Below are 144179 nucleotides of genomic sequence, written 5' to 3' on the forward strand. Positions count from 1 at the left end.
ACCGACCGGGTCTTGGTGTGGATACAGACCAGACCAGGGTGTGAGTACAGAGCTGGCCAGAGTGTGGGTACAGACCTGGTCAGGGTGTGAGTGCAGACCTGGTTAGTGTGTGGGTATGGACCGGGTCTGGGTGTGGATACAGACTGGGTGTGGGTGTAGGTACAGACCTGGTCAGGGTGTGAGAACAGACTGGTCAGGGTGTGGGTACAGATTGGTTCTGGGTGTGGGTATGGACTGGTTCTGAGTGTGGGTATGGACCGGATCTTGGTGTGGATACAGACCTGATCAGGGTGTGAGTACAGACCTGGTCAGAGTGTGGGTACAGTCCTGGTCAGGGTGTGGGTACAGACCTGGTCAGGGTGTGAGTACAGACCTGGTCAGGGTGTGGGTACAGACCGACTCTGGGTGTGGATACAGACTGGGTGTGGGTACAGACCTGGTCAGGGTGTGAGTACAGACCTGGTCAGGGTGTTGGTACAGACCTGGTCAGGGTGTGAGTACAGACCTCATCAGGGTGTGAGTGCAGACCTGGTCAGGGCATGGGTATGGATCGGGTCTGGGTGTGGGTACAGACCTGGTCAGGGTGTGAGTACAGACCTGGTCAGGGTGTGGGTACAGGCCTGGTCAGGGTGTGAGTACAGGCCTGGTCAGTGTGTGAGTACAGACCTGGTCAGTGTGTGAGTACAGACCTGGTCAGGGTGTGGGTACAGGCCTGGTCAGGGTGTGAGTGCAGATCTGGTCAAGGTGTGGGTACGGACCAGCTCTGGGTGTGGATACAGACAGGGTGTGGGTGTGGGTACAGACCTGGATAGGGTGTGGATACAGACCTGGTCAGGGTGTGAGTACAGACCTCATCAGGGTGTGAGTGCAGACCTGGTCAGGGCATGGGTATGGATCGGGTCTGGGTGTGGGTACAGACCTGGTCAGGGTGTGAGTACCGACCTGGCCAGGGTGTGGGTACAGGCCTGGCCAGGGTGTGGGTACAGACCTGGCCAGGGCGTGGGTACAGACCTGATCAGGGTGTGAGTACAGTCCTGGTCAGGGTGTAAGTACAGTCCTGGTCAGGGTGTGAGTACAGTCCTGGTCAGGGTGTGAGTACAGATCTGGTTATGGTGTGGGTACGGACCGGGTCTGGCTGTGGATACAGACTGGGTGTGGTTGTGGGTACAGACCTGGTCAGGTGGTGAGTATAGACCTGGTCAGGGTGTGGTACAGGCTTGGTCAGGGTGTGAGTACAGTCCTGGTCAGGGTGTGAGTACAGTCCTGGACAGGGTGTGGGTACAGACCTGGTCAGGGTGTGAGTACAGACCTGGTTAGGGTGTGGGTACAGACCGACTCTGGGTGTGGATACAGACTGGGTGTGGGTACAGACCTGGTCAGGGTGTGAGTACAGACCTGGTCAGGGTGTGGGTACAGACCTGGTCAGGGTGTGGGTACACACCTGGTCAGGGTGTGAGTACAGACCTGGTCATGGTGTGGGTACCGACCTGGTCAGGGCGTGGGTACAGACGGGTTCTGGATGTGGGTACGAACCGGGTCTGGGTGTGGATACAGACCTGGTCAGGGTGTGAGTACAGACCTCATCAGGGTGAGTGCAGACCTGGTCAGGGCATGGGTATGGATCGGGTCTGGGTGTGGGCACAGACCTGGTCAGGGTGTGAGTACCGACCTGGTCAGGGTGTGGGTACAGGCCTGGCCAGGGTATGGGTACAGACCTGGCCAGGGCCTGGGTACAGACCTGGTCAGGGTGTGAGTACAGTCCTTGTCAGGGTGTGAGTACAGTCCTGGTCAGGGTGTGAGTACAGTCCTGGTCAGGGTGTTAGTACAGTCCTGGTCAGGGTGTGAGTACAGTCCTGGTCAGGGTGTGAGTACTGATCTGGTTATGGTGTGGGTACGGACCGGGTCTGGCTGTGGATACAGACTGGGTGTGGTTGTGGGTACAGACCTGGTCAGGTGGTGAGTATAGACCTGGTCAGGGTGTGGTACAGGCCTGGTCAGTGTGTGAGTACAGACCTGGTCAGGGTGCGAGTGCAGATCTGGTCAGGGTGTGGGTACGGAGCAGCTCTGGCTGTGGATACAGACAGGGTGTGGGTGTGGGTGTGGGTACAGACCTGGATAGGGTGTGAGTACAGACTTGGTCAGGGTATGGGCACAGACCTGGTCAGGGTGTAGGTACAGACTGGTTCAGGGTGTGGGTACCGACCGGGTCTTGGTGTGGATACAGACCAGACCAGGGTGTGAGTACAGGCCTGGCCAGAGTGTGGGTACAGACCTGGTCAGGGTGTGAGTGCAGACCTGGTTAGGGTGTGGGCATGGACCAGGTCTGGGTGTGGATACAGACTGGGTGTGGGTGTCGGTACAGACCTGGTCAGGGTGTGAGAACAGACTGGTCAGGGTGTGGGTACAGATTGGTTCTGGGTGTGGGTATGGACCGGGTCTGAGTGTGGGTATGGACCGGATCTTGGTGTGGATACAGACCTGATCAGGGTGTGAGTACAGACCTGGTCAGGGTGTGGGTACAGTCCTGGTCAGGGTGTGAGTACAGTCCTGGTCAGGGTGTGAGTGCAGTCCTGGTCAGGGTGTGGGTACAGACCTGGTCAGGGTGTGAGTACAGACCTGGTCAGGGTGTGGGTACAGACCTGGTCAGGGTGTGGGTACACACCTGGTCAGGGTGTGAGTACAGACCTGGTCGTGGTGTGGGTACCGACCTGGTCAGGGCGTGGGTACAGACGGGTTCTGGATGTGGGTACGAACCGGGTCTGGGTGTGGATACATACCTGGTCAGGGTGTGAGTACAGACCTCATCAGGGTGTGAGTGCAGACCTGGTCAGGGCATGGGTATGGATCGGGTCTGGGTGTGGGTACAGTCCTGGTCAGGGTGTGAGTACAGTCCTGGTCAGGGTGTGGGTACAGTCCTGGTCAGGGTATGAGTACAGTCCTGGTCAGGGTGTGGGTACAGACCTGGTCAGGGTGTGAGTACAGACCTGGTCAGGGTGTGAGTACAGGCCTGGTCAGGGTGTGAGTACAGGCCTGGTCAGGGTGTGAGTACAGACCTGGTCAGTGTGTGAGTACAGACCTGGTCAGTGTGTGAGTACAGACCTGGTCAGTGTGTGAGTACAGACCTGGTCAGGGTGTGGGTACAGGCCTGGTCAGGGTGTGAGTACGGACCGGGTCTGGGTGTGGATACAGACTGGGTGTGGGTGTGGGTACAGACCTGGTCAGGGTGTGAGTACAGACCTGGTCAGGGTGTGGCTATGGACCAGGTCTGGGAGTGGATACAGACTGGGTGTGGGTGTAGGTACAGACCTGGTCAGGGTGTGAGTACTGACTTGTCAGGTTGTGGGTACAGACTGGTTCTGGGTGTTGGTATGGACCGGCTCTGGGTGTGGATACAGATCTGATCAGGTTGTGGGTACAGACTGGTTCTGGGTGTGGATATGGACCGGGTCTGGGTGTGGGTACAGGCCTGGTCAGGGTGTGAGTACAGACCTGGCCAAGGTGTGAGTACAGACCTGGCCAGGGTGTGGGTACAGACCTGGCCAGGGTGTGGGTACAGACCTGGTCAGGTTGTGAGTACAGTCCTGGTCAGGGTGTGAGTACAGATCTGGTTAGGGTGTGGGTACGGACCGGGTCTGGCTGTGGATACAGACTGGGTGTGGTTGTGGGTACAGACCTGGTCAGGGTGTGAGTACAGACCTGGTCAGGGTGTGAGTGCAGATCTGGTCAGGGTGTGGTACAGACCGGCTCTGGGTGTGGATACAGTCTGGGTGTGGGTGTGGGTACGGACCGGCTCTGTGTGTGGATACAGACTGGGTGTGGTTGTGGGTACAGACCTGGCCAGGGTGTGGGTACAGACCTGGCCAGGGTGTGGGTACAGACCTGGTCAGGGTGTGAGTACAGATCTGGTCAGGGTGTGGGTACGGACCGGCTCTGGGTGTGGATACAGACTGGGTGTGGGCGTGGGTACAGACCTGGTCAGGGTGTGAGTACAGACCTGGTCAGGGTGTGGGTACAGACCTGGTCAGGGTGTGGGTACAGACTGGTTCTGGGTGTGGGTATCGACCGGGTCTGGGTGTGGATACAGACCTGATCAGGGTGTGAGTGCAGACCTGGTCAGGGCGTGGGTACAGACAGGTCTGTGTGTGAATACAGACTTGGTCAAGGTGTGGGTACATACCGGGTCTGGGTATGGTACAGACCAGGTCTGGGTGTGGGTACAGATCGGGTCTGGATGTGGGTACAGACCTGGTCAGGGTGTGGGTATGGACCGGGTCTGGGTCTGGATACAGACTGGGTGTGGTTGTGGGTACAGACCTGGTCAGGTGGTGAGTATAGACCTGGCCAGGGTGTGGTACAGGCTTGGTCAGGGTGTGAGTACAGTCCTGGTCAGGGTGTGAGTACAGTCCTGGACAGGGTGTGGGTACAGACCTGGTCAGGGTGTGAGTACAGACCTGGTTAGGGTGTGGGTACAGACCGACTCTGGGTGTGGATACAGACTGGGTGTGGGTACAGACCTGGTCAGGGTGTGAGTACAGACCTGGTCAGGGTGTGGGTACAGACCTGGTCAGGGTGTGGGTACACACCTGGTCAGGGTGTGAGTACAGACCTGGTCATGGTGTGGGTACCGACCTGGTCAGGGCGTGGGTACAGACGGGTTCTGGATGTGGGTACGAACCGGGTCTGGGTGTGGATACATACCTGGTCAGGGTGTGAGTACAGACCTCATCAGGGTGAGTGCAGACCTGGTCAGGGCATGGGTATGGATCGGGTCTGGGTGTGGGCACAGACCTGGTCAGGGTGTGAGTACCGACCTGGTCAGGGTGTGGGTACAGGCCTGGCCAGGGTATGGGTACAGACCTGGCCAGGGCGTGGGTACAGACCTGGTCAGGGTGTGAGTACAGTCCTTGTCAGGGTGTGAGTACAGTCCTGGTCAGGGTGTGAGTACAGTCCTGGTCAGGGTGTGAGTACAGACCTCATCAGGGTGAGTGCAGACCTGGTCAGGGCATGGGTATGGATCGGGTCTGGGTGTGGGCACAGACCTGGTCAGGGTGTGAGTACCGACCTGGTCAGGGTGTGGGTACAGGCCTGGCCAGGGTATGGGTACAGACCTGGCCAGGGCGTGGGTACAGACCTGGTCAGGGTGTGAGTACAGTCCTTGTCAGGGTGTGAGTACAGTCCTGGTCAGGGTGTGAGTACAGTCCTGGTCAGGGTGTTAGTACAGTCCTGGTCAGGGTGTGAGTACAGTCCTGGTCAGGATGTGAGTACTGATCTGGTTATGGTGTGGGTACGGACCGGGTCTGGCTGTGGATACAGACTGGGTGTGGTTGTGGGTACAGACCTGGTCAGGTGGTGAGTATAGACCTGGTCAGGGTGTGGTACAGGCCTGGTCAGTGTGTGAGTACAGACCTGGTCAGGGTGTGAGTGCAGATCTGGTCAGGGTGTGGGTACGGAGCAGCTCTGGCTGTGGATACAGACAGGGTGTGGGTGTGGGTGTGGGTACAGACCTGGATAGGGTGTGAGTACAGACTTGGTCAGGGTATGGGCACAGACCTGGTCAGGGTGTAGGTACAGACTGGTTCAGGGTGTGGGTACCGACCGGGTCTTGGTGTGGATACAGACCAGACCAGGGTGTGAGTACAGAGCTGGCCAGAGTGTGGGTACAGACCTGGTCAGGGTGTGAGTGCAGACCTGGTTAGGGTGTGGGCATGGACCAGGTCTGGGTGTGGATACAGACTGGGTGTGGGTGTCGGTACAGACCTGGTCAGGGTGTGAGAACAGACTGGTCAGGGTGTGGGTACAGATTGGTTCTGGGTGTGGGTATGGACCGGGTCTGAGTGTGGGTATGGACCGGATCTTGGTGTGGATACAGACCTGATCAGGGTGTGAGTACAGACCTGGTCAGGGTGTGAGTACAGTCCTGGTCAGGGTGTGAGTGCAGTCCTGGTCAGGGTGTGGGTACAGACCTGGTCAGGGTGTGAGTACAGACCTGGTCAGGGTGTGGGTACAGACCTGGTCAGGGTGTGGGTACACACCTGGTCAGGGTGTGAGTACAGACCTGGTCGTGGTGTGGGTACCGACCTGGTCAGGGCGTGGGTACAGACGGGTTCTGGATGTGGGTACGAACCGGGTCTGGGTGTGGATACATACCTGGTCAGGGTGTGAGTACAGACCTCATCAGGGTGTGAGTGCAGACCTGGTCAGGGCATGGGTATGGATCGGGTCTGGGTGTGGGTACAGTCCTGGTCAGGGTGTGAGTACAGTCCTGGTCAGGGTGTGGGTACAGACCTGGTCAGGGTGTGAGTACAGACCTGGTCAGGGTGTGAGTACAGGCCTGGTCAGGGTGTGAGTACAGACCTGGTCAGTGTGTGAGTACAGACCTGGTCAGTGTGTGAGTACAGACCTGGTCAGGGTGTGGGTACAGGCCTGGTCAGGGTGTGAGTATGGACCGGGTCTGGGTGTGGATACAGACTGGGTGTGGGTGTGGGTACAGACCTGGTCAGGGTGTGAGTACAGACCTGGTCAGGGTGTGGCTATGGACCAGGTCTGGGAGTGGATACAGACTGGGTGTGGGTGTAGGTACAGACCTGGTCAGGGTGTGAGTACTGACTTGTCAGGTTGTGGGTACAGACTGGTTCTGGGTGTTGGTATGGACCGGCTCTGGGTGTGGATACAGATCTGATCAGGTTGTGGGTACAGACTGGTTCTGGGTGTGGATATGGACCGGGTCTGGGTGTGGGTACAGACCTGGTCAGGGTGTGGGTACAGGCCTGGTCAGGGTGTGAGTACAGACCTGGCCAAGGTGTGAGTACAGACCTGGCCAGGGTGTGGGTACAGACCTGGCCAGGGTGTGGGTACAGACCTGGTCAGGTTGTGAGTACAGTCCTGGTCAGGGTGTGAGTACAGATCTGGTTAGGGTGTGGGTACGGACCGGGTCTGGCTGTGGATACAGACTGGGTGTGGTTGTGGGTACAGACCTGGTCAGGGTGTGAGTACAGACCTGGTCAGGGTGTGAGTGCAGATCTGGTCAGGGTGTGGTACAGACCGGCTCTGGGTGTGGATACAGTCTGGGTGTGGGTGTGGGTGTGGGTACGGACCGGCTCTGTGTGTGGATACAGACTGGGTGTGGTTGTGGGTACAGACCTGGCCAGGGTGTGGGTACAGACCTGGCCAGGGTGTGGGTACAGACCTGGTCAGGGTGTGAGTACAGATCTGGTCAGGGTGTGGGTACGGACCGGCTCTGGGTGTGGATACAGACTGGGTGTGGGCGTGGGTACAGACCTGGTCAGGGTGTGAGTACAGACCTGGTCAGGGTGTGGGTACAGACTGGTTCTGGGTGTGGGTATCGACCGGGTCTGGGTGTGGATACAGACCTGATCAGGGTGTGAGTGCAGACCTGGTCAGGGCGTGGGTACAGACAGGTCTGTGTGTGAATACAGACTTGGTCAAGGTGTGGGTACATACCGGGTCTGGGTATGGTTCAGACCAGGTCTGGGTGTGGGTACAGATCGGGTCTGGATGTGGGTACAGACCTGGTCAGGGTGTGGGTATGGACCGGGTCTGGGTCTGGATACAGACTGGGTGTGGGTGTGGGTACAGATGTGGTCTTACTTTGAAAAGTTACAGTGTGGAGGCAGGCCCTCTGGCCCACTATTTCTGCATTGGCTGAACATGGCTGAACTATTCACTTTTCAACTCTTCACAGGACACAGTCTCAGAGTGTGAATGAAATGACTCCAAGTTCTGTTCACCCATTGCCCCTGTGATCACTGAACGAAACTAGCTTCCAATTCAGCATTACCTCAATTTTAAATTCTGCAATTCTTGATTGCATAATCTTTTCCAACCTTATTTCCCTCTCTAACAGCACTGTGGGTGTACCTACACCACAGGGACTGCAGTGGTTCAAGAAGGCAACTCATCACCAGCTTCTCAAGGGCAACTAGGGTTGGACAATAAAACTGCTGGCCCAGCCAGCGAAGCGCACACCCTATGAATGAATAAATAAATAATGAACCTCCTTCATCTCAACAGCTCTCTGAGATCTCTGCGCTTCTCCAGTTCCAGCTTCTTGAAAATCCTGTTTCCTTGTTTCACCACTGGCAGCCGTGTCTTCAGTGTCAAGGACCTAAGCTCTTGAATTCCCTCCCTAAACCTCTCTACGTTTCTGTTCTCAACTCCTTTAGGACACTCCTTAAAACCTACCTCTTTGACCAAACTTTTGGTTATCTGCCCTAATACTTCTGTTGCTCAGCGTCAAATTTGGTGTGAAAATTGTCCCTGTGAAGCTCTTTGGGACATGTTATTATGCTAAAGGTGTTATATAAATGCAAGTTGTTGTTGTCTGACCTACTTTACTGTCCAGCCTCTGCCAAATATGTGTTGTGAGCAGTTTTTTTAATGAAATAACCACACGTACAGACCTGTGTATAGTTTTTATTTGCACAGTGTCAAGTCTCAATGTCACTCCTCTACTAATGTCACACATGATTTCAAATATTATTATTTCAGGGGAAGAGACATACGAAGGAAAGGAAAATTTACCCGCTGTGCGGCTTACAGTGGGATTCATAGATACATAAAGCTTTCAATAAATGTTACTAAATTTCAGCTGAGTTCAGCACACAGGACAGCTGGTGTCTGTCCTTCAAGTCTACGAGGCAGGAGGGCAATGACGTTAAACGCATCTGTGATGAACAAAAAAAAATACAGGTCAGGCCTAAACATATCGAGATGGAATCTTACAATGAGCCAGCTGAAACGAACACAGGTCAGGTTGCACACTCTTAGCTCTCTTCTTAAAGGGGCCCCTTCTGCATCACAAAGCTGCAGGCTATGATGGTGTTGAGATGCGCAAGATTGTGAGTATAGGTTTGTCACATACTCACGTGGAGTCCCTTTAAATCCATTCCCTCAGAACAACCGGGCCTGAGGACCATGGAGGACAGTTAGAGGGGAAAATTTTGCCTTTTCGCACATCTATTTATAACGGGCACAGTGAGAGGTGAACCTCTTCATTAGAGACATAAGAATGGAACTTTCTGTAGGCAACATAGTGAGGCATCATTATGAACTGAGGAGGAGAGTGTAGAAATCCAAAAGGACATAGACAGCTTGGTGGAATGGGCAGACAGGTAGCAGATGAAATTTAATGCAGAGAAATGTGAAGTGATTCATTTTGGTAGGAAGAACATGGAGAGACAATATAAAAGAAAGAGTACAACTGTAAAGGGGGTGCAGGAGCACAGGGACCTGGGTGTCTATGTGCATAAATCATTGAAGGTGACAGGACAGGTTGAGAGAGTGGTTAATAAAGCATACTGTATCCTGGGCTTTATTAATAGGGGCATTGGGTACAAGAGTGAGGAGGTTATGTTGAACTTGTATAAGACACTAGTTCGGCCTCAACTAGAGCATTGTGTCCAGTTCTGGGCACCGCATTTTAGGAAAGGTGTGAAGGCATTAGAGAGAATGCAGAAAAGATGCAGGAGAATGGTTCCAGGGATGTGGAACTTCTGTTATGAAGATAGATTGGAGAAGTTGGGACTGTTTTTCTTGAAGAGAAGATTAAAAGGAAATATGATCGAGATTTTTAAATTCATGAGGGGCTTGAACAGAGTAGCTAGGGAAAAGCTGTCCCCACTCATGAAAGGACCGAGAATGAGAGGGCACAGATTTAAAGTAATTGGCAAAAGAAGCAAAAACAATATGAGAAAGCGAGTCGTTCGGGTCTGGAATGCACTGCCTGAGAGTGTGGTGGAGACAGGATCAATTGAAGCATTCAAAGGGGAATTAGACTGCTATTTGGAAAGGAAGAATGTGCAGGATTATGTGGAGAAGGGAAGAGAATGGCACAAGATGAATTGCTCATTGGGAGAGCTGGTGCAGATGCAATGGGCCGAATGGCCTCCTACGCTTCAGACAATTCTGTGATCCACCACTTCGTGGGGAACCGGGTGAAGATCTACCTATGTTTATGGGGTTCCATCCATCTATATATAGGGGAAATAGTGATGCTCCACCTCTTTATAGGGGAGGGTTTGTCTGTTTACAGAAGACACAGGAGTGTCCACCTGTTTATTCTGAACATTGCAATGCTCCTCCTGTTTATACAGAACACTGGAGGTGATTTTGGGGAAAAGGTGAAACAGGTACTAAATGGGTGCTGTGCTAAGAAGACATATCTGTTTAAAAGTCTGGTTATAGCCCACAGTTCTGGGGCAAATTGGTTCTTGCCATGATAGGAACATGCCTGGAGAATCTAAAACAAAGACCCGGACATTTGGCACTCAAGCACTGATTAGAAGAAATTGAAGGAATTGAGTTTGGAGCTTTCATACATGCACTTCCACTGAAGGTGTGGAGACTATTGTCTGGGAGAGAATCAGAATCACAGAATTGTTTCAGTGCAGAAGGAGAGCATTCGGCCCATTGTGTCTGTACCAGCTCTCTGAATGAGCAATTCGCTTCTTTAAAATTTATTCACGGGATGTGGGCTTCGCTGGCTGGGCCAGTATTTATTGTCCATCCCTAATTGCCCTTGAGAAGGTGGTAGTGAGCTGCCTTCTTGAACCGCTGCAGTCCATGTGGTGTAGGTACACCCACAGTGCTGTCAGGGAGGGAGTTCCAGAATTTTGACCCAGTGACAGTGAAAGAACGGCCGATATATTTCCAAGTCAGGATGGTGAGTGACTTGGAGTGGAACTTCCAGGTGGTGGTGTTCCCATCTATCTGCTGCCCTTGTCCTTCTAGGTGGTAGTGGTCGTGGGTTTGGAAGGTGCTGTCCAAGGAGCCTTGGTGAGTTCCTGCAGTGCATCTTGTAGATGGTACACACTGCTGCTACTGTGTGTCGGTGGTGGAGGGAGTGAATGTTTTTGGAAGGGGTGCCAATCAAGTGGCTGCTTTATCCCATTCACCTTTGGGCCAATCCAATGTTTTCTCCCTGTAACCCTGCACATTCTTAATTTTCAGATAAGTCTAATTCCCTTTTGAATGCTTCAATCGAACCTGCCTCCACCACACTCTAAGGCAGTGCATTCCAAACCCTAACCACTTGCTGTGTGCAAAAGTATTTTCCTCATAACACTTTTCCTCATATCACTTTTTTTTGCCAATTACTTTCAATCTGTGCCCTCTCGTTCTCAATCCTTTAACCAGTGGGAACAGTTTCTCTCCATCTACTCTGTCCAGGCCCCTCATGATTTTGAATACTTCTATCAAATCTCCTCTCAGCCTTCTCTCCCCTAAGGAAAACAGTTTGAACTTCTCCAATTTATCTTCATAACTGAAGTTCCTCATCCCAGGAGCCATACTCCTGAATCTTTTCTGCATTCTCTCTAATGCCTTCACATCTTTCCTAAAAGTGGCGCCCAGAACTAGAAGCAATACTCCAGCTGAGGTCAAACTAGTGCCTCATACAAGTTCAACATAACCTCCTTGCTCTTTTACTCTATGCTCCTATTAATAAAGCCTAGGATACTGTATGCTTTATTAACTGCGCTCTCTACCTGTCCTGCCACCTTCAGTGACTTATGCACATATGCACCCAGGTCCCTCTGCTCCTGCACACCCTTTAGTTGTACTCTTTATTTTACATTGTCTGCCCATGTTCTTCCTACCAAAATGAATCACTTCACATTTCTCTGCATTGAACTTCATCTGCCAATTGTCTGCCCATTCCACAAACTTGTCTAGGTCTTATTGAAATTCTACATGATCCTCCTCACTGTTCACAATGTTTCCAAGTTTCATATCATCTACAAATTTTGAAATTGTGCCCTTTACACCAAGGTCTAGGTCATTAACATAAAGCAGGAAAGGCAAGAGTCCCAACACTGACCCCTGGGAACTCCACTACAAACCTTTCTCCAGCCCAGAAAACATCCATTAACCACTACTCTCAAATATAAAAGCAAAATACTGCAGATGGTGGAGATGTGAAACAAAATCAGATAGTGCAGAAAAAACTCTGCAAGATTGGCAGCATCTGTGGAAAGAGAAACAGAGTTAATGTTTTGAGTTAATGTTTCGAGCCCAATATGACTCTTCAGAACTAACCACTACCCTCTATTTCATGTCACTCAAGCCAATTTCCTGTCCATGTTGCTACCGCCCTTTTTATTCCATGAGCTATAACTTTGTTCACAAGTCTGTTGTGAGGCACTGTGTCAAAAGGCTTTTTGAAGTCCATGTACACCACATCAACAACATTGCCCTTATCAACCCTCTCTGTTACCTCCTCAAAAAACACCAAGTTAATTAAACATGACTTTCCTTTAAGAATTCCATACTGGCTTTCCTTAATTAACCCACATTTGTCCATATGACTATTAATTTGCCCCGAATTATTGTTTCTAGAAATTTCCCCACCACTAAGTTAAATTGATTGGTCTGTAGATGCTGGGCTTATCTTTACACCCTTTTTTTGAACAAACATTTGCAATTCTCCAGTCCTCTGGCATCACCCCTGAGTCTAAGAAAGTCTGGAAAATTATGGCCAGTGCCTCGACAATTTACACTCTCACTTCCCTCAGTATCCTTGATAATCAATGATGGAGGATGTATCAGGGCAGAGAGAGGGCATTCAGGTTCTTTGATGTGGGACAGGAGGTCCTGGTGGAGGAGGCAGACAGGAGGATGGATATCCTCTATGTCCAGGCTGGGGGGTGGGTGGGAGGGGTGGTGGGAGGGTGGGGGCGATGGGCGGGGCATAGACAGAACTAGTGCAGACAACCTGGGAAGATATCACTGAAGAGGTGATAGCCAGGAGCACTGTTCCCAGGACATTGCTCTGGTGGCACAAGAAAGTTAATGAAACAAGTGGTTAAGGTAAAAACTCATCTTCCAATCACACTGCTCATTAACTGTATCACAACAATCATTGAAACCTCACATTCACACACCCAGGTCTCCCATTTAATACATACTGACATTCAAACATCATACAATACTGCATCCTTCCCAGTCCGTCACCACACTTTAAATCCTCAACACATCCCTCTATCTTCGACCTGCCCCTCTATCCTCAACATGACCCTCCATCCTTGACACCACCCTCCATCCTCAACACAACCTATCAGTTTTCAGACAGACTCTCCACTGCATCAAGCATTGGGTTTAAGGCACCTTGAGAATGCTGGTCGAGGAACTGGTGTGGGAATCATGGAGAAGAAATATGCTGGTTTCTCTCCGAATAGAAGCATTCCTATGACAGTGAGAGTCATTTAGGGTGAAACACATGTACCCACTGAGGAGATGGAGTGAAATGAGACCATATGGAGCTTGGAAATGAGATGTTGGAGCATTAGGGATCTCCACACCTCAGGCACCTCTCACAGACTTCAAAGAAATGAAGCAGAACACACACACAGACACACAAAAAAAAACACAGACACACACACACAAACATAGAACTTCATTTACAATCACCACTCTTTCATTTCCAGGAAAAGATAGCACATAACGAGTGGCAGCAGGAGCTGTCTTGTGGGGGGTAGGGCTGGCCACAATTAGGAGGGTAGCTGGAGACCCTGTGGCCACAGGCAGAGCCAGGGGCGTCTCATTGAAGATATGAGGCCATTGGAGCTTCCTGACAGAGTCACAACTATTCCTGATCCCTAATGCCCCAACCTCTCCTCACTTCCAAGCTCCATATGGTCTCATTACACTCCATCTCCTCAGGAGGTACATGTGTTTCACCCTAAATCCTGCTCATCCCCCCTCCCCCCTCCCCACCCGGGGGTCCACATCACACCTTCCCAGGAGGAAGATACACCTCGTCCTGTGAAACAGGTTCAGGAAGAGCAACAGCCACTTCACCTCTCCCTCCCCCCACCCCAACCAGAGGAAGAAGAGGAGGGGAGGGAGGGTGTGTCAATGACTCCCACTGCCACAGGATCCAGCTCAGAGAGCAACATACACAATTAGAGATTAGCTTAGAACAGGGTCCACACAGTGGAATGCACCTTGTGGGCAGCAGCCACACAAAGTAGTAGGGACACCACAGGAACCATCTAACCAGGTGGCAAGGCATCATAGTGGTCCTGTAGAGGAATCAGGTGAGAACCTCGCAGAACCAAGCTTCAGAAGAAGGTGGGGATAGGTGCCTTAAACTGAATGCTTGCTGCAGTGGAGAGTCTGAAAACTGACAGGTCACGTCGAGAATGGAGGGTCATGTCGAGGATAGAGGGGCAAGTTGAAGATAGAGGGATGTGTTTAGAATGGAGAGTCATGTCGAAGTGGATGGTGGGTTATGTTGAGGAGGATGGAAGGATGTTGGAGGGTTGTGCTGAGGAAGGAGGGTATAGTTTAGGAGGATGGAGGGTGGTGTCAAGGAGGATGGAGGGTGATGTTTAAGAGGATGGAGGGTTGTGTCGAGGAAGATGGAGGGTGGGACAAGAAAGATGGAGGAGGGTCATGTCAAGGAAGGAGGGTCTAGTTGAGGAGGATGGAGGGTGATGTTGAAGAGGGTGGAGGGTTGTGTCAAGGAGGATGGAGGGTGATGCCGAGGAAGATGGAGGGCATAGTTGAGGAGGATGGAGGGTCGTGCCAAGGAGGATGGAGGGTTGTGTCAAGGAAGGATGGAGGATTGAGTCAGAGGATAGAGGGTTGAGGAGGATGGAGGGTCGGGTCGAGGAGGATGGAGGACCTGCCTCCTCCGTGGCCTGTGGCTGATCTGGAATCCCCCCTCTTAAGCAGGAGAGGCTGCTCGAGTCCGGCCTGTGACCTGTGAACCCGACATGGTGCAGCATCTGATGACTGAGGTCACAGTTTCCAATCAACGCAGCTTCCATGGATAGGTGAGCAGCTGCAGTAGAAGCTCAGGGAGCTACCATGCTGCAGCTGGCATCCTCCATTCAAAGGGGCTGAAAGAGTGTCTCCAATTCCCACACATCTGTCCTCCAGCAGATCACGGGCCTGGCTGAACAGAGGCCCCGAGGTCATGGTGTGGGAATCATGGAGCTGGCACCTCATGGCCTCTAAGGATGGCAGCATTCCTGCTCCCTCCACCCCCTCCATCCCCCTCTATTGCTTGTCAGCTGGGTGACCAGGCTGCTGAAGCCCATGTTGGTGCAGTCTGAGAAGGGACTACCACAGCCCAGGGCCTCTCGAGGAGATCCCAGGAGGAGGACTCTTCAGATTCTCAGCAGGCCACCCATCTGAGCTGCTGCTGTGACTGGTGCTGCACTTCGTAGAAACACCGGACTAGGCAAGAGCACTTTTAGATAGTCACTAAGGGTCAGTGCGTGGGCCGAACAGTTTAATGTTTGTAAATGTTTTGTTACATAGTTTGTATGTATATAGAGAGTGACGATGGTAATTGGGTAGTGGGTACAATCAATGGTTTTTATTGTGATATGTATGGGGAAAGGGTTAACAGGATTGAGTGCAGATGCTGGACTGTGTGATGGACCCTCCATTTTGAAGGTGCGGTAGCAGTGCTGCAATGTCTGATGGTGCAGATGTCTCTCAGAAGTGGTCTTCAATTTGATGGTGACCTGGGTTCCTCCTTGGTGTAGGCCATCCACCCAGGACTCTCTGGTGATCTCCCAGTGACCCTTACCTTCCTCGTCCCCTCCCTCCTCCTTCTGACAGAGAGATTGAATGACAGAGACATGGACTGTCAAAGGTTCTGATTGATAGAGACAGAGGGGAATTTTACAAAGTTTTGAAGGTCTGATAGTAGAGATTGGGGAGCATGTGGCAAGTCACCATAAATGGAGCTCTCTTGTCTCCGTGTCCTGTAGCAGCTAGTGCAGACCAGCCTGGCTGTATCCCCTCCTCCCATTCCTCCCGTAGAATAAAGGGGTTCCTAGCAAGATCCCCACGATCAACTATTCCCTTTTTTTTGGTGACTTCTGCAAGGCCTCCAACAAGTGGAGGAGCACAGCATGCACTCTATTTGGCTGAAGTCCTTAGAAAATTTGCAAATAAATGTTGATAGAATGTCAGTGAAGTCTTGACAAAGTGTCACAGAAAGTCTCCTGAAATGTCTTAAATATCCTCTTCAGTCGATCTCCAGCAGCAAGTGAATGGTGAAATCTGGGCATAGCTTTAAGTAGTGCTCACAATCCTCAGCCATGAATTCCTGACTGCTGTTCAGCTGGTTGTTGCTCGGAGAGGTCAGTAATTGCTGCACTCAGCGGCAAAATGCCATGCAGCCTCTTCAATGACCTATGGTCAATCACTGCCTTAATGATTGTTGGGATGGCCATTCCTACCACGTGCAATGCCTTTAGTTTAAATAAATCTTTTGGTTATGACGTACTGTGTGATACCCTGGAGATGTGATCAAGTGAGAGATAAATGTCAATTCTTCCAATATTAAATTCCTGGGGACTGTTTGTTTCTCCACACTTATTGTGTCAAAAGTGAATTTGGGGGAGGATTCAGTATTGTAGAAAATGTTGAAGCCTCACCTGTCCAGAGGGGCTGTTCCAATGGTTCCAATCTTCACTGGGGTACAGGGACAGCTGGAGGGAGCAAAGAACAACAGAATCAGAATGGAAAGAAAGAGAGAGAGAAATGGATAAAAGGAGGGAGCCATATAGGGAAAGAGACAGAGGGACACGTAATCCAGGCTGACACTCTAGAGCAGTACTGAGGGAGTGCTGCACTGTCAGAGGTGCCAGCTTTCTGATGGGATGTTAAACTGAGGTCCCATATGCCCTCTCAGGTGGACATATGGTCAGATGGATTTATTCGAAAAACAGTAGGGAGTTCTTCCTGGTGCCTGGGCCAATACCTAACCCCCAACCAACACCAAAAATACACTAGTGTTGTGCGAGGTGCTTGAACAAATTGGCTGTCATGTTTCTCCTCATTACTAAAGTGGCTACACTTCAATCTACTTCATTGGTTGTAAAGCACTTGAGAAATTCTGAGGACGTGAACTATTCACATTCAGCACTGTGCCCCAACACTATACCTCTGCTCGAACACTGAACAACGAACCTGGTCAAATAGTTCTTGAGTTGTTGTGTCAACATGAGGGCCACCCAAAGCATGTGATTCTGCTGGTAAATTGGCTCGGTAAGGACAAGTGAGCTGAACAGGCCAGGAAGGCCCAGATGTTGAGTAGACTAAGATATGCCAGAGCACCAATAGGGGAATTGCAATTAACCTTGGCACCTCAGTGCTGGGGTTGGACAGGAGAGGTGAAGGACAGGAACTAGTTAGGTGGATTCTGATCAGAGTTAATCCCACGTTGACCTAGGCTCTGAACTGAGATCAGGCCTTGGATTTGGCTCAGGATCAAAATTAGAATTGGGCTTGTGCCAGGGATTGGGCCCAATATCTGACTTTGCACCAGGCTCAAGATCAGGCTCTTGTGACTGAAATCAGGATCGGGCTCAGAGCTGAGCTTTGAATTGAGCTCGGGATCAGGCTCAATTTCAGGATGAAGTTGGGATCAGGATTCAAATCGGGATCAGGCTCAGAATCGAGCTCAGTGCTCTACTGCCTGAGGTCTAACAATGTGCTGGAATGCTGAGTGGCTGCTTGGGAGAGTTAATGGTTAGGCCTATACCGTGTGACTGAAGTATGGCAGGGGCAAGGTGTAAGCACAGGATTTGCTGGGGTAGTTGGGAGAGAGGAGTCACAGTGTGGTAAAAAGAGTCTGAGGCAGAGCTCTACGGAGGGAGCAAGTTTGAACCTGGCATCGCAGCTCATGCAATGTACAAACCAAAGTAGCAGTTTCCAGGTCAGATAGCAGCTTCTAATGGGCTGCTAATTCCTCTCAGTACATTCCCGATGGGATTTGGCTGAGGTTCTGGGATTATTTTAGTACAGAGCTGGAACAGAACCAGCTGCCCCTGAGCATGGTCTTGTGGTAAATGTCTCTGCACAGTAAACAATTCAGCACTGGCACAGCACCCAGATTCAAAGAGAAATGACTGGTATTTAGGGCATCAGAATTCATGCTCTTCATTATCATACTCCCAAGGTCTGCTTCTGCCAATAGGGACATTCTGATCCTGTTAACTGACAGGTTGAGTTATGAAGAGCTGTAAACTCACTTGTAAAAATGCTTATTCACTTGGTAAACTTCTCCACAGGATGTTTGTGGAAGGTCACTTTCCCTGTGGTATGATGTTGAAAGTGCCACCTTGCTACAGTATCTGCCAATTTGAATGTTGTCTGATTAAGGTGGGGAGGGTGTTGGGATCACAGAATTGTCTAAAGTGCAGAAGGAGGCCATTCAGCCCATTGTCTCTGCATCAGCTCTCCAAATCAGCAATTCACTTAGTGCCATTCTCCCCTTAATACTGCACATACTTTCTTTTCAGATAACAGTCTAATTCCCTTTTGAATGCTGTGATTGAGCCTGCTTCCACCACGCTGTCAGGCAGTGCATTCCAAACCCGAACCACCTGCTGTCTGAAAAAGTTTTTTCTCAAATCGCTTTTGCTTCTTTTGCCAATTGCTTTAAATCTGTGCCCTCTCGTTCTTGATCCTTTCATGAGTGGGAACTGTTTCTCCCTACCTACTCTGTCCAGGCCCCTTGTAATTTTGAATATCTCTATCAAATTGCCTCTCCGCCTTCTCTTTTCTGAGGAAAACATTCGCAGCTTCAACAATCTATCTTCATAGCTGAAGTTCCTCATCCCTGGAACCATTCTCGTGAATTTTTTCAGCACTCTCTCTAATGCCTTCACATCCTTCCGAAAGTGCAGTGTACAAAACTGGACATGATACTCCAGCTGAGGCCAGATAGTATCTTACACAAGTTCAACATAACCTCCTTGCTCTTGTACTCCATACCCTGATTAATAAAGCCTGGGATACTGTATGCTTATTTAATTGCGCTGTCACCTTCAATGACTTATGTACATACACACCTTGGTCCCTCCGCTCCTGCATGCCCTTTAGAATTGTACCCTTTATTTTATATTGTCTCTCCATGTTCTTCCTCTCAAAATCAATCACTTCACATTTCTCTGCATTGAATTTTGTCTGCCACCTCTCTGCCCATTCCACCAACTTGTCCAAGTCCCTTTATTTGGAAGTCCATTTACACCACATCAACAGCATCACCCTTACCAACCCTCTCTGTTACCTCTTCAAAAAACTCCAAGCTAGTTAAATATGATTTTCCTTTATGAAATCCATACTGGCTTTCCTTAATTAACCCAAATTTGTCCATGTGGCTATTAATTTTTTCCAAAATTATTGTTTCTAAAAGTTTCCCCACTGCCGAAGTGAAACTGACTGGCCTGTAATTGCTGGGCTTATCTTTAGACCTTTTTTGAACAAAGGTTTATGAATATTTTGAACATTTACAATTCTCCAGCCCTCTGGCACCATCCCTGTGCCTAAGGAAGACTAGAAAATTATGGCCAGTGCCTCTGCAATTTCCACCCTCACTTCCCTTGGTACCCTTGGATGCATCTCATCTGGTCCCGGTGCCTTATCAATGTACAGGTAGCCTATCAAATACTTCCTCCTTATCAATTGTAAACCCTCTAGTGCCTGAATTAGCTCCTCTTTCACCATTACCTGGGTAGCACCTTCTTTCTTGGTAAAAACAAATGCAAATTATTTATTTAATCCCTCAGCTGTGCCCACTGTCTCCACCTGTAAATCCCCTTTTTGGCCCTTAATTGGCTCTATTCCTCCTTTTACCACCCTTTTGCTATATTTACCCCTATAGAAGACTTTGGGATTCCCTTTTATGTTAGCTGCCAGTCTCTTTTCATACTCCCACTTTGCATCTCTTATTTGCTTTTTCACCTCCCCTCTGAACCTTTTATATTCAGCCTGGTTCTCAATTATATTTTCTACCTGACATCTGTCATAGGCACACTTTTTCTTCTTTATCTCATTTCTATCACTGTTGTCATCCAGGTTGCTCTGGATTTTTTACCCTACCTTTCCCTTTTGAGGGAATATACCCTGACTATGCATGAACCATCTCTTCTTTGAAGGTACCCCTCTGAATAGTCTCTGTTTCAAGCACTTCTTGTGGCAAAACATTTTTTGGTGAGCCTATCCATTGTGAGATCTATGTTCTCCTAGAGTCATTACAGCACAGGATGTCATCCTGTTCAAGTCCATGCCAGTACTCTGTAAAGCAATCTAGTCAGTTCTATTCTCCTGCTGTATCTCCTAAACCCTGCAAGTTTATTTCACTCAAGGGCCCATCCATCTTCTTTTTGAAATCACTCACCATCTCTTCCACCACCTTTGTCGGCAGTGTGTCCCAGGTTATTACCACTCACTGTGTAAAACAGTTCTCCCTCAAATTCACCCGGCAACTCCTGCCCAAAACCTTAAATTTGTCTCTTCTGGTCCTTGTACCATCAGCTAATGGGAATTGTTTTTGTTTATCTACCTTACCTAAACTTGTCATGGTCTTGTCCACCTCTATTAAATTTCTCCTCAATCTCCTTGGCTCCAAGGAGAACAATCCCAGTTTCTCCACTCTCACCTTGTAACTAAAGTCTCTCAACCCTGGAACCATTTTGGTAAATCTCCTCTGCACCTTCTCAAGGACCCTCACATCCTTCCTAAAGTCTGGTCATCAGAGCTGGGTGCAATACTCGAGTTGTGACCAAAGCAGAGATTTATAAAAGTTCATCATAAATTCCCTGCTTTTGTACTGAATCATCATCATCATTGTCGGCTGTCCCTTCATTCGAGGATACTGTCAACTCAGGGTCACAGGTTTCTGCCATGGGTCTTCATGTGACTGAACAGGCCGATTCTTGACCCACACATCTTTGAGCACCTAGGGCGGGACATCCCACGTGGTAGTGAGATCTGGAGTACAGGATTTGCTTCCTTTTCTTTTGTTTTCTGCAGCGGTTCTGCCTCATCATTAAGACATCCAGACTCAAAGCATGATGCAACTTGATGAACAAGTTGTCATCACTTTGAATGATGGGTAGCAAGCTCCTCCCAGTCATTAATGCCAATGCTGCCGCACTTCAAGGAGAGCGTCAGAGAATCCCTGTAGCGTTTTCTTTGTCCTCTCTGGAACTCTGGCTATTTGAGAGTTGAGAAAACAGGACTTGACAAATCCAAGACAAATGTCGAGAACAAGGCCAGGAACTCTTTATTGCATTCATTGACCTGACCAAAGCATTTGACTCAGTAAGTTGCGATGCTCTGTGGGTTTTGCTCCAAAGATTTGGACATCCAAAAATCTTCATCAGAATCCAGCAGCTGCTTCCTGATGCTATGTCAGCAACTGCAGTGCGTGAGAGATCTGAAACAGCTCCTTCCGGTGTCAAGCAAGGTTGCGTGATAGCTCCCATACTATTTACAACCTACCTGACATCACCTCATCAAAGATCAACTGCTCTCTGGTGTGCGTATTAAATACTGCCTAGATGGAAAATTCTTCAATGTCAGTCCCCTCCGTGCCAAAACTAAACATAACCTTAGATACACATGATCTACAGTTTGCAGATGACGGCAGTGTTGTTGCCCACTCTGCACCAGATTTGCAAGCCATTCTTGGTCTCTTCAATTCTGCATACAAGACACTTGGCCTGTCCATGAATGTTGCCGACAAAGACCTATTTACAAAATCCAAGGTCCCATTTGCAAAACCCACAGAGCATCCTCCAGTCTGAAAAATAACCGTTTACCATGATTCACTGTTTTCTTTCCTTAAGCTAATTGTTTTTATCCAAGATGACACTGATCCTCCTATGCCATGAGCCTCAGTTTTGTTAACCAATCTTTTAAGTGGTACTTTGTCAAACACTTCCTTAAATGCCATATAGACAACATCCACCGCATTCCCCTCATCAACATTATCTGTTACTTCACATAAGTAAAAATTAATCTTGTGGCTACAAGAGCAGGTCAGGAGTGCGGAATCCTGCAGCACATGACTCACCTCCTGACTCCCAAAAGCCTGTCCACCATCTACAAGGCGTTAGAATCATGTCCCTCAAGACTGATGTTTTCTTTTACAAAATGGAAGGATTTGGCGTGAAGGATTTTGATGTCGCCAGGCGGATGTGGTTGGCGGGCCTGGGAGGGGCCGGGAAATGGCCTGCCGCCTGCGATGCCCCCCCCCCCCCCCCCCCCCCACCTCTTTTCTGATGAGTGCCTTGCTGCCCTCCTGGAGGAGGTGGCTGCCAGGAGGGAAACCCTTGTCCCCAGAGATGGGAGGAGGAGGCCACCGCACCTCACCAAGAGGGCATGGGAGGAGGTGGCAGCCTAGGTGAGCAGCCATGACGTGGTGTGGCACACACGGGTGCATTGGAAATACTAAGAATGAAACCCTGAACAGAGATGAAGCTGCCAAGTACCAATAAGTGACCAGCAGCAAACTATCTCCAAACTTCTCACTACTCTCACTGGCAATGCTGCTGACCCGTTTTATCCCGCCCCTGGTTGAGGTTTTTGACAATGTCGGCTGCCCACCTGCCCGTTTTACCTGTACGACGAGCGTGAAATCGCACGGGCAACAAAAAATTGCCATCAATTGGACTGTTACTGGCCTTAAGTGGCCTGTTAATTAATGGCATACGTGGCTCTGGCACCCGCTTGTGTCTGCCGAGTAAAATATCGCGCAACTAGGCGATGACAGTGGACATTCGCCCGACGTCATCACGCGCTATGTTACGCCCGATCGGGTCAGGCACGCACCTGCCCATGGGACATAAAATTCTGCCCCTGGACATCTGGACGCTAACCAGGGATTTTTTTTCAAGAAGGTCATAAGTCCACCTTGGAACTGTAAACAAGCAGGCCTTTTCCAATAAATCACCTGACCCCTATGGTTCTTGTGAAGGAGTTGTTTGTGTTGAACTGCAAAGCTCTTTACTTCATGAAAAGCTGGGAGACAAAACGCAATCACATGTGACTGACCCTTCAACTAAGGGGAACAGTTGCTCCCTATCCACCCTGTCCATGCCCCTCATAATCTTGTACACCTCGATCAGGTCACCCCTCAGTCTTCTCTGCTCCAACGAAAACAAGCCAAGTCTATCCAACCTCTCTTCATAACTTAAATGTTTCATCCCAGGCAACATCCTGGTGAATCTCCTCTGCACCCCATCCAGTGCAATCACATCCTTCCTATAATGTGGCAACCAGAACTGCACACCGTACTCCAGCTGTGGCCTCACCAAGATTCGAGACAACTCCAACATGACCTCCCTACTTTTGTAATCTATGTCTCGAACAATAAAGGCAAGTGTCCCAAATGCATTTTTCACCACCCCACTAACATGCCCCTCAGCCTTCAGAGATCTATGGACACACAAGCCAAGGTCCCTTTGTTCCTCAGAACTTCCTAGTGCCATGCCATTCATTGAATACTTCCTTATCAAATTACTCCTTCCAAAGTGTATCACCTCACACTTTCTAGGGTTAAATTCCATCTGCCACTTATCTGCCCATTTGACCATCCCGTCTTTATCTTCCTGTAGCCCAAGACACTCAACCTCACTGTTAACCATCTGGCCAATCATTGTGTCATCTGCAAACTTACTAATCCTACCCTCCACATAGTCATCTATGTTGTTTATATAAATGACAAATAATAGGGGACCGAGCACAGATCCCTGTGGTACACCATTGGACGCTGGCTTCCAGTCACTAAAGCATCCTTCTGTCATCACCCTCTGCCTCCTACAACGAAGCCAATTTTGAATCCACCTTATCAAATTACCCTGTATCCCATGTGCATTTGCCTTCTTTATAAGTCTCCCATGTGGGACCTTGTCAAAGGCTTTGCTGAAATCCACATAAACTACATCAACTGTACTACCCTCATCTACACATCTGGTCACCTCCTCAAAAAATTCAATCAAATTTGTTAGGCATGACCTCCCTCTGACAAAGCCATGCTGATTATCCCTAATCAAACCTTGCCTCTCCAAGTGAAGATTCTCTCCTTCAGAACTTTCCAATAGTTTCCCTACCACTGACGTGAGACTCACTGGCCTGTAATTCCCTGGCTTATCTCTACAACCCTTCTTAAATAGTGGAACCACATTAGCTGTTCTCCAGTCCTCTGGCACCTCCCCCGTTGCCAGAGAGAAATTAAAAATAAGGGTCAGAGCCCCTGCGATCTCCTCCCTTGCCTCCCTCAGCAGTCTGGGACACAAATCATCTGGACCTGGAGATCTGTCCACTTTTAAGCCTGCTAACACCTCCAATACCTTGTCACTCCCTATATCAATTTGCTTAAGAGCCTCGCAGTCTCTCTCCCTGAGTTCGATACCTTCATCCTCATTCTCTTGGGTGAAGACGGACGTGAAGTATTCATTCAACACTCTCGCGATGTCCTCTGGCTCCACCCATAGATTGCCCCCTTGGTCCCTTATGGGCCCTACTCTTTCCCTGGTTATCCTCTTCCAATTGATATACTTATAGAATATCTTGGAATTTTCCCTACTTTTACCAGCCAGAGCTTTCTCATATCCCCTCTTTGCTCTCCTAATTGCTTTCTTAAGCTCCACCGTGCACTTTCTGTACTCCACTAATGCCTCTGCTGATTTGCTTCCATTGTACCTGCTAAAAGCCTCTCTTTTCCTTCTCATCGTAACCTGAATATCTCTGGTCATCCATGGTTCTCTGGACCTGTTACTCCTTCCTATCACCCTAGATGGAACATGTTGAGCCTGTACCCTCCCCATTTCCTTTTTGAACACCCCCCACTGTTCCTCTGTAGATTCCCCCACATTTACATGCCAGTAGAAGATTTTTGCATTCTCTTTTATGTTGCCTAACCTATTCTCATAATCTTTCCTTGCCAGTCTTAGTTCCCTCTTCACTTCCCCTCTCAACTTACTGTATGGTTCTCTCTTAAAGAATTCACCTGACATGCATCATATATCATTTCTTTTTGGTTTATCATATTCTCAATGTCCCTTGTTACCAAGGAGCCTTGGCTTTGGTCCCCTTGGTTTTCACTCTTGTTAGAATATACCTAGCCTGGAACATCTCCTCCTTAAAGATCACTCTTGGTTTCAATTTTTCTTGTCAGTCTTTGGTTCCATTTTAACCCTGGCTAATTTGCCTCTCAGCCCATTGAAGTCACCCTTCTTCCAATTTAGAAGTTCTACTTCATACTGTTCCTTGCTCTGCTCCATTGCTAAGCTAAACCTTATGATACAATGATCACTCTTACCTAAGTGTTCCCCCAAACACTTGATCCACTTGGCCTTCCTCATTCCCCAGCACCAGATCCTGCAATGCCTCCTTCCTAGTTGGATTGAGAACATACATTTCAGAAATTCCTCCCCCTCCTTACTCTTTACTCTAACATTATCCCAATCAATATTTAATGAATGAAAGTTCCCCTATATCACTACTCTATAGTTCTTGCACATCTCTGTGATTTCCCTAAAATAAAAGCAAAATACTGCGGATGCTGGAAATCTGAAACAAAAACAAAAATAGCTGGAAAAACTCAGCAGGTCTGACAGCATCTGCGGAGAGGAGCACAGTTAACGTTTCGAGTCCGGATGACTCTTCATCAGAACTTCATCAGTTCTGATGAAGAGTCATCCGGACTCGAAACGTTATCTGTGTTCGTCTCCACAGGTGCTATCAGACCTGTTGAGTTTTTCCAGCTATTTTTGTTTTTGTGCCTGTGATTTCCCTGTAGATTTGCTCCTCTCTCTCTCACTATCTGGAGGCCTAAAGAATACCCTCAGTTATGTGATCATACCTTTCTGCTTCTCAGCTCTAACTAAATGGATTCTGTCCTTGGCCCCTCAAGGACATCCCTTCTTTCCAACGCTACAATGGGCAGGATCTTTAGGTCGGCGAGCAGGGGGGCGGGGACCACTCGCTGACATGTAAAATGACGCAGGATGATGTCGGACATAACTCCCGATGTCACCCTGCGTCACCTCCATTTTCAGGTCGGCGGGGACGCAGCCGAATCAGCTGCACGCCCGCTGACCTGTCAACGGCCTATTGAGGCCATTTAAAAAGTCGTTAACCTAATTAATGGACCTGCCCGTCCAACCTTAAGGTTGGCGGGCAGGCCAGGAGCCCTGGCGGGCTTCAGAAAAAGCATGAAACCTCATCCACAGGCGGGATGAGGTTTCATGAAAGTTTTTAAAAACTTAATAAATGTTTGAGTTAAAGTGATGAACATGTCCCAACTCATGTGACAGTGTCTCATGAGGGGACATGTCAGGGAAATTTTTTCAACATTTTTACCTTCAAAGTTTTAATTCCGAGCTGATCTTCCCGAGGCAACACTGAGGAATCACCCCCCCGCCCTCATGGGGAGCGCATAGCGCTCCCTGGCGGACATCACGCTGGGTGGGCCTTAATTGGCCCGCCCACGTAAAATGGCGGCACGCCCGGATCAGAGGCGTGCCTGCCCACGCCCGCTCCTGCACATCCCCCCCTGATGGGGGGAAAATTATTCCCAATGTCTTCCCTCATCAATATTGTTACCCTAACTCCCTGTTTTCCATCAATGTCTCTTCTGAACACCTTATGTCTTTGAATATTAAGCACACAGTCCTCACCATTTTTAAGCCACATTTCTGTTACTGACACTTCAACATATTCTCACATGGCTATTTGTGCTTGTAGCTCACCAACCTTATTCACCATACTTTGTGTGTTTACCTATATGTATTGTATATCTGTCTCTGTATCCCTCGGGATCCTTCTTAATCTGCTCCTATCTAATATGATACTACTGCCTTGTCCAGTACTGCCCAACTCTCACTTTATGTACCTTATTCCTCTTTTACACTTCTGTATGCTGATGCCCATGCCCCGGCAATTTAGTTTGAACCCTCCCCAACCACATTTGTAAACCTCCCCGTGAGGACTGTTATGTTTCTATATTTTCTTTGGAACACCACCACCTGGAAATTCCCCACCAAGCTACTCACTATCCTGACTTGGAAATATATCGCTGTTCCTTCACTGTCACTGGGTCAAAATGCTGGAACTCCCTTCCAAACAGCACTGACTCTTATCTATTTCCCCAGTCCTGCTGAGGTGTGACCAATCCCTTTTGAATAGGTGATGCCTGCCCAGAACTAGTCCCAAAGCCCCAAAGAATCTAAACCCTCCCTCCTGCACCATTCTTATTTCTACTCTCTCTATTTGTAGACTAGGGGACCAGGATATCCAGAGATTACTACCTTCGAGGTCCCTCCGTGTTTTGCCACCTTGAAGTGGTGGAGAGACTTATGCGCTCCGATCTTTAGCGATGCTGTCGGGAGCTCCTGGTAGGGTCACCAATGGCGGCAAGGTTGGGGGAGGTGTCAGACAAAGTGGGGTCCAAAAAGTCCTCAACAGCACTGTAGGCGAAGGAAGACTGTGCGTCTCACGACTAGGAAGCTGGAAGAAGGCTGCAGAAGCAAGGTGGTCCCAGTCATTGTGGCTCAACGTGTCAATGAAATCTGACCACCAACCCGTCAAGGTCCTGTGGACAATGATGGTGCCCGAAGGTCCCCAAGTTAAACAAAGTCACGCGCCGGCGTCTACCAGAGTCCATTTGCAATCCTGTAGCGATGGAGAATTGGTGATGGGGACAGGGCTGTGAACCTGGGGAACCTGCACATTGCACACCTGTGGTATGACAGAGGGAGGGGGGTGGAGGTGGGTGGGGGGGCGTCGGCAGTTAGAAAAGATGCCCTAAAAACTGCGGAATCACCATTTCCGTGGTCAAAGAAAGAAAACTTTAAATTTTGCAACTCAGGATGTTAGAACAAGCATGGATAATCTCGACAGTGACCGTCCAGAAAGAATAATCAGATCACGTGAACTATCAAAACTCCAAATTGACATGGCCGCCCACAGTGAGACCCGCCTTCCTGGGGAGGGCCCCAGGAAGGAACAAGCATGGGATAAACCTCCAACAGGAAAGAAAAAGCTGACAGTGCCCCTCGTGTCCACAGAGTTGGCTTTGCCATACGGAATAGGATCTTGGATGCACTGCTAGAACTGCCCAATTGTACAAATGGAAGGGTCATGACATTTTACCTACAGCTCAGGCAGAATCAATACGCCATAGTCATCAGCGCTCGTGCCCTGACCCTCGATTCTGATGAAGATTTTAAGGAAAAGTTCTATTCTGACCTTGATGAGGCCGTTACCGCTATCCCAAAAGAAAAGGTCATCCTTCTGGGGAACTTTAGTGCCAAGGTTGGCCGTGATTCCCATATCTGGAGAGGAACCACTGGGAAAAACAGGGTGGGAAAGGCAAATGGCATCCTCCTGCTGACAAAGTAAGCCAAAGGATGCCAAAGTAAATATAAAAGTAAGGATATAATGTTGGAATTGTATAAAACACTGGCGAGGCCACAACTGGAGTATTGTGTGCAGTTCTGGTCACCACATCACAGGAAGGACACAATAGCTCTGGAGAGAGTGCAGAGGAGGTTTACAAGAATGTTGCCAGGGTTAGAAAAGTGTAGCTATGAGGAGAGATTGGATAGGTTGGGGTTATTTTCCTCAGAACAAAGAAGGCTGAGAGGTGACTTGATTGAGGTGTACAAAATTCTGAGGGGAATAGATAGAGTGGGCAGGATAAAATTGTTTCCCTTGGTGGAGAATTCTAGAACCAGGGGACATAGATTCAAGATAAGTGGCAGTAGGTGTAGGGGGGACATGAGGAAGAACTTTTTACGCAGAGGGTAGTGGGTGTCTGGAATTCGCTGCCCAAGTTGGTGGTAGAGGCAGAAACTCTAAACTCTTTTAAAAAGTACCTGGATCTGCACCTTAAGTGCTGTAGGCTGCAGGGCTATGGGCCGGGTGCAGGAAGATGGGATTAGAAAGGGCACCTGGATGTCCTTGGGCTGGCATGGACAAGATGGGCCGAATGGCCACCTTCTGTGCTGTAACTTTTCTATGGTTCTAAAGTGTGGTCAGTAGCTCTCATTATAATAAACACTCTCTTCCACCAGAAGGTCAAGTGCAAACCCACATGAAGGCATCCTTGGTCAAAGCATTGGCACCTCCTGGATTATGTGATTGTTTGGGTCAAAGATCTAAGTGATGTTTGTATCATTCGATCCATCTGAGGGATTGATGTCTACTGGACAGGTCATCAACTTATTTGATTGGAGATGATCATCCAGATAGCGCCAGGACATCACAGGGCCCAAAAGTCCAAGAGGCAGAACATCAGTGTCTCAGCCCTAAAGCAGCCCGACTGAAGAGAGGAATTCCAAATACAGCTCACAATCAATCTTGAAAATCTTCACTCATCTAACTCAATTCCAGAAAAGTGGGATCAAATAAAGTCAGCTACTCTAAACTCCTGTGCCCAGACCATCGTCATCACCAATATGGGTTTGACGAAATATGTGAATGCCTGAAACAGAAACGAGTAGCCTTCATTGCCTGGCCAAATAACCCAGGGTTGCAAGTCATGGAGGCAACATTCCAACAGCTCAAGGCTGACAGCGAATGACAAATCTGGAAGATAAAGGACCTGTGGTGGGAAAAGAAAGCATAAGATATCCAGCAACATGCTGACCGTCATGACATGCAAAGCTGTTCTGAAGCCATACGGCCATTTATAGACCAAGGTCAAATGAACAAAATCCCCTTCGCTCACAGAATGGTGTTTCTCTTCTTAAAGGTGACAATGTCACCCATCAATGCAGGAAAGAACATTTTCAACAACCCCTCAACTGTAAATCTATAGTGACAGCTGATAATCTCCAAGCTACCCTCCACTACCCTGTGGTAGAATCCATGCACCCATCCATGGATCATCATCGATGGGAGGGTTGGAACAAGCAATCAAATGGACGGAAAACAACAAAGCCTGTGATCCCAATGGTTTTCCAGCTGAGGTCTGCAAAGCTGGCGGGCCTATGCTCACATCAAGACTCCATGCACTCATCCTATCGATTTGGGAGGAAAAAGAACTCCTCCCCCACCATCCTGGCTTCAGATTGCGATAATCATGACTACCTTCAAGAAGGGAGATAAATGATGCTGCAGAAACTATCGAGGTATTTCCCTCTTGTTCAGAGCAGGGAAAATCCTTACACATTCTCCTGAATTACTTACTTCCTGTGGCTGAGGAAATCGTCCCAGAGACATGTGTGGCTTTAGATCTTCCAGAGGCACCTCTGACATGGTCTTTGTTGCCAGACAAATCCAAGAAAAGTGTCAAGAACAACACTAGGAACTCTTCATTACATTCACCCACAGCATTTGGCTCTGTAAAATCGCGAGGCTCTGGATTGTGCTCCTGAGATTTGGATGTCCAAGAACATCAGAATCCTGCAATTGCTTCACGCAGATATGTCTGCACTGCTCGATTGGGAGATCGGAAACAGATGCCTTCAAAATCCGGATTGGGGTCAAGCAGGGCTTTGTGATAGCCCACATTCTATTTACAATTTACCTGACAGCAGCTATTCATCTTATCAAAGGTCAACAGACCTCTGGTGTAAATGTTAAATACTGCCTAGATGAAAACCTCTTTAATATCATTTGCCTCCGTGCGAAAATAAACTGACCACTGTAGCCAGACACGATCTATAGCTTGTGGGCGGCTGCAGTGTTATTGCTCACTCTGCTCCAGATTTGCAAGCCAGTCTTGGTCTCTTCAATTCTACATACAGGAATCTTGGCCTGTCCTTGAATGTTGCCAAAACAAAACTCAAATCATCCCACTGCTGACCAGCCATAAATGTTGAAGGAGAGACTCTGGAATATGCTGAGCACTTCCCACACCTTGGCAACCACGTCTCTCAAAAGCCCACCATTGACAAGGAGATCTAACATTGGACCAGCTAGACTCGTTTGGCCTTCTAGTGTACGTAGTGAGTGTTTGACAACAAAAACCTCCACAAGTTAACAAACATCCTAGTGTACAGAGCAGTTGGCATCACCGCAGCCCGAGATCTGCAACACATAAGACTGCCAGAGAAATTGCCTCAGCAATGCCTCGACCATATGCTCCCCTTCAATGGGAGGACCATCGAACAAATGCTGGTGTTCTTCTTGAAGCCAGATCCACAAGCATTTAGGCAAAGCTCCTGCAAAATCAATTTTGATGGACTGGACACTGTATCCAGATGGTTGGAAAGCATCTCCCCAGCCAGGTCCTGTTTTCTCAACTCTCAAATGACCAATTTTTCAGGGAAGACAAAGAAATCTCTTCGAAGACTCTCTGAAGCTCTCCTTGAAGTGCAGCTGCATTGACATTAATGACTGGGAAGAGCTTGCTACCAATCACCCAGAACGGTGACAACTTGTCCAACAAGTCGCATCACACTCTGAGTCCCAACGTCTTAATAATGAGGCAGAGTGATGGCAGTGAAGGGAAAAAAGGGACACAGATCCTGCACTCTGGGTCCCACTACCTCATGGGACATCCAGCCCCATGTGTTCAAACATCTGCTGTCTGAGAATCGGCCTGTTCAGTCTTTGAAGACCCATGGCACAAACCTGTGACCCTGAGTAGATGTCATCCTCAAATCAAGAGACAACCAACAATGACATTTGGGGTTTAACTTTTTAACTTTCTCTCTAGCTGCTGAAAATCTAACTGTTGGAACTCAATAAGGTCCTTTACTCTGGCAACACACCATGCAGGATTCACAATGACATTTACAGAACTGCTGGTCTGCTCCATGAACTATGGTGTCTGCTATAATGACGGTATTTCTACTCTTTCCTCTGTAGAGATTGGAAAATCCAAACAGGTTGTTAGGTTCCTGCGTTAAGCTAAGAGTGAGGTCATAGAATGTGCACAGGGAGCCACAAAATCAAAAGGAATCAATCCACAACTAGTCTGGGCCTTTGAAAATGCACTAGAGAGAACCAACATATCCAAGACTTTTGTCTTCCTTTTACATTTGCATGACAGCTGCATTGCATGTGTGAGCTGTGACTCAGTTGGTAGCACTCTCACCTCTAATTCACAACGTTATGGGTTCAAGTCTCATTCTATAGTTTGAGCACAAAAATCATGGCTGACACTCCAGTACAGCACTGAGGCAATGCTGCATCGAGGTCATCATTTGGATGAGATGTTAAAATGAGGCTCCAGCTGGGTGGATCTGTTATGAAGACATGCTTATATCAAAGATTGATTTTAACCCACCAGCTGGAAACATGATATTGGCCATTTAAAAGTCAGACTTTTCTGAAAGAAACGAAAGTGATTTCAACCTACATCAAGATGGCCGACATTAATTGCTTGGACAAAAAGACCTTGATTTTTAAGTTAGCTCTCCAGATGAATTAATCAAATTATCATTGGAATATACAATTATGTTCGAATTACTGGCAGTTGGAGAGAGATCACATGACTAACCTAAGTCCTTTGTGTCGTTTAAGCACTTGGGTTTCAGAGCAGAACTGGACGAGCAGTTGAGCTAAGTGCAGCTCCTGCTTCTCTTTCTCTCTCTCTCTCTCTTACACTCCACCCAACTAACAAGTTTGGACCCCATCTACTAATTTGACTTTGTCTCCATTCTGCAATGGACAAAGATTTTAAAGAAAGAACACAACTCCACAGCTGTGTCTGCAAGAGAACAATCAACTTCGGCATCTGCATCTCAAAATCTGAACCATCAAATTCAGCCTGCAGCCAAACTATGAACTTTAAACTCCTCTTATTTCTTACAGACTCTAATTTGGTCAATCTATCCTCCCCTACCCTGTAATGTGTTTGTATATGTGCGTGCGTGTGCGCGCAGATGTCGGAGTGTATTTTATTATTTTAAATAGATTGGTTTAAATATAATGAAGCTAACCTCCTTCTTTATTAAACTCAAGAAAATCTGTCCAATTGGCTCTTTTATGATCACAGTGCATAAACAGTTAACTTCTCACTGAATTGGCAAGTATAAACATTTTTAAACAAAAATACCTGTTGCGGTCAAACGATGAGAGGGAAACGATGGGAGCCCTTCAATCTCTCCTCACCTGGTCGTAACAGATACCATGGCACTATTTTGAAGAAGAGCAGGGGAGTTTTCCCCATGTCCAAGCCAATATTTAACACTCAATCAACATCACTAAAACAGATCATTTGGTCATTGCAGTTGGTAAGACTTGCCTGTGTGCAAATAGGTCACACTTTAATCATTTCAAAGTTTTGGGACACTCTGAGGTTGCGAAATTCCAATTCATTCTAACTTACCTTTCACATCAAGCCTGCAGTCTGCTACCGCTTCTCCTAGTGCATTGACTGCTTTACATGTGTAGACTCCTCCGTCAAAGGGACTAGGTTTGCGGATCTCAAGTGTACAGATCCCCTCATTTGTCAGAGCTCTGAACTTGGGGTCTTGGCCAAGCAACATCTGGTTCTTCAACCAACTGATTTTGGGCTGCAAGAGATGATAATAAAGAATTCTTGGAATGTGAAGTATTATAGTCAATCACACTGGGTATAATACATTATAGGTTAATTGCATGTTAATTGTTTTCAATTGTATGTAGGTGGTGGGCATTTATTTTGGATTCACTTGAGCCCCTTATAAGTAGATACAATCTAAAACTGTGCTTGTTGGGTGAGGAGGTATATGCTTATGATGTGTAACTCTGTAAATAAATATAGAATGTGTAAAGATTGACTCCAGTTCTATACTTCATCAACTCTCTCTCTGGATTAGGGCATTATAGCAGAGGATGGAATCCTAAAGATAAACAGGGAACAGGGAGATGGCAGATAATTTAAACCAATAGTTTGCATCAGTCTTCATGCTGGAGGACACTATAAACATTCCAAAGATATCAGATAAGCAAGGAGCTAATGGGAGGAAAGATCTTTTAACAATCTTAATCACGAGGGACAAAGTATTTGAGAAACTAATGGGACTAAAGGCAGACATGTTGCCAGGACCTGATGGCCTGCATCCAAGGGTTTTAAAGGAAATGGCTGCAGAGATAGTGGAGGCATTGGTCAAAATATTCCAGAACTCACTGGATTCTGGGAGGATCCCAGCAGATTGGAAAACCGCTAATGTGACACCCCTGTTCAAGAAGGGAGGGAGACAAAAAGCAGGAAACTATAGGCCAGTCAGCCTAACATCTGTTGTTGGGAAAATGCTAGAGTCCATTATTAAGGGAGAAATAGGACATTTAGAAAAGCTTAACACAATCAGGTTCAACATGGTTTTGTGAAAGGGAAATCATGTTTGACAAATTTGCCAGTGTTCTTTGAGGATATAACAAGCAGAGTTGATAAAGGGGAACCAGTATATGTAGTGTATTTGGATTTCCAGAAGTCATTCGATAAGGTGCCACATAAAAGGTTATTGCACAAGATAGGAGCTCACGGTATTGGGGGTAATGTATTAGTATAGATTAGGGATTGGTTAACACACAGAAAACAGAGTCGGGATTAATGGGTCTTTATCAAGTTGGAAAGACGTAACTAGTGGAATGCCACAAGGATCAGTCATAGGGCTTCAATTGCTTACTATTTATATTAATGACTTGGAGGAGGGGGCAGAGTGTAATGTATCCAAATTTGCTGATGATACAAAAATAGGTGGGAGGACATGTTGTGATGAGGACATAAGGAATCTGCAAGGGGATAAAGATAGGTTGAGTGAATGGACAAAAGCTTGGCAGATGGAGTTTAATGTAGGAAAGTGTGAGGTCATGCACTTTGGTAGGAAAAATCAAAAGGCGGACTATTATTTAAATAGAGAGTCCAACAAAGCGCAGCACAGAGGGATCTGGGTGTTCTTGTGCATGAAACACAAAAAGTTAACATGCAGGTGCAGCAAGTAATTAAGAAGGCAAATGGAATTTTGGCCTGCATTGCTAGGGGGGATTGGAGTTTAAAAATAGTGAAGTCTTGTTACAACATACAGGGTATTGGTGAGGCCGCACCTGGAGTACTGTGTACAGTTTTGGTCCCCATATTTAAGAAAGGATATATTGGCATTGGAGGCAGTTCAAAAGAGATTCACTAGGCTGATTCCTGGGATGAAGGGGTTGACTTATCAAGAACGGCTAAACAGGTTATGTCTTTATTCATTAGAGTTTAGAAGAATGAGGGGTGATCTTATTAAAGCGTACAAGATTCTGAGAGGGCTCGTTAGGGTAGATGTTGAGAAGATGTTTCCACTAGTGGGGAATCTCCAACTAAGGGACATAGTCACAGAATAAGGGGACACTCATTTAAAACTGAGATGCAAAGGAATTTCTTCTCTCAGAGGATAGTGAATGTGTGGAATTAGTGAGAAGTGTGAAATTGATAAAAAGTATTGGAAGACACCAGCACATCCCACTGTAAGCCTCCATTGACACTGACAATCACATTATGATTTTAACCTGGAGCGTCCATGAATCTAAAAGTATGGGACAAAGACAGAAATATTTTCATTCTACATTTTGTAGATCTGGTGACTGGATTTAGTCTTTCCATAATAATAATAACGAAGGAGAAAACAGTTGTTATAGACAAAATCACAGAGAAATGGTTAGGCTTCAGGCTTGAGACACCAATTAAGTTTCTGATTGATAATGGTGGGGAATTTGCCAATGACGAGTTCAGAGAAATGTGTGAAAACATGAACATCATGGCCATGGATACAGTAGCTGGAAGTCCTTTCAGCAATGGGCTCTGTGAAAGAAATCATATGATGATCAATGAAATGCTAAATAAAATTTTAGCTGATCAACCAGACTGCAAGACAATTGGCCTGGCATGGGTGATCTGTGCAAAGAATCCACTCCAGGTGGATAGAAGGTAAAGCCCCCATCAATTAGTCAATGAGTGAAATTCCAAACTGCTTTCTGTTCTGTGTGATAGTCCTCCTCCTTTACAAGGCACTACAATTAGTTCCAATTTTTTCTGCACATTTGAATAATTTGCACACTGGCTTTCATCAAGGCTGAGGCCTCAGAGAAAATTCAGAGAGCTTGGAGGCATCATGTAAGACCAACTGAGACAGAATTTAATTCAGGAGATTGGGCGTATTACAAAGAAGAGGGTCATTGGGAATGAAAGGTCCTGATGAGGTACTGGTCATAATGGTAAGATTATATTTATTAAACATGGCAATCAAGCTGTTCATATTCATTTTTAATGATTAATTGGAATTAATGACAAATTCTCAGACTCTGATCAGCTGATCAAAGTAATTGAGGCTCCTTGGAACTCAAATGCTCCTATATTTTATGATGATTGTCCTGAGGAACAGAATGCAGTCGATCAAGTGCTGGCTACTGATAATGTGAGTGGTCATGACAAACTGGACAGAGCTAACATATCCAAAGGTCAATTGCCCAGAGTGGATTCTTGGGTGACAAATTCCAGGGGGGTGTAGTGAATGGAGAGAGGTGACAGTTGTGGGATGTACAGGAAAAGCTGCTGGCAAGTTTAAATATTGGTTAAATGCTCAGGATGATGGTCCAGGAGCAAGGTCCATGGACTGGGATGATGGGGTGAAAGGCTGAAGAGTCAGCACTAATAATGGGTCCAGAAATGACTCTTATGTCATAAAATGATCATGTAAGAGAGAAAGACTCTGATCAGGCCAGAGGGAGATCTCACAGTAATTGTCCTGACACACATAAAAAGTACAAGTAGAGGGGGTAGCACTGATTAGACAGTAAAGGTCACAGAATAGTTTCAGAACAGAACAAAACTAGAGGTTCTCATGATGGTGAAGTTTGGTGGGTGCCAATGAATCCACAGGTAAACCAAGGATTGCCCTCTGATTCTGCACCAAAAGTTGCAACGTCTGATCAGGAAAAGCTCTTTGCAAATTCCTGGAGAATGAATTTAGGAGAAACAATTAAATTGCCCGTTGCATGTTTTAAAAAACATTTCTCAGCTTGATGGGCTAAAATTGAACTGTCCATTTGAAGTTTGCTGGACGCCAACAAGCTTGAAGATAAACTAATAAGATAAACTCATAACAAATGGAGTTAGATAGTCGGAGAGAGTTTGGAATTTATTCAAAGGTACCAGATAGTGGAAACCAGCTTTGTCACATAAATGGATTTGAACTGAAAAAGCCCTTGCAGATAGAACCTATGAGGCTAAAGTAAAGTCAGTTGCTTGGGGTTTTGGAGAGTGACTGGATGATAGAGATGTTAGAGTGGACTGTCCCACAGCTGGAAATATGTTGTAAACCCTCTCAGCTATTTTAGCCTCATAATCGCAGGAGTGTAGGTCAATCGATATAAAAGCTGCAGGATGTATTATACCCAGTTATATCATCACTTTGACACTCTCCCCATCTCATTAAAGCTTCTAGACCCTTTATTTCTCTGTCCTTTGACAGTTGGTTCCTGACAGCAAGTGTCACAATTCCTAAATGTGCTTGGTGATGTTTTTTGTTCTCACAAAATAGGATAATTTAGAAGGAATTAGTGCCAGATGTAAAGATTGTTTTAGAGTTGGACCCTACCAGGGAGTGTGAGTCAGTTTATTAAAAGGTACAGTGTATACTGCTACTACTCTGTGAGCAGGTCACCTGGCATAGGATAGGATCATTGAAGTTTACACCACTGAAAGAGGCCATTCAGTGATTGGTATCACTTTAATTCCTCCCTTTCAAAATTAGCTGCTGACCTATCCCAACTGGGCTATTTATCCTGATACAAACATGTCCACTGGAAATGAAGGTTGAGTTACAGCCTTTGCTCTTGTCCTCTTCCTCAATTTTCACTCTATCAAGTATCTCTCTCATTTTTGACATGTTGATTCTTCTCGCAGTATATTCACTGATTGTTCCCTTACACTGTGAGCAAACAGGCAGCTCCTTCCCAATTCACTTCATTGCTGAAAGACTGAGTGGGGGTGAGGGAGGCGACAGCATGGGATTGAATAGAGAGTGACAGAATGGGAAAGGATGGGAAGAGAGAGGTGGGAAGGGGATAGCACGGGGAAGGCGGGGGGGAGATCTGGAATCCACAGATAAACTAGAGGTTGTCCCCCTTATCCTGTACCAAAAGTTGCAATGTCCAGTCAGGAAAATCCCTTCGAAAATTCCTGGAGAATGAGTTTAGAAGAAACAATTAAATTGCCGATGGCCTGTTTTAAAAAGCATTTCTCAGCTTGATAGGCTAAAATTGAATTGTCCATTTGAAGCTATGGCCGAGATATAGATGAGTCAGGGAGACTGTAGGTAAATTGCTGTTTGAAGTTACATTGCAGTAAGAGGTGTCTGATGTGAGGGTGAGTGTGGAATGTGATTATACGAGGTTGTGGGTAAGGTGGGGGTGAGTGTGGGCTCCATGGTCATAGTCAGAGGACTAAAGAGATGGATTTTGGGAGTAACACTCAGCATATGTGTGTGTGTGTATCAGTGAGTTTTTAAAAAATTCATTCATAGGATGTGGGCATCGCTGGCTAGGCCAGCATTTATTGCTCATCCCTAATTGCCCTTGTTCAGAGGACATTTAAGAGTCAGCCAAATTGCTGTGGGTCTGGAATCACAAGTAGGCCAGACCAGGTAAGGATGGCAGATTTCCTCTCCTAAAGGACATTAATGAACCAGATGGATTTTTATGACAATTGGCAATGGTTTTTGGGGTCATCATTAGATTTTTTATTGAATTCAAATTTCACCATCTGCCATGGTGGGATTTGAACCCAAGTCCCCAAAAAATTACCCAGAGTATTGGGATTACTAGTCCAGTGAAAATACCACTACGCCACTGACTCCCCACCTCCTCTGTGTGTAAGTGTATATGTGAGGGTGTGTACGTGTGTGTGTTTGTGTGAATGGGTGTATGAGCGTGTGTGTATGGTGAGTGTGTGTGTGGGGGCGGGATGTATGTGTTTGTGTGTGTGTGTGTGTGCACGTGTTTGTGTGTGTGTGTGTGCACATGTTTGTGTGTGTGTGTGTCTGTGTTTGTGTGTGTGGTAGCGGTGTGTGTGCGTGGGTGTGTGTGTGCATGGGTGTGGTGGGCGTTTGTGTGTGGGGGGATGTGTGCGTGCTTGTGTGTGCATGTGTGTATGAGAGCATGTGCGAATGTGTGTGCTTGGGTCTGTGTGTGTGTATGGGTACGTGTGTGAGGGTTTGAGTGAGTGTCTGTGTGTGTGTGGGAGAGTGTGAGTGTGAGTGAGTGTGTGTGAGTTTGTGAGTTGGTGTGATTGTGTGTGAGAGGGTGGGAGGGTGAGATTGTGAGTGAGTGTTTGATAGTGACTGTGTGTGAATGTGAGTGATTGTGTGAATAAGAGTGTAAATATGAGTGTGAGAGATGGTGTGAGATGATGTGTGTGTGTGAAGGTGAGTCTATGGGTGTGCATATGTGTATGTGTGCGTGAGTGAGTGTGTGTGCGAGTGTGTGCGAGTGTGTGTGAGAGTGTGTAAGAGTGTATGTGAGTTTGTGTGGGTGAGTGCGAGTGTGCGTGTCTCTGTGTGTGTGGGGGTGTGTGAGTTTGTGTGTGAGAGGGTGAGAGTGTGAGTGAATGTGTGAATAAGATGTGAATGTGAATGGGTGTGAGTATGAATGAGCGTGTGAGTGTGTGAGAGTGTGAGTTGGTGTGAGTGAGTGTGTGTGTGAGCCTATAAGTGTGTATATGTGTGTGTGCACACATGTGTGTGTGTGTGTGTTTGCGTGAGTGTGAGGATGAGAGTGAAGGTGTGAGTGTGTGTTTGTGTGTGTGTGAGTGATTGTGTGTGAGTATGAGGATGAGAGTGTGTGTGTGGGTAAGTGTGTGTGTTTGTGTGTGTGTGTGAGGATGAAAGTGAATTTGTGTGTGTGTGAGTGAGTTTGTTGTGGGTGTGTGTGTGTGTGTGTATAGGTGTGTGTATGTATGAGTATGTGCACGTGTGTGAGAGTGAGAGTGTGGGCGAGTGTGTGTTTGCGGGTATGTGCGAGTATGTGGTGGGTGTGTGACAGTGTGTGTGTGTTTATGGTGTGAGTATGAGAATGAGTGTGTTTGTGTGTGTGTGAGTGGCTGTGTGTAAGTGTGAGGATGAGAGTGAGTGTGTGTGGGTAAGTGCGTGTGTGTGTTTGTGTGTGAGTGACTGTGAGTGACTATGTGTGAGTGTGAGGATGAGAGTGTGTGTCTGTTGTGTGTGTTTGTGTGTGTGAGTGAGTATGTTGTGGGTGTGTGAGAGTGTGTATATGGGTGTATGTGTGTGTGTGTGTGTGTGTGTGCACGTGTGTGTGAGTGATAGTGAGTGCGAGTGTGCGCGGGTGCGAGTGTGCGCGGGTGCGAGTGTGCGCGGGTGTGAGTGCGCGCGGGTGTGAGTGTGCGCGTGCATGTGTGTGAGTGATAGTGTGTGAGGGTGCACGGGTGTGAGTGTGCGCATGCATGTGTGTGAGTGATAGTGTGTGAGGATGAGAGTGAGTGCGCGGGTGTGAGTATGCGCGTGCACGTGTGTGAGTGATAGTGTGTGAGGATGAGAGTGAGTGTGCGCGGGTGTGAGTGTGTGCGGGTGTGAGTGTGTGCAGGTGTGAGTGTGTGCGGGTGTGAGTGTGCGCGTGCACGTGTGTGAGGATGAGAGTGAGTGTGCGCGGGTGTGAGTGTGCGCGGGTGTGAGTGTGCGCGGGTGTGAGTGTGCGCGGGTGTGAGTGTGCGCGGGTGTGTGTGCGCGGGTGTGAGTGTGCGCGGGTGTGAGTGTGCGCGTGCACGTGTGTGAGTGATAGTGTGTGAGGATGAGAGTGAGTGTGCGCGGGTGTGAGTGTGCGCGGGTGTGTGTGCGCGTGGGTGTGAGTGTGCGCGGGTGTGAGTGTGTGCGGGCACGTGTGTGTGAGTGATAGTGAGTGCGAGTGTGTGAGTGTGTGTTTGTGTGTGTGTGAGTATGCGCGTGCACGTGTGTGAGTGATAGTGTGTGAGGATGAGAGTGAGTGTGCGCGGGTGTGAGTGTGTGCGGGTGTGAGTGTGTGCAGGTGTGAGTGTGTGCGGGTGTGAGTGTGCGCGTGCACGTGTGCGCGTGTACGTGTGTGAGGATGAGAGTGAGTGTGCGCGGGTGTGAGTGTGCGCGGGTGTGAGTGTGCGCGGGTGTGTGTGCGCGGGTGTGAGTGTGCGCGGGTGTGTGTGCGCGGGTGTGAGTGTGCGCGGGTGTGAGTGTGCGCGTGCACGTGTGTGAGTGATAGTGTGTGAGGATGAGAGTGAGTGTGCGCGGGTGTGAGTGTGCGCGGGTGTGTGTGCGCGTGGGTGTGAGTGTGCGCGGGTGTGAGTGTGTGCGGGCACGTGTGTGTGAGTGATAGTGAGTGCGAGTGTGTGAGTGTGTGTTTGTGTGTGTGTGAGGATGAGAGTGAGTGTGTGTGGGTGTGAGTGTGTGTGGGTGTGAGTGTGTGCGGGTGTGGGTGTGAGTGTGTGTGGGTGTGAGTGTGTGCGGGTGTGAGTATGTGCGTGCATGTGTGTGTGAGTGATAGTGAGTGTGAGTGTGTGAGTGTGTGTTTGTGTGTGTGTGAGGATGAGAGTGAGTGTGTGCGCGTGTGAGTGTGTGCAGGTGTGAGTGTGTGCGGGTGTGAATGTGTGCGGGTGTGAGTGTGTGAGGGTGTGAGTGTGTGCGGGTGCGTTTCTTTTCTTACCTTGGGGTTTCCTCTCACGCTGCAGAAGAGTTTGGTGGTGAATCCCACAGTCGCAGTCTTGTCTGCCGGGGGCTGCGTGAATTTAGGAGGTTCAGTGAAGTCTTTCTCTTGGTACACAGGGGGATTATATGTGGTACCTGCAGATAGAGATGGACATTGATGTCACAGTTGTTGATGGAGCTGGACATTAGTCAGTCGTCATAAAATGAATTACTGATCATACAATTATTGCCGCTGAACTTTGCAGACCAGGAGATGGTAATGTTCCATTCCTGGATGGTGTGGAGCGTCCTGATGATGATAGTGCAGTGATCACCAAGCCCCCTCCCCTGGCTAGGGACAGAAACAGAGCACCGCCCTAGTAATCTGTGGTGAGCCACTTCGGGCAAGTTCACTTATGAGCCAGAGACAGGTGGAGTTTCACTGAGAGATCCACACCTACGATTAGTTGTCACCACCCATTCTGTGGAGCAGCAACTCGAAACAGCTGCTGAAGGACGGCTGGTACCATAACTCATCCATGCAACCTAGTTCTGAAATCAGCTTCATCCTTCTCAGGCTTCCTAGCATGGTGCTGCAATTGCTGTTTGTTCATCAGACATTGAGATGTCCTTGGCTCATCAGCTCTTCAGCTGGCCTCAGGCCCTTGAGTATAGGCATCTTCTCTGCTATGAGGAGAAGCTTGAGAGATAGAGATGTGGGGGGTGAAGAAGGATTTTCATAAATATGGGTTTCCCACAGCTTCCGCTGAATTTAATGACAGGACTAGTTTTAAATTGTTTCAGAGGTTTCCGACCTGATAGCCAGGCAGCTGGACAGCTAGGGAGTGGATGCCAGGTAAGGTGGTCATTATGGGAGAGGCAGGCAATGCAGGAGGGAGTCACAGAGCAGGGGAAGGGGGTTGGATGGTGTGTGGACAGTATTGGAGTCGGGAGCAGGGGAGACTTGGAAAACGAGAGGGGGTAGTTAGACAGTGCCTAGGTGGGTGGCGGGAAGGGTATGGCACACAATGCGGGGGATTGATGGACAATGCCAGGTGGGTGGGGGTGTGTGTCAGACAGTGTGGGAGAGGATGGTAGTCAGACAGTGCCGGGATGCACTGTTCCACAAACAGTGCAATGTGTGTTTCAGCTAAATAAATTAAGTGACAGCCATTCGCTGACTCATTCCTCAGGGCAATGCCTTGACCAATCAGGGTTGAGCTACCTGGTTTAAATTTCAAACAACGCTTGGCAATGATGGTCAATCACCATCACTGGTACATTCTTTATGGCAACACCACTTGCTAACCAATCAGCACTCTCTTCTCATATAGTATAAATTACTGTCTTTCCCTTATACTGGTGTTCTTGTGAAGTGTCCTGATGAGTGCAAGACAAAAAGCTTCGACATGTCTCTTTTTTCAGCAACACTCAAACTCTGTAATACAAGCGACTATTTTCCAATACCCTTTTGACTCTATTACCCCGTTGACTGACTGTCAGGCTGTCATTGCTGAGCCTCAGGAGGTCACCTGTTTTGGCAGTGGGTGAGCTCTTACTTATTTTGGGGATGTAGGCCGCGTCCTTGCACTGCGCTGCAGTCTCACTGAGTCCACACAAGTTCTCGGAGAAGACTCGGAAGTTGTAGCGATTTCCCATCACCAGGTCAGAGATGGTGTAGGAGCAGGGATGGCACTTCTCCAGCACAGTGAACCATTCCTGTCAAAAACAGAAGAGAAAGAGGGAACACAGACATCAGAGACGCTATTAAAATGCAGTAAATGTCCCTGTGCCTTCTGAGCACTCTGTCACAGGTGAGAATGCACTGATAACAGTGCAGCTAAGCGGGCAGGCTGGAGAAACTGGGATTGTTCACCTTAGAAGGTTAAGGGGAGATTTGATAGAGGTGTTCAAAATCATGAGGGGTTTTCATTGAGTAAATAAGGAGAAACTGTTTCCTCTGGTAACTGTTACTAATCCATAAAGAACCTGAGGCAACATGGGGCAATAAAAACAAAATACTGCAGATACTGGAAATCTGAAATAAAAACAGGAAATGCTGGAAATACTCAGCAGGTCTGGCAGCATCTGTGGAGAGGGGAACACAAAAGTTAACATTTCAGTCCAAGGACCTTTCTTCAGAACTGTGACATGAGGAAACTTTTTTTAAAAACAGTGAGTTGTTGTGATCTGGAATATGCTGTCTGAAAGGGCAGTGGAAGCAGATTCAATAATAACTTTCAAAAGGGAACTTGATAAATTCTTGAAAGGGAAACATTTTCAGGCATAAGAGAAAGAGTAACAACAAGCTGCATTTTTATAGCGCCTTTAACATAACACTCAAGGCGCTTCACAGGGGCTTCAAAAACAAACTTTGACACAGAGCTGCATAGAGATATCAGGGCAGATGACCAAAGGTTTGGTAGAAGTGGTATGTTTTAAGGAGCATCTCAAAGCAGAAAAGTGAAATGGAGGTTTTTGGGGGGAATTCCAGAGCTTAGGGCTAGGAAGCTGAATGGCACCTATGATGGAGCATTAAAAATGGGGGTGTACATGTTCTAATATGCCTTTAAGGGATAGCAGTATGCCATCACTCAAAGGGAAGTGTGTCATGTGATCCAGTATCAGTTTCACTTTGGCTTGTGAGCAGAACACAGCACACACAGCCCTGCTGCTGATGTCTTCAAGCTTTCTATCCATGTATATCTGTTCTCATGTGCCTAGTTTAAATGAACCCACAATGTGTTTGCACAATCCCTTATGAGTCCCTTTATATCATTATAGAAACATGACAGTAGAAGAGGCCAGGATATCTCAGAGGGTTGTGGGGCTGGAAGAGATTACAGAGATAGGGAGGGATGAGATCATAGAGGGATTTGAAAATAAAGGTGAGAATTTCAAAATCAAAACAATGCTTGACTGGGAGCCAATGTAGGTCAGTAAGCACAGGGGTGATGGGTGAACTGAACTTGACATGAGTAAGGACATGGGCAGCAGAGTTTTGGATGACAGCAAATTAATGTGGAGGGACAGCACATAGATGAGAAATGAGAGAAACAGACGAGATACCAGGTGTGGGAGCAGGAACAGAAGCTATTGAAGTGATTCTTCGGCTACAATTAGACAGATGATGGAACCACATGAGAGCAGTCCCACCCAGCTGGAAGACATTGGAGAGGCATTAGAGAGGATGGTATGGTCAACCATCTCAAAGGCTACAGACAGGTTGTGAAGGACGGGGAGGGAAAGTTTACCTTTGTCACAGCCACAAAGGACAACATTTGTGACTTTGATAAGAGTCGTTTCAGTATCATGACAGGGGGTAAAAAACTTGATTGGAGGGATCCAAACATGGAGTTCCAAGAAAACGGACACGAATTTGGGAAGCAACAGCAGTCCAAGAGCTTTGGTGAGGAAAGGGAGGTTGGAGATGGGGTGGTAGTTTGCAAGGGGTCAAGGGTTGTTTTTTTGAGAGATGGGTGATGTTAGCAGTTTTAAAGGAGAGAGGGATGACACCTGAGGAGAGAAAATCATTTACAATGTTGGCTAACATAGGGGCCAGGAGGGGAAGTTGGGTGATCAGCAGTTTAGTGGGAACAGGGTCGGGGGAGCAGGCGGTGGGTCTCATGGACAAGATGAGCTTGGAGAGGGCATGAGGGGAGATTGGACAGAAACTAGAGAAAGAAGTGATTTCAGGCAAGGGCACAGAGCAACCTTAGAGGAAGGTTGGTCAGGTGGCTAGTGGAAGGGGGGGAAATGGAGGGGTGTGACGGAGACATCTGATCGGATGGTCAGTCTTAGTGATGAGAAAGTCCACAAGGACCTTGCACTTATTGATGGAGATGAGGTTGGAGGGGAGGGTGGAGGGGACAGGGAAGAGGGGTTTAAGAAGACAGTTTGCAGTAGAGAAAGGAAGCCGGGGGGTTATCTTTGCATTTCAGGATGGTCTGGGAACAGTGAGCAGTTTTAGCAGATGAGAGCAGGACCCAATGGCACTTTATGTCTTCCAGTCAGATCTGACAGTGAACAACCAAACCACTGTCCACTGTATCCTTAGTTATGCATTAGGATAGTCAACTGCAGAGGTTACAATGGCATGGCTGAGGGTTTCAATAGCTGATCAGCTGAGGCAGGAGCAGAGTCGGCCAAAGTACGGAGGTGGAAGTCTGAGTGAAGATGCAGATATGTGGTCGAAGGTTTACCTCAGGGTCAAACAGAACAGCAGGGCTCTGAGCAGACAGTCAGCTGGGAGAGAAAGACTTGTATTCCCATAACACCTTTTAGGGTCACTGGTTGTCTCAAAGTGCTTTATGACCAATTAAATGCTTTTGAAATGTAGGAAATGTAGCAGCCAATTTTCACACATCCAGCTCCCACTACCAGCAATGTGATAATGGTCAAATAACCTGTATTAATGATATTAGCTGAACGATAAATATTGGCCAAGACACGAGGGAGAACACCTCTACTCTTCAAAATAGTGACATGGGATCTTTTATGTCCACATTAGAGAGCATCAGTTTAATTTTTCAGATGAAAGATTGCACCTCCAACTGTGCAGAACTCCTTCAGGACTCACTGGAATGTCAGTCTTGATGTTTGTGCTCAAGCCCTGGATGTCAGACAAGCAGTTTGATAATTCTGAGACAGTGGGGGTGTTCAGAGGGGTGCTAGTAAGTTAGAGCTGGATGTCATCAGTGGACATGTGAGAATTAACAGTGTTTGTGGGTGATGTCATTGAGTGTCAGTATGTAGATAAGAGGGGGGCCAAGGATAGATCCTGGGGGGGTCACCAGACATAACAGTGCGGGAGTGGGAAGAGAAACCAATGCAGTTGATTCTCCGGCTACAATTAGTAAAAATTCTTTCTTTTGATGTGGGCTTTGCTGGCTGGGCCAGCATTTATTGCCCATCCCTAGTTGCCCTTGAGAAGGTGGTGGTGAGCTGCCTTGTTGAACCACTGCAGTCCATGTGGTGTAGGTACACCCACAGTGCTGTTAGGGAGTTCCAGGATTTTGACCCAGCGACAGTGAAGGAATGGCGATATATTTCCAAGTCAGGATGGTGAGTGGCTTGGAGGGGAACTTTCAAGTGGTGGTGTTCCCATTTATCTGCCGCTCTTGTCCTTCTAGAAGTTGTGGGTTTGGAAGGTGCTGTCAAAGGAGCATTGGTGCATTGGTGCTGGAGGGAGTGAATGTTGAAGGTGGTGAGTGGGGCGCCATTCAAGTGGGCTGATTTGTCCTGGATGGTGTCAAGCTTCTTGAGTGTTGTTGGAGCTGCATTCATCCAGGCAAGTGGAAGGTATTCCATCACACTCCTGACTTGTGCCTTGTAGGTTGTAGCCAGGCTTTGGGAGTCAGGAGGTGGGTTACTCACTGCAGAATTCCCAGCCTGTGATCTGCTCTTGTAGCCACAGTGTTTATATGGCTAATCCAGTTCAGTTTCTGGTCAATGGTAACCCCCCAGGATGTTGATAATGGGAGATTCAGCAATGGTAATGCCATTGAATGTCAAGGAGCAATGGTTAGATTCTCTCTTGTTGGAGATGGTCATTGCCTGACACTTGTGTGTTGCAAATTTTACTTGCCACACATTGGCCCAAGCCTGGATATCGTCCAGGTCTTGCTGCATTTGGACATGGACTGCTTCAGTATCTGAGGATTCGCAAACAGTGCTGAACATTGTGCAATCATCAGCGAACATCTCCACTTCTGACCTTATGATGGAAGGAAGGTCATTGATGAAGCAGCTGAAGATGGTTGGGCCGAGGACACTACCTTGAAGAACTCCTGCAGTGATGTCCTGGAACAGAGATGATTGACCTCCAACAACCACAACCATCTTCCTTTGTGTTAGGTAGGTATGAATCCAACCAAGGCTGTAATAATGTCTGGAGTCAACTGGCACTGGCAGATCCCAAATTGGCATTGATGAGCAGGTTGTTGGTAAGTAAGTGTCACTTGATAGCACTGTCGACAATGTCATCCATCACTTTACTGACGAATGAGAGGAGGCTGTGCTTGTTCCTACAACACATGGACGGCAGTGGTTCAAGAAGGCAGCTCACCACCACCTTCTCAAGGGAAATTAGGCATGGGCAATAAATGGTGGCCTAGCTAGCGATGCCCACATCCCATGAACAAATAAAAAAAAAAGGCTGATGGAGTGGTAATTGGCCGGGTTGGATTTGTCCTGCTTTTTGTGTACAGGACATATCTGGGCAATTTTCCACATAGACGGGTAGATGCCAGTGTTGTAGAGTGAATTGACTTGGTTGAAGGCTGGCATCTGTGATACTGGGGACCTCTGGAGGAGGCCGAGATGGATCATCCACTTGGCACTTCTGGCTGAAGATTGTTGCAAATGCTTCAGCCTTATGTTTTACACTGATGTGCTGGGCTCCTCCATCATTGAGGATGGGGATATTTGTGGAGCCTCCTCCCTGAGTGAGTTGTTCCTTCCACTGGAGCTTAGAAGAGTGAGGGGTGATTTGATTGAAGTATACAAGGTCCTTAATGGCCTTGATAAGATGGACGTCAAAAGGATGTTTCCTCTTGTGGGTGAGTCCAGAACTAGGGGGCACTGTTATAAAATTAGGGGTTGCCCTTTTAGTACAGAGATGAGGAGAAATTTTTTCTCTCAGAGGGTTGTGCGACTTTGGAACTCTCTGCTTCAGAAGGTGGTGGAGGCGGGGTCATTGAATATTTTTAAGACAGAGGTAGATAGATTCTTGTTAGGTGAGGGAATCAAAGGTTATCGGAGTTAGATGAGAATGTGGAAATCAAAACTCATGAGGATCAGCCACAATTTTATTGAATGGCGGAGCAAGCTTGAGGGGCCAAATGGTCTACTCCTGTTCATATTTCTATGTTCTTATGTTTAATTGTCCGCCACTATTCTCAACTGGATGTGGCAGGACTGCAGAGCTTATATCTGATCCATTGATTGTGGGATTGCTTAGCTCTATTGCATGCTGTTTCCCTTTTTAGCATTTGTGTAGTTCTGTGTCGTAGTTTCACCAGGTTGGCATCTATTTTTAGGTATGCCTGGTCACGCTCCTGGCATGGCATCCTACGCTCCTCATTGAAGCAAGGTAGCTCCCCTGGCCTGGTGGCGATGGCAGAGTGAAGGATATGCCGGGTCATGAGGTTGAATACAACTCTGCTGCTGCTGATGGACCACAGCACCTCACGGATGCCTGGTTTTGAGTTGTGTGATCAGTTCTGAGTCTATTCCATTTAGACGGTGGTTGTGCCACACAACACGATGGAGCGTGTCCTCAGTATGAGGATAGGACCTTGTCTCCACAAGGACTATGTGGTGGTCACTATCACCAATACTGTCATGGACAGATGTATCTGTGACAGGTAGGTTGGTGAGGACGAGGTCAAGTACATTTTTCCCTCTTGTTGGTTCTCTGACTATCTGCACAGGCCCAGTGAGGCAGATATGATTCTCAGAAGTCACTGTTTCAGTTTAACCAGCTTGCTTTACAAAAGGTTCAGAGACTGGGCAACTGAAACATTAGAAGCTCCAAATAGAAAGACTAGCAGTGATAGACATCCTTTCCCCCTAAAGCACTTCACAGGCAATGACATTCTTCAATCACTGTTGCAATGTAGGAATTGCAGCAGTCATTTTTTTCTTACTCTTTCATGGGATGTGGATGTTCCTCCAAAGTCAGCATTTGCTGCCCATCGTGAATTTCAAAGGGCAGCTAAGAGTCAACAACATTGCTGTGGGTCTGGAGTCACATGTAGGCCAGACCAGGCAAGGCAAGGACAGCAAATTTCCTTCCCTAAAGGGCATTAGTGAACCAGATGGGTTTTTACAGCAATGAATGATGGCTTCATGGTTCACCATAACTGAGGCTAGCTTTTAATTCCAGACATTTAATTGAATTTAAATTTCACCAGCTGCCACGGTGGGATTTGAACCTGTGTCCCCCAGACTATTAGATTACTACACCAGTGAAACTACCACTACACCACCATCCCTACACACAGCAAGATCACATAAACAGCAATGAGATAAGTGACCAATTACACTTCTAAGCGATGTCGGTTGAGGGATAAATGTTAAGACTGGGGAGAACTCCCTTGCCCTTCTTGGAATATTGCTGTGGGGCTTTCCACCTTCGCCTCAGAGGCAGGCTGGACCTCAGATTAATGTATCATCTGGGTGATGGCCCCTCTGACACTGCAGCACTCTCTCAGTACAGCTATATTGGAGCATCAGCCAGGATTGTGTGTTAAAAGCTTTGGCGTGCAGCTTCAACCTACGGCATTATTACTCAGAGGTGAGAGTGCTACTCAATAACTTTCAGGATTAATGAGATTTGGTTGAGAATAAAATCAAGGTAATTGATGGGACTTCTGAGGATGAGACTATGTTAGTTGGAATGGAAAACATAAACTAATCGTGGCAAATCTGTTGTGCAATGCATGGATGATCAAATTGTTATTCATTCCGCTTACCCCTGTTTTTTTGTCAGCTTTCTGAATTGTGTAGCCACTGATTTCAGCATTTCCATTGTCCTTTGGTGGCTGCCATTCCAATGCCACGTTAAATCCCCACACGTCCAACATCTTCAAGTTCTGTGGAGGACCAGGCTTTTCTGCAAGATTAATCACAGCTATCTGGTCAGTGATGTGCCTTGTACCATGTTTCCTGCTGTCCGGTCAATGATGTGCCTTGTACCATGTTTCCTGCTGTCCGGTCAGTGATGTGCCTTATAGCATGTTACCTGCTGTCCGGTCAGTAATGTGCCTTGTAGCATGTTTCCTGCTGTCCAGCCAGTGATGTGCCGTGCACCATGTTTCCTGTTGTCCTGTCAGTGATGTGCCTTGTAGCATGTTTCCTGCTGTCTGGTCAGTGATGTGCCTTGTACCATGTTTCCTGCTGTCCGGTCAGTGATGTGCCTTGTAGCATGTTTCCTGCTGTCTGGTCAGTGATGTGCCTTGTACCATGTTTCCTGCTGTCCAGCCAGTGATGTGCCTTGTAGCATGTTTCCTGCTGTCCGGTCAGTGATGTGCCTTCTACCATGTTTCCTGCTGTCCGGTCAGTGATGTGCCTTCTACCATGTTTCCTGCTGTCTGGTCAGTGATGTGCCTTGTAGCATGTTTCCTGCTGTCTGGTCAGTGATGTGCCGTGTACCATGTTTCCTGCTGTCTGGTCAGTGATGTGCCTTGTACCATGTTTCCTGCTGTCCAGTCAGTGATGTGCCTTGTACCATGTTTCCTGCTGTCCGGTCAGTGATGTGCCTTGTACCATGCTTCCCGCTGTCCGGTCAGTGATGTGCCTTGTAGCATGTTTCCTGCTGTCCGGTCAGTGATGTGCCTTGTAGCATGTTTCCTGCTGTCCGGTCAGTGATGTGCCTTGTACCATGTTTCCTGCTGTCCGGTCAGTGATGTGCCTTGTAGCATGTTTCCTGCTGTCTGGTCAGAGATGTGCCTTGTACCATGTTTCCTGCTGTCCAGTCAGTGGTGTGCCTTGTACCATGTTTCCTGCTGTCCGGTCAGTGATGTGCCTTGTACCATGTTTCCTGCTGTCCAGCCAGTGATGTGCCTTGTACCATGTTTCCTGCTGTCCGGTCTGTGGTGTGCCTTGTAGCATGTTTCCTGCTGTCCGGTCAGTGATGTGCCTTGTACCATGTTTCCTGCTGTCCGGTCAGTGATGTGCCTTGTAGCATGTTTCCTGCTGTCTGGTCAGAGATGTGCCTTGTAGCATGTTTCCTGCTGTCCGGTCAGTGATGTGCCTTGTACCATGTTTCCTGCTGTCCGGTCAGTGATGTGCCTTGTAGCATGTTTCCTGCTCTCTGGTCAGAGATGTGCCTTGTAGCATGTTTCATGGGAGGTAATTGGGCCCTTTTGGGGGCAGAGGAGCCAGGAATTAGGATATGAACATGGAGCAGGAGTGGGCCACTTGGCCCTTCAAGCCTTCTCCGCCATTCAACAAGATCATGGCTGATCTGATTATAACCTCCTACCCACCCTCAATAGCCTTTCACACTCTTGCTTATCAAGAATCTATCTAGCTCTGCCTTAAAAGTATTCAAAGGCTCTGCTTCCACTGCCTTTCGAGGCAGAGAATTCAGAAGACTCACAACCCTCTGAGAGAAAAGTTTTTTCCTCATCTCTGTCTCAAATGAACGACCCCTTTTCCACCACTTCTTCCCCTCTCACTGGTTCAACTTCTGACTGAATGGGTGAGGGGCCTGATGGATATCCTATCAGATACACTTTCCATCCAGCCAGTGGTATCTGTGCCTCACAGAGCTCAGGCATATGAAATACAGGTGGGCATCAGACCACTCGTCCCTGGTGGAACTTGGAGTCTTACCTCCACAGGGAGAAGTTCGGTACCTGTCTCTCTGATTGGCCAGGCCCTGGGAAGGCAGATTACCTCAGTCTTTGCCAGCTGGGTGTGGAGGGAAGCACGGAAATGGCACGTTTGGTCACACTGGCTACTAATCTGCCTGGCATGGCTTCTTTTATCCAATCCCATGTAAAGTGTGGCATGCTGGGTTTGGGAAACTTGGACACCTTCCAGTATATGGGCTAAACCAGCATTTCCATCTCAGACTGGCAGCCCAGGGTGCCAGCTGGCACAACCATTACCCTTTACTGATTTTACCAGATTTTAATTTTTATTTGAATTCGAATTCTCAATTTGCTGTAGTGGGATTGGAGCTCAAGAGCATGAGGAGGCCATTCAACCCCTCGAGCCTGTTCTGCCATTCAGTTAGACCATGGCTGATCTGTATCCGACCTTGCTTCTGTTACTACCCTTGCCTAACAAACATTGATGGCTAGTGAAAGAAAAAGGGAAAATTGGATAAAGTACAATTCTAAAAATGCTTTTCACAGTGTCTGGACATCCCAAATAGCTTTATAGCCACTAAAATATTTTTGAAGTGTATTCACTGTCTAATGCAGCAAAGGTAGCAGCCAATTTGTGGACAAGCTCCCACAAACAGCGATGAGATAATGGCCAGATCATATTACAGAACCGTTACAGGGCAGAAGAAGGCCATTTGGCCCATCATGTTTGCACTGGCTCTCCCAATGAGCAATTCACCCAGTACCATTCCCCGCCTTCTCCCCATAACCCTGTACATTATTCCTTTTCAGATAACAGTCTAATTCCCTCTTGAAAGCTTTGATTGAACCTGCTTCCCCCACACTCTCAGGCAGCACATTCCAGACCTTAACCACTGACACCCCTGACAGTACTGCACTGCTTCAGTACTTCACTGGAGTGTCAACCTGGATTTGGTGCTCAGGTCCCTGGAGTGGGACTTGAACGCACAAAGCTTCTGCCTCAGAGACAAGTGTGCTACTAATGAACTGACACAACCATATTCCTGTGTTTGCCTGCATCTATTTTTAATTTCAGCACATTTGTAATGACTATGTTTCAACTCAGACTCATAGTAATGTTTCTAAGTATTATACATTTTCATACCCACAATCTGGATGTCAATGACCACGTCATCCACCAGGGTGTCTATCTGGGCTGTCAGCTTGTACTTTCCTGAATCCCCTCTCTCCAGCTTCCTGATGAATAAGATTGTGTCCCTGGGGCTATTCCGGATATTGATACGGGCTGTGTCCACTGGCTGCTCATCCTTTGTCCAGGTTATGGAAGGTTGAGGGTTGCCCTGAGAACATTGGAGAAGAAATTTTCTTTTAGTAAGGGAAGTGAGGAAAGCTGTGGCTGTTGTGAATGGAGTGGTCACTGTGCTCACTCAGGTTGTCTTGTAAAGGTGTTGTGTTCATAGCATTGTCATCACCAGCCACATGAAAACTGAGGAGTCTCTCTTCAGGAATAAGATCAGGTGTATAGAGAGCTGCTGGGCACAGCAAACCTCAGGAGAGGTCTGAGGTTTAAAACTGGCAGCAATGTCAGAATTGACAGAACGCAGAAAACAAACATTGAGGGAATTTGAAAAAGCAACGAGTAAACATAGAGGAGGAAGTTGTCATAAGGTGGGTCAGTGAGGGTAAGTTACAGATAAATATTTTATTTAATCTACCTTTAACTTAGTCATAGAGTCATAGTCATAGAGTTTTACAGTACAGAAAGAGACCCTTTGGCCCATCGTGTCTGTGCCAGTCATCAAGCACCTATCTATTCTGATAAAAACAAAAAGCTAAAAGCTATGAGGGCTCGAAACGTTGACTGATTTCTTCTCCGCCGATGCTGCCAGACTTGCTGAGTTTTTCCAGGTAATTCTGTTTTTATCCTATCTATTCTGATCCCATTTTCCAGCACTTGGCCCATAGCCCTGTGTGCTATGGTGTTTCACGTGTTCATCTAAATACTTCTTAAGTGTTGTGAGGGTTCCCAATTCTACCCCCCTTTCAGGCAGTGTGTTCCAGATACCCCCCACCCTCTGGGTGAAAAAAAATCCCTCAAATCCCCTCTAAACCTCCTGCCCCTTACCTTAAATCTAGGCCCCCTGGTTATTGAACCCTCCACTAAGGGGAAAAGTTTCTTCCTATCTACCCTATCTATGCCCCTCATAATTTTGTATGCCTCTATCCAGTCCCCCTCAACCTTCTCTGCTCTAAGGAAAACAACTCCAGCCTATCCAATCTCTCTTCACAGCTGAAACGCTCCAGCCCAGGCAACATCCTGGTGAATCTTCTCTGCACCTCTTCTAGTGCAATCACATCCTTCCTATAGTGTGGCGACCAGAACTGCACACAGTACTCCAGTTGTGGCCTGACTAACACTTTAGACAGCTCCAACATAGCCTCCCTGCTCTTATACTCTATGCCTCGGTTAATAAAGGCAAGTATCCTATATGCCTTCTTAACCACCTTATCTACCTGTCCTGCTGCCTTCAAAGATCTATGGACATGCACACCAAGGTCCCTCTGATCCTCTGTACTTCCTAGAGTCCTACCATTCATCGTGAGTTCCCTTGCCTTGTTAGTCCTCCCAAAATGCATCACCTCACAATTTTCAGGATGAAATTCCATTTGCCACTGCTCTGCCCATCTTACCAGCCCATCCATATCATCCTGTAGTCTAAGGCTTTCCTCCTCGCTATTTACCACACCACCAATTTTCGTGTCATCTGCAAACTTATTGATCATATCTCCTACATATCTAGATCATTAATGCCCTGGATCCCATGGGCTCTTACCTTCTTGACCAGTCTCCCATGTGGGACCTTGTCAAAAGCCTTCTTGAAATCCATGCAGTTCAAGTACATCAACTGCACTGCCCTTAGCCACACACCTAGTTACCTCCTCAAAAAATTCAATCAAATTTGTTAGACATGATCTCCCCCTGACAAAGCCATGCTGACTATCCCTGATTATTCCCTGCCTCTCCAAGTGGAGATTAATCCTGACTCTCAGAATTTTTTTCCATAAGTTTCCCTACCACTGATGTTAGACTCACTGGCCTATAGTTCCCTGGTTTATCTCTACCGCCCTTCTTGAATAACAGTACCACATTCGCTGTCCTCCAGTCCTCTGGCACCTCTCCTTTGGCCATAGAGGATTTGAAAATTAATGTCAGGGCCCCTGCAATCTCCTCCCTTGCCTCCCATAGCAGATTGGGATACATCTTATCTGGGCCTGGGGATTTATCCACTTTTAAGCCTGCTAAAACCGTTAATACCTCCTCCCTCTCAATGCTAATTTGTTCAAGTATATCACAGTCTCCCTCCCTGATTTCTATACCTACATCGTCCTTCTCTATATTGAATACAGATGCAAAGTACTCATTTAAAACCTCACCAAGTATTCCGGCTCCTCACACAGATTGCCACTTTGGTCCCTAATGGGCCCTACTCTTTCCCTTGTTATCCTCTTGCCCCTAATATACTTATAAAACGCCTTTGGATTTTCCTTTATTTTACCCACCAGTGTTTTTTCATGTCCCCTCTTCACTCTCCTAATTTCTTTTCTAAGTTTTGAGCCCTTGGTATCTACCATAAGTTTCCCTTTTTTTCCTTATCCAATCCTATACATTCCTTGACATCCAGGGTTCTCTGGACTTGTTGGTCCTACCCTTCACCTTTACGGGAACATGTTGGCCCTGAACTCTCACTATTTCCTTTTTGAATGACTCCCACTACTCTGATGTAGACTTTCCTACAAGTAGCTGCTCCCAGTCCACTTTGGCCAGACCCTGTCTTATCATATTGAAATCAGCCTTCTCCCAATTCAGAACCTTTATTTCCAGTCCATCTGTGTCCTTTTCCGTAACTACCTTAAATCTTACTGAGTCATGGTCACTATCATTGAAATGCTCCCCGACTGACACTTCTACCACTTGCCCGGCTTTGTTCCCTAAAACTAGGTTCAGCACCTTGTCTTGTAGGACTTTCTATGTGATGGCTTAAAAAGCTCTCCTGGATAAATTTTAAGAATTTCTCCCCCTCGAAGCCTTTCACACTTTGTCTATCCCAGTTAATATTGGGGAAGTTGAAATCCCTTACTATTATTACCCTATTATTTTTATACTGCTCTGAGATTTGCCTACATATCTGCCCTTCTAACTCTCCCTGGCTGTTTGGGGGGGGGTCTATAATACACTCCCAGCAATATGATTTCCCCATTTTTATTTTTAAGTTCTACCCATATGGCCTCATTTAAGGATCCTTCTAAGATTTCATCCCTCCTTATTGCAGTAATTGATTCCTTGATCAATATTGCAACACCACCTCCTCTTTTACACCCCACATCCTCCACCGTCTCGCCTGAAGATTCTATGCCCTGGAATATTGAGCTGCCAGTCCTGCCCCTCCCTCATCCATGTCTCCGTGATAGCAATGATATCACATCCCATATGTTAATCAAAACCCTCAACTCATCTGCCTTGCTCACAAGGCTCCTTGCAATAAAATAAATGCCATCCAGCCTTGCCATGCTCCCTTGTGCCTTAACTTGACTATATATGCTCTGCCTTCCAGACTGACTTGCCTTCCATTTAAACTAGATCAAGTATTTGAGTCACAAGTTTATTTTTGGTAGCTTCAGCTGCTTGTGTAATCTATAGAGGCAACACAGGACACCTCAGTCCTGTCAAATACACATCTTGTGCCACACTTTCCATGTCCTGGACAATCACATGCGCGGGAAGTGTTGTCAACTTGAGTAGCTGAAGCTCTGGGTTTCAGCACTTGAGCAGCAGCCAATGTCACTGTAGCACATCTGTGAGGGTGAGAGCTACATGGATAGCACGTTTCTGGAGGTGGTCACTCTGCAGCTTAAAGGCATGCACACAAAGAGGAAATGGATGACTTCCAGACAGTCAAGGAAGGTTAGTGAGGGAGTGCATTTCATTCTCTAACTGGCATTCAGTTCTGAGTGCTGGTGAGGATGATGGATCCCCTGGGAGTGCAGCCACAGCCAAGTCCGCAGCAGTTAGAAGAGTGAGAGGTGACTTAGTTTAAACCTTTAAAGATCCCTGAGGGGTCTTGACAGGGGGGATGTGGAGAGGATGTTTCCTCTTGTGGAAGAATCTAGAACTAGGGGTCGATGTTTAAAAATAAGGGTTTGCCCATTTAAGACAGAGATGAGGAGAAACTTTTTCTCTCAGAAGGTAGTGAATCTTTGGAACTCTCTTCCTCAAAAGGCGGTGGAAGCAGAGCCTTTGAATATTTTTAAGGCGGTGCTAGATAGATTCTTGATTAACAAGGGAGTGAAAGGTTATCGGGGGTAGGCAGGAATGTGGGGTTGAGGTTACAATCAGATCAGTCATGATTGTATTGAATGGTGGAGCAGGCTCGAGGGGCTAAGTGGCCTACTCCTGCTCCTAATTCGTATGTTTGTATGTTCCTATGTTCACTCCAGCTGGCTCAGCAATACAGGGGAACAGGAGGAAAATTGGGAAAGCAATGATGATAGGAGATTTGATAGCTAACAGACAAGCGTTTCTGCGACTGCAGAAGTGACTCCAGGGTGGTATGTTCCCTCTCCCCAGTGTCAGTGCCCAGCATAGCATTGAATTGATATGGAATATTCTGAAGGGAGAGGGTGAAAAGCAAGAGATCATGGTCCATTTTGGTGCCATGGGTTGAAAGAGGAATGCGGTTTTGCAGGTAGATTTTAGGGAGCTAGGAAAGAAATTAAAAATCAGAGATAGCAATTTCTGGATTACACCCATCGCCATACGCCGGGAGATGAATGTGAAGTTGCAGAGATGGTGCAGGTGCAGAAAGGGCTATAGATTCCTGGGGCATTGGGACCAGTCTTGGGAGAGGTGGGGCCTGTACAAGCCAGATGGGTTGCAGCACAGCAGGTACAGGGCCATTTTCGAGGTGGAAGGTTTGTCAATGCTGTTGGAGAGGGTTTACATGAGCTCAGCAGGAGAATTGGAGCCTGAGCACAGATTCAGAAAGAAGAGAAGCAAAGCTGCAAATGGAAGGCAGGAAATTAGTAAGCAAGTATGGAAGGCAGAGAAAACAAAGGCTAGAAAATAAACAACAAAGGAGCTGTTCAGTGATGAATGGTATATACTTCAATGCAAGGAGTCTAGTGAATAAGACAGATAGGTCAGGATTTTCCCATTGGCAAGCAGGGGGCGTGGCCCGCTCGCTGACGTGTAAAATGACGTGCAGTGACGTCGGGCGGAGCTCCCGATGTCACCGCGTCCCATTTAAATTTTCACGAATGTGGGGGCACAGCAAAATCAGCTGCGCGCCCGCCGACCTGTCAATGGCCAATTGAGGCCATTGACAGAGCCATTCAGCTAATTAATGGACCTGCCCGTCCAACCTTAAGGTTGGCAGGCAGGCCAGGAGCCCCGGCGGGAGTTAGAAAAAGCATGAAACCTCATTCACAGGCGGGATAAGGTTTCATGTAGGTTTGAAAAAATTTTATTAAAGTTTTTTAAAAAAATTTTGGGAATGTCCCAACTCACGTGACAGTGTCACATGAGGGGACATGTCAGGATTTTTTTTCTATTTTTAATATTTGTGACAGAACAGCCGATCTCTCTGAGGCAGCACCTAGCCTCAGGGAGATGAGTGCGCTCTTTTGTGCGCATGCTCTCGGGTTTAGGAATACCACCATCCCCCACCCCCCACCTCCCCGCCCGCACAGGGAGCGCATAGGCCCGCCCATGTAAAATGGCGCCGCACCCCTGATCGGGGGCGCCGATTGGAAGCACGCCTGTGCGTGCCCGCAATTCAACTTTGTCCCCAGCGGGGGGAGTATCCTGCCCATAAGCAGAGGGCACAGTTAGACACTTGGCAGTTTGGTATCACAGCTCTTACTGAAATATAAATTAAAAAAGGACAGGGATTAGGCTGGCCATAGAAAAGGACAGAGAATAATCCAGAGCAGGGATAATTAATTGGGGGAAAGCCAACTTCAATGGGATGAGAATGTATCTGAGTTGAGTGAGTTGGAATCAAATGTTGGCAGAAAAAACAGTGGCTGATCAATGGGCCACCTTCAAAGAAAAGTATTGCAGGAAATGTCAAGGTATATTCCCTTGAAGGGGAAAGGTAGGACAAATAAATCCAGAATGCCCTGGATGACACAAGAGATAGAGATGAAGATGAAAAGGAAGAAGTGCGGGTATGATAGATGTCAGGTAGAAAATACAATGGAGAATCAGGCTCAATATAGAAGGACCAGAGAGGAAGTGAAAAAAACTAATAAGAAAAGCAAGGAGAAAGCATGAAAAGAGGCTGGCAGCGAATATGAAAGGGAGTCCCAAGGTTTCTATATATATATATAAGCCTATAAATAATAAAAGGGTGGTAAAAGAAAGAATAGGGCTGATTCGGGATAAAAAAAAGAGTTGCATGTGGAGGCAGGAGAAATAGCGGAGGTATTAAATGAGTACTTTGCATCTGTTTTTACAAAGGAAGAAGATGCTACCCAGGCCGAGGTGAGAGATGAGATAACTGGTACACTGGAAGAATTTACAATTGAGAAGGAGGAGGTTTTAGAAAGGCCATCGACTTAAAATCGATAAGGCACCAGGACCGGATGTGATGCATCCAAGGGTACTGAGGGAAGTGAGAGTGGAAATTGCTAGACACTAGTGATAATTTTCTAGACAAAGGGGAGGTGCAAGAAGACTGGATAATTGTGAATATTGCATCCTTGTTCAAAAAAGGGGTGCAAGAATAAAGCCAACAACTACAGACCATAGGTTTGATTTCAGTATAGGGAAACATCTGGAAACTATAGTTCGGGATAAAATCCATAATCACTTAGACAAGTGCAGGATAAAAGGGAAAGTAGACACGTGGATGAGAAATTGGCTGAGGGACAGGAAACAGAGAGTAGTGATAAATGGTTGCTTTTCTAATTGGAGGAAGGTTTGTAGTGGAGTTCCTCAGGGGTCAGTGTTGAGAACCTTGCTCTTCCTGATATTATATTAATGGCCTACATTGTAGCGTTCAGGGCATGATTTCAAAATTTGCAGATGACACGAAGATTGGAAGCATTGTCATTTGTGATGAGAATAGTCTTGAACTTCAAAAGGACATAGACATATTGGTGGATTGGGCAGACAAATGACAGATGAAGTTCAATGCAGGGAAGTGTGAGGTGATTAATTTTGGCAGGAAGAATGTGGAGAGATGGTATAAAATAAAGGGAGAAACTCTGAAGGAGGTGCAGGAACAGAGGGATATTGGTGTATATGTACATAAGTCATTGAAGATGGCAGGGTATGTTGAGAGAGCAGTTAATAAAGCATATTGTATATTAGGCTTTATTAATAAGGGCATTGAGTACAAGAGTAAGGAGATCATGTTGAACTTGTATAAGACACTAGTTAGGCCTCATCTGGAGAACTGCATCCGGTTCTGGGCACCAGACTTGAGGAAGGATGTGAAGGCATTGGAGAGAGTACAGAGGAGATTCACAAGAATGATTCCAGGGATAAAGAACTGTAGCTATGAGGGTAGATTGGAGAGGTTGGGACTCTTTTCCTTGGAGAAAAGAAGGCTGAGAGGAGACTTGATTGAGGTATTCAAGATCCTGAGGGGTATGGACAGGGTAAATAGTGAGAAATTGTTCACACTCAAAGGAGCAACAGGAACCGCAGGGCATAGATTCAAAATAATTGCCGAAAAGAGTAAATGTGATGTAAGGAAATATTTTTTCTCCCAGAGGGTGGTTGGAGTCTGGAACGAACTTCCTGAGAGGGTGGTGGAGGCAAATTTGATCGAGGTATTCAAGAGGGAATAGATTCTGTCATGAAACTATTAATGTATAATTTTATTGGAATTTATTTTTTTAAAAATAGAAGTTTAGTCTGTGGGCATGTCTGTGTGTCTTAATTGGATTAAAGCCAGCTAGTCTGGATGCTTTGATGTATAGTAGTTTTGAGGTGTAAACAGAGGTAGAGGTACATTTGCATTTTGTTGAATAGAGCATCCAAAGGCTGGGGGTGAAATCTTGCACCTAGCTAGGAGACACCAAGCAATGTTTATATTATTTATTATTAATAAATACTAATAAAATTGGTACTATAAAAGGAGTTCAAATGGCCTGGTGATACAATGAGAATTTACATTCATAGAGAAGTGTTGGGTATAACAGAAGGGAGTTCGTGTGTGCAAGAGGGAGGCATGTAAGATCAAAGCGTGTAAGCCTACAACTGTCTGCAAAGGAACCAAATTGAAAGGAGCCTCATTTTGAATTTGTAAGGTGAAAATGCTTTGCCTGGTGTCTGGTGATTGGTTATTGTTGCCTTAATGGAGATTAATTTGAGAATTTGCTAAAAGTTACGATAGTAGTAATTTGTAGCCATGTGTTTAATTTGATTTAAATTAATAAATGTCCCATTTATTTGATACAAAAACCTCTGGAGAACTGGTGATCTTATTCCTGAATTTAGAACTGCAACACAAAACATACCAATTGAAAATATAGGTTATGACAGTTGTTTAAAGTTTCCCTCTGGGATTTTAAATAACTCAGCCTTTACCAACTGCTGGGTCATAACACTTCCTCCTGCACTGTTAAGATTCTGTGATTCTGTGGATGGAAGCTCAACATTTTGGGTTATGGGGTCTTCAGACAGGATACAGAGGGGCTAAAAAAGTAGGGCGTGGGTCGCAATATTGGACAAAGAAACAATCTCAGCTGTGCGGAGGGATAGTATCCCACATGGAACATCAAATGAGGCCATATGGGTTGAACTGAGGAACAGAAAAGGGGCAACCACACTGCTGGGATTGTTCTATACACCCCACCGTACCCTGCGCCACCGCAACCGCCCCCCCCCCCCCGCCCCCCCCAAAACAGTCAGAGAGAGATAGAGGAGAAAATGTGTATGCAAATTGCTGAGAAATGTAGAAACAACAGGGACAGTGATGGTTGGGGATTTTACTTCCCCTAATATTGACTGGGATAGATTCAGTGTAAATAGTGCAGAGGATACAGAATTCCTAAATACCTTCAGGGAACTTTTTTTTTGGCCAGTGCATAGTAATCACAACGAAAGGATGGTCAGTTCTGGAGTTAGTTTTAGGAAATGAATCTAGGCAGGTGGAAAGGATATCATTGGGAGAGCAAGAGTGGTCTGGAAACAGCTACTTGAAGGTAAATCAGCATCAGAGCAGTGAGAGGTATTCAAAGAGGAGCTTAAAGAGGGTCCAGAACAAATATGTTCCCACAAAGAAAAGGGATGAGACTCTCAACTCTAGACCTCCCAGATGTGAAGCACATACAGATTAGGATAAGACAAAAAAGGAAGTTTATGTCAGACGCCAAGAACTTGCTACTGAAGTAAGCCAAGAGAGAAGTGCAGGATGAACTTAAAATAAGAAATTAGGAAAGCAGAGAGAGGTCATGATAAAATATTGGCAGGTAAAACCAAAGATGTTTTAAAGAACATAAAGAACAAAAGGATAGCTAAGGAAAGAGTAGAGCCAAATAGAGACTAAAAAGCCATGGTTTGCCTGAGCAGCAGTGATCCCTCTACTCCAATATGCTTTAGAGACCTGGACAACCTACAGCATTGGTCTGCACTGGGAGTGCTGCTTTGGGCTGCATTAGAGTGCTTCAGTTGGAGTTTGGTGGGAGAGGGAATTCGGTGAAGGGGGAAGAAGGGATCCTTTCATTTTCTACCTTTCCTCAGTAAGGAAAGCGGCGGCCTTGGTAAGTAGGACCTAGTGAGCATTTCTTCTGTTCTTAATATTCTCTAAACTAGAGGAAGTAAAAGTAAAGGGAGTCATTTAAGGGTAAGTCATGGCAGGGCAGCTCGGCTAAGTGGAATGCTCCTCCCGTGTGATGTGGGAAATTAGGGATGCTTCCAGTTTCCAGGACAACCATGTGTGCAGGAAGTGTCTCCAGCTGCAACTACCTGAAATCCGTGTATTGGAGCTGGTGCAGTGGCTGGTGTCACTGTGGATAATCCGCAAGGATGAGACCTTCGTGGATAGCACGTACAGTGAGGTGGTCACACCACAGGTAAAGAGTGCACAGGCAGAAAGGGAACAGGTGACTGCCAAACAGAGTAAAAGCACTAGGCAGGTAGTGCAGGGGTCCCCTGTGTCCATCTCCCTCTCTAACAGATTTTCCATTTTGGGTACTGCTGGGGAGATGGTTTCTCAGGGGAATGCAGCAAGAGACAAGTCCGTGGCACCTTGAGTGGCTCACCCACACGGTGGAGGATGGGGGGGATGTGGGGAAAAGTGGGACAGCAATTGTGATAAATAAGGGATTCCATTGTAAGGGGAACAGACAGGCATTTCTACGGCTGCAGACATGACACCAGGATGGTATGTTGCCTCCCTGGTGCCAAGGTCAAAGTTGTCACTGAGCGGCTGCAGGAGATCCTGAAAGGAGAGGGTGAACAGCCAGAGGCTGTGGTCCATATCGGTGCCAATGACATAGGTAAAAAGAGGGGCGAGGTCCTGAAAGCAGAATATAGGGAGCTAGGAAATAAATTAAAAAGCAGAACCTCAAAGATAGTAACCTCAGGATCACTCCCAGTGCTACGTTCTAGCGAGACCAGGAATAGGAGAATAGACCGGTGAATGCGTGGCTGGAGAGATGGCGTGGGAGGGAGGGATTTATACTCCTGAGGCATTGGGACAGATTCTGGGGAAATGAGACCTGTACAAGCTGTAGCTGTACAAGGTTGCACCCCAGCAGGACTGGGACCAATATCCTCACAGGGGTATTTGCTGGTACTGGGGGGAAGGGTTTAAACTAGACAGGCAGGGGGATGGGAACGTGAGCAGGGAGACACAAGAGAGGGAAATAAAGATAGGAATGAAAGGCAGACAAGTGAAAAGCAAAATTGGAAGGCAGAGGAAACAAGGGCTGGCAGCAAATAGGACCATAATACAAAAAAAAGACAAATCTAAAGCCACTATATCTGAATGCATGGAGCATTTGCAATAAGATAGATGAATCAACAGCGCAAATGCATGTAAATGGGTATGATATGATTGTGATTATGGAGACATTGCTATAGGGTGACCAAGGCTGGGAACTGAATATCTAAGGGTACTCGATAGTTAGGAAGGGCAGGCAAAAAGGAAAAGGAGATGGCGTGGTGATGTTAGTTAGGGATAAAATCAGTGTGATAGTGAGAGAGGATATTGGTTCAGAAAATCTAGGTGTAGAATCAGTCTGGGTGGAGCTAAGAAGCAACAAGAGGTGGATAACATTAGTGGGAGTTGTCTATAAGTCTCCAAACAGGAGTAATAAGTTAGGGGATGGCATTAAACAGAAAATTAGAGATTCATGTAACAAGGGTGCTGCAGTAATCATGGGTGACTTTAATCTACATATAGACTGGGTAAACCAAATTTGCAATAAGACTGTGACGGGTGAACTCCTGGCGTGTGTACGAGGTGGTTTTTAAGACCAGCATGTCGAGGAACCGACTAGGGAAAAAGTTATTTTAGGTTTCGTATTGTGCAATGAGAAGGGGTTAATTAATAACCTTGTTGTGCGGGGTCCTTTAGGGAACAGTGACCATAACATGATAGAATTCAACATTAGGATGGAAAGTGAAGTAGTCCGATCCGAAACTAGGGTCCTAAATCTAAACAAAGGAAACCATGGAGGTAAGAGGTGTGAGTTGGCTAAGATAGATTGGGGAACTTCATTAAAAGGCATGACGGTAGATAGACAATGGCCAAAGTTTAAGGAACGAATGTATGCATTGCAACAGTTATACATTCTTTTCTGGCGAAAAAGACAACAGAAAAAGTGGCCCAACCATGGCTAACAAAAGAAATTAAGGATAGTATTAGATCCAAAGAGGAGTCATATAATATTGCTAGAAAAAGTAACAAGCCTGAAGATTGGGAACAGTTTATAATTCAGTAAAGGAGGACCAAGAGATTGAGTAAGAGGGGAAAAATAGAGTGTGAGAGTAAACTTGGAAGGAACATAAAAGAGGACTGTAATAGCTTCCATAAGTATGTAAAAAGAAAAAGATTAGTGAAGACAAATGTAGGTCCCTTACATTCTGAAATGGGAGAATTTATAATGGAGAACAAGGAAATGGCAGAGCAATTAAACAATTACTTAAACAAAAACAAAAATAGCTTGAAAAACTCAGCAGGTCTGACAGCATATGCGGCGAGGAATAGTTAACGTTTCGAGTCCATATGACTCTTCATCAGACCCAAACAATTACTTTAGTTCTGTCTTCACGGAGGAAGATACAAATAACTTCCTAGAAATACTGGGGAACTAAGGATCTAGTGAGAAGGAGGAATTGAAGGAAATTAGTTTTACTAAAACAATAGTGCTGGAGAAATTAATGGGACTGAAAGCCGATAAATCCCCAGGGCGCAATAATCCACATCACAAAATATTAAAGGAGGCGGCCATGGAAATAATGGATGCGTTGCGTCTCATCTTCCAAAATTCTGTAGATTCTGAAACAGATTGGAGGAAAGCAAATGTAACCCCACTTTTAAAAAAGGAGGGAGGGAGAGAACAGGGAATTACAGACCAGTTAGCCTAACATCAGTCCTAGGGAAATTGCTAGAGTCTATTATAAAGGATGTGATAACAGGACACTTAGAAAATATCAATGGGGATTAGACAAAGTCAGCATGGATTATTAAAGGGAAATCATTTTTGACAAACCAACTGGAGTTTTTTGAGGATGTAACTATCAAAATAGACGTCATGTATTTGGATTTTTAGAAAGCTTTTGATAATGTCCCACATAAGAGGTTAGTGTGTAAAATTAAAACACAAAGGATTGGGGTGATATATTATAATATATATATGGATTGAGAATTGGTGAGCAGACAGGAAATAGAGTAGGAATAAACTGGTCTTTTTCAGATAGGCAGGCGTTGCCTAGTGGTGTGCCACAGGGATCAGTGCTTGGACCCCAGCTATTCAAAATATATATCAATGATTTGGATGAGGGAACCAAATGTATTATTTCCAAATTTACTGACGACACGAAACATGGTGGAATGTGAGCAATGAGGAGGGTGTTGGGAGGTTTCAAGGCGATTTAGACAGGTTGAGTGAGTGGGCAAATGCATGGCAGATGCAGTATAACATGGATAAGTGTGAAGTTATCCACTTTGGTAGAAAAAACAGGATGGCAGGGTTTTACTTAAATAGTGATAGATTGGGGAAATGTTGATGTACAAAGGGATCTGGGTGTCCTTGTACACTAATCACTGAAAGCAAGCATGCAGGTGCAGCAAGCAGTTAAGAAGGTAAATGGTACGTTGGCCTTCATTGCGAGAGGACTTGAGTACAGGAGCAAGGATGTCTTACTGCAGCTATACAGGGCCTTGGTGAGATCACACCTGGAGTATTGTGTGCAATTTTAGTCTTCTTACCTAAGAAAGGATATACTTGCCACAGAGGGAGTGCAGCGAAGGTTCACCAGACTGATTCCTGGGATAGAAGGATTATTGTATGAGGAGACATTGGGCTGACTAGTGGTGTTTAGAAGAATGAGGGGGGATCTCATTGGAACATTTAGGCCTGAGTTTTACCCTTGGTGGTGGGCACGATTGGCGGGCCTGCGACTGGTCGGGAAATGGATCACCTCCCGTGACTGGCCCCCAACCGCGATTTCATGCTGGATGGCCAATTAAGGCCCGCCCAGCATGAACCGCGTCCTTCCAGTGGTCAGGAAGGTGCGGTTGGGGCAGGGGCCTGTTGGCTGCCGGGTCCAATGGTGACCCAGCGGGCGGTTTAAAAACGGCACAGGCAGCTCCTTGAAGGCTGCCGGGGAAGAAATTATTTACAGTCTTGTGAACACTGAAGTTCTGGCATCAAGTGCAGCTGGACATGGCAGGCGGGAGGATAGGTCGGGTGGGTACTTGACCCCTCGGTTTTTGGATGAGTGCCTCGCGGTCCTCCTCGAGGGGGTGGCTACCAGGAGGGAGCACCAGGGTCAGCAGGCTGTCTCCAATGCCGGTGCCAGTGAGGGGGGAGCACTAAGAAGTAGCACTTGCAAAAGTAAGTTTAAGGCACCATGAGCACAAGAGGGACTGGTCACAGGTGACCTTCCGTTGTGAAATGTTTTGTTTATGTTTACTGGTCTGGGAATTAAGACCAGAGAAGGTGATGTTAATTTTTTGGATTGTCAGAATTAGATAAATTTTGTTTTTGTTGTAATGGCCTGAGTATGTTTCCCAGCTTTGTATTTCTTGGTGCAGGGTACGCCAGTATGTAATGCTGGAACTGAGTGGCTCTAAGCTTTATTGCACTGACCGGACTTTGGTTTCAAATGAAAGGGTCATTTCAGACACCCGGGATGGAGGTGGCAGCCCTGCCATGAGGCGGAAGCAGATCTTTGACAGCCTAGCTGAAGGAGCGTTGGATCAAAGCATCCCTGGTGTTCCTGCCTCCCTGGAGGTTATCAAGGTCTGCCTCCATGCCCTCAGTGTTCTCACCGTGCTCACCTTCTGACTCACTACTGGATTCATCCTCTGGAGGTGGAGTTGCTTTAAAATCCTCTCCCTCCAGTGGGTTCCCCCTTGACAGTGCCAGGTTGTGGAGAGCGCAGCATGCAACCACTATCAGTGACACCACTCTCGGGGGTATTGTAGTGCTCCCCCTGAATGATCCAGGCATTGCCTCTGTTCTATGTTCAGCACCTGGCACCTAGGAGTGCCTCAGGATATAAAGATCATGGGAGCTGCCAGGGTACCTTGCACAGACTTACAGAATCTGTATCCTGTGGTCACACACACTATCTGAACATTCGTAGAGTGGAATCCATTCTTGTTGACGTAGGCAGTCGACTCACCCACTGGCACCTTGATGGCCACAAGTGTGCAGTTGATGGCACTCTGGACGCGGGGGAACCCAGCAATCACTGCAAAGCCTCTGGCTCGCTCAGCCTGGCTGGCCTCGTCCATACGGAAAGGAATAAATGTCATTACCCACCTGAACAGAGCTTCTGTCACCAGCTTGACGCAACTGTGCACAGCTTATTGGGAGACTTCACACAGATCCCTCACTGATCCCTGGAAAGAGCCGGAGGCATAGAAGTTGAGGGTGACTGTGACCCTCAGAGCCACTGGCATGGGGTGTCCACCCACACAGTCGGAGTTGATCTCAGGCCCAATCGTCTGACAAATGGAGGCCATGCTCTCCCTGGAGAGGCAGAGCCTCCTTCGGCATTGCACCTCGGACATATTGAGGTAGTTTCTTCGCCACCTGTAAACCCTGGCGTCAAGATGGTGGTGTCTTCTGCGGCCCCAAAAGCCTTAGACTTCCTGCTGGCCCTGCGCCCCTTGTGCCTGCGCCTCTCCTCCCACAGGTCCCTTCCCTCAAAGCTGAATAGGGACACCTGGCCTCCTCTCCCTTCTGCCCCTCTCTTCCTCCTCAGAGGAGGTGCCTCCAGCGGAGACCACAATCCCCATTCCCAGGGTAAGGGAAGGCTGTCTGATACCTGAAAGGGTCCACAAGGTCTGAATCCTCCGGGGGCCTTGGAGACACAAAGGAGTCCTGAAATGAAGCCGGGAAATGCTAAGACTGATGCTCAGAACAGAGATGAAGCTGCTAAGTTCAAATAAGCCACCAGCAGCAAACTATCTCCTAAACTCCTCACTACTCTCACTGGCAATGCTGCTGACCCTTTTTATCCAGCCCATGGATGAGGTTTTGCAAAATGTGGGCTGCCTGCCTGCCCGTTTTACCCATGCGACAAGCACAAAATCACACGGGCAACGTAAAATCAGGTTCAACTGGGTTTTTAATGGACTTAAGTGGCCTTTTAATTGATGGCGGGCGTGGCTCCGACACCCGCACACACCGACCTGAAGATTGCGCGCATGCAGGATGATGCTGGGATGCTCACCCGATGTCTTCTCACGCTATTTTACACCCGATCGAGGCGGGTGTGTGCCCACCCACAAGGCCGAAAATTCTGCCCATAAAATTCTGACAGGGCTGGACAGACTGGATACAGGGATGATGTTTCCTCTGGCTGGGGGTACAGAGCAAGGGGTCACAGTCTCAGAATACAGGGTAGGCAATTTAGGGCTGAAATTAGGAGAAACTTCTTCACTCAGAGGGTGGTGAACCTGTTGAATTCTCTACCACAGAAAGCTGTGGAAGCCAAGTCACTGAATATATTTAAGAAAGAAATAGATAGATTTCTGGACTCTAAAGGTGTCAAGGGGTATGGGGAGAGAGTGGGTGTATGGCGGTGAGATAGAGGATCAGTCATGATCATATTGAATGGTGGAGCAGGCTCAAAGGGCTGAATGACCTACTCCTGCTCCTATTTTCCATGTTTCTAAATGCCACCAGTGGTACCTTCACAAGATCCTCCAAAACCAGTGTCAAGAAAGATGATACAACAGCAGCATGGTCTCCCAAGCTATCATACCCAGCATCAAGGTGCTAATCACTCAAAACGAGCTCTGCTGGGTGGGACATGTCGCTCGTATCCCTGACACCAGATTCCCGAAGCAACTGCTCTGCTCAGAACTTTGTTAAGACAGGAGACTTCCAAAAAGTCAGCGGAAAAGCTATAGGGATGTCCTCAAAGCATCCCTGAAGAGGTCAAACATCCCTGCCAACTCACGGGGTCACTGGCTTGTGACCAACCAAAATGGAGAAGGTTCATTCAGGAATTTATCCTCACTGATATCTGGGTAATTCATGTTAGGGTAAAGGGTAAGGAGGAATTTCTAAAGTGTGTTCAGGAACTTCTTTGATCAGTGTGATCAGTTGATCCTTTCAAGGTGTGATGCTGGAGAATGAGGTGGGCCAAGTGGACCAAGCGTCTGCGAGTAAGAGTGACCACTGTATCGTAATGTTCCAATTAGTAATGGAGAAGAGCAAGGAACAGTCTAATGGAGAACATCTAAATTGGAAGAGGGTTAACTTCAATGGGACGAGAGAGGATCTAGCCAGGGTAAAATGGAACCGAAGACTGACAGAAAAAACTGTATCAGAACAATGGGTGATCTTCATGGAGGAGATATTTGAGATACATATTCGGAACATTCCCAAGGGTGAAAGGAAGGGAACCAAAGCCAGTGCTCTTTGATATGATGAAACAAGAGGGTGTATGATGCATGTCAGGTGAGTTCTTCAAGCAAGAATAAAGTCAAATACAATAAGTTGAGAGGGAAAATAAGACTGACCAAGGGAGAGATCAGTATTTGCTAAGCGAGAGGGTGCTGATAAAATGTCAGTCGAAGTAGAGATGGTAGAGGTAAGGCATTGGGTGAATATTGATCAACAGGATGTACAGAAAAGGCTGGCTTAGAGTAGATAAGTTGTCTGGTTTGGTCTGAACGGCTAGCATCCCAGGATTGCTGGGATGTGCTAAAGGAAGTGGGAGCTCAGGATGACCTATGTTTTATTAACGGCTCTCTCAAGCTGCCTGGCCACCTTCAATGATTTGTGCTCATATACACCCAGGTCTGTTTACTCCTGTGTCCTCTTTAGAATTATCTCTTTATTTCATATTGCCTTTCCTCGGTCTTCCTGCCAAAATGAACCTCTCGCGTTTCTCTGCAATAAATTTCATCTGCCATGTGTCCACCCGTTCCACCAGCCACTCCATGTCCTCTTGAAGTTTATCACTTAGCAAAGTGCAGGGAATCTTGGGCTTCGTGAATAGAGGTATTGAGTACAAAAGCAGGGAAGATATGCTGAACATTCATACAGCGCTAGTTATATCACAACTAGAGTATTGAGTCCAGTTCTGGTCACCACACTTCAGGAAGGATGTGAGGGTCCTTGAGAGGGTACAGGGGAGATTTACCAGAATGGTTCCAGGGATGAGGGATTTTAGCTACAAGGTTAGGTTGGAGAAGCTGGGGTTGTTCTCCTTGGAGCAAAGGAGACTGAGGGGAGGTCTGATAGAGGTGGACACGATAATGATAATGTATACCTTCAGATAAGGTAGACAGAGAAAAGCTGGTCTCATTAGCTGATTGTACAAGGGCTGTGGGAAAAAAATTTATGATTTTGGGCAGGACAGGGGGATGTGAGGAAGATCTTTCTTTATGTTGTACTTGCAGCCTGCAGTGAAAGTGGAGATAATAAATGATTTCAAAAGGAAATTGGATGGAACTTGAGGGAAATAAACTTAGGGGGTAATGGGGATAGAGTGAGGGAATGGGACTGACTGGATTGCTCCATGGGAGCCAGCATGGATATGATGGACTGAGTGGCCTCCTTCTGTGCCATAAAGACACTATGGCCAGAATTTTTTGCTCGGTGTGTGGGCGTGCACCCGACATGCTCGAATGTAAAATGATGCACGATGATGTCAGGTGAGCATCCCGATGCAACCGCGCACTCGCGCGATATTTCGGTTGGTGGGCAGCCAGGGGAGTCGGCAGCGCACCCGCTGACATTTAGGTGGCCTATTAAGGCCCTTAACTAATTCATTGAGTAGAATTTTTCACTGCCTGTTGGATACCGTTCGGTTGGCGGGTGGGCGAAAAGGCCAAGCGGCCTTTGCACTTTTGGTGGGATGAGGTTTCCACCAGTGACTAAAAAAAATTAAAAACTTTTTGCACTCCTCTTTAACATGTCCCTGCTCATGTGATAGAGTCACAGGAGGGGACATGTTTTCATTATCTTTCATTTCTTTATTTTGAGTGCTGAATACCTTCAGCCCCCGAGACAGCTCTGTGCACGCACACGCACGCATGCGTGAACTTCAGCGCTCACGCTCCTCCCGCCCCCACCCCGGCAGCGATGAGCACTGCAGCATGCGTTTCACGCTGGCTGGCTGTTAATTGGCCAGTGTGAAATCACAGTCAGTACCCAATCGTGGGTCGCGGTGGGCTTCCCGGCTGCTCCCGGGCACACCCGCCACGCCCACCGAATGAGGGCAAAATTCTGCCTTATGACTCTGATATGATTAAGGAGTTTGGAGATGATACAAAAATTGGTTGTGTGTTTGATAATGAGGAAGAAAGCTGGAGACTGCAGGGAGATAGCAATGGACAGATCAGGTGGGCAGAAAAGTGACAAATAGAATTCAATCTGGAGAAGTGTGAGGTAATGAATTTGGGGAGGGCAAACAAGGCAATGGAATACACAATGAATGGTGGGATACGGAGAAGTGTAGAGGAACAGAAGGGCCTTGGAATGCATGTCCACGGGTCCCTGAAGTTAACAGGACAGGTAGATAATCTGGTCAAGAAGGTTTTTGGGATATATTCCTTTATTGGCAAGCATAGATTATAAGAGCAGGGTGGTTATGCTGGAACTGCATAAAACACTAGTTAGACTGCAGTTAGTACAGTTCTGGTCACTCCATTACAGGAAGGATGTGATTGTATGAGAGAGGATTTAGAGGAAATTTGAGATGTTATCTGGAATGGTTAATGTTAGCAATGAGGAAAGATTGGATAGGCTGGGGTTGTTTTCTTTGGAACAGAGAAGGCTGAGGGGAGATTTAATCGAGGTGAATAAAATTGAGGGGCCCTGATAGAGTGGATAAGAAGGACTTATTTCCATTAGCAGAGAGGACAATAATACAGGTACATTGGCTTAAAGTAATTGGTAGAGGATTAGAGAGGAGTCAGGGAGTAATTTGTATCACCCAAAGGGTGGTGGAGGGCCTGGAACTCGCTGCCTGAAAGGGTGATAGAGGCAAAAGCCCCCACTGCATTTAAAGAAACAATTGGAAATGCACTGAGGTGCCGTAATTGTCAGGAAGATATAATAATTCTCATAATATTATTGGAATTTTTTTTAAAATAGAATAATAGTGGGATGTGTCTATATGTGTCTGTGTCTATATACGTGTGTGTGTAAGCCTTAATTGAATTAGAGGCAGCTAGTCTGGGTGTTTTGATGTAAGAAGAGAAGTTAGGTTTGAAATGTTAATTAGGTAAACATGGGGAAGTTTAGAAACATAGGTGTCAAGGGAACATTTACATTTCTAAATAAACCAGATAGATTGTTTTCAAAAGAGGGAGTGAAATGTGTCACCTCATCAGGTGTAGTTTAGAAACAGTTATTTTTCCCAAATATTACTGGTAAAACTTAGTGCTATGAGAGGTTTTTATTATCAGGAAGATAAAGTCCAAAGGCATAGTGAAACAATGGGTATTTGCATTCTAAGATGAAAATATGTATAAAGGAGAGAAGACGGTGTGTAAGGGAAGGCATTTTAAGATCTTACAAGTATGAAATCCTTCAGCATTTATGCCTCAAGCTGCTGTCTTCAAAGGACTGAAGTTAAGAAAACTCATTTTGCATTTGACTTGTTCAGGGTATCATGTTTCTTTGCCTGGATCTTTTAAGATCTATGTGCCTTACTGTTCCTTAATGAAAGTGTAACTGGGAGTTAGATTGATTAGGGGATTTACAAGTTATCATAATAATAATTTGTAGATCTATGTATGTATTTAAAAATCATTTCTCTTATTAATAAATGTTTAATATAGTTTTATAAAAAACCTATAAGACTTGGTCTTATTACTACTGAATTCAAGACACACATCTCGAAATTTATACAAACTGCAAAACAAGTTGTGGCAGTTGTTTCAAGTTTCCGTTTGGGATTTGAACAGCTCAGCATTTACCATCGGCTGTGCCAGAACAGTAACCTACAGAGTTACAGACCCAGAACTGGAAGGTGGGATTGGAATGGAGAGCTCTTTTTTGGTGTGCACATGGTAGGCTGAATGATCTCCTCCCATGTCACAATGCCCCCACCTCCCCAACCTGGATATTTGCAGGCGGGAAGGATACATAAAATAGGGCAGGTGGTGAGCCCACCATCTTCCTGTCCATCCCCGAACTGTCCTCCATAATACAGTGGATGGTTAAGGCATCAGCCAACCTGCCCGCCCTTAGGCTTATTGAGGCCCTTAACTAACCAACTAGTGGCCAGTTAAGGGCCTGTTTCCATCCCCGCCACAATGAAATGTGTGACTGAGAAAGGTGGAGTGAAGGGGGCCAGCTCGCTTCACTATCTCAAGTAAAAAGGCAGGAAGAAAGTTGGGGGGTTGTACTTTGGGGGTGCCCTGTTCCCAGTTGGGACACACGCCTAAGATGTTATTCCCCCTTTGCGACTCCCCCTCCCCCCCCAGCCTCTAAAACCAGACCCCCAAATACCACCCCCATTCCTAGGGTCCCCAATTCCTCCCCTCCAAGAAACCAAGAATCCCAGATTCAGCTCTAAGTCCGGTTACCATGGATCAGGGCTGCTTGTAGTACCAGCAGCAGTCACTACTGAGTTCTGGTGCTGCTGGGACTACAAAGTTGGCTGGCATCTCAAGGGAGGGTCTTCCTTTTCCTGAGGGGTGGGAGTCCCACAATTACCCCGTTAAGGCCACCCCCAGTATATTAACGCTGCAGGGCAGCGTTTTTACTTTTTTAAAGTCAGTCGGTTCGTGACCGACTTTACTGGGGTGGAGCAATACGCACCCCTCTATAAAGTTCTATGTTTCTGTGGTTGGCCCACTCTTTGACCTGCCCACCAAACTAGCCTACTCATTGGCACACCACATTGACTCACTCCTTGAGCCCCCCACACTGACCCACACTTTAACCACCCCTCAATATTGATCCATGCTTTGACTCCCCTATCATAACCCTCTCTTTGACTGCCCCAGTTGATCCACATTGACCCCTTCAGCACATTGACCTATTCTTTAAGTCCCCCACATGTTGACCCATTCTTTAACCTGCCTAAGTTGCCCCACTCTATAACACCCACATGTTGACCATATCCTTAACCACCATATTCATGTATTCTTTGAACCCCACCACATTGACCCACTCTTTCACTCCCCCATGCTGACCTGCACTTTGATCCTCCCAAGTTGACCCATTCTTTTACCTTCTTCATTTTTTTTACCCTCTTCATTTCAGTGCTAAATGGCTTACCCCTCAGGGATGCTTATTGCTGGCACTTGTGTGGTGTGAATGTTACTTGCCATTTATCAGCCCAAGCCTGAATGTTTTCCAGGTCTTGCTGTATGTTGGCATGGGCTGTTTCAGTGCCTGAGGAGTTGCAGATTATGACTGAACGTAATTCTGCTGCTTCTGACGACCCACAAAACCTCATGGATGCCCAGTTTTGAGCTGCTTGATTTGTTCTGAATCTCGACCTATTCTTTGACCCCCATATGGATCAGTTGTTTGAACCACATTGTTGCTCAACTCTTTCATCCCACAACCTTGTCCCACTCCTTGACCCTCCCCCCATGTTGACCCACTCTGTGAACTCCACCCACCCCCCCCATGCTGGCCACTCTTTGGTCCCCCTAATGCTGGCGCGCTCTTTGACCACCCCCCCACATCCCTGTCACGTGTTGGCCCATTACTGAGCTACTCTTTGCCCTCCGCACCCGCCCCCACCCATGCTGATCCACTCTTTGATGATCACATTGACCATCGTGTTTGTTTTGGTAAAAGGGTTTAATGGTAAAAATTAGAGTTAAAATTAAAAATTAATGGTGAACCATTTCCTTAAGGTTTCAGCTGCAATAATGTGAATCTGAGCAAAATTACTGCGGGTGTAACTTTACCTTTCATTGAGTTGAAGAACATAACAGTTTAAATGCCTTACTACCATAAACACACTCAACCCTGATACTGGAGGGCAGGCTACAGTTTGTTATGTTTCCACCTGCTCTATGGAGATGTGACAATAATGATTCATCTGCCAATCTGTAATATTTTATATATGTATAAAAATAATATCTATTCTCTCTGTTCCAATTACCCTCTCTGATCTTCCTGCAAACTGGGGATTCAAACATTTATGAATGCAAGCCACTATTCTTATCCTGTTCTCTTGGCAATTATTCACCTTACCACAGCAAGTGCCATGATCTTTTTCTACAAGTAGGGTGGGACGCAGGCCCCAAGTCTACCTCAGCCAGAATAGGGATGGAACCCCATGTGTTGGTGTTAATCTGATTCACATGCTAGCCATCTAGGCAGCTGAGCTAACTAGCCCCCTGGACCACTATTGCAATTTCAGATTTACCATAGCAGGTTTGGATAGAGAGAGAGAGCTGGGCAAATATACTGGAAAATAAAATAAGAAAATCTGATTACAGAATGTTAAAAATCCATGAATCTATTGGTATGAATTAGTTGAAAGTTTGTTTTTAATGAGAGGTATGTGTGCCAGACACGTTAGGACCCGTTCAGCTTCAATTTATAAGAAATTCAATATTGCATCTTTGTATATGGGACAGTTGGTCATTAAATAAAAGGAACACTTTTAAAACAATCTTTTATGCTAGCTTGCACATTAAAACAAAAGTAGAGTTGTTATACATGTTAAGGGTTTATGTGGATTTGCATCATAAACTCAGATTGAATACTTACAGAACTGGTAGGAATTTAGAATGAAAAAGATGGTGCTAAATATATTGTTACTTTCAACTGCTGATTCATTTGTTCTGTGTAAGCTTACTTTTTTTCCAAAGTAAATTAGCAGATTTAGCCTGAATTATATTGACTGCCTGTGTGGTATATCCACAGGTTTAGAGAGATCTGGATGGCATAGTGGGTAGACCATGTTATTTCCGATGTGGAAACTAGTGCCAAAAGGATTCAGTGTTCACCTCGGGTCCACTATTCCACATGCTTTGGCCATAAGGCCAAGTTCTAGTTCATAGGTAGCGTAGGTTTACTAATGTAAACTTGGTTTTGAAAAGATTATTAATGATACTACATCTTTGATCCAAGGGTTATTAAGACACATTGCCAACCTGAGCTGATGCTGACTATTACTCATCTGATGTCCATAAATCTGTGCAGGCCATGCTATGGAGTCAAAACAAGGGTTCATCACTTCCTAACCCTAGTTACTCACCTGGACAGGTATGGAGAGGTTTAATGTCTGCCCAACTTTCCTAATAAAGGTTTCCCTCAAGTTGCGAGGCAAACGGATTTTGGGAGCATCTGCGAAGAAAAAGAGCAAAGCACCAAATAGAAATTGAAACTCAGAATCTAAAAGGAAGTAAGGTTTGCATTTCAATCACAATTTTCATAACCTCAGAACATCCCAAAGCACCTTACAGCCAATTTGATACTTTTAAGTGTTGTCATTATTGTAATGTAGGAAACACGACAGCCAATTTTGCACAGCAAGCCCCCACAAACAAGAATGAACTAAATGACCAGATTATCTGGTTGAAGAATAAGTATTGGACAGGACACTGTGGAGAACCGCCCTGGGATCGTTTACATCCACATGAGAGGACAGACTGGGCCTCAGTTCGACATCTCATCCAAAAAAATGGCAGCTCCAACAGTGCAGTACTCCATCTGTTCTGTTGGCCTTGATTATTGCCAGAATAGGGATGGAACCCCATGTGTTGGTGTTAATCTGATTCACATGCTAACCATCTAGGCAGCTGAACTAACTTGTCCCCTGGGGCATGCAGATACACTTGTGAAACCGTAAAGTCTCATATGCCTAAGAGTATCCAATATATCCAGGGAATCAGCAGCAAAGAATAGTTATACTTGGCCAGAGTTCAGTTACAGGCGACAGGCATTCACTGTATAAACAGTCATTGATTGGTGCCAGTTACCTAGGAACATTAAAACAAGAGTAGCCATTTAGCATCTTGAGCCTGTTCCACCATTCAGTTAGATCAATATTGATCTGTATCTTAACTCTATCTACTTGCCTTGGCTCCGTAACCCTTTATTATCTTTGCCTAGAAAAGATACAGCATTCTCATATTTGAAATTTTCAATTGACCCCCAGTATGAACAGGCATTTAGTGGGAAGAGAGTTCCAGATTTTCACTTTCCTTTCTGGAAAATGTGCTCCCTGACATGGCCTCTGAAGGGCCTGGCTCTAACTTTAAGGTGCACTTGATCTGAGCTCCCTCACCAGAGGAAATATTTTCTCTCTACACACCCTATCAATACCATAAATCATCTTAAGCACATCAGTAAGATCCCTGCTTAAAGCTTCTTTACTTCAAGGAATGAGAGCCTGGCTGATACAACCAGCCCTCATTGCTTAACCCTTTTGCCCAGAAACATTCTGGTGAACCTGCACTACACCCCATCCAAGACCAACATATGCTAACTGAAGGGTGATGACCAGAACTGAATGGCATACTCTTGATGGGGTTTAGTCTGATCTTTATATAGCTGCAATATAACTTTGTATTCCAGCCTCCTTAAGATAAAGGCCAACAATCCGTTCGCCTTTTAAATTAATTGTTGTACTTGTTCAAGTCCCCAAGCTACAATATATCGGGTAGCAAACTAAGCATTAATATATTGACATACAAAACATCTGCCTGTAAATAGGATTAACATAGAATCGTATTTGTGTTTGAAGTTAAGCCAACTGTCTAAATATTTCTTTGAGCAGTCTAGTGTAATGGGAATGCTACTTAAGTAGAAATTCCAGAGAATAGGAATTAAAATTTCACTGTGGTAATTTGAATTCAGTTTGTTTTAAAAAATCTTCAAATTAAAAAGAATTGACAATGAAGCTATCAGAATGCTGTAAAAACTGGTTCAGCGAATATAAAGTGAAATACTCAAGATAATCTGAATTACTGGGTGGGTTATTGAATTGTGATGTACATTATAGAATAGCAAGTTAATTAATACATTGTAGCTTACTGAATGGCAATGTGATTTACTGATATGGATGGTAATGTGTGTCACAAAGTGGCAGTTTGTGGGTCACTGGGCGTAAACAGGTACATAACTGTAGACAGTTATGTCTATATAACTGACATGCAGTTCTACACTGAATACTTAATCTTTGATAGTCCAGATGTCTTCTGAGACAGCTGAGGTTACATGTTCTCCCTGACTCAGGAATTTGCCAAGGAATCTTTCTTTCATTCCAACACTTGTCACTATCAATCTGCTGGGAATGGGGAAATGTGACACCCTCCCAGTCCCCCTGCTCAGGAATGCTTTTAAGTCAAATGCTCTAATTCAATTGCTAGTTAACTCTTCACTTACCGATGGGCTGCTTGATTAGCACTAGCTCTGGAAAGACAGTAGTGCCAGTTCCACCATCACCGTGAACCGCTTTAACCTGAGCCTGAACCTTGTCACCTTCGGTCAGGTTTTTAATCACCATCACAGTTTTTGTGGTCACTTCCTTATTAATAGCAACCCAGGTTTCAGCTTAAAAAAAGAAATCAATACATCACCTCAGCTTTGTGTCAGGGACTTAGGATAGAAAGTAACATGCAGATACATTCGTATATATTCGTCTCATATATTCGCCTAAGAGTATCCAATATATCCAGGGAATCAGCAGCAAAGAATGGTTACACTCAGCCAGATGGGGTTTAGTCTGATCTTTATATAGCTGCAATATAACTTTGTATTCCAGCCTCCTTAAGATAAAGACCAATAATCCATTCGCCCTTTAAATTAATTGTTGTACTTGTTCACTAACTTAGTAGTTTTTGTGTTTGAACCCAAAAATCTCTCTCCATCTTTACAGTTCCTACTTTCTCACCATTTAAAAAAACACAACCATCTTTCTTAGGTGCAAAATAATGTCCTCACAATCCCCCATTGGATTCCATGTCTCCTTTCTGCTCTCCTTTACACTATTGACTGTGCCATCTAATTTAGTGCCATCAGCAAACATGAATACATGGCTCTCTACTCCTTCATCTAAGTCATTTATAAATATCGTGCAAGGCAAGGTCCCAGGATCCCTGGGGGACACCATTAGTCAGATCCTGCCAATTGCAGTGCATACACATTATCCCTAATCTCTGTCTCCTACCCCCTACACGTCAATAGGTTTTCACCAATTCCACGTACTCTCATTTTTGTGAAGTCTCTTAAGTGGAACTTTGTCGAATACAATCTGGATGCCCATACAAACAATGGCCGGAACTTTCCGAACTGGCTGGTGGCAGGTGTGATAGGTGGCGTGCGTAGAAAATATGGTGCAACCTGCTTCAAGACAGTGTGAAGACAGGTCACGATCGTCCGCTCAGCCCACCAATGGCGGGCCGCGTTTCCCACCAACGGTCGGCGGAGAGCTAATTGTAATACATTAGTATATAATAAAAGACCATCCCACCAGGCTCTTGGATCCCCGGCGGGAAAGCACACTGACGTGTTTCACAACAGCACACAGGCCACGTGCACTTGGCGGCTTTCACTTTGCGGAGACTGAGGTGAGTGAGCAGCAACGTTCACCACAGCTCACCCGTTGTTTACAGGCCTCAGAGGCGCTGGGGGGTGGGGGCAACTGATGCCTGGCCCCAGACGTGACTGCTGAAGGGTGGGGGGGTGCCTGGGGGCAAGTGCTGGCCAGCCTCAGAGGCGACCATTGTCGGGGGTGGGTTAAATGCTGCCCTGGCGCTGCATCCTGCGCACAGGCAATGGAGGTAGGGGGCAGGGTAGGCGAGGGAAGTGGCCACAATTAGGGACACCTGTATAAACTGACCATGTCTCTGCAACTGAGACAGATCAGGTGCAGCCACAGTGATATGATTGGGGTCAGGCTCCGAGCCTGCCCGACCATGCCAGCAACACGGAAGCACCAAAGGGCCACCGAGCGCCCCATACCCTACCACCACACTCCCTGCACCCCCCACCCCCTGGCACGGTTTCCAAGGAGTGTGCATGATGCCTACATCCTGAGTCACTTGCAGATCCCTGCAGTCTTCCAGGGCCCACAGAGGCTGCAGGGTTGGCTCCTTGGGGACAACATACCCACAGAGGCCGTGGTTGATGACGCCTGTGTGGCGGCCTCAGACTGCAGCAGAGTGAAGGTATAACGAGGCTCATGCTGCAACTCGCAACTTGGTGGAGCAAACCATCGGGATGCTGAAGATGCGGTTCCAGTGCCTGGACCGGTCTGGTGGAGCCTGCAATACAGTCCACAGAGGGTGTCACACATCATCATCACCTGCTGTGCCCTTTACAACCTGGCGCTGCAATGGGGAGAGGAGCTGGCTGAGGAGAGTCACCTGGGTGGATGGCCCCGGGGTGTGCACCTGCTGATCCTCCTTCCTATGGGTGTCCGAGGGCCCCTGGCTGACTCCGTGAGCGGAAGGGGAAGCTGGAGTAAGATCGAGCTGCCCAGCACCCCTCTCACGTACACACTGTTGGAGGCCAACTATGGCATCAGCGATGGAATTGAGCCCGTGCAGCAGAGCAGGAGCGACACCCTGGACCAAAGTCTCTATGGTGGCCGCCATCCTACCAGTGTTTACCTCGGCGTGTTGCAATGCTGGCGCTATCACCTCAGCCTGAAGGCGGACGGACTCCTCCATTGTGCCTTGCAATCTGAAGAAGGCAGTGGACATCCCTTCCTGATGTTCCCGAGCTTGACTTTGCAGCTTCAGCAACTACGACATGACCGAGTCCAGAGGCTCGTCATCTGACTCGGACTCAGCAACGTTCTGGCCTCCAGCAACCCTCCAAGTGCCGGGGACCTGGGAAGTCCCTTTCACCACCTGCTGTGGATCAGAAAGTGCGATGTGCTCACCAGATTGTGATCCCGAGGCTACTCTAAAGCTAGGTCCCACTGAGGTGTGTGTCTCTGCGCTGGTGGAGGGTGTGGGTGAGCGCTGTGATGGGACTTCAGGGAGGGTGCCTCCAGATTCCTCTTCAGAGGTTTCTTCGGGGCTTGACTGGAGGCCCTGGGTCATGGACTCTGTCGGCTGTTTGGCAGATGTGCCTGCAAAAGCAAGGAGAGATAATTAGTGCATCGCAGTGGCCTGTGAAAGAGGACACATCACTCATGGCATGGTTGATGGATGTTGCACTGCTGGACCCTCACTTGATAGAGCAGCACCGACCTCACCGTCAGCACAGGACCGGTCCCAGTCATCACCGACCAGCTGGATGGCTTTGTTTCTGAATTCTGTCAGAACTTTGATCTCTGGCATCCCTCCACCTGCTTGTGACCTCCCTCCTGTTGTGAGCCAGTTTGTCCTGCATGGATAGAAATGGGGAGAGTGTATCAGGACACCTGCCAGGCCAGATGATAAGTATGCCTGATTTGTGTGGGTGGTGAGTGGTCCCATGGACGGGATGAGGACATTGACGGTGAGTGTGGGAGAGTGAATGGTGATGTCACTTGCACTGGCAGTGAGGGTATAGGGGGTTTGTGAGTGTGTGTGAGTTGGGAGTGATGAAAAGAGTGACTTACCCTGGCGGAACGGAGGGGATCATTCATCCTTTTGCAGCAATTGGTGGCTGTCTTCTTCTGTAGGGCATTGGCGCTGACCACCACTGCCACCGCCTCCCAAGCCGGGTTGGTGAATTTGCTACCCATCCTGTGGCCAGAGCAGGGGTAGAGCACATCCTGGCGGCCTCCACGGCATCCAGCAGTTGCTTGAGGGACCCGGGGGCTGCAGTCTTTTTTCCTTTGCTGGCCATGTCTCCTGGGCAGTGATAGTGAGCTGGTGGGGATGAGCACTTTGCTGGTGGCTGCCTTTTAAAGATGGCGGCTAGCATGATGCAACAGCGGGATGATGGCGGGCAAGCGAATGAGGTTGTGTTTCACGGGAGCGAATAAATAATGAGGCGGGCTCGGGCGATAAGGCATGAAAACCCACCATTTTCATTGGCAGGTAGTACTCCATTTTACCAACCCGCTACCGCACTTAGTGTAAATCTGGGAAAATTCTGTCCAATATTCCTAATCACTCCCTTATCCATCATGTTGGTTACCTCCTCAAAATATTCAACTGGGTCCATTGGATGTGACCTATCCTTTACAAATCCATGCTGGCTCTTTCTGATCAGTTTCTATCTGCCTCAGTCCTCAGTCACTCTGTCCCTACCAACAGCTCCTAGCAACTTCCCTACATCATCTCTCGTACCCTTCTTAAATAACAGAATAATATTGGTTAATTTCCAATCTCAGGGTCAATTCCCAATCTCAGGGTCAATTCCTGGATCAGGGGGGCTTTTGAAAGATCATGCCTAATGCATCAACAATTTCCTCTGCTACTTTGCTTAAAACCTTGGGATGAAAACCATCAGGCCCTGGAGATTTGTCTATTCTTAATCCCATTAGTTTCTCTATCACCATAGTTCTAATTAAACTAAATCTAGTTAGTTCTTGCTCTTGATTTATTTTAGTTTTTCTTGTATCGCTTGTATTTTATTTTCATAATTGACTGTGATGTCTGCCATTTCCTGCATTCCATTACAATATCACCTGCTTCTGTCACTATGGGCCCACAGTATCCTTAAACACCCTGTCTCTTATCTTTTGTGGTGTCATTGATATCCTCTTACCACTTTCTCTGTATCCTCTTGCTGTTCTTTATCTCTCCCAGTCTACAGGATCTCTGTTGTTCTTTGCTTTTGTATAAACTCATTCTTTCAGTTTTATACTATCTCTCACTTCTCTTGCTGATGAAGATTGTTTAATGACACAAGAGAAGCTCTTGCCTTTTAGGGGTTATGGACAGGTCTCATATTCTATCATATATTTTTAAATATCTCCCACTGTTCATCTGTAGTTTTATCTGTTAATATTTCTGCCTAGCCTATTGTGGTCAATTCTCCCATACCCTTCAAGATTAAAGTTACCTAAATAGAAAACCTTGGTTTGTGACTCACTTTCTCCCTCTCAAACCCAATATGGAATTCCATCATGTTGCAGTCACTGTTGGCCAGGTGCTCACTTACTGTTAGATTACTGACTAATTCAGGCTCATTACTCACCACTAAGTCTCATATGGCCTATTTTCTTGTTTTGGATCAGGAAACTGTTCTGAACATGCTCAAGAAATTTGCTTCCTTAGAAACTCATGTTCTGTTTGTCCTAGTCAATATGAAAATTAAAGTCTCCCACTATAACCACTCAATTTTGCCAACTGATGATCCCCATGTTTATGTATCCTACTTCATCACTGTCATCGGGAGAGCTGTAGGTGACTCCCACCAAAGTATTACACCTTTTGCTTTGGATCAGTTATACCCAGAAGTTTTCTGCCACCTGCTCAACTTTACTGATATCTTCTTTCTAAAGCTGCTGTGTCCTTTATCAATCTTTACCAATCAATCAGATCTTAAACTCCCTCCCCCCATCCCCACCCCGTTTCTTCCCCCTCCCTTTTGTTTTTTTCAATAATTTATATAGATTTTTCTTTTCCCGCCTATTTCCATTATTTTTAAATCTACAACTAATACCTTGTCAGTCTTTCCACCCCACCCCCACTAGAGCTGTACCTTGAGTGTCCTGCCATCCATTCTTAATTAGCACTTTTCTTAGATAATATCACCACCTTCAACACCTCTTTGATCCTTTTGTCTGTGACATCTTTTGATTATCTGCTCCTATCACTGCTTGCTTGTCCCTACAACCACACCCACCCTCCCCAACTTCTCTCCCCCCAACCTTAAACCAGCTTATATTTCACCCCTCTCCTAACTATACTCAGTTCTGCTGAAGGGTCATGAGGACTCGAAACGTCAACTCTTTTCTTCTCCGCCGATGCTGCCAGACCTGCTGAGTTTTTCCAGGTAATTCTGTTTTTGTTTTGGATTTCCAGCATCCGCAGTAGTTTTTTGTCCTTTATCAATATTGCTTCTCTTCCTTTTTGAAGTTCCATTTCTTTTCAAGGCTCCTATATCCTGTGGTATTAATCCCCCAGTCATGCCCAGCTTGTAGCCAAACCTTAGTATGGCCACAATGTCACACCCTTTAAGCTGAATTTGTGCTTCTAGTTCTATGCGTTACATTGAACTCTTCACTGGGCAGCGGATTCATACCTAGCACAAATAAAAGATGGTTGCGGTTGTTGGAGGTCAGTCATCTCAGCTCCAGGACATCACTGCAGGAGTTCCTCAGGGTAGCATGCTTGGCCCAATCATTTTCAGTTGCTTCATCAATGATTTTCCTTCCATCATGTTCGCTGATGATTGCACAATGTTCAGCACCATTCGTGACTCCTCAGATACTGAAGCAGTCCATGTCCAAATGCAGCAAGACCTGGACAATATCCAGGCTTGGGTTGACAAGTGGCAAGTAACATTGATGCCACACAAGTGCCAGGCAATGACCATCCCCAACAAGAGAGAATCTTGATGTTCAATGGCATTACCATCACTGAATGCCCCACTGTCAACATCCTGGGGGTTACCATTGACCAGAAACTGACCTGGGCTAGCCATATAAATACTGTGGCTACGAGAGCAGGTCAGAGGCTAGGAATCCTGTGGTGAGTAACTTACCTCCTGACTCCCCAAAGCCTGTCCACCATCTACAAGGCACAAGTCAGTAGTGTGATAGAATATTCTCCACTTGCCTGGATGTGTGCAGCTTCAACAACACTCAAGAAGCTTGACACCATCCAGGACAAAGCAGCCCACTTGATTGGCAGCACATCTACCACCTTCAACATTCACTCCTTCCACCACCGAAACACAGTAGCAGCAGTGTGTACCATCTACAAGATGCACTGCAGGAACTCACCAAGGTTCCTTCGACAGTACCTTCCAAACCCACAACCACTACCAACTAGAAGGACAAGGGCAGCAGATAAATGTGAACACCACCACCTGGAAGTTCCCCTCCAAGTCACTCACCATCCTGATATGGAAATATATCGCCGTTCCTTCACTGTCACTGAGTCAAAATCCTGGAACTCCCTCTCTAACAGCACTGTGGGTGTACCTACACCATATGGACTGCAGCGGTTCAAGAATGCAGCTCACTACCTTCTCAAGGGCAACTAGGGATGGGCAATAAATGCTGACCCAGCCAGTGAAGCCCACTGAAAAGAAAACAGAAATGCCTGTATCCCTGATGCTGCTTTTTCTGACTTGCTGTACAGTCTCAGATTGGAGACAGGTAATTGTTGTACACCGATAAATGGAAACTCTTAAAGTCAATCAAATTCTAATCTGATTCAACATACCACATGCACACAAAGCAACTCGCAATCACATACACTCACACTATGTTTATCCAATCTCTCAGAGAATATTGCTTAACAAGTTCAGACCCCTGATGTGAATGTATGTAACTCGGCTTATGGACAAAAGATGACCGTAATATTAATATTTGCAACTGATTTTCTTGATCCTAGTTAATGATATGATTATTTTATTTAAATATTTGTCCTTTCACATCTGAGAGCGGTCAGGACGCAAGTTGTGTGATGACTCAGTCGAGGAGTCTAGATCAAACAGATGAGACCCCTGTTCTCCACAATCACCGTCTAAAAGTAGCCAGTGACATCTTTAATGCATTAACTGCACCGGGTTCTGAACCAGTGCTTTGAGCAAAGACCTTGTCAGCAGTTTCTAATATGGATCTATCTCGATGATGGCTTTAGTGTGATTACAGGTCCTGCTCTCCATTGGACTGACTCTGTGTTGTTCAAAGTGACAAACCCAACTGCAGCTCCCTCCAATCCCCCTCCTTGATCCCAGACTCACCCCATCCCCCTCCTTTACCCCAGACTCCCCCATCCCCCTCCTTGACCCCAGACTCACCCCATCGCCTTCCTTGACCCCAGACTCACCTCATCGCCTTCCTTGACCCCAGACTCACCCCATCGCCTTCCTTGACCCCAGACTCACCCCATCCCCGTCCTTTACCCTAGACTCACCCCATCCCCGTCCTTTACCCTAGACTCACCCCATCCCTCTCCTTTACCCCAGGTTAACCCGCAGTCTGTAATGTTGGCTGACCTCAATGTCATTAGCCTGCGTGAGCATTGCTGAGCAGGTGCTATCGCTGTCAGTTGGTGCAGAGGGGGTAAGGAGCGTGACTCACTGCTTTCCTTGCGATATTCCACAATGTATCCTGCCAAGCCAGCAGAGCCAATGTATTTGGGTGGGTTCCAGTGGAGAGTGAGTGAGGTGCCAGTGACATCCTCCACAGCCAGGTCCATGGGCTGTCCCTCGTGGACTACAGGGGAAATGAGAGATGACAGTATGGGTTAGGGCACTGGAATCCGTCCATACATAGAGAGATAGAGATTTAGAGACAGTGCTATATAAAGAGATGTTTATCGATAAATTATTTGCTATCACGACAAAGATCCACCGACAGATGGTGGGTGGGGGGATAGGGATAGAGGGATACAAAGAAATATAGCTAAAGTTAGATATAAAGAGACAGAGAAATTCATAGATAGACAAGTGGAGATAGATTGATCCCAGTAGGGTGATGGAAATAAAGTTTTCTGAAGGGTTACGGTTCCACGGAGCACTTACACACAGATAACTCAACATTGAGAGACAGTGACTGCGATTTGATTCCGATCACTAGATCTCCGGCCCTCACTTACCCTCTTTAGGGATCTCTGGTTCTGCGGGCATGGCTGCGGAGTCCTGGGGAGAGGCTGGACGGTCCTGGGGAGAGGTTGCAGAGTCCGGGGGAGAGAGGCTGGACGGTCCTGGGGAGAGGTTGCAGAGTCCGGGGGAGAGAGGCTGGACGGTCCTGGGAGAGGTTGCAGAGTCCGGGGGAGAGGCTGCAGAGTCCGGGGGAGAGAGGCTGGACGGTCCTGGGGAGAGGTTGCAGAGTCCGGGGGAGAGAGGCTGGACAGTCCTGGGGAGAGGTTGCAGAGTCCAGGGGGAGAGGCTGGACAGTCCGGGAGAGAGGACAGCCCAATGTCCGCAATGTAGTTGCAGTGAATGACCGGTTTATATTGAGAGCGGGCGGATTGAGGATCCGCCCCCAGAGGCTGAGAGCAGAGACTGGGGAACCAGTGGGAGCCAGGCAGCCCGGGAATGTCCCACACTCAGCTTTACCACAACCCTCAGCCACCTACACTCACCCTCCCTCACCCCCACCTCCACCCTCACTCACCCACATCCCCCACCCAGCCTATGATATTGGCTGTATTTAGCTTCAATACTTTAGTTTTGCACTTATGCAAGTCACTCTCAAATTAACCATGAAATTTCAGCATGTTTTGGTCGCTCTTCCCTTCACAATGGGATTACTAATTAACCCTGTATCATTCTTTGCACAATAAAAATTCTAAAATAGCCCCTTCCCTGGTTTGCTCCAGGACAAATTGTTCTGGAAATTGTTGCAAATGCATAACATCATAAGAAATAGGAGTGGGAGGAGGCTATTCGGCCCATCACCATTCAATACAACCATGGCTGACCTGATTGTGGCCTTAACTCTACTTTCCTACCTGACCCCTTAACCCTTGACTTTCTTGTCCATCAAAAATCTGTCTAACTCAGCCTTGACCCAGCCTCCACTGCTCTCCGGGGAAGGGAATTCTAAAGATGAAGGACCCCCTGAGAGAAGAATTCCTCTTCATCTCTGTCTTAAATGGGAGATGCCTTATTGTTAAATTGTGCCCCCTAGTTCTAGAATCATCCTCTCAGCATCTACCCTGTCAAGCTGCCTCAGAATCTTCCATTTTTCAATTAGATCGCCTCTCATTCTTCTATGTTATGATCACTCTTACCTAGAGGATCCTTTACTATGAGGTCATTTATTAATCCTGTTTTATTACACATCAACAGGTCTAAAATAACATGTTTCCCTTATTTGTTTCAGACCATATTATCCTAAGAAACTGTACAGAATCCTTCAGGCTACCTTTGCCAATTTGATTCATCCAATCTATGTGAAAATTACAATCTCCCACCATTATTGCAGTACTTTTCTTACGTGCATTCCATGGTCTCATCCCCCAAACTACATTTGTTGATTTCATTTGTCCATTGTTTATGAAGACTGAAGTCTCTGAGATTGTTCTGTTGCCTTTGTTATAAGCTATTCTTATTTCTTGATTAGTACTTTGTCCAATAGCTTAGCTGCTATGCAGGTATTGAGATCTCTGCTGCCAATGAGATATGTGCAACCAATCAAATGTGTACAGTAAGTGCTATATGTACAAGCAACATGATATCTACTGCTAAGAAGCTTTCTACAGCCAATGAAATATGTGCAGCCAAGGAACTCTGTGTAGCCAAAGGGTTATGTGCAGCAGTTGGATACTTGTAGCCAGTGCAACGTGTGTTTTTTTAAGTTCTTTCATAGCGTGTGAGTATCATTGGCAAGGCCGTCATTTGTAACCTATCCATAATTGCCCTTTAGGAGGTGGTGTGAAATGCCTTCTTAAGCTGTTGTAGCCCATGTGGTGTGGATACACATGCAGTGCTGTCAGGAAGGGAAATCCACATTTATGGCCCAGTGACAGTGAAGGAACGGCAATATATTTCCAAGTCAGTGAATAGCTCGGAGGGGAACTTGCAGGTGGTGGTGTTCCCATATATATGCTGCCCTTGTCCTTCTAGATGGTAGTGGTCGTGGGTTTGGAATGTGCTGTCTAAGGAGCCTCGGTGAATTCCTGCAGTGCATCTTGTAGATGATGCACACCGCTGCTACTGTGTGTCAGTGGTGGAGGGAGTGAATGTTTGTGGAAGGGGTGCCAATCAAGTGGGTTGCTTTGTCCTGGATGGTGTCAAGCTTCTTGGGTATTGTTGGAGCTGCACTCATCCAGGCAAGTGGAGAGTATTCCATCAAACTCCTGACTTGTGCCTTGTAGATGCTGGACAGGCTTTGGGGAGTTAAGAGGTGAGTTACTCATCGCACGATCTCGAGTCTCTGACCTGCTCTTGTAGTCACAGTATTTATATGGCTAGTCCAGTTCAGATTCTGGTCAATGGTAACCCCCAGGATGTTCACGGTGGGGGATTCAGCAGTGGTAATGCCATTGAATGTCAAGGGGAGATGGTTAGATTCTCCCTTGTTGGAGATGGGCATTACCTGGCACTTGCCGTTTATCAGTCCCAAGCCTAAGTGAATATTATCCAGGTCTCGCTGCATTTGGACATGGACTGCTTTAGTATCTGAGGAGTCATGAATGGTGCTGAACATTGTGCAATCATCAGTGAACATCCCCACTTCTGACCTTATGATGGGAGGAAGGTCATTGATGAAGCAGCTCAAGATGGTTGGGCCAAGGACACTATCCCGAGGAACTCCTGCAGTGATGTCCTGGAACTGAGATGATTGACCTCCAACAACCACATCCACCTTCCTTTGTGCTAGGATGACTCCAACAGCGGAGAGTTTTCCCCCTGATTCCCATTGACTCCAGTTTTGCTAGGGCTCCTTGATGGCACAGTCGGTCAAATGCTGTCTTGATGATATGGGCAGTTACTCTCACCTCACCTCTGGAATTCAGCTCTTTTGTCATTTGGGAATGAGGTCAGGAGCTGAGTAGCCCTGATAGAACCCAAACTGAGCATTGGTGAGTGGGTTATTGCTGAGTAAGTTCCACTTGATAGCACTGTTGACAACACCTTCCATCACTTTGCTGATGATCGAGAGTAGACCGTTAGGTGGTAATTGACCGGATTAGATTTATTCTTCTTTTATAGACAGGACATACCTGGGGCAATTTTCCACATTGATGGTAGATGCCAGTGTTGTAGCTGTACTGAAACAGCTTGACTAGGGTCACGGAAGGTTCTGGAGCACAAGTCTTCAGTACCAAGGCTGGATTATTCTCAGGGCCCATAATCTTTGGCCCTAACCAGTGCCTTCAGCCACTTCTTGATATCATGTGGAGTGAGTCGAATAGGCTGAAGACTGGCATCTATGATGCTGGGGACCTCCGGAGGAGGACAAGATGGATCATCCACTCGGCACTTCTGGCTGAAGATGGTTACAAAATTTTCAGCCTTATCTTTTGCACTGATGTGCTGGCTTCTCCATCATTGAGGATGGAGAATTGGAGCATTGGCTTAGTTGTGGGAGACAGAGGGTGATGACAGAAGGCTGATTTAGTGACTGGAAGCCAGTGTCCAGTGGCGTACCACAGGGATCTGTGCTCGGTCCCCTATTATTCATCATTTATATAAACAACATAGATGACTATGTGGGGGTAGGATTAGTAAGTTTGCGGATGACACAAAGATTGGCCGTGTGGTTAACAGTGAGGTTGAGTGTCTTGGGATACAGGAAGATATAGACGGGATGGTCAATTGGGCAGGTAAGTGGCAGATGGAATTTAACCCTGAAAAGTGTGAGGTGATACACTTTGGAAAGAGTAATTTGACAAGGAGGTACTCAATGAACGGCATGGCACTAGGAAGTTCTGAGGAACAAAGGGACCTTGGCATGTGTGTCCATAGACCTCTGAAGGCGGAGGGGCATGTTAGTGGGGTAGTGAAAAAGGCATATGGGACATTTGCCTTTATCAATCGAGGCAGAGATTACAAAAGTAGGGAGGTCATGTTGGAGTTGTATGGAACCTTGGTGAGGCCACAGCTGGAGTACTGTGTGCAGTTCTGGTCGCCACATTATAGGAAGGATGTGATTGCACTGGAGGGGGTGCAGAGGAGATTCACCAGGATGTTGCCTGGGATGAAACATTTAAGTTATGAAAAGAGGTTGGATAGACTTGGGTTGTTTTCGTTGGAGCAGAGAAGACTGAGGGGGCGACCTGATCGAGGTGTACAAGATTATGAGGGGCATGGACAGGGTGGATAGGGAGCAGCAGTTCCCCTTACAAAGAAAAGTACAGCACAGGAACATGCCCTTCGGCCCTCCAAGCCTGCGCCGATCATATTGCCTGTCAAACTAAAATATTTTGCACTTCCGTGGTCCGTATCCCTCTATTCCCATCCTATTCATGTATTTGTCAAGCTGCCTCTTAAACACCACTATCGTACTTGCTTCCACCGCCTCCTCTGGCAGTGAATTCTAGACACAAGTTGTCACTTAGTTGAAGGGTCAGTCACAAGGGGACATAATTTCAAGGTGAGGGGCAGGAGGTTTAATGGGGGATGTGAGGAAAAACATTTTTACCCAGAGGGTGGTGACGGTCTGGAATGCGCTGCCTGGGAGGGTGGTGGAGGCGGGTTGCCTCACATCCTTTAAAAAGTACCTGGATGAGCACTTGGCACGTCATAACATTCAAGGCTATGGGCCAAGTGCTGGTAAATGGGATTAGGTAGGTAGGTCAGGTGTTTCTCACGTGTCGGTGCAGACTCGATGGGCCGAAGGGCCTCTTCTGCACTGTGTGATTCTGTGATTCTATGGGGAAATTTGAGGAGCGTCCTCCTCCAGTGAGTTGTTTAATTGTCCACCACCATTCACGACTGGTTGTGGCAGGTCTGCAGAGCTTTGATCTGATCTGTTGATTGTTGTTTCACTTAGCACTGTCAATAGCATGCAGCTTCTACTGTTTAGCATGTTTGTAGTCCTGTGTCGTGGCTTCACCAGGTTGACGCCTCATTTTTAGGTATGCCTGGTGTTGCTCCTGGAATGCCCTCCTGCACTCTTCATTGAACCTGGGTTGATCCCCTGGCTTGATGGTAATGGTAGAGTGGGGGATATGCCAGGCCATGAGGTTAAATATTGTGGTTGAGTACAATTCTGCTGCTGCTGATGGCCCACAGCACCTCATAGATGCTCAATTTTGAGCTGCTGATCTGTTCTGAGTCTATCCTTTTAGCATGGCGGCAGTGCCACACAACACAATGGAGGGTGTCCTCAGATGTGAAGTCCTTGCCTCCACAAGGACTGTGTGGTGATCACTCCTACCAATACTGGATAGATGCATCTGTAACAGGCAGATTGATGATGGTAAGGTCATATAGGCTTTTCCCTTGTGTTGGCTCTTTCATCAGCTGCCTCAGGCCCAATCTGACAGATATGTCCCTCAAGACTCAGGCGGCTCCCTCAGCGTTTGTTCTACTGGGCCAAACTTGGTGATGGACATTGAAGAAACCACCCAGAGTACATCTGTGCCCTTCTGAGTTCTTCCAAGTGGTGTGCAACATGGAGGAACACTATTCACATGCTGAGGGGCCAGTGGTTGGGGCAGGTTGTGTTGGGAGAGTAGGTGGTAATCAGCAGAGAGTTGCCTTACCAATGTTTGGCCTAATGGCAAGAAACTTCATGGGGCCTGGAGGGAGGCTGTAGCATTGTGGTATTGCCACTGGATTAGTAATCCAGAGACCCAAAGTAATGCTCTGGGGATGATAACCATGAAACCCGTTGTCATAAAACTAATGCCCTTTAGAGAAGGAAATCTGCTGGTCTGGCTTACTTGTGACTCCAGACTCACAGCAATGTGGTTGATCTGAAATGACCTAGCAAACCACTAAGTTGTATCAGACCACTAAAAAGTCAAAAAAAGGAATGAAATTTGACCTTGGCACTGGAAATGACAATGGCAAACACAGTCCTGTTGACCCTGCAAAGTTCTCTTTATTTAACATCCGGGGTTTTGTGCCAAAATTGGGAGAGCTGTCTCACAAGACTAGTGAAGCAACAGCCTGACATTGTCTCTAAGGTATGATCCTGTAAGGATGGCTATGTTCCAGACACCACCATCACCATCCCTGGGTATGTCCTGTCCTACCGGCAGGACAGACCCAGCAGAGGTGGCGGCACAGTGGTATACAGTCAAGAGGGAGTTGCCCTGGGAGTCCTCAACATTGACTCGTGGCATCAGGTCAAACATGGACAAGGAAACCTCCTGCTGATTACCACGTACTGCCCTCCCTCAGCTGATGAATCAGTGCTCCTCCATGTTGAACACCACTTGGAGGAAGCACTGAGGGTGGCAAGGGCGCGGAATGTACTCTGGGTGGAGGACTTCAATGTCCATCACCAAGAGTAGCTCGGTAGCACCACTACTGACCGAGCTGGCCAAGTCCTAAATTACATAGCTGCTCGACTGGGTCTGTGGCAGGTGGTGAGGGAGCCAACAAGAGGGAAAAACATACTTGACCTCATCCTCACCAACCTGCCTGTTGCAGATGCATCTGTCCATGGCAGTGTCTGTAGGAGTGACAACTGCACAGTCCAGCCATTGTGGAGTGTGAAGTCTGCATTCACATTGAGGATACCCTGCATGGTGTTGTGTGGCATTACCACCGTGCTAAATGGGATAGATTTCAAACAGAACAAGCAACTCAAGACTGGGAATCCACTAGGCACTGTGGGCCATCAGCAACAGCAGAATTGTGCTCGAACACAATCTGTAACCTCATGGCCTGGCATATCCCCCACTCTACCATTCCCACCAAGCCAGGGGATCAACCCTGGATCAATGAAGAGTGCAGGAGGGCATGCCAGGAGCATGCCACGTCGGTTGGCCACGTACAACCAGTTGGCCACATGCAGCTAGTAAGCCATGCTCAGCCAGTTGGCCACTATCAGCCAGTTGGCCACGTTCAGTCAGTTGGCCACATGCAGCCCGTTGGCCATGCTCCACCAGTTGGCCAAGTGCAGCCAGTTGGCCACGTGCAGCTACTTGGCCTTGCCCAGCCAGTTGGCCACGCTCAGCCAGTTGGCCACGAGCAGCCAGTTGGCCACGTTCAGTCAGTTGGCCACATGCAACCCGTTGGCCATGCTCAGCCAGTTGGCCACGCTGAGTGAGTTGGCCACATGCTGCCAGTTGGCCATGCTCAGCCAGTTGGCCACTTGCAGCCAGTTTGCCACGCTCAGCCAGTTGGCCACATGCAGCCAGTTGGCCACGTTCAGCCAGTTGGCCACGCTCAGCCAGTTGGCCATGCTCAGCCATTTGGCCACACTCAGCCAGTTGGCCATGCTCAGCCAGTTGTCTCGAGCCAGTGGGCTGTGTGGAGCCGGTGAAGTCAAAGGGGTGTGTGCAACCTTTCATCCCTGTAGAGTCAGTTCAGTGAGTGTGACGTGTCAATCTAGTAGGGATATTGGGAGATGTTGAGTACAATTAGGGATGGATAATATATGCTGGCCTTGCCAGCAGTGCCTTCATCCATCAATATATTTTAAAAATTGCCAGTGGATGTTGTACAGACAGTGGAAGGTGTACAGACAATGGAAGACATACAGATGTCTGGCAATGCAGAACCAGTGGAAGATGTACAAACTGGGAGATGTGCAAAAGTTGTTTGTTCAGTGTCTTACAAAGAGCTCTGGAGGTTTGTTTGGTTGAACATTAAGTGTTTATTAACAACTCATAAGATATACATGTCCAAGGGATACCCCTGACTATCTCCACGATGGTTTCAGCTTAGCTACCACTGTACTCAGTCCAATATCATGACTCTCTACTTGAAAATGTGGGTGGTACTGTTTCCCTAGTCCCACATTAACCCCTGCTATGCCAAGCCTCCCCCAAGTCTTTACCCAAACATATTCACAATGCAATCTATGCTACCCCTTCTCCCCACTTCAAGTCCCTGGCTTTACAAGTTCAAAAGGCCTGGAGGATTTACGATTCTTCCAGATCTCGTTCTTGTCATGTCCGGAGGTGTGGTAGTCTCAGTTGGATTGGGCAGATTTTGTTGGTTTGGAGTTGAAATCATAGTATTCAATGTTTCTGGTACTTGGGTGTCTCCATCTGATTTGCTTTTTGCACTCCTTAGAATTGAATTTTTCTTTATCGCCAACCCGTTTGCTTTGTTCGGACATTGTGGGTTTGTCCCGCTCCTTCCAGAGGGAATATTCACTCCATTCACTCGGGTTTTCTTTTTCCATGGGGTCCACCATGCTCTTCCTGGAAGTTGATGTTTTGAAAATGGAACCTTCATTTCCACTTGTTTCATAATTTTAGCCAAATATTTGTTTAGTCTCTTATTTTCCAGTCCTTTTTCAAGGTTATTAACCTTTTCATTCAGCTCAGCAACTACTCTGGTGAGTTGAGTTGTCTTTCACAGAATCATAGAATTTTAACGAGACAGAAGGAGGCCATTTGGCCCATCGTGTCTGAACTGACTCCCCAAATGAGCATTATGACCTAGTGCCATTTTCCTGCCTTTTCCCCTGCACATTGTTTCTATTCAAATAATCATCTAATTCCCTCTTGAATGCCTCGATTGAATCTGCCTCTGCCACACTTCCAGGCTGTGCATTCCAAACCCGAGCCGCTCGCTGTGTGAAAAAGTTTTTTCTCATTTCACACTTGCTTCTTTTGCAAGTCACTTTAAATCTGTGCCCTCTCATTCTCGATCCTTTTACAAGCAAGAACAGCTTTGCCCTATCTACTCTGTCCAGCCCCATCATGATTTTGAACATCTCTATCAAATCTCCTCTTAGCCTTCTTGTTTCCAAGGAGAAAGCCCCAACCTCTCCAATCTATCCTCACAGCTGAAGTTTCTCATCCCTGGACCCATTCTTGTGAACCTGTTCTGCACTCTCTCCAATGTGTTCACATCCTTCCTATAATGTGGTGCCCAGAACTGTACACAATACTCCAGCTGAGGTCTAACCAGTGTCTTATATAAATTCAGCATAACCTCCCTGCTCTTGTACTCTATGCCCCTATTAATAAAGCCCAGGATACTATATGCTTTATTAACTGCTCTCTCCACCTGTCCTGCCACCTTCAATGATCTATGAACATATATACCCAGGTCTTTCTGCTCCTGTACCCCCTTCAAAATTTCATCCCTTATTTTATTTTGTCTGTCCATGTCCTTCCGATCAAAATGCATCACCTCTCACGTCTCCACACTGATCTTCATCTGCCACCTATCTACCCACTCCACCAATGTGTCAATGTCCTTTTGAAATTCTACACTGTCCTCCTCACAGTTTACAACACTCCCAAGCTTTGTATCATCCTTGAAATTCCTAGATCATTAATATATATCAGGAAACGCAAGGGTCCCAATACCGACCCCTGGGGAACTCCACTACAAACCTTCCTATAGCCTGGAAAATATCCATTGACCATTACTCCCTGCTTCCTATGTTTCAGCCAGTTTTGTATCCACATTGCTATTGTCCCTTTTGTTCCATGAGCAATAACTTTTCTCAGAAGTCTGTTGTGTGGAACTGTATTGAATGCCTTTCAAAAGTCCATCTACACCACACCATTACGCTCATCGACCTTTTCTGTACCTCTTCAAAAAACTCCAGCAAGTTAGTTAAACACAATTTCCTCTTTAGAAATCCTTGCTGGCTCTTCCTTATTAACCCATATTTTTCCATGTGACTACTAATTCTATCCCAAATAATTGTTTCTAGAATCTTGCCCACCACTGAAGTTAAACTGACTGGTCTGGTAGTGCTGGGCTTATCCTTATAACCTTTTATGAACAAGGGCGTAATGTTTGCAATTCTCCCATCCTCTGGCGCCATCCCTGAGCGTAGGGAAGGCTGAAAGATTATGGCCAGTGCCTCTGCAATTTCTACTCTCACTTCCTTCAATATCCTTGGGTGCATCTCATTGAGTCCCGGTGCCTTGTCAACTTTAAGTACTGACAGTCTATTCAACACTTCCTCCTTATCAATTTTGAACTCTTCTAGTGACAGAGTTTCCTTGTCTGTCACCATGGCCTGGTTAGCATCTAACTCCATGGTAAAGACGGATGCAAAGTATTCATTTAATACCTCAGCCATGGCCCCTTGGTCAATGGGCCGAAGGGCCTTTTTCTGTGCTGTAGGCCTCTATGACTCTATGACTCTATGTGTAAATCCCCTTTTATGTCCCTAATCAGCCCTACTTCTCCATTTACCACCCTTTTACTATTTATATGTCTATAGAAGACTTTGGGATTCCCCTTTATGTTGGCTGCCAGTTGTTTCTCATAATCCCTCTTCACTTCTCTAATATGCTTTTTCACCTCTCCTCTGAACCTTCTGTATTCCTCTTGGTTCTCAATTGTATTTTCTACCTGACACCTGTCATAAGCACAGTTTTTCTTCTTTATCTTAATTTCTATCTCATTTTTCATCCAGGGAGCTGTGGATTTGTTTGCCCTACCTTTCCCTTTCAATGGAATATACCTTGACTGTGCCCAAACCAATTTTTTTTTGAAGGTAGCCCATCATTTAGTTACAGTTTTTCCCACCAATATTTCCAGGCTATCTGGCCCAGCTCTGTTTTTGCCCCATCGAAGTCAGCTCCCGTCCAGTTAATTATTTTTACTCTGGATTGCTTAATGTCCTTTTCTATCATCATCCTAAAATGTACAATACAATGATCACTGTCTCCTAAATGTTCCCCCACAGACACTTGATCTACTTGGCCCACCTCATTTCCAAGAACCAGGTCCAACATTGTACCTTTTCTTGTTGGATTGGACACATACTGCTGTAGAAAATTCTCCTGAACACAATCTAGAAACTTACGCTCCTCTCCACCCTTTACACTACCACTGTCCCAGTCTACATTCGGGTAATTAAAGTCCCCCATTATACCTACTCTATAATGCCTGCATCGCTCTGTAATTTCCCTGCAGATTTGTTCTTCTACATCCTTCTCACTATTTGGCGGTCTATAGATTACATCGAGCAATATAATTGCACCCTTTTTGTTCCTTAGCTTTAGACAAATTGATTCTGTCCTTGAACCCTCTGGGACGACCTCTTTCTCCAGCACTACAACGCTCCCCTTAAACACGCCACCACCCCTCCTCCTTTCCTACCTCTTCTTATACCTTATACCCGGGAATATTTAACACCCAGTGCTGCCCTTCCTTGAGCCAGGTCTCTGTTACCGCCACAACACATGGCAATCTGCTCCTGTAACTGCCCAATCTTATTTACTATACTCCGTGCATTCACATACATGCATTCTAACCCTGATTTAGATTTTGTTACTTTCTCCCTCACCCCGACTTTACCTATTAACTCACTATTTTCTTGTCTAGTGCTATCTGTCTCTCCCAGTATTTTGTGCATCTTGGTATTCCTCTCTAGTATTTTCTGTTGGTTCCCACACCCCTGCTGCGTTAGTTTAAAGCCCTCTCAACAGCATTAACAAAACGTCCCACAAGGAACTCAGTCCCAGCTCTGTTCAGGTGCAACCCATCTGGATTTTACAGGTGCCATCTCCACCAGAACCAATCCCAGTGTCCCAGGAATCTAAAGCCCTCCCTCCTGCACCATCTTTCCAGCCATGCATTAATTCGTCTTATCCTTCTATTTCTGTACTCACTGGCACGTGGCACTGGGAGTAATCCAGAGATTACTACATTTGAGGTTCTGTTTGCTAATTTTCTATCCTGGCTCCCTAAATTCTGATTGCAGGACCACATCCCCCCTTCCTACCTAAGTCATTGGTCCCAATGTGGACCACGACCTCTGGCTGTTCACCTCCTGTAGCCACTCAGTAACATCCTTGACCCTGGCACTAGAGAAGCAAGATACCATCCTGGAGTCATGTCTATGACCATAGAAACGCCTGCCTGTTCCTCTAACCAGTGAATCCCCTATCACTGTAGCTCTTCCTTTCTTCTTCCTCCCCTCCTGTACAGCCAAGCCGCTCATGGTGCCACAAACGTGGCTCTGACTGCACTCCTCTGAGGAACCAGCGCACTCACCAGCTTCCAAAACGGAAAACTGATTTGTGAGCAGGACCCCAGGGGACTTCTTGTCAGGAAGTTATAATTATTTTTATAATGTTATTGGAATGTATCAAAAGTAGAGTAATAGTGGGGTCTGTGTCTATGGATCTGTGTATGGTTGTGGGGGACTTAATTGAATTAAAGGCAGGTGGTCTGAAGGCTTTGATGTAAAAGAAGATAAGCTAGGTTTGAAATGTTAAGTGGGTAAACATGGGGGAAGTTTAGGATGTAAGGTGTAAAGGGAACATTTGCATTTTTAAATAAACTAAACTAGTCTGAGTTCAAAAGAGGGAGTGAAATATTACACCTTGCCAGGAGAAGTTAAGAAACAGTGTGCTTATTTTTCCCAAAGATTACTGGCAAAATTGGTACTACGATAGATTTTATTATTAGAGAAGTAAAGTCCAAAGACATAGTGAAACAATGGGAATTTGCATTCAAAGGGGAAAATATGTATAAAGGAGAGAAGGCTGTGTGTAAGGGCAGGTATTCTAAGATCTGAATCAAGTGTGAAAAGCCTCCAGCATCTAAGCCTCAAGCTTCTGTCTACAAGGAACTGAAGTTGAGAAAAACTCACTTTGAATTTGACTGTTCAGGGTATTGTGTGTTACTTTGCCTGCGTCTTTAAAAATCTATGTGTCTCGCTGGTGCCTTAATGAAGTATAACTGGAGTTTAGGTTAATTAGGGGATTTAGAAGTTATTATAATAGCAATTTGTAGATCAATGTATGTGCTTAAAATCATTTCTTCTAGTAATAAAGGTTTAATTTAGTTTTATAAGAAACCTATAAGACTCGTTGGCCTTCTTTTACTGAATTCAAAGCCTGCACCTCGAAATAAGTACAAATTGCAAAAATAGTTTTGGCAGCTGCTTCAAGTTTCGCTCTGGGACTTGGGCAGTTTGGCATTTACCATCTGCCTGCCATAACACTCCTGCACTAGCTGCCTACTTCTTGTGGACTGCCTGTTGGTCGCCCATTCTCTTTCTGTCTCCAGGCCCTTAAGCTGTGGTGTGACCACATTTCTGAACATGCTCTCCACGTGGCTGTCAGCCTCGCGGATGCGCCACAGTGACTCAACCGCTGCATGAGCTCTGAACCCCAGAGCTCAAGTTTCTGCAGCTGACAGCACTTCCTGCACATGTGGTCAGCTAGGGCACTGGTAGCATCCATGACTTTGCACATATTACAGGAAACGCATTCCACTTGACTGAGATGTCCTGCGATGTCTTAACTCTACTTCCCTTACGTTAATTTTATTCTACTTTGGATTATTTATCTTGGCTCTAAATTTCCCTTATTCCTGGAACTTCTCAGTTAAATCCAAGTATAGCTACTTGTTTAAAAATATTGCACTTACCTAATTTACTCACCAGGCCCTACTCACCAAGGCCGCTGCTCTTCTTTCTGAGGGAAGGGGGAAAAGGAAAGGAGCACCTCCTCCCTCCTCATCCAACTCCCTCAGCCACCAAAATCTAACTGAAGCACTCTACTGCAGCCTAGAACAGCACTCCAGGGCAGACAAAGTCAGCACTATAAGGTAGCCTACATGTATGCTTTCTGAAATCTGCCTCTTTATTTTCTTTTAAGCGAGCCACATGGTATGGCATCAATTCTGAACCTGGCTGGTTGTGGTGATTTTGGACACAGGCTGCTCTGACATTTTTTTTAAAGCACTGAAGACTTTTAAAACTAGTTCTGGCTTAGAAAATAATTTTTCTCAACCTTGCTAGGTTCTTTGACTCTACAGATGATGGGTACTCACAAAGGATTGCCACAAGATCTTGCAGAGTTCTTAGCTGCACAGTGGAGATTTTTTCTTCTGTCTCTCCGCTTCCTTTCTTCTTTTTGGAATTTTGCTCAGCCTTTTGTCATCTGGCTAGGTCCTATGGCTCTGTGGTCAATCAGGTCTGGCAATGGAGCTTTTTTAGGTGATCTCCAGCAGTGTCTTCACTGCAGATGCACTTCATTCAGGTCAGTTTGCAGTTTCTTTACTTTTTCATGCTTTAAGATTCTGGGATCCTTCTTCAGCTTCTTTAAGGTTATGGGTTCATTCACTCGCTTCCACCATGTTGTAAGGCAGTTTGTTCAGTGTCTCACTAAGAGGTCTGGAGGCTTGTGTGGATTAGTATAAAGTGTTTAGTATCAACTCATAACTATATACATCTCCAAGTGATAGCCCTAACAAGGTATTATCTCCATGCTAGTTTCTGGTAGGCTACCACTATACTCAGTCCACTATCATTTGACTCTCTACATCATTATCTGGGCGGTATTGTTTCCCCAGCTCCACATTAACTTTTGCTATACTGAACACCCTTATACTACAATGCACAACCAGTGGAAGATGTATAAACAGTGGAAGAAGTACAGATAATGGGAGAAATGCAGCCAGCGGAAGATGTGGAGCCAGTGGGAGATGTACAGAGAGTGGAAAATATACAAACAGTGGGAGATGTGCAGCAAGTGGGAGATGTACAGACAGAGAGAGATATGCAGCCAGTGGAAGATATCCAGATAGCGGGAGATGTACAGAGAGTGGAAATGTACAGACAGTGGGAGATGTACAGACAGTGGGAAATGTGCAGCCAGAGGGAGATGTACAAACAGTGAGAGATGAACAGACAACGGAAGATATGCAGCCAGTGGAAAATGTGAAGAGTGCAGGAGATGTACAGCCAGTGGGAGATGTACACATAGTGACATTTGCACAGATAGTGACAGATGTGCAGACAGTGGGAAATGCTCAATCCTGGATAATTACATTATAAATTATTGAATCATAAAAAATCTCACAGACATAATTATCATGGACATATCTTCTATTTATGAAGCAGCTTAAAAGTAAATAATGTATAAATCCATTGAGATTTACACTAGTATTCCTTGAACCAGGCAGATGGAGCTAGTTAGCTGTTGTCCTGCTCCCTGTGATGTTACACAGTTCTCAGTGTCATGCTTGTATTCCCAGCCATCTGAGCTTACCTGAACTACAATTCCAGAGTGCAAAACTCCCCCCTTCACTGAACTCTCAGAGAAACGTGGGCTGCTAACTATTCTGTTTGGTATTAATACTTGTGGAAGTGCACCACCTCTTTAATTGTATCTTTCTTCAGTGTGTGTTGTGTGATTGATGTGGCATTAGGCTTTCTGGGCTAAGTGCAGGAAATAAACAATCCTTCTTGTTTCAATCCATGGGAGTTTGTTGCAGGTGACCCTTAAACTTGACAGCACACTAACACGGGTTTGGGAACACATTCATTTAAAAAAAACTACACTGATTACGGACAGAAGGGAAGGGGAATTGAGAGTTTCAGTTTCTCTCTCTCCCCTGTCCGTAACACCAGTGATGCTACGTCAAATCCTGGTGATGTGTCAGAGCCCACAGTGATTTCACCCCAGCTCCCGGTGACATCACTCCAGCGTCACTCCAGCTGCCGGTGACGTCACTCCGGCTCCCGGTGATGTCACTCCAGCTCCCGTTGGTGTCACTCCAGCTCCCGGTGACATTACTCCAGCTCTCAGTGATATTACTCCAGCTCCCAGTGATATTACTCCAGCTCTCGGTGATGTTACTCCAGCTCCTGATGGTGTTATTGCAGCTCCTGGTGATGTTACTCCAGCTCCCGGTGTTACTATTGCAGCTCCCGGTGACGTTACTCCAGCTCCTGAAGACATTACTCCTACTCCCGGTGATGTTATTGCAGCTCCCGGTAATTTTACTCCAGCTCCTGGTGATATTACTCCAGTTCCCAGTGATGTTATTGCAGCTCCCAGTGACGTTACTCCAGCTCCTGAAGGCATTACTCCAACTCCCAGTAATGTTACTCCAGATCCCAGTGATGTTACTGTAGCTCCTGGTGATATTACTCCAGCTCCTGGTGATGTTACTGCAGCTCCCGTTGACGTTACTCCAGCTCCTGCTGATATTACTTCAGCTCCTGGTGATATTACTCCAGCTCCTGCTGATATTACTTCAGCTCCTGGTGATGTTACTCCATCTCCTTTTGATGTGACAACTGGATCCTCCCCTTTCCAGTCCATAGTTCCTATCTAGCCTGTGGAGATGCCCTTAACCCTGGCATTAGGCAAGCTGCACATGCTTCAGGATTCAAGCTCTCATCTGCAGTGAACAGTATATATCCCCCTAACTATACTGTCCCCTACTACAAATACATTCCTTTTCACTCCCCCCATTTGAATGCCCCCCCAGCCAATACCACAGTGCTGTGGTCAGTTTGCTCAGCCTCTCTGCAATCCTTGCTCTTGTCCACACAAGCTGCAAGAACACCAAACCTGTTGGACAATTGCCTTCATTGCTACCTTCTGGATGCCCATACCTGTCTCTCTTACAGTCACACCTTCCTGTCCCTGACCACAGACCACATCTTAAGTACTTAGACTGAGGATTGTGACTGCCTTGTGGAACAATGTGTCCGGGTAACTTTCCGCCTCACTGGTGCATCGCAGTGTATGAAGCTTGGACTCCAGTTTGTCAACTCGGAGCTGAAGTTTATAGAAACAGAAGGATGTAGGAACAGGAGTAGGCCATTTGGCACATCGAGCCTGCTCCACCATTCAATTAGATGATAGGTAATCATCTACCTCATTGTGATTTTCCTGCTCTATCCCCATATTCCCAGATGTCATTAGTCTCCAGAAATCTATTGATCTTTGTCTTGAACATGCTCCGTGATTGAGCTTCCTAATCCCTCTGGGATAGAGAATTCTAAAGATTCATCACCCCTTTAAATGGCCTGCCCTTTATTCTGAGACTGTGCCCTCTGGTTCTAGACTCACCAGCCAGGGGAAACATCCTATCCAAATCTACCCTGTCGAGACCTGTAAGAATTTTATAAGTTTCAATGAGTTCAATAAGTTTCACCTCTCATTCTTTGAAACTCTAGAGAATACAGGCCCAGTTTCCTCAATCTCTCCTTATGAGGCAATCCCGCCATCCCAGGGATTAGTCTGGTGACCCTCTGTTGCAGTGCCTCTATGGCAAGTATACCTTTCCTTAGATAAGGAGACCAAAACTGTACTCAATGCTCCAGGTGTGGCCTCACAAGTCTCTATACAACTGCAGCTAGACCTCATTACTCCTGTACTCAAATCCTCTTGTAATAAAGCTCAATATGCAATTTGCCTTCCTAATTGCTTGCTGCACCTGTATGTTAACTTTCAGTAACTCATGAACAAAGATATCCAGTTCTCTTTGGACATCAACACTTCCCAATTCCTCACCATTTAAGAAATACTCTGCATTTCTGTTTTTCCTACCAAAGCGAATAACATTATTCACATTATATTCCATCTCCACGTTCTTGCCTATTCCTATCCAAATCCCCTTGTAACCTCCTTGCATAATCCTCACAACTCACATTCCCACCTAGTTTTGTATCATCAGAAGATTTGGAAAGATTACATTTGGTCCTCACATCCAAATCATTGATATAGATTGTGAATAGCTGTGACCCAAGTACTGATCCTTGTGGTACCCCGCCAATGTGGATAGCCGCCAATGCATCCACCATCTCTCTAGCCACACTCTGGGATGTAGCTTATCAGGTCCAGAGGATTTAGATCGTGGAGCTGCAGGCACCTAATGCAAATGTGGTTGCCATGGATCACACTGGTGTCCATCAAGTCTACATGCTACAGCTGCAACACATCACTTGCCTGCATTGTGTTTTGTGTTTTATTTAACTAATAATAGCTGATGGGTGGAATGGGCAGACAGGTGGCAGATGTAGTTCAATGAAGAGAAATGTAAAGTGATTATTTTGCTAAGATGACGTGGAGAGACAATATAAAATAAATAGCCGTTTGATAGTACAGAAATTGAGTATTGCTGAAAAAAGAGACTTGTCAAAGCTTTTCATCTTGCACTCATCAGGACACTCGCAAGAATACTAATGTAAGGTGAAGACAACAATTTGTACTGTGTGTGAAGAGAGTGCTGATTGGTTGGCAAGTGGTATTGCCATGGAGAATGCAGCAGTGATGATGACTGACAGTTAACTGACAAACATTGTTGAAATGTAAACCAGGCAGCTTGACCCTGATTGGTCAAGGCATTGCTCTGAGGAATGAGTCAGTGAATAGCTGTTACTTATTTTGTTTAGCTGAAACAGACATAATGTGTGTATATGTTCTTTCTGTCTGCAAAGAACAAGGCCCCGTGTATTAATATATGTAGCTTCCAGTACATGCAAATGCACCATAATGCCAGCGTAATTCTTAGCACACAAATGAGTAATGTGGTGTATGAATTTCAGTGCCAGTGTGATGCTAGGTATGTAGGCTGTACAGCCCAAAGACTGGCGGATCGTATCAAACAGCATGTCCCAGCTACTGTTCGCAATAAGATCATAAGACATAGGAGCAGAAATTAGGCCATTTGGCCCATCGAGTCTGCTCCGCCATTCAATCATGGCTGATAAGTTTCTCAACCCCATTCTCCTGCCTTCTCTCCGTGGCCTTTGATCCCCTTACCAATCAAGAACCTATCTATCTCGGTCTTAAATAACTCAATGACCTGGCCTCCACAGCCTTCTGTGGCAATGAATTCCATAGATTCACCACGCTCTGGCTAAAGAAGTTTCTCCTCATCTCTGTTCTAAAAGGTCTTCCCTTTACTTTGAGGCTGTGCCCTCGGGTCCTAGTCTCTCCTACTAATGGAAACGTTTTCCCCACGTCCACTCTATCCAAGACTTTCAGTATTCTGTAAGTTTCAATCAGATCCCCCCTCATCCTTCTAAACTCCATCGAGTATAGACCCAGAGTCCTCAAACGTTCCTCATATGTTAAGCCTTTCATTCCTGGGATCATTCTCGAGAACCTCCTCTGGACCCTCTCTAGGGCCAGCACATCCTTCCTGAGATACGGGGCCCAAAATTGCTCACAATATTCTAAATGTGGTCTGACCAAAGCCTTATAAAGCCTCAGCAGCCCATCCCTGCTTTTATATTCTAGTCCTCTCGAAATAAATGCCAACATTGCATTTGCCTTCCTAACTACTGACTCAACCTACAAGTTAACCTTAAGAGAATCCTGGACTAGGACTCCCAAGTCCCTTTGCACTCCAGATTTCTGAATTCTCTTCCCATTTAGAAAATAGTCTATGCCTCTATTCTTCCTACCAAAGTGCATGACATCACACTTCCCCACGTTGTATTCCATCTGCCACTTCTTTGCCCATTCTCCTAAACTGTCCAAATCCTTCTGCAGCCTCCCTGCCTCCATAATACTACCTGTCCGTCCACCTATCTTTGTATCATCTGCAAACTTAGCCAGGATACCCTCAGTTCCTTCATCTAGATCATTAATGTATAAACTGAAAAGTTGTGGTCCCAACACTGACCCCTGCGGAACTCCACTAGTCACCGGCCGCCATCCTGAGAAGGAGCCCCTTATCCCCACTCTCTGTCTCCTGCCAGACAGCCAATATTCAATCCATGCTAGTACCTTGCCTCTAACACCATGGGCTCTTATCTTACTGAGCAGCCTCTTGTGCGGCACCTTGTCAAAGGCCTTCTGGAAGTCCAAGTAGATAACATCCATTGGCTCTCCTTTGTCTAACCTACTCGTTACCTCCTCAAAGAATTCTAATAGATTTGTCAGGCATCACCTGCCCTTGATGAAACCATGCTGACTTTGCCCGATTTTACCATGCACTTCCAAGTATTCTGAAATCTCATCCTTAATAATGGACTCTAAAATCTTACCAACGACCGAGGTCAGGCTAATCGGCCTGTATATTCCCGTCTTTTGCCTCACTCCCTTCTTAAACAGGGCTGTTACATTAGCGATTTTCCAGTCCTCTGGGACCCTCCCTGACTCCAGTGATTCCTGAAAGATCACCACTAACACCTCCACTATCTCTTCAGCTATCTCCTTCAGAACTCTGGGGTGTAATCCATCTGGTCCAGGTGATTTATCCACCTTCAGACCTTTCAGTTTTCTTAGCACCTTCTCCTTGGTAATGGCCACCATACTCACCTCTGCCCCCTGAACTTTGGGGATGTCACTTGTGTCTTCCACTGTGAAGACTGACGCAAAGTACCTATTCAGTTCCTCCGCCATTTCTTTGTTCCCCACTACTACTTCTCCAGCGTCATTTTCCAGTGGCTTAATGTCCACTTTTGCCTCTCTCTTACCCTTTATATATCTAAAAAAAATGGGCAAGATATGGACAGTATCCAACCAGCCCATGTTTGCAAAACTCAAAACACAGTGTCCAACATTAGGTGTGGTTCCATGATTGGACAACTTTTGCTAAATAATCCTCAGCTTGCTAAGAATTACCCTGACAACCAATTTAAGATTGTCAGTGCGGCTTGCAATGTGGTGTATTTGCGTGTACTGGAAACTACAAATATTACACAAGCCTCTGTTCTTTGCAGACAGCAAGAACATGTGCACACATTGCGCCTGCTTCAGCTAAACAAAATAGGTGGCAGCCATTCGCTGGTTCCATTCCTCAAGGGAATGCCTCGACCAATGAAAGTTGCCTGGTTTAAATTTCAACAATGTTTGGCAGTTAACTGTCAGTCACCATCACTGGTACATTCTCCATGGCAACACCACTTGCCAACCAATCAGCACTCTCTTCACATACAGTACAAATTGTTGTTTTCCCCTTTTGAATCCCACCATGGCAGATGGTGAAATGTGAATTCAATCAAAATCTGGAATTAAAAGCCTGATGATGACTATGAAACCATTGCTGATTATTGTAAAAACCCATCTGATTCACTAATGTCCTTGAGGGAAGGAAATCTGCTGTCCTCTCCTGGCCTGGCCTACATGTGGCTCAGGACACACAGCAATGTGTTCACTCTTAAATGCCCTCCAAACCAGGACAATTACGGATGGGCAATAAATGCTGGCGGAGCTAGTGATGCCCACATCTCTTGAACGAATATAAAAAAATTGCTATTCTTGCAAGGTATCCTGATGTGTGCAAGATGAAAAGCTTTGACATGTCTCTTTTTTCAGCAATAAAATAAAGGAGCAGAGAGTTCTGGGTGTATAAGTGCATGAGTCATTGATGGTGGAAGGACAGATTGAGAGAGGGCATCACACTTTAGGAAGGATGAAAAGGCATTGTAGAGAGTGCAGAAAAGTACCAGATAAATTATTGCCTCAGTTTAGAGAGAAGAAAACCCTTAAATATCGCCAATAATCACAAATCAAATTAAAATCTGAACAGAAAAGTCAACCATGTGAATCCTTCTCCTGCTATCTCACTTTACTTCAAGGACAGCAAGATCTGCACACATCTGGCCATTCAGCTCCCGTTCTTTTGTAAAACAACCAGTTGGTCACCTGTGTCCCTGTGATGCCAAACTCCGATTTGTTTTCTTGAACATGCTAACTTCAATCATTATACTGCCACCACTCTAACTGTCTTGCTACCACCACACACCCCCACTGTTCCCACTGCCACATTCACTGTGTTCTCAGGGCCACTCTCACTGTGTTCCCACCAGCGCTCTGACTGTGTTCCCTCTGCCTCTCCCACTCTGTCCCCACCGCCAGTCTCACTGCGTCCCCACCTCCACTCTCACTGTGTCCCCACCGCCACTCTCACTGTGTCCCCACCGCCACTCTCACTGTGTCCCCACCGCCACTCTCACTGTGTCCCCACCGCCACTCTCACTGTGTCCCCAGCGTCCCTCTCACTGTGTTCCCACCAGCGCTCTGACTGTGTTCCCTCTGCCTCTCTCACTCTGTACCCATCGCCTACTGCCTCTCCCACTCTGTCCCCACCGCCAGTCTCACTGCGTCCCCACCGCCACTCTCACTGTGTCCCCACCGCCACTCTCACTGTGTCCCCAGCGTCCCTCTCACTGTGTCCCCACCTCCACTCTCACTGTGTCCCCACAGCCACTCTCACTGTGTTCCCACTGCCACATTCACTGTGTTCTCAGGGCCACTCTCACTGTGTTCCCACCAGCGCTCTGACTGTGTTCCCTCTGCCTCTCCCACTCTGTCCCTCCGCCATTCTCACTGTGTCCCCACCGTCACTCTCACTGTGTCCCCACAGCCACTCTCACTGTGTCCCCACCGCCACTCTCACTGTGTTCCCACTGCCACTCTCACTGTGTCCCCACAGCCACTCTCACTGTGTCCCCACAGCCACTCTCAATGTGTTCCCACTGCCACTCTCACTGTGTCCCCACCGCCACTCTCACTGTGTCCCCACCACCACTCTCAATGTGTTCCCACTGCCACTCTCACTGTGTCCCCACCACCACTCTCACTGTGTCCCCACCGCCACTCTCACTGTGTTCCCACAGCCACTCTCAATGTGTTCCCACTGCCACTCTCACTGTGTCCCCACAGCCACTCTCACTGCGTTCCCACCGCCACTCTCACTGTGTCCCCACCGCCACTCTCACTGTGTTCCCACCGCCACACTCACTGTGTCCCCACCGCCACTCTCACTGTGTTCCCAAAGCCACTCTCACTGTGTTCCCACCGCCATTCTCACTGTGTTCCCACCGCCCTCACTGTGTCCCCACCATCACTCTCACTGTGTCCCCACCGCCAATGTCACTGTGTTCCCACTGCCACTCTCACTGTGTCCCCACCGCCACTCTCACTGTGTCCCCACAGCCACTCTCACTGTGTCCCCACCTCCACTCTCACTGTGTCCCAACAGCCACTCTCACTGTGTCCCAACAGCAACTCTCACTGTGTCCCCACCACCACTCTCACTGTGTCCCCACAGCCACTCTCACTGTGTCCCCACCTCCACTCTCACTGTGTCCCAACAGCCACTCTCACTGTGTACCCACAGCCACTCTCACTGTGTTCCCACCGCCACTCTCACTGTGTCCCCACCACCACTCTCACTGTGTCCCCACAGCCACTCTCACTGTCTCCCCACCGCCACTCTCACTGTGTCCCCACCACCACTCTCACTGTGTTCCCACCGCTACTCTCACTGTGTTCCCACCGCTACTCTCACTGTGTCCCCACCGCCACTCTCACTGTGTCCCCACCGCCACTCTCACTGTGTCCCCAACGCCACTCTCACTGTGTCCCCACCGCCACTCTCACTGTGTTCCCAAAGCCACTCTCACTGTGTTCCCACCGCCATTCTCACTGTGTTCCCACTGCCACTCTCACTGTGTCCCCACCATCACTCTCACTGTGTCCCCACCGCCAAACTCACTGTGTTCCCACCGCCACTCTCACTGTGTCCCCACCACCACTCTCACTGTGTTCCCACCGCTACTCTCACTTTGTCCCCACCGCCACTCTCAATGTGTTCCCACCGCCACTCTCACTGTGTCCCCACCGCCACTCTCACTGTGTCCCCACAGCCACTCTCACTGTGTTCCCACGGTCACTCTCAGTGTGTCCCCACAGCCACTCTCACTGTGTCCCCACAGCCACTATCACTGTGTCCCCACCGCCACTCTCACTGTGTTCCCACCGCCATTCTCACTGTTTTCCCACCGCCACTCTCACTGTGTCCCCACCGCCACTCTCACTGTGTCCCCACCACCACTCTCACTGTGTCCCCACCACCACTCTCACTGTGTCCCCACAGCCACTCTCACTGTGTCCCCACCGCCACTCTCACTGTGTCCCCACCAACACTCTCACTGTGTCCCAACAGCCACTCTCACTGTGTCCCCACAGCCACTCTCACTGTGTCCCCACCGCCACTATCACTGTGTTCCCACAGCCACTCTCAATGTGTTCCCACCGCCACTCTCACTGTGTCCCCACCGCCACTCTCACTGTGTCCCCACCTCCACTCTCACTGCGTTCCCACCGCCAATCTCAGTGCGTTCCCACCGCCACTCTCACTGTGTCCCCACCGCCACTCTCACTGTGTTCCCACCGCCACTCTCACTGTGTCCCCACCGCCACTCTCACTGTGTTCCCAAAGCCACTCTCACTGTGTTCCCACCGCCATTCTCACTGTGTTCCCACCGCCACTCTCACTGTCTCCCCACCTTCACTCTCACTGTGTCCCCACCGCCAATCTCACTGTGTTCCCACCGCCACTCTCACTGTGTCCCCACCGCCACTCTCACTGTGTTCCCACAGCCACTCTCACTGTGTCCCCACCGCCACTCTCACTGTGTCCCCACTGCCACTCTCACTGTGTCCCCACAGCCACTCTCACTGTGTCCCCACCTCCACTCTCACTGTGTCCCAACAGCCACTCTCACTGTGTCCCCACCGCCACTCTCACTGTGTTCCCACAGCCACTCTCAATGTGTTCCCACCGCCACTCTCACTGTGTCCCCACCGCCACTCTCTCTGCGTTCCCACCGCCACTCTCACTGTGTCCCCACCATCACTCTCACTGTGTTCCCAAAGCCACTCTCACTGTGTTCCCACCGCCATTCTCACTGTGTTCCCACCGCCACTCTCACTGTGTCCCCACCATCACTCTCACTGTGTCCCCACCGCCAATCTCACTGTGTTCCCACCGCCACTCTCACTGTGTCCCCACCACCACTCTCACTGTGTTCCCACCGCCACTCTCACTGTGTCCCCACCGCCACTCTCAATGTGTCCCCACCATCACTCTCACTGTGTCCCAACAGTCACTCTCACTGTGTCCCAACAGTCACTCTCACTGTGTCCCCACCGCCACTCTCACTGTGTCCCAACAGTCACTCTCACTGTGTCCCCACTGCCACTCTCACTGTGTCCCCACAGCCACTCTCACTGTGTCCCCACCGGCACTCTCACAGTGTTCCCACCGCCACTCTCACTGTTTTCCCACCGCCACTCTCACTGTGTCCCCACCACCACTTTCACTGTGTCCCCACCGCCACTCTCACTGCGTTCCCACCTCCACTCTCACTGCGTTCCCACCGCCAATCTCACTGTGTCCCCACCGCCACTCTCACTGTGTCCCCACCGCCACTCTCACTGTGTCCCCACCGCCACTCTCACTGTGTCCCCACCGCCACTCTCACTGTGTTCCCAAAGCCACTCTCACTGTGTTCCCACCGCCACTCTCACTGTGTCCCCACCGCCACTCTCACTGTGTTCCCAAAGCCACTCTCACTGTGTTCCCACTGCCACTCTCACTGTGTTCCCACCAGCGCTCTGACTGTGTTCCCTCTGCCTCTCTCACTCTGTACCCATCGCCTACTGCCTCTCCCACTCTGTCCCCACCGCCAGTCTCACTGCGTCCCCACCGCCACTCTCACTGTGTCCCCACCGCCACTCTCACTGTGTCCCCAGCGTCCCTCTCACTGTGTCCCCACCTCCACTCTCACTGTGTCCCCACAGCCACTCTCACTGTGTTCCCACTGCCACATTCACTGTGTTCTCAGGGCCACTCTCACTGTGTTCCCACCAGCGCTCTGACTGTGTTCCCTCTGCCTCTCCCACTCTGTCCCTCCGCCATTCTCACTGTGTCCCCACCGTCACTCTCACTGTGTCCCCACAGCCACTCTCACTGTGTCCCCACCGCCACTCTCACTGTGTTCCCACTGCCACTCTCACTGTGTCCCCACAGCCACTCTCACTGAGTCCCCACAGCCACTCTCAATGTGTTCCCACTGCCACTCTCACTGTGTCCCCACCGCCACTCTCACTGTGTCCCCACCACCACTCTCAATGTGTTCCCACTGCCACTCTCACTGTGTCCCCACCACCACTCTCACTGTGTCCCCACCGCCACTCTCACTGTGTTCCCACAGCCACTCTCAATGTGTTCCCACTGCCACTCTCACTGTGTCCCCACAGCCACTCTCACTGTGTCCCCACAGCCACTCTCAATGTGCCCCACCGCCACACTCACTGTGTCCCCACCACGACTATCACTGCGTTCCCACCGCCACTCTCACTGCGTTCCCACCACCACTCTCACTGTGTCCCCACCGCCACTCTCACTGTGTTCCCACCGCCACACTCACTGTGTCCCCACCGCCACTCTCACTGTGTTCCCAAAGCCACTCTCACTGTGTTCCCACCGCCATTCTCACTGTGTTCCCACCGCCCTCACTGTGTCCCCACCATCACTCTCACTGTGTCCCCACCGCCAATGTCACTGTGTTCCCACCGCCACTCTCACTGTGTCCCCACCGCCACTCTCACTGTGTCCCCACAGCCACTCTCACTGTGTCCCCACCTCCACTCTCACTGTGTCCCAACAGCCACTCTCACTGTGTCCCAACAGCAACTCTCACTGTGTCCCCACCACCACTCTCACTGTGTTCCCACCGCTACTCTCACTGTGTCCCCACCGCCACTCTCAATGTGTTCCCACTGCCACTCTCACTGTGTCCCCACCGCCACTCTCACTGTGTCCCCACCACCACTCTCACTGTGTCCCCACAGCCACTCTCACTGTGTCCCCACCGCCACTCTCACTGTGTTCCCAAAGCCACTCTCACTGTGTTCCCACCGCCATTCTCACTGTGTTCCCACCGCCACTCTCACTGTCTCCCCACCATCACTCTCACTGTGTCCCCACCGCCAATCTCACTGTGTTCCCACCGCCACTCTCACTGTGTCCCCACCGCCACTCTCACTGTGTTCCCACAGCCACTCTCACTGTGTCCCCACCGCCACTCTCACTGTGTCCCCACTGCCACTCTCACTGTGTCCCCACAGCCACTCTCACTGTGTCCCCACAGCCACTCTCACTGTGTCCCAACAGCCACTCTCACTGTGTCCCCACCGCCACTCTCACTGTGTTCCCACAGCCACTCTCAATGTGTTCCCACCGCCACTCTCACTGTGTCCCCACCTCCACTCTCTCTGCGTTCCCACAGCCACTCTCACTGTGTCCCCACCGCCACTCTCACTGTGTCCCCACCGCCACTCTCACTGTGTCCCCACCATCACTCTCACTGTGTTCCCAAAGCCACTCTCACTGTGTTCCCACCGCCATTCTCACTGTGTTCCCACCGCCACTCTCACTGTGTCCCCACCATCACTCTCACTGTGTCCCCACCGCCAATCTCACTGTGTTCCCACCGCCACTCTCACTGTGTCCCCACCACCACTCTCACTGTGTTCCCACCACTACTCTCACTGTGTCCCCACCGCCACTCTCAATGTGTTCCCACCGCCACTCTCACTGTGTCCCCACCATCACTCTCACTGTGTCCCCACCGCCAATCTCACTGTGTTCCCACCGCCACTCTCACTGTGTCCCCACCGCCACTCTCACTGTGTCCCCACCGCCACTCTCACTGTGTCCCCACCGCCACTCTCACTGTGTCCCCACCGCCACTCTCACTGTGTCCCCACCTCCACTCTCACTGTGTCCCCACCTCCACTCTCACTGTGTCCCAACAGCCACTCTCACTGTGTCCCCACAGCCACTCTCACTGTGTTCCCACCGCCACTCTCACTGTGTCCCCACCACCACTCTCACTGTGTCCCCACAGCCACTCTCACTGTCTCCCCACCGCCACTCTCACTGTGTCCCCACCACCACTCTCACTGTGTTCCCACCGCTACTCTCACTGTGTTCCCACCGCTACTCTCACTGTGTCCCCACCGCCACTCTCACTGCGTTCCCACCGCCACTCTCACTGTGTCCCCACCACCACTCTCACTGTGTCCCCACCACCACTCTCACTGTGTCCCCAACGCCACTCTCACTGTGTCCCCACCGCCACTCTCACTGTGTTCCCAAAGCCACTCTCACTGTGTTCCCACCGCCATTCTCACTGTGTTCCCACTGCCACTCTCACTGTGTCCCCACCATCACTCTCACTGTGTCCCCACCGCCAAACTCACTGTGTTCCCACCGCCACTCTCACTGTGTCCCCACCACCACTCTCACTGTGTTCCCACCACTACTCTCACTTTGTCCCCACCGCCACTCTCAATGTGTTCCCACCGCCACTCTCACTGTGTCCCCACCGCCACTCTCACTGTGTCCCCACAGCCACTCTCACTGTGTTCCCACGGTCACTCTCAGTGTGTCCCCACAGCCACTCTCACTGTGTCCCCACAGCCACTCTCACTGTGTCCCCACCGCCACTCTCACTGTGTTCCCACCGCCACTCTCACTGTGTCCCCACCGCCACTCTCACTGTGTGCCCACCACCACTCTCACTGTGTCCCCACCACCACTCTCACTGTGTCCCCACAGCCACTCTCACTGTGTCCCCACCGCCACTCTCACTGTGTCCCCACCAACACTCTCACTGTGTCCGAACAGCCACTCTCACTGTTTCCCCACAGCCACTCTCACTGTGTCCCCACCGCCACTATCACTGTGTTCCCACAGCCACTCTCAATGTGTTCCCACCGCCACTCTCACTGTGTCCCCACCGCCACTCTCACTGTGTCCCCACCTCCACTCTCACTGCGTTCCCACCGCCAATCTCAGTGCGTTCCCACCGCCACTCTCACTGTGTCCCCACCGCCACTCTCACTGTGTTCCCACCGCCACTCTCACTGTGTCCCCACCGCCACTCTCACTGTGTTCCCAAAGCCACTCTCACTGTGTTCCCACCGCCATTCTCACTGTGTTCCCACCGCCACTCTCACTGTCTCCCCACCATCACTCTCACTGTGTCCCCACCGCCAATCTCACTGTGTTCCCACCGCCACTCTCACTGTGTCCCCACCGCCACTCTCACTGTGTTCCCACAGCCACTCTCACTGTGTCCCCACCGCCACTCTCACTGTGTCCCCACTGCCACTCTCACTGTGTCCCCACAGCCACTCTCACTGTGTCCCCACCTCCACTCTCACTGTGTCCCAACAGCCACTCTCACTGTGTCCCCACCGCCACTCTCACTGTGTTCCCACAGCCACTCTCAATGTGTTCCCACCGCCACTCTCACTGTGTCCCCACCGCCACTCTCTCTGCGTTCCCACCGCCACTCTCACTGTGTCCCCACCGCCACTCTCACTGTGTCCCCACTGCCACTCTCACTGTGTCCCCACCATCACTCTCACTGTGTTCCCAAAGCCACTCTCACTGTGTTCCCACCGCCATTCTCACTGTGTTCCCACCGCCACTCTCACTGTGTCCCCACCATCACTCTCACTGTGTCCCCACCGCCAATCTCACTGTGTTCCCACCGCCACTCTCACTGTGTCCCCACCACCACTCTCACTGTGTTCCCACCGCCACTCTCACTGTGTCCCCACCGCCACTCTCAATGTGTCCCCACCATCACTCTCACTGTGTCCCAACAGTCACTCTCACTGTGTCCCAACAGTCACTCTCACTGTGTCCCCACCGCCACTCTCACTGTGTCCCAACAGTCACTCTCACTGTGTCCCCACTGCCACTCTCACTGTGTCCCCACAGCCACTCTCACTGTGTCCCCACCGGCACTCTCACAGTGTTCCCACCGCCACTCTCACTGTTTTCCCACCGCCACTCTCACTGTGTCCCCACCACCACTTTCACTGTGTCCCCACCGCCACTCTCACTGCGTTCCCACCTCCACTCTCACTGCGTTCCCACCGCCAATCTCACTGTGTCCCCACCGCCACTCTCACTGTGTCCCCACCGCCACTCTCACTGTGTCCCCACCGCCACTCTCACTGTGTCCCCACCGCCACTCTCACTGTGTTCCCAAAGCCACTCTCACTGTGTTCCCACCGCCACTCTCACTGTGTTCCCACCAGCGCTCTGACTGTGTTCCCTCTGCCTCTCTCACTCTGTACCCATCGCCTACTGCCTCTCCCACTCTGTCCCCACCGCCAGTCTCACTGCGTCCCCACCGCCACTCTCACTGTGTCCCCACCGCCACTCTCACTGTGTCCCCAGCGTCCCTCTCACTGTGTCCCCACCTCCACTCTCACTGTGTCCCCACAGCCACTCTCACTGTGTTCCCACTGCCACATTCACTGTGTTCTCAGGGCCACTCTCACTGTGTTCCCACCAGCGCTCTGACTGTGTTCCCTCTGCCTCTCCCACTCTGTCCCTCCGCCATTCTCACTGTGTCCCCACCGTCACTCTCACTGTGTCCCCACAGCCACTCTCACTGTGTCCCCACCGCCACTCTCACTGTGTTCCCACTGCCACTCTCACTGTGTCCCCACAGCCACTCTCACTGTGTCCCCACAGCCACTCTCAATGTGTTCCCACTGCCACTCTCACTGTGTCCCCACCGCCACTCTCACTGTGTCCCGACCACCACTCTCAATGTGTTCCCACTGCCACGCTCACTGTGTCCCCACCACCACTCTCACTGTGTCCCCACCACCACTCTCACTGTGTTCCCACCACTACTCTCACTGTGTCCCCACCGCCACTCTCAATGTGTTCCCACCGCCACTCTCACTGTGTCCCCACCATCACTCTCACTGTGTCCCCACCGCCAATCTCACTGTGTTCCCACCGCCACTCTCACTGTGTCCCCACCGCCACTCTCACTGTGTCCCCACCGCCACTCTCACTGTGTCCCCACCGCCACTCTCACTGTGTCCCCACCGCCACTCTCACTGTGTCCCCACCTCCACTCTCACTGTGTCCCCACCTCCACTCTCACTGTGTCCCAACAGCCACTCTCACTGTGTCCCCACAGCCACTCTCACTGTGTTCCCACCGCCACTCTCACTGTGTCCCCACCACCACTCTCACTGTGTTCCCACCGCTACTCTCACTGTGTTCCCACCGCTACTCTCACTGTGTCCCCACCGCCACTCTCACTGCGTTCCCACCGCCACTCTCACTGTGTCCCCACCACCACTCTCACTGTGTCCCCACCACCACTCTCACTGTGTCCCCAACGCCACTCTCACTGTGTCCCCACCGCCACTCTCACTGTGTTCCCAAAGCCACTCTCACTGTGTTCCCACCGCCATTCTCACTGTGTTCCCACTGCCACTCTCACTGTGTCCCCACCATCACTCTCACTGTGTCCCCACCGCCAAACTCACTGTGTTCCCACCGCCACTCTCACTGTGTCCCCACCACCACTCTCACTGTGTTCCCACCGCTACTCTCACTTTGTCCCCACCGCCACTCTCAATGTGTTCCCACCGCCACTCTCACTGTGTCCCCACCGCCACTCTCACTGTGTCCCCACAGCCACTCTCACTGTGTTCCCACGGTCACTCTCAGTGTGTCCCCACAGCCACTCTCACTGTGTCCCCACAGCCACTCTCACTGTGTCCCCACCGCCACTATCACTGTGTTCCCACAGCCACTCTCAATGTGTTCCCACCGCCACTCTCACTGTGTCCCCACCGCCACTCTCACTGTGTCCCCACCTCCACTCTCACTGCGTTCCCACCGCCAATCTCAGTGCGTTCCCACCGCCACTCTCACTGTGTCCCCACCGCCACTCTCACTGTGTTCCCACCGCCACTCTCACTGTGTCCCCACCGCCACTCTCACTGTGTTCCCAAAGCCACTCTCACTGTGTTCCCACCGCCATTCTCACTGTGTTCCCACCGCCACTCTCACTGTCTCCCCACCATCACTCTCACTGTGTCCCCACCGCCAATCTCACTGTGTTCCCACCGCCACTCTCACTGTGTCCCCACCGCCACTCTCACTGTGTTCCCACAGCCACTCTCACTGTGTCCCCACCGCCACTCTCACTGTGTCCCCACTGCCACTCTCACTGTGTCCCCACAGCCACTCTCACTGTGTCCCCACCTCCACTCTCACTGTGTCCCAACAGCCACTCTCACTCTGTCCCCACCGCCACTCTCACTGTGTTCCCACAGCCACTCTCAATGTGTTCCCACCGCCACTCTCACTGTGTCCCCACCGCCACTCTCTCTGCGTTCCCACCGCCACTCTCACTGTGTCCCCACCGCCACTCTCACTGTGTCCCCACTGCCACTCTCACTGTGTCCCCACCATCACTCTCACTGTGTTCCCAAAGCCACTCTCACTGTGTTCCCACCGCCATTCTCACTGTGTTCCCACCGCCACTCTCACTGTGTCCCCACCATCACTCTCACTGTGTCCCCACCGCCAATCTCACTGTGTTCCCACCGCCACTCTCACTGTGTCCCCACCACCACTCTCACTGTGTTCCCACCGCCACTCTCACTGTGTCCCCACCGCCACTCTCAATGTGTCCCCACCATCACTCTCACTGTGTCCCAACAGTCACTCTCACTGTGTCCCAACAGTCACTCTCACTGTGTCCCCACCGCCACTCTCACTGTGTCCCAACAGTCACTCTCACTGTGTCCCCACTGCCACTCTCACTGTGTCCCCACAGCCACTCTCACTGTGTCCCCACCGGCACTCTCACAGTGTTCCCACCGCCACTCTCACTGTTTTCCCACCGCCACTCTCACTGTGTCCCCACCACCACTTTCACTGTGTCCCCACCGCCACTCTCACTGCGTTCCCACCTCCACTCTCACTGCGTTCCCACCGCCAATCTCACTGTGTCCCCACCGCCACTCTCACTGTGTCCCCACCGCCACTCTCACTGTGTCCCCACCGCCACTCTCACTGTGTCCCCACCGCCACTCTCACTGTGTTCCCAAAGCCACTCTCACTGTGTTCCCACCGCCACTCTCACTGTGTTCCCACCAGCGCTCTGACTGTGTTCCCTCTGCCTCTCTCACTCTGTACCCATCGCCTACTGCCTCTCCCACTCTGTCCCCACCGCCAGTCTCACTGCGTCCCCACCGCCACTCTCACTGTGTCCCCACCGCCACTCTCACTGTGTCCCCAGCGTCCCTCTCACTGTGTCCCCACCTCCACTCTCACTGTGTCCCCACAGCCACTCTCACTGTGTTCCCACTGCCACATTCACTGTGTTCTCAGGGCCACTCTCACTGTGTTCCCACCAGCGCTCTGACTGTGTTCCCTCTGCCTCTCCCACTCTGTCCCTCCGCCATTCTCACTGTGTCCCCACCGTCACTCTCACTGTGTCCCCACAGCCACTCTCACTGTGTCCCCACCGCCACTCTCACTGTGTTCCCACTGCCACTCTCACTGTGTCCCCACAGCCACTCTCACTGTGTCCCCACAGCCACTCTCAATGTGTTCCCACTGCCACTCTCACTGTGTCCCCACCGCCACTCTCACTGTGTCCCGACCACCACTCTCAATGTGTTCCCACTGCCACGCTCACTGTGTCCCCACCACCACTCTCACTGTGTCCCCACCGCCACTCTCACTGTGTTCCCACAGCCACTCTCAATGTGTTCCCACTGCCACTCTCACTGTGTCCCCACAGCCACTCTCACTGTGTCCCCACAGCCACTCTCACTGTGCCCCACCGCCACACTCACTGTGTCCCCACCACGACTATCACTGCGTTCCCACCGCCACTCTCACTGCGTTCCCACCGCCACTCTCACTGTGTCCCCACCGCCACTCTCACTGTGTTCCCACCGCCACACTCACTGTGTCCCCACCGCCACTCTCACTGTGTTCCCAAAGCCACTCTCACTGTGTTCCCACCGCCATTCTCACTGTGTTCCCACCGCCCTCACTGTGTCCCCACCATCACTCTCACTGTGTCCCCACCGCCAATGTCACTGTGTTCCCACTGCCACTCTCACTGTGTCCCCACCGCCACTCTCACTGTGTCCCCACAGCCACTCTCACTGTGTCCCCACCTCCACTCTCACTGTGTCCCAACAGCCACTCTCACTGTGTCCCAACAGCAACTCTCACTGTGTCCCCACCACCACTCTCACTGTGTTCCCACCGCTACTCTCACTGTGTCCCCACCGCCACTCTCAATGTGTTCCCATTGCCACTCTCACTGTGTCCCCACCGCCACTCTCACTGTGTCCCCACCACCACTCTCACTGTGTCCCCACAGCCACTCTCACTGTGTCCCCACCGCCACTCTCACTGTGTTCCCAAAGCCACTCTCACTGTGTTCCCACCGCCATTCTCACTGTGTTCCCACCGCCACTCTCACTGTCTCCCCACCATCACTCTCACTGTGTCCCCACCGCCAATCTCACTGTGTTCCCATGCCACTCTCACTGTGTCCCCACCGCCACTCTCACTGTGTTCCCACAGCCACTCTCACTGTGTTCCCACAGCCACTCTCACTGTGTCCCCACCGCCACTCTCAATGTGTTCCCACCGCCACTCTCACTGTGTCCCCACCATCACTCTCACTGTGTCCCCACCGCCAATCTCACTGTGTTCCCACCGCCACTCTCACTGTGTCCCCACCGCCACTCTCACTGTGGTCCCACCGCCACTCTCACTGTGTCCCCACCGCCACTCTCACTGTGTCCCCACCACCACTCTCACTGTGTCCCCACAGCCACTCTCACTGTGTCCCCACCTCCACTCTCACTGTGTCCCAACAGCCACTCTCACTGTGTCCCCACAGCCACTCTCACTGTGTTCCCACCGCCACTCTCACTGTGTCCCCACCACCACTCTCACTGTGTCCCCACAGCCACTCTCACTGTCTCCCCACCGCCACTCTCACTGTGTCCCCACCACCACTCTCACTGTGTTCCCACCGCTACTCTCACTGTGTTCCCACCGCTACTCTCACTGTGTCCCCACCGCCACTCTCACTGCGTTCCCACCGCCACTCTCACTGTGTCCCCACCACCACTCTCACTGTGTCCCCACCACCACTCTCACTGTGTCCCCAACGCCACTCTCACTGTGTCCCCACCGCCACTCTCACTGTGTTCCCAAAGCCACTCTCACTGTGTTCCCACCGCCATTCTCACTGTGTTCCCACTGCCACTCTCACTGTGTCCCCACCATCACTCTCACTGTGTCCCCACCGCCAAACTCACTGTGTTCCCACCGCCACTCTCACTGTGTCCCCACCACCACTCTCACTGTGTTCCCACCGCTACTCTCACTTTGTCCCCACCGCCACTCTCAATGTGTTCCCACCGCCACTCTCACTGTGTCCCCACCGCCACTCTCACTGTGTCCCCACAGCCACTCTCACTGTGTTCCCACGGTCACTCTCAGTGTGTCCCCACAGCCACTCTCACTGTGTCCCCACAGCCACTCTCACTGTGTCCCCACCGCCACTCTCACTGTGTTCCCACCGCCACTCTCACTGTTTTCCCACCGCCACTCTCACTGTGTCCCCACCGCCACTCTCACTGTGTGCCCACCACCACTCTCACTGTGTCCCCACCACCACTCTCACTGTGTCCCCACAGCCACTCTCACTGTGTCCCCACCGCCACTCTCACTGTGTCCCCACCAACACTCTCACTGTGTCCCAACAGCCACTCTCACTGTGTCCCCACAGCCACTCTCACTGTGTCCCCACCGCCACTATCACTGTGTTCCCACAGCCACTCTCAATGTGTTCCCACCGCCACTCTCACTGTGTCCCCACCGCCACTCTCACTGTGTCCCCACCTCCACTCTCACTGCGTTCCCACCGCCAATCTCAGTGCGTTCCCACCGCCACTCTCACTGTGTCCCCACCGCCACTCTCACTGTGTTCCCACCGCCTCTCTCACTGTGTCCCCACCGCCACTCTCACTGTGTTCCCAAAGCCACTCTCACTGTGTTCCCACCGCCATTCTCACTGTGTTCCCACCGCCACTCTCACTGTCTCCCCACCATCACTCTCACTGTGTCCCCACCGCCAATCTCACTGTGTTCCCACCGCCACTCTCACTGTGTCCCCACCGCCACTCTCACTGTGTTCCCACAGCCACTCTCACTGTGTCCCCACCGCCACTCTCACTGTGTCCCCACTGCCACTCTCACTGTGTCCCCACAGCCACTCTCACTGTGTCCCCACCTCCACTCTCACTGTGTCCCAACAGCCACTCTCACTCTGTCCCCACCGCCACTCTCACTGTGTTCCCACAGCCACTCTCAATGTGTTCCCACCGCCACTCTCACTGTGTCCCCACCGCCACTCTCTCTGCGTTCCCACCGCCACTCTCACTGTGTCCCCACCGCCACTCTCACTGTGTCCCCACTGCCACTCTCACTGTGTCCCCACCATCACTCTCACTGTGTTCCCAAAGCCACTCTCACTGTGTTCCCACCGCCATTCTCACTGTGTTCCCACCGCCACTCTCACTGTGTCCCCACCATCACTCTCACTGTGTCCCCACCGCCAATCTCACTGTGTTCCCACCGCCACTCTCACTGTGTCCCCACCACCACTCTCACTGTGTTCCCACCGCCACTCTCACTGTGTCCCCACCGCCACTCTCAATGTGTCCCCACCATCACTCTCACTGTGTCCCAACAGTCACTCTCACTGTGTCCCAACAGTCACTCTCACTGTGTCCCCACCGCCACTCTCACTGTGTCCCAACAGTCACTCTCACTGTGTCCCCACTGCCACTCTCACTGTGTCCCCACAGCCACTCTCACTGTGTCCCCACCGGCACTCTCACAGTGTTCCCACCGCCACTCTCACTGTTTTCCCACCGCCACTCTCACTGTGTCCCCACCACCACTTTCACTGTGTCCCCACCGCCACTCTCACTGCGTTCCCACCTCCACTCTCACTGCGTTCCCACCGCCAATCTCACTGTGTCCCCACCGCCACTCTCACTGTGTCCCCACCGCCACTCTCACTGTGTCCCCACCGCCACTCTCACTGTGTCCCCACCGCCACTCTCACTGTGTTCCCAAAGCCACTCTCACTGTGTTCCCACCGCCACTCTCACTGTGTCCCCACCGCCACTCTCACTGTGTTCCCACCGCCACTCTCACTGTCTCCCCACCATCACTCTCACTGTGTCCCCACCGCCAATCTCACTGTGTTCCCACCGCCACTCTCACTGTGTCCCCACCGCCACTCTCACTGTGTTCCCACAACCACTCTCACTGTGTTCCCACCGCCACTCTCACTGTGTCCCCACCGCCAATCTCACTGTGTCCCCACAGCCACTCTCACTGTGTCCCCGCCACTCTCACTGTGTCCCAACAGCCACTCTCACTGTGTCCCCACAGCCACTCTCACTGTGTCCCCACAGCCACTCTCACTGTGTCCCCACCGCCACTCTCACTGTGTCCCCACAGCCACTCTCACTGTGTTCCCACCACCACTCTCACTGTGTTCCCACCGCCACCCTCACTGTGTCCCCACAGCCACTCTCACTGTGTCCCCACAGCCACTCTCACTGTGTTCCTGCCACCTCTCTTCTGCAGCCACTTGTTCTAATATGTAGTGGGTATAGTGTTTGAATGCCAATTGACCCTACGGGAATCAACTCATCATTTTGTTAACTTGTTGATCTATTTCTTCTAATGTTTATCTCCCAGGCAACTTGATAACATGATCCTTTCCTGGAAACCAGCTACTTTTTAAAATAACTGGAAATCAGATTGTAGATAAACCGAGTTCTTAAAGGAACTATCACCCCAGTATATCACATAGGCTCCCCTGCACCACCACATCCAATCCTGCCCCAACTCCTAAAGCACGAGGTGCATCACACATCCACTCTGAAAAGAAAAAAAGCCTTATGCAACAAAGGAATTTTTCACAACTCTTTAAAATACTACACTTTTTGACATTATTAACACTTTAACAAATATCATGTTACGTACACAATAATCACTTCCCCATATTTCCTTCAAAATTCGAATGCCCAGCATGTTGTGATCCCAGGTCCTTGATACAAAGGTGATTGTATTTTAACTGCTGGTGAGATAGAAGAAAGAACAAAGAAAAGTACAGAACAAAAACAGAATTACCTGGAAAAACTCAGCAGGTCTGGCAGCATCGGTGGAGAAGAAATCAGTTAACGTTTCGAGCCTTCACGACCCTTCGGCAGAACTGAAGCATAGTTAGGAGAAAGGAGAAATATAAGCTGGTTTAAGGTGGGGGGGGCGGGGGGAGAGAGAAGTTGAGGGTATGGTGATTGTGGAGATAAGCAAGCAGTGATAGGAGCAGATAATCAAAAGATGTCACAGACAAAAGGATCAAAGAGGTGTTGAAGGTGGTGATATTTGTCTAAGAAAAGTGCTAATTAAGAATGGAAGACAGGACACTCAAGGTACAGCTCTAGTGGGGGTGGGGTGGAAAGACTAACAAGGTTTTAGTTTTAGATTTAAAAATAATGGAAATAGGTGGGAAAAGAAGAATCTATATAAATTATTGAAAAAAATGGGGAGGGGGAAGAAACGGGGTGGGGATGGGGGGAGGGGGAGTTTAAGATCTAAAGTTGTTGAATTCAATATTCAGCCCGGAAGGCTGTAAAGTGCCTAGTCGGAAGATGAGGTGCTGTTCCTCCAGTTTGCGTTGGGCTTCACTGGAACAATGCAGCAAGCCAAGGACAGACATGTGGGCAAGAGAACAGGGTGGAGTGTTAAAATGGCAAGCGACAGGGAGGTTTGGGTCTTTCTTGCGGACAGACCGCAGGTGTTCTGCAAAACGGTGGCCCAGTTTGTGTTTGGTCTCTCCAATGTAGAGGAGACCGCATTGGGAGCAACGAATGCAGTAGACTAAGTTAGGGGAAATGCAAGTGAAATGCTGCTTCACTTGAAAGGAGTGTTTGGGCCCTTGGGCGGTGAGGAGAGAGGAAGTGAAGGGGCAGGTGTTGCATCTTCTGCGTGGGCATGGGGAGGTGCCATAGGTGGGGGTTGAGGAGTAGGGGATGATGGAGGAGTGGACCAGGGTGTCCCGGAGGGAACGATCCCTACGGAATGTCATCAGGGGGGGTGAAGGGAAGATGTGTTTGGTGGTGGCATCATGCTGGAGTTGGCGGAAATGGCGGAGGATGATCCTTTGAATGCGGAGGCTGGTGGGGTGATAAGTGAGGACAAGGGGGACCCTATCATGTTTCTGGGAAGGAGGAGAAGGCGTGAGGGAGGATGCACGGGATATGGGCCGGACACGGTTGAGGGCCCTGTCAACGACCGTGGATGGAAAACCTCGGTTAAGGAAGAAGGAGGACATGTCAGAGGAGCTGTTTTTGAAGGTAGCATCATCAGAACAGATGCGACGGAGGCGAAGGAACTGAGAGAATGGGATGGAGTCTTTACAGGAAGCGGGGTGTGAGGAGCTGTAGTCGAGGTAGCTGTGGGAGTCGGTAGGCTTGTAATGGATATTGGTGGACAGTCTATCATCAGAAATTGAGACAGAGAGGTCAATGAAGGGAAGAGAAGTGTCAGAGATGGACCATGTGAAAATGATGGAGGGGTGGAGATTGGAATCAAAATTAATAAATTTTTCCAGGTCCCGACGAGAGCATGAAGCAGCACCGAAGTAATCATCGATGTACCGGAGAAAGAGTTGTGGGAGGGGGCCGGAGTAGGACTGGAACAAGGAATGTTCCACATACCCCATAAAGAGACAGGCATAGCTGGGGCCCATGCGGGTACCCATAGCCACACCTTTTATTTGGAGGAAGTGAGAGGAGTTAAAGGAGAAATTGTTCAGTGTGAGAACAACTTCAGCCAGACGGAGGAGAGTAGTGGTGGATGGGGATTGTTGGGGCTTCTGTTCAAGGAAGAAGCTAAGGGCCCTCAGACCATCCTGGTGGGGGATGGAGGTGTAGAGGGATTGGACATCCATGGTGAAGAGGAAGCGGTTGGGGCCAGAGAACTGGAAATTGCTGATGTGACGTAAGGTGTCAGAGGAATCACAGATGTAGGTGGGAAGGGACTGGACAAGGGGAGAGAGAAGGGAGTCAAGATAACGAGAAATGAGTTCCGTGGGGCAGGAACAGGCTGACATGATCGGTCTGCCAGGACAGTTCTGTTTGTGGATTTTGGGTAGGAGAAAAGTACAGCACAGGAACAGGCCCTTCGGCCCTCCAAGCCTGCGCCGATTATATTGCCTGTCAAACTAAAACATTTTGCACTTCCAGGGTCCATATCCCTCTATTCCCATCCTATTTATGTATTTGTCAAGCTGCCTCTTAAACATCACTATCATACCTGCTTCCACTACCTCCTCTGGCAGCGAATTCCAGACACTCACTACCCTCTGCGTAAAAAACTTGCAACGCACATCTCCTCTAAAGTTTTCTCCTCTCACCTTAAATCTATGTCCCCTAGTAATTGACTCTTCCATCCTGGGAAAAAGCTTCTGACTATCTACTCTGTCCATGCCAATCATAATTTGGTGAACTTCTATCAAGTCGCCCCTCAATCTCCGTCGCTCTAGTGAGAACAATCCGAGTTTCTCCAACCTCTCCGCATAGCTAATAACCTCCAGACCAGGCAGCATCCTGGTAAATCTTCTCTGCACCCTCTCCAATGCCTCCATATCCTTCTGGTAATGTGGTGACCAGAATTGCACGCAATATTCCAAGTGTGGCCTAACCAAGGTTCTATACAGCTGCAGCATGACTTCCCAGCTTTTATTCTCAATACCCCTGCCGATGAAGGCAAGCATGCCATATGCCTTCCTGACTACCTGCGTTGCCACTTTCAGTGACCTGTGGACCTGTACACCCAGATCGCTCTGCCCGTCGATGCACTTAAGGGTTCTGCCATTTACTGTATAATTCCTACCTGTATTAGACCTTCCAAAATGCATTACCTCACATTTGTCCGGATTAAACTCCATCTGCCATTTCTCCGTCCAAGTCTCCAACCGATCTATATCCCGTTATATCCTTTGACAATCCTCTTCACTATCTGCAACTCCTCCAACCTTATTGTCGTCTGCAAACTTACTAATTAGCCCAGTTACATTTTCCTCCAAATCATTTACGTACACTACAAACAGCAAAGGTCCCAGCACTGATCCCTGCGGAACACCACTAGTCACAGCTCTCCATTCAGAAAAGCACCCTTCCACTGCTACCCTCTGTCTTCTATGACCAAGCCAATTCTGTATCCATTTTGCCAGCCCACCTCTGATCCCATGCGACTTTACCTTCTGTACCAGTCTGCCATGAGGGACCTTGTCAAAGGCCTTACTGAAATCCATGTAGATAATACCCACTGCCCTTCCATCATCGATCATCTTTGTCACTTCCTCGAAAAACTCGATCAAGTTAGTGAGACACGACCTCCCCTTCGCAAAACCATGCTGCCTCTCACTAATACGCCCATTTACTTCCAAATGGTAGTAAATCCTGTCACGAAGAATCTTCTCCAGTAATTTCCCTACCACTGACGTAAGGCTCACCGGCCTGTAATTTCCTGGATTATCCCTGCTACCCTTCTTAAAGATGATGTCCAAAACTTTTGACATTTAAATAAAGTTTATAAATCTCCTTTATACAATGATGCTTTATTTAAACGAATAGACAAACTCTGGATAATGCACCTTCTGTTCCATTATTCCTCCCTGCGACATGAACCACTTTTAGAGTAAATGGCTGCAGCATCAGATTTCAGAGAAACAAGCAGTGATTCTTAATCTGGAATTTCACAAAAAAAATGAATGGATTATTGTTTGTGCAGCTCACAGCCTCTCTGCATTGGCTAAACTTATTACTTGGGGTTTGATTTCAAAACTTTCTGCCTCATCATTTCAACTCCCAGGTAGAGTCATATCGCTCTCTTCCTTCTTTACTACCTGGAGTACTCTCCTTGGTATCCTCCTTGTCGTAATAACATTTCAGCATATTTATGTCTGTCATGAAGATATTAATGTCTATAATGTTATTGGAAATTATTTTTCGATTAGACTTGTAGCAGGATCTATGTCTGTGGGTGTTTTTGTGTGGCTTAATTGGATTAAAGCCAGCTAGTCTGGGTACTTTGATGTATTGTAGTTTGAGATGTTAATTAGATAAATGAAAGGTTAAATGAGAATTTACATTGAAAGGGAAAGCTCGGTATAACCTGAGAAGAGTGTGTGCATGTGTGCAGGTCAGAGGCATGTAAGATCTAAGGAGCCTGTAAGCCCTGCAACTGTGACTGCATAGGAACCAAATTGAAAGGAACCTTATTTTGAATTTGTAAGATAAAATGTGCTTTGCCTGGTGTCTGTTTAAAATCTATGGGTTATTGTTGCCTTGGTGAAGATTTACCTGGAGTGATTAATTTGGGGATTTGTTTAAAAGTTAGTTGTATATAAAAAAAACTTCTTGAGGCTCGGTGGTCTTATTCCTGAATTCAGAACTGCATCTCAAACATACCAATTGAAAATATAAGTTATGGCAGTTGTTCAAGTTTCCCTCTGGGATTTAAACAATTCAACCTTTACCATCTGCTGTGTCATAAAAATGTCACACATTCACCGAGTTCTCCTTCTATCTGACGTACTAGTAACATAATTTACCTCATTAAATTTCTTTTTAACTGAATAAGATCCACTAAATCTCGCCTTCCGTGGTTCCCCAGTATTCGTAACTGAACCGATAGCTAATGCCCAGGTTTAAAAGTGCTTTCTTCAGCTGTCTTATATCCTTGTTTTTTGATCACCTGTTGAGAAACCTTAAGGTGTTTTCAAGGAACTGTACATACCTTTGACAGTCTGTCTCAGAATTTAGACACATAGTCTAAGAGAGAAATTTCCTCATCCTGATCCATGAAGTTCTCTTTAATAAATTTAAGTTTACTTTGTGCCCATCTACTAACTCAAAGGGACTGAAATCTGTTGATTCATTAGGTGCATCCCAATTGCAAATGATAAAATTGAAATTCCTCTAACCCAATCCTCTGAATATTCTTTGAATCCCCTTCCTAGTAGCACTGTACCTACGCCACATGGACTGCAGCAGTTCAAGAAGGCGGCTCACCACCACCTTCTCAAGGGCAACTAGGGATGGGCAATAAATGCTGGCCCAGCCAGTGAAGCCCACATCCCGTGCATAAATTTTTAAAAAATCAAGGCGATGATATGATCCTTGCTGCCGACTCTGAAGAGAAGCTGCTAAAAGATTTTGGATAGAGCAGTGAGTGAAAGTGAGAAGAAAGGGCTGAGCATAAACTGTAAGAAAACAAGAAGTCTAGTAAAAAAAAACAGAATGTAAGGTCACAGTGAAGAATGAAAATGTCACACAGGCAGACAAATTTTGGTGCCCAGGAAGTTTGTTAACATCAGATGGAAAGTGTGACCAAGATAAAAGGATTGGAATGGCTAAAGATGGATTATGATCAACTCAAAATTAGCCATGAAAACAAAGCTGAAAATCCTGGAATGTTTCCTTACACCAGTTTTGACTATGGAAGTTGGATGATCAGCCAAGCAATGCAGAGAAGAATTGAAGCTGCAGAGTTGTGGTTTTTGAGGTGAAAATTGGCGATATCTTGAACAAGTCTCACTGCCAATGAAGAGGTGCTCGTAAAATCTGAGACCAAAAGAGCTCTGCTGACCAAGATCAGGAAGAGGCAGCTGGAATTGCTGAGGCATATAATAGGAAATGATGGTTTAGAGAAGCTGGTGCTGATGGGAAAGATCGATGGTAAAACAGGTCGAGGTAGACAAAGAATGATCTTTCTAAAAAGCCTCACAAACTGAATGAATTTATCATCAATGGAAATGATCAATGCCTCCAGAGCAAGATCAACATGCAGGTCCATGGTCGCCAATGCCCTCTGAGGGAATGGTACGTGAAGAGAGAGAGAGAATCTTTGATTGAGCCTTTAAGGTTTGATGGCATCGTTCCAATGCCCCTGCAAGCAACTGTGGGTGATATGCAATTGATTTAAGTTATTTTATTCAAAAACTGCATATAGTTTACTGGAATACCCATGAGATCAAACTTAACCCTTGGTCAGATTGAACCTCTGTGACCAATCTATTCCTAGTGAAAAACTGAATTAACCCTTCAATAACCATCTTTACAGCAAATCTTAAGGGAAAGGTCTCTGGGAACCTCATAGACAAATCTATGATAGTTAAATGATACCCAATGAAACCCCATTTTGGTTTTATTAAAGGGTCCCACACAATCCATTAGAACCCACTAAACAATTCACCGAAAGCGGGTATGGGGGTCAATAGAGCTGGTTTAATTGGCAGCTGGGGTTTTCCAATCAGTCTTCATGTGCGACATATCTTGCAGACTTCGACCACATCCTGATACAAGCCTGGCCAGTTAAAGGTTTTCATTATTTTAGCCCAAGTCTTTTTATTCCTAAATGACCTGCCACTCGAATCTCATGTGCAATCCTTAAAATTTCCCTGTGATAAGCAGGAGAGACAGCAATTTGATGGACTGCAGTCCATGCCTCATCCACTGGTCTTTGAGGACATCTCCATTTCCTCATTAATATCTTTTTTAGGTAATAACATTCATTCTGCCTCTGAATACGATGTCTGAGATAATACCCACAAACTAGGATCAAGCTGCTGGGCCTCAATTAAAGAAGAATGACTAAAGAAGTCTGCCTCATTCTTCCCAAGGTTTTCATCCTCATCCAAATTTCCAGGAAAAAGCCTCGCCTAATCGGATACCTAAATCATTCTCCTTTAAAGTTGATTTTGCTTCATTCTGTCTCACCATACCAGTCTGAGACCTTGGGAAAAATTTTCAGGTCAGCAAGCAGGGGCGGGGTCCACTCACTGACGTGTAAAATGACGCGTGATGATGTTGGGCAGGCATCCCGATGTCACCGCGCATCATTTAGATTTCCAGTTCAGCGGGTACATAACCGAGTCGGCTGCGCGCCTGCCAAACTGTCAAAGGCCTATTAAGTCCTGTTAAAATCTAATTGAAATAATAAACTGAGCTGCCCGTCCAATCTTAATGTTGGCGGGCAGGCGAAGAGCCCAGGCGGCCTTCGCATTTTTCATGGAACCTCATCCACAGGCGGGATGAAGTTTCATGAAGTGTTTAAAAATTCATTAAAAATTTAAAAAAAAATCATTGCCATGGCACATGTTTTAAAAGTTTTTAATTTCTTTATTTAGTTGTTTAAAACTTAAACTAATCTCCCTGAGGCACCTCCGTGGACCCAATTGGAGCACCGATCGGGTTCACGCCCACTCCTGCCCGCCCCCGCACAGCCCCCACAATGGGGGGGAAAATTCTGCCCCTTGTTACTAGGCAATCTGGGAACATTCTAGGATGTTCCACCGACTAAATCTCAGTTTCTCTCATTTAAACCAGCTGTCTTGAAACATTTGGAGATGCTAATACCCCATCACCTATCAAATCATTTCCCAGTAAAAACGTCTAATCCTTCAATACGCAAACTAGGAACAACTGTTATGACCGGGATAGGAGGAGTGTGTGAATTATCTATCCCCACTACCCTGCAGGCCGTACCATGAATTTAAATGTTTAATTTTCTCACCGACATGGCCAATTGTGTACCTGTACCTCCAGTACCCAGAAGAAAAGAGACTCTGACCAGGCTTCTTTCAAAAACTCAGAATGATTAATTTATTATAAAACAAAACTTCTTTTAACAAGTTGCAAGTACTGGTTATCACACAATTGTAATCGGGAAGTATATCTATATCTTCCTAAAGAATTCCCCCAGCACACACACACACAGACACAGACACACACACAGACACAGACACACACACAGACACAGACACACACACGCACACAGACAGAGACACACATGCACACAGACAGACAGACACACACACACACAAACAAAGGACAAACAGGTAAGAGTCTGTCTGCAGAGATGGGCTTTGGAGGATGCACATTATAAACTAAAGGATAAAGTCCGCAGGGTTTCGATGCTGTCGACCTGGAGCTCTCTGGTGTGAAGACTGGCCACTGGTCCCGGTGGATGCCTGGAAGTTCTCACCGCTGGTCTCAGCTTTACAGGTCCAAATGCAGACTGGTTACACCCAGATGAGGATTCTCTGGCTACAGGTTGATAGCCACACACAATTTTAGGCAAGGTAGAGAGAGGGAGCCAGTCAAGGTAGCCTTCTTTTCTCAGCTTGTTCTCCAACAAAACTGCCTTCAAAACAAGCAGGTTCATAACTTGAGTTTTTTCCCTCTCTCCCATGTGATTGCCTTTTGTCTCCCAGCTTTTCATTAAGTAAAGAGCTTTGCAGTTCAACACAAGGAAACAACTTCACAAGTACCACAGAGGTAAGGTGATGTCTTGGAAGAGACCTGCTTGTTTGCAGTTCCAAGGTGAACTTATGACCTTTTTAAAAAAAATCCCACATTAGCATCCAATTGTACAGGTAATGCCAAATCCCTCCATTTTGTAAAAGAAAACTTCAGTCTTGAGAGGTATGATTCTAATATGACTCCGCCCTTAAGAAATGAGACACCATTTCCAAATGTGTTTCATCGCAATGTATACAGAAAATGATATGTACAACATACAAACAGGATTCAACATGCACTCACTCAGCCATTTGCTCCTTATACAGAATCTGTTCAGTTTTTCTGACTTCCTTACTTTCCAGACAATTATAAATAATTTACATTCTTGCTAATGCATCAGCAATTATATTATCGTGTCCAGCAATAAGAACAATCTGCAAGTTATAAGGTTGTATTAGCAAGCTCCATCAGAACAGTCTGTCATTCTGAGTCTTAAATTTACCCACAGAGACCACAGGGTTATGGTCAGTTTATAGTAATGTGTCTTTACTGCCATGACGGATACATACCTCAAAATGTTTAAAAGAAGTAACAATCCCAGGCTTTCCTTTTCTACTGTAAAGTATCTCTTCTGATGCCAATTTAATTTTTTTAGAAAAGTACCCCACCGGTTTCTGTATGCCTGATTCACCTTCTTGCAATCAGACTGGACCCGCGCCCAAGTCGCCAGCATTGATTACCAGCTTGAAGGGTTCAGCGAAATTAGGGGTGGCTAATAATAGTTCATTAGTTAGAATCACCTTCAGCTTCTCAAAAGCTGCCTGGCACTCTCTTGACCAAACCACCTTTGCTTTCTTTTGCAATAAATCTGTTAGCGGAGCCGCTATTGTGCTGAAGTTTAGCACAAATTTACAATAGAAACTGCACATCCCTAAAAATCTCAGGATTTCCCGTTTAGGTTCAGGAACAGAGAATTCCATCAAAACCTGTACCTTCGCTGTTCTTGGCAAGACTTGTCCCTGCCCTACAATATGCCCTTAATAAGTTACTCACGCTTTCGCAAACTCACTTTTTGCAAGGTTTATTACTGGATCTGCTGACTGTAATTGTTTAAATAAGGCTTCCAGTTGTTTTAAATTGTTTTTCTATAAACCAATACATCTTCCAAGTAAACCACACAGTCAGGAACATTAGTGATCGCCTGATGTATTAGTCTTTGGAAAGTGGCCGGAGCAGTTTTTAGTCCAATTGACATTACTCAACATTGGTTTAGTCCATTTGACCTGACAAATGCTGATACCTCCTTAGCTCATGATGTTAAAGGTACTTGCCAATATCCTTTCAACAAATCTTTCTTAGTAAGGAACATGGCACTGCCAACCCTGTCAATACAATCTTCTAGGCCAGGGACTGGTTAGGAATCTGTTTTTCTTTCCGCATTAACCTTTCTATAGTCTATGCAGAATCTGTTGACCCATTAACTTTAGGCACTAACACTACTGGAGAATTAGGTGATTTTCTAACATATACAGAATTTCTGCTGTCACCTCTGAACTTAACCAATAAGGATGTTACATGTTACTTTATGGAAGAAAATTCCCCTACATCCACATCATGTGTGGCTAAAGTTGTAGAACCTGGATAATCCCTACAGATCCCTTTAAATTCGGTAAGTAACCTCACTAGATCCTCTTGCTGTCTGACCTCTAAGTACGAAAATATGGTATCTAATTGTCCTAATAATTCAGTGTTAGTGAACTGAATAGTAGGAAGTTCAATTTGTGAACTGTCTAAACCTCCTTCTACCTCACTCTCACAGTCTCTTTCGTCCTCCACTACGCTTACAACCTGACAGACCTGCTCTTTCCTACCTTCCTTCCTATGATCTTTTCGTTTTAACACATTGATATGACACAGCCGATTCTTTTTCCTATGATCTGGTGTATTTAGCAAATAATTTACTTTATCACTGAGCAGTGCTTTCAGAGGTTCGCCCTGTAAAGGCAATAACGCTTCATCCCCTGGTGGTAATATTCGGGTCACAGCTTGCTTATCTGCCCAGTCTTTCATTGTTGTTTGAGAAACTTTAAGTTTTCTTGAGCCACTTTTCAGGCTCCCAAGAGCTGTCCCTGGAACAGACACATAATCTAACTTAGAGGATTCATCCCTCTCTCCTAAAAACTTTTCTTTGATTAATTTCAGAGAATCTCTTATCTCATGTCTGTAAGTTAATTCAAAAAGGACTAAACCCAGTAGATTCATTTGATGAATCTTGGGTAGCAAATAAAAGAAAATCCAGTCCTTTGTCCCAATCATGGGGATATTCATGACAATACGCTTTAATCATTGTTTTGAGAGTTTGATAGTACCTCTCTAAAGCTCCCTGTGTTTGTGGATGATATGCTGTGGACTTTAATTGTTTTATACCCAAACTACTCATTATGTTCTGAAAAATTTTAGACAAAAAGTTGGAACCTCGATCCTACTGGATCTCTACCAGTAATCCATATCGAGTAAAAAATTGGGTTAACTTCTGTACCACTACTTTAGCCGCAATGGTCCTTATAGGGATGGCCTCTGGAAATCGAGTTGTCATATCCATGATAGTAAAGATATACTGGTGTCCTGCTATCGTTTTTGGTAACGGTCTCACACAGTCCACTAACACACTACTGAATGCTTCCTCAGAAACTGGTATAGGAATTAAAGGTGCTGGTTTGATTGCACGTTGTGGTTTTCCATGTCCTTATGAAGACCTGGCCAGTAAAACTGCTGGTTTATCCACGCTTGAGTTTTCCGTATCCCTACATGTCCTGCCATAGGAATTTCATGTACTAGCTGTAATAGCTCTTTATGATATTTGAGCAATACCACTACCTGATGAACAAGCATCCACTCCTCATCTACAGGTCTGTGAGGAGACCTCCATTTCCTCATTAGAATTCCATTTCTAATACAATAACATTCTGGAACTGCCTTAGCCTCAGCCTCAGTTTGGGCTGATTGTGCTACCTTACTTAACTCTGGATCAGCTTGTTGAGCCTCAACTAGAGAAGATTTGTTAAACATCTCTTTCGGATTATCTATGTCTGTAAAGAAAGTTTCAGCCAGCCAGATATCTGTCTGTGGTATCACTGTGACCTTTGATGATGGATTTTGGTTAGCCATTGCTCGGGTCATCACACACTAAGGAAAAATTCCTGGAACCGTTTCCTGTAACTGCTGCATCTCTTTAACCTCACTTGGGCTTCCTATAATTATGGGAGAAGCTACTACCTTTGCTCCAGCTAAATCATTCCCCAGGAGTAAATCAACTCCACCTACGGGTAACTGCTGAACAACCCCTACCATCACTGTCCCAGACAATAGGTCACACTCCAAGTGCATCCGGTACAAAGGTACCCGCCACCAATACCATTGACTAAAACTTTGGTTTTTAATGCATTCTCTGGTGGAAAAGTTATGCCTTTCCCCAGCAAAAGTGTTTGAGTGACTCCTGTATCTCTAAGTATGATAATAGGTTTAGCTATCTCATTTCAGGGATAAGGAGTTACTTATCCCCTGGATAAAAATTCTTTATAACTCTCATGTATCTCACGCACCTCTCCTGAACTCACAGCAGTGTTCACACTCTGTTTCACAGCTGTAGTTAATGCTGCAACTTGATCTGTTGTACTTTCAGTCAGGGTTCCTTTTCCTGAATCACCCTTATGTACCCCAATATGTCCCATGGATTTCCCACGCAACTTCCAGCAATCGGCACAACATGTCCCACCTTGTTACAATGGAAACACTTAGGCCTTCGAATATCACTTCCACCCTCAGCACCTTCCTTTCTGGCCTGAGGAGGAGTTTCTGAAGTATTCCCAGCTGCCACTTTTCTTCCCTGGCTACCTTTCACCGCCCTTTCATGTTTGTGGGGGTGACGGAAAAAGGGTTTAGATTTATGGACCAGCTCATAATCGTCAGCCATCTCTGCTGCCTGTCTAGTTGTTTCAATCCTCTGGTCTTCAACATGAGCTTTAACTACTGGAGGAAGTGAATCTTTAAATTCTTCCAAGAGAATTATTTCTCTAAGAGCTTCATATGTTGTCATTGCCTTTAATGCCCATATCAATGGTCAAAATCGCTTCCCTTTACCCTCTCAAACTCAATATAGGTATGCCCATGCTGTTTCCTTATATTCCAAAATTCCTGCCTGTATGCCTCAGGGACTAACTCATATGCACTAAGAATAGCCTTTTATACTGCATCATAATCAACCAATACCTCTTCTGAAAGTGAAGGATAAATCTCATGAGCTCTACCCACCAACATACTCTGTAAGAGCAATGTCCAGGTTTTGTTTGGCCATTTCATTTGCTTAGCCACCTTCTCAAACGAAATAAAGAATGCTTCTACATACCTTTCCTCACCACTTTGGAAGAGCTTGTACAAATTTAAACATCTCCCCTCTAGGCTTTGGGTTGAAGGTTTTTCATCATCAGAACATTCCTCAGAATCTGATGCCTTTTTTTTAAGGTCCAGCCTTTTAAGCCGGTATTCCCTTTCTTGTTCTTTCTCTCTTTCCTTTGCCTCTCTTTCTTTATCCTTCTCCCTTGCCTTAAATTCCAGTTCTAGATTCCTAAACAGTCTTTCCTTTTCTTTTTTTTTGCCTCCATCCTCTTCAATTCCAATTCTCTTTCTTTTTCTGCCCTTTCTCTTTCCTTTTCTTTTTTGCCTCCAGCCCATTCACTTCCAATTCCCATTCTTTTTCTTTTGCCTCTAATTCAACTTTGTTAAGTTCCTTTTCATGTTCAAGTTACTTAATTTACAACTGGATCTTAGCTAACTCAATTGCCTCACCTCCTGGAGAACATGGTCTCTCTGTTCTCCCTTCCAGTTTCAAATGCTGCCATATTATCTCAACTACGTCTGCTTTTCTCATCCCTGTGGGTAACTCTAGTTCCAGCTTACCCTCCAATTCCATTAGGTTACTCTTGGTTAATTTCTGTAAACCAGCCAGGGTTACATCTTCCATCTGTAAAAAAAACCTTAGCAACTTCCAATGCCATTTTAGCCATTATACCAATGTATAAGAAATCTGGTCTCCATCCTTTTATCATTACCAATTATTATTCCTTGTCCAAACACCCGCTGTCTAAGTTTCAAAATCCCGCAAGAGCCCCCAGTTTATGTTATGACTGGGATGGGAGGAGTGTGTGAATTATCAAGCCTCACTACTCTGCAGCCACACCATTAATTTAAATATTTAATTTTCTCACCGAAATGGCCAATTGCGTACCAATATATCTAGTACCCAGAAGAAAAGAGTCTCTGGCCAGGCTTCTTTCAAAAACTCAGAATGATTAATTTATTTTAAAACAAAATTTCTTTTAATGAGTTGCAAGTTGGTTAACAGAAAATTGTAATCTATCTATCTCTTCCTAAAGAACTCCCCCAGCACACACACACAAACACAGACACACACACAGACAAATAAAGGACAAACATATAAGAGTCTCTCTACAGAGATGGGCTTTGGAGGATGCGCTTTATGAACTAAACGATAAAGTCCGCAGGATCTCGACGCTGTCGAACTGGAGCTCTCTGGTGTGAAGACTGGCCGCTGGTCCCAGTGGATGTCTGGAAGTTCTCACCACTGGTCTCAGCTTTGCAGGTCCAATGCAGGCTAGTTAACACCCAGATGAGGGTTATCTGGCTACAGGCTGACAGCCACACACAATTTTAGGCAAGGTAGAGAGAGGGAGCCAGTAAAGGTAGCTTTCCTTTCTCAGCTTGTTCTCCAACAAGACTGCCTTCAAAACAAGCAGGTTCACAACTTAAGTTTTTTCCCTCTCTCCCATGTGATTGCATTTTTGTCTCCCAGCTTTTCATTAATTAAAGAGCTTTGCAGTTCAACACAAGCAAACAACTCCCTCTCAAGTACCATACAGGTGAGGTGATTTCTTGGAAGAGGCCTGCTTGTTTACAGTTCCAAGGTGAATTTATGACCTTCTTTTCAAAAAAAATCCCAGGTTAGCATCCAGATCATGCCAAATCCTTCCATTGTATAAAAAGAAAACTTCAGTCCTGAGAGATATGATTCTAACAAAACTCCTATGATAATAACTCTGTGTAATAAGTCACTTTGTAACTTAGCTTTTTATTATGGAACAGGCTCATACTTCCCATGAATGCCCTCTAGGAGTACTTTTTCTTTCACCAGACTCTCCGGAAGATAAACTGCACCATCAGCCACTGTCAATGGATTGAACTGATCCAGTATCTGTTAAAATTTTAATTTGTTTACTTAATTCGTTAGAGGAGTAAGGAAATACTTCTCCCTTAGAAACACAACTTTTATAACCTTCAGTAACCTGACTTCTTCAGTACATAAGGGAGAATCTCCCTGACTATCCTGAGCAATTATATCCACCACTGCATTAGGGTCTGAAGGAACGCTTTGCAACTGTGCTATTGTTACAGATTTATTTCTCATTTCTTTTACACATAGTCTTTCCTGAAGACTACTTAGATATTCCTATTACTGAAACTGGTTTTCCTTTAAGCTTCCAACAATTTGCTTTTACATGCCCCAGTTTACCACAATGTAAACAATTATCAAGGATTATCAAGGATTATCAAGGACTAACGGATTAACAAGGATTATCATCCTTATTAATCATAGTAACCCCAACTCCCTCCCCTTAAAGGTAGAATCTTTTGCTCCAGCTTTCTTGTGGGTACATAAATGGAGATTTAAATCTCCATAGCTGTCTACGTGAGATGTCAGACCCATCAGCTAAAACTGCAGCTTCCCTTATTTTAGAGGTCTTCAAAATGTTATGACTGGTCCTCAGGCAAAGTCCCCCAGTCTATTAACCTCCCAAAAGGAGCCCCAATCCTGTTATGCTCCCAGCTGAGGAGGAATGAGCTCTTCCCCTTCTTTATTCAACCCCCTTGGTTGGTCGCAACAAGCTTAATTTAAAAGGGATCTCTCTGCGCACCCCTCCAAATGTGGATACCTTTTCCAAGTCTAAATGTATTTATGTTTAAGAAGGAGCCAGCTTAACTGGCCTTTCTTCAGTCAAAGATATAGTAAGTTTGTTAGTTACTATAAGCCAAAGAAAAAAATAATAACTACACAACACACATGGACACAGATCAGAAATGAGAAGTTGAATCCAAATAATAGTTTAAAAAGTTATATGAATCAGTCTTTGGCTTGTCCGTGTAGCATAGAAGGTGAAACCTTTCAGCCGTTAAGTTGGCTGATTCCTGTAGAGCTGGTTTTGACAGTTTAACAGTTGGTTTGGAGAAACTTGGTTCTGCAGGTTGGCTGAATAAACTGTCTTATTTCCTTTATGATTGTGGCTTTGTTGACTTGCCTCCAGCAACAGAGAGAGTGAGAGCAAGAGAGAGAGAGAGAGAGAGAGAGAGAGCCTATGTCTGCAAGCTGTAGGGGTGGCTAGCTGATTTTCTTCTGCTGTTATAGCACACTAGAACACTAGCACATCCAGATTAGTTCTGCAGCAAGCTTTTTTAACCCATTTCCTTGTGTATAACTGAAAGGGAAAAAAAAACAAATCTTTCACCAAGAGTCCATTTCATTTCAACTCAGACAATTTCCACATTCCAAGATATGAATCAACAGGAGTTGGATTTTAGATGCCTGCTGAGATGTGGTAATCAGTCTCCATTGCCTCCGCACCACAAGAGATTAAAGTTCAGTCTTTTGCATTTCATCTCTTCCTTTCAAGTGTCTTTGTCTGGAGTTGGCCTTGACACCTTTTTAGGTGTGACATTCCATGTTCTCTCTGGACTAGTTGGTCAAGTATAATCCACATAGGAATTTTCCAGAAAGTGCTTACTTTACATTCTTTTACTTTACCTTTTGCTCAGTGTCTCTGCTTGTATGTCTTTTTTAAAAAAAACGTCTTCCTTAAAAAGTTCAAAATGTCCATAATTAATTCGGGGTCATAATCCACTGTCATGACAAAATGAGACCTAATAACCACCGGAATGCTGTTCCTAAATTCTTCCAGAATCGTGACTTCCCTCACATTTTCAAAAATCTCAGCTAATTGCACTGAATGATACCATCAGTCCCACATAATCTCTTTCTCTATAAACGTACTTCACAAACGTCTGGTTCAATTTTTCCTGACAGTCTAAAATCTTAGTTGATATGCTTCAAGAATTAGTTCACATGCATCAAGTACCACATTTTTAACTCTCTCATAATTCAAAGATTGATCTTCTGAAAGACTTGATTAAACATCCATTGCCTTTCTCGCCAAAACACTTTGCAAAATAAAAGTCCATAGGTAAAATTTTAGCTCAGCGGGCAGGCGCTTGCCCTACCCGAACGAGCATAAAATGATGCGCGGTGACGTTGGCTGTGCATCCTGAGGTCATCGTGCACTCACACGATATTTCGGTCAGTGGGCACGCATCCGACTTCGGCGCACACCCGCTGACAACTATAAGGCCTATTGAGGCCATTAGAAAGTTAATTAAAGGAAAATTTTCACTGCCCGTCCAACCTTACAGTTGGCGGGCAGGTGAAAAGTCCAAGTGGCTTTTGCACTTTTTTGGAAACCTCATCCATGGGAGGGATGGGTCTTCCAAAAGCAAATAAAAATCAAATACAAATTTTATTTTTTCATTAATAACATGTCTCTGCTCATGTAGAGTCACATGAGGGAACATGTTTCATAACATTTAGAAAACCTTTTAACATTTTTTTTTCACATCAGTTCATTTCCCTGAGGCAGCTCCCAGCCACAGGGAGGTTATGTAGCGAGCACTTGTGCACATGTGCCAAGATCGCACTTGGCCGTCTCGCCCTGCTCCCCCCGCCCGCACAGACTGTGCTGAGCGCTGCCGTTCACATTTCACATTGGGCTGGCCTTAATTGGCCCGCTAGTGTGAAATAGCCTTCCAGACCCGATCGCGGGCTGCGGTCAGCTTCCCGACAGCTCCCACCTGCCCCCGCTGAGCCTGCACGCCAAGGGCAAAATTCAGCCCCATGTGTCTTGAAGCTGACTCCTGCTCCTTGTTTGCATGTTCTGCTTTTTTTGTCACTTTCTCAAATGAGACAAAATATCTCTCGACTCTGTCCTCAGTGAATTTAGGCACTAGGCAAACATCCTCTGTTAAATTAAAACTTAGGCCAGAATGTTTACTACGGCGGGTGGGCTGGGCAGGAGTGGGCACAGAGCCGATTGCTGCCCGCGATTGGTTCCACGCTGCCATTTTACGTGGGTGGACCAATTAAGGCCAACCCAACATAATACGCAGCCGGTAGTGCTCAGTGCTACCTGTGCGGGTTGGGGGAGGAGGGAAAGAGTGCAGCAACCTCACCAAGGCTTGGAGCTGCCTCATGGAGATTGAATGACTGTTAAAATAATTAAAGAAATTATTTTTAAAAAATGATTTAAAAATGTATTTAGACATGTCCCCTGAGTGAGGGCATGTTTTTATATTTGTGGGAATTTATTTATTTAATAAAAGCTTCAGGAAACCTCATCCCGCTTGTGGATGAGGTTTCCTGAAAAACATGAAGGCCGCTTGACCTTTTTGCCTGCCTGTCAACCTTAAGGTTGGACCGGCAGCATCCACAAGTGGCTCAATTGATTTCTTAATAGCCTTAATAGGCCGTTTACATTTCGGGGAGCGCGCAGCCGACTCCGGTGCACCCGCCGAACAAAATATCATGATGGCGCGCGATGACATTGAGACGTCATTGTGTGTCATGTTACTCTTCGGTGTGTTGGGCACGCCGACCCGAAAATTCTGCCCTCAGAGTGGGACTTGACTTATCATTTGAACTATTAGTTTCTCTTTCACGCCATAAGTTAAGCTTTTCTTTAGCCAGTCCACATTGTCTGGCTTATTCCTCTCTCTGAAACTCCCTGTCCTGTTCAAGCTGCTTCATCTGCACCTGAATCCTAGCCAACTCAATCTGTGTTGAATCTGGATCAGGCTTTTCTTCTTTCAATTCCAAATGCTGTGCTATTGCATTAAATCTCTCTGTTTTTAGCCCTTGCTTTTTTCTCTAACTTCAACTCTCCTGCTAATTTTATTAACCTAACTTTTGTTGTGTTGCAAATCACTCAGGGATAAATCTTCCCTCCCCAGAAAGGCCTTTGCAATCGACACAGCTATCGTGCTGTTCACCTGGTAAGGTCAAATTCACCGTGAACTCCTGTTGGCCTAAACCTTAGCCAATATGCCAGCTCCCCAGTCACATTCTGTGAATTCGCCATCCCACTTGAGCCCCCAATTGTTATGATCTCGGTAAAGACCTGTAATACTTTTAATTGTGTTTTGAACCTGAAAACCCAGGATTTTACTAAAAGGATGAAGTTTAAATCAAAAGAATTTTACTGTACAAAATCAAAGAACTTGAATACTAATAAAGACACTGGGTTTCAAATAGTCAGTTACATTAAAGATATTAGGAGTACAATGAACTTAGTTACTTATATCAAAACCAAAAACCTTAAATCACATTTCCTTCTACACCCTTTAGACTTTCACCCCCAATGAACTTAACTTATCAAAAATTGGTGGATTAACCGATTGGTCTGGGTGCTGCTTCAAAGATTTGTGTATGGGGTAAGATTTCTTGGGCCGTCCATTTACTTCCCGCTTGGTTATCCCTTCAAATCTCCTCCAACTTCCTCTTCATCTTAAATGTAGCCAGCTCGGGCAGAGCTCTCTTCATTCTAATATCCTTTGGAGTTCCGCTTTTAAAACTCTCCCTCTCTTTTTCTCAGTTTGGCTATACAAAGTTCAACTCTCTGTTAAGATTCCTTCAATTAACAAGTGTTTTAAATACTTTTGGCCAAGGCACAAAATTTCACCTGAACTCAAAGAGATGTTTGTTCTAAAGCCCAAAACTAAACTGCTGGAACACAAAACCACCCCCTAGGAAAACCCACCCTGTAATTAACCTGTTGACCCCTTTTACCTATTTTTTAATCTGCCATGCAACCTGGTTACATGATCATTTAGGGGGAGCCAGTTGCTTTTTTTTAAACCAGAAAGCAGACCCTAGAGAAACCTAGTTCTTTACCCCAACACAAATTATAGGCTTTCCCCCGCCAAAAGCACATGGGCCATCACAATGGTGAGTTACACTTAGAGAACTGTGTGCAGTTTAATCCTAGCATTATAGTAAGGATATTCAAACCATAGGGGGCATTCAGAACATATTCACCAAAATGATATCATGGATTGGAGATGATGGTCATGTGGAGAATCTGGGACTATTGTCACTGCAGCAAAATAGGCTAAGAGAGGCCTGCAAAGGGTTTTTAAAATTAGAAAGGCTTTAATCAAATAAGTTAGCAAAGATTTTCCTCTGGTCAGAGAGCCAGTATGAAGAGGGATTCATCACCTGTTACTGAGATAAAAAGGAGAGGGATTAGAAGAGATTTCTTTACTCTAAGGGTTACTGCAACATGGAAACGCTGTGTCATTGGGAGTAA

At 47.3% G+C, this 144179-nt stretch overlaps 1 protein-coding gene across 1 annotated transcript; it reads right to left on the bottom strand.

Annotated features, from left to right (window-relative positions):
• Window positions 1-8419: 8419 nt before the first annotated feature.
• LOC144683652 (myosin-binding protein H-like) lies at window positions 8420-87168 on the bottom strand. Its single transcript, XM_078546901.1, has 11 exons — window positions 86977-87168; window positions 86460-86594; window positions 78701-78868; window positions 76569-76657; window positions 52824-53019; window positions 49835-49974; window positions 42917-43076; window positions 41377-41513; window positions 33059-33245; window positions 16416-16469; window positions 8420-8684 (listed from the first exon to the last, which is right to left on the bottom strand). The coding sequence occupies exons 1-10, from the start codon at window positions 87005-87007 to the stop codon at window positions 16450-16452; spliced, it is 1263 nt and encodes a 420-aa protein (XP_078403027.1). The 5' UTR covers window positions 87008-87168; the 3' UTR covers window positions 8420-8684; window positions 16416-16449.
• Window positions 87169-144179: the final 57011 nt, after the last annotated feature.

This window comes from Cetorhinus maximus, chromosome 8 (assembly GCF_964194155.1).
Source record: "Cetorhinus maximus chromosome 8, sCetMax3.hap1.1, whole genome shotgun sequence".
Classification (NCBI taxonomy): domain Eukaryota; kingdom Metazoa; phylum Chordata; class Chondrichthyes; order Lamniformes; family Cetorhinidae; genus Cetorhinus; species Cetorhinus maximus.

What these genes read in the sequence shown, in the direction of transcription:
- LOC144683652 (XM_078546901.1), bottom strand. Translation starts at nt 87,007, where the DNA reads ATGCCCGCAGAACCAGAGATCCCTAAAGAGG. An exon ending in ACCAGAGATCCCTAAAGAGG is followed by an intron (nt 86,595 to 86,976) that starts GTAAGTGAGGGC and finishes TTTCCCCTGTAG; the next exon opens with TCCACGAGGGACAGCCCATG. An exon ending in GCTAATCAAGCAGCCCATCG is followed by an intron (nt 76,658 to 78,700) that starts GTAAGTGAAGAG and finishes TTTTCTTCGCAG; the next exon opens with ATGCTCCCAAAATCCGTTTG.